We start from the raw sequence: 143,041 nt of genomic DNA, 5'->3' as shown, positions 1-143,041 counted from the left end.
TCCTCAATGATTTTTCGTAGAAGGCATACGCCATCGAACGCGACGGGCGTGACAGGAGGCTCATCAGAAGAAGGGTGAGGAGCATTGACCCCGGCATCAGGCTGGAGCTGCGCTATTTCTTCGGGAGGCTTTTGGATGCCTCCAAGAACTTTCTCTGGGTTGAAAGGCTGCAGCCCACTTTTCGACCATCCCGAAAGCTTGTTCCTACGTGTGGAAAATTCATTGCGAGCACGGCTATAAAGGTAGGTAAAGTGTTGTTTTCCGATGCTGCCAGCACATCCCCGATCCGTAAATTGTGGACTGTGTTGGAGGCTAGGCAGCTAACACATGGTAGCTTTTTTTCTGAGTCATCGCTCATATTTTATGTAATGATTTCTTGTTCGAAGTTTTGTAAGATGATGGGTACTTAAACTCACAAGAAAAGTCATGGTTTCGCCGTCTGACCTGTTCAGATTGGGTAGGGAAGGCAGATCCTCTCTCGTACACTTCCGAGCTCTCGGCAACCAAATAGGCCCATTTTCTGTTTGGGTCTGAACAATAGCATATGTCTCACGCGTAGGTGCACACAGTATGCCATATGATCAGCCACTTCTTCCCATATGATCTGCCCAGCATCAGAGCTGATTAATTTAGCTCACCTTATGCAGATTTGCAGTGGTCTGAATGGATGCTACACTAATCGATTCTCGCGACCCGCACTTTCCGCAGCCTGCTTTGACCTCAGTGCAAGTGCTACGGAGAGCTGATTCTCAAGCTTGTGACAACCTGACACTCTCAACATTGCTCTTTATCCTCTGTTCAACATGGCAATATCCCTGTAGACAAGCAGTGTGCCAGGTATAACTCACTGACACACGAGAGATCACGAGAGAAGACTCTTGGAATTATACTGAAATGTTTTCAGTGTCATCCGGGTAGACTGCACTAAAGAAACTGCTGCCGGGGAGGGGGAGATACCAAGTCACTATTCAACAAGCTCCAAAAGCTCACGCCATCCGTTCATGGCTGTCCCTCGTCGCGATCCTACAACCTTACGATAAAAGACAACCTATTAGAGACTTATTTTACTCGAATATTAAACAAAAGGTAGACCGTTTTCAGTTCAAAAGGCGCTACCATATCCATATCAGAAAGGGGGCCTAGACCCATCGGAAACCAGCCTCTTCGGGAGGCCGGCGTCGAGCAGAAAGACGCTGGCAAAGAGTAGAAAACCAGCGGTCCGCTCAAGAACTGGATCTAACCCACGCGAATAAATCTGCGCACTAGACTGTCATCTCGAGTATCATTCCTTCACTTTGACCACAGACGGAAGATGTTGAAGCTTCCCATACTTTCCACGCGTAGAATTCCTAGATATCACCGTAGGAGGGAGTCTGCGTTCACTCGGTAGTCTGACCGTATTAGAAAAGGTAGGGTATTCGTCAACCAGGAGAAGTATCACATCCATCATCTCAACCAATTAACGTCTTTGTTTCATACTTGAGCAAGACCATCTAGCCCACACACAGAAGCTGGGCACAAGAATAGAGTTAAGTTCATACAGAATATAGAACATAATATCCTCGACATCATGTGCATTTCCCGCTGACGAAAACAAGCCGAAGCTGCCAGGGCAATTTCTTCTCATGACCCACACGCTAACAAAGTCGTCCACACCTACTAGAACAACTCGGAACTCGGGATTCTACCGTAAATCCTAACTAGGGTAGCTCCGCAGCGTAACTGGCCCCCTCCAAGCCGCTTTACCTACTGTCGATGGACTGTGCTATGGCGGTGTATCTTACCATGTCAAATGAGGTGAGGTCATATCATTTATTGCCTGGGGTGGATGAGGGAGCAGCTGAGTATGGTTTGAAATTGCTTTAGAGAAATCACATTTAGGGAGGAGGGACGTACTACCTTGCCCGTTGGACGAATAATTCTGAGTATCTGCTATTCCCAATGCGAGAACTTGAAAGAAAACCAGGAATCGCTCTGGCAAGGACCTCTTCCTAGCATCTACATCCATGACATTTTACTGAGCCTGCTGTCTATATTGATACGTCTGCCTTGTATGCTTATACCCTCGTTCTTCATTGTCATTAACTACCAACGTTGCCGTCCGTCTCATGCTTATTTGATCTAATTGTAAATACATTTACAGCTCGGAGCCTCGTACTAAGATTGAACACTGTCAAGGCCAGACTTTTCGGTTTCGTTGCAAACGAACATAAGGCTCCAGCTGGGAAGGTACACATACTAATAAATAGACAGGCATGTGGCTGTAAAGCGAGCTTCCATGAACCTATTGATAGACGCATATTGTAGTGTTTCACGGGTAACTAGAAATATGTATGTTGACATAGGGATGTAGGAGCTCAAAGTTATAGAGAACCAGTCCCTAGTGTTGGTTAACAAAAGCTGTAGGGTGGAGGAAGAAGATACGGCAATGTATCGTTATTGATATAGAACTCTGTACCAAAGGCAGGTCAGATGGGGAATCATCACGCAGTCGCTAAACCTGCGTAAAAGAGAAAAAAGATTGTACGCAGCAACAAGAGAGTCTTCCCCCCGAATTCGAGCGCACACAACAAGATCGACGATCTGCCTTGCCAGAGCCGTTCTGCTTGACGCTGGCGTCACGAGGACCCTGATTTCTGATCAGACTACCAATGGCGTCATTGGCGGAAACGCCGGTCTGGTCTCAGGTGTTCTGGGGTGGTGGGAGATGTTTTCAGTGTTTTTATTGTTTTTATCGATGGCACCGGTTTTTGGGTCGGCAGCAACGTTACTGATATTGGCGGTACTGTGGGAAATGCTATACTGAGCGTTGCCCTGCCCAGCCCTTTCTAGACGGCGCGCCCTTAAGCTATAAGGGAAAGAAGGGATGAACTATTTAAGCCATGCGCATCCAAATACTGACCACATTGAAATGGTAGATAAAGTATTGGGGGCTCACATCCGTCGGGGAATTTCCGATAATGTTATCTAAAACACGCCAAACGGTGCCAGTGTTGTTGTTGCTTTAGATATAATTACTAGTAATTGGATTTGCAAATGACGATGATGGATTCCTTGGAGTGAAAGAAGGCCTTAAGGGATTGAATTCTGAATTCGTAGTTGGTTTGCTTGGATCAGTGAAGACCAAGTACCTCATTCCCCAGTTATTGATCATCCATCTAGTGTGACCTTTTCGCGAGGCTTTGAGCGTGAACGTTCACGTGGTGTCAAGCACACGCAGGGGAAGCAATCAGCATAGTCGGCTCTGAAAGACAAGGCTTATTGATTTCGGGCTGTTTTGTGGCATGTGATACTGCCGACTCACCGCAGCCATAGCCTAGATAGAATCTCTCCCCAGTAGCAATCTCACTCCTCATCCCTCTCACACATCGTGCAGCTGCCCCTACCGTAGCTGCATCCCATCACGGGCGTCAAGATCGGTTCTTGTCCGCTATCTAGCGGCGCATAGGCAACAGTGTGCTGGTTTCATGCAATGCTCTCACATCATCATGAAAGATAGAGATATGTTTATTGTACAGGCGTAATGCGCACTCCACTTGTTATGACAGTGGCAGTTCAGATTGACAACTCACCGGCGGCAGATGCCACCTTCGCTATCGCCAGCTGTCCATGTCCCGCAGAGATCAACCACTTGAAGATAACCACCTGCTTGCCCTTCGACCTCACTCAACGATCCCGGTCCAAGTGAGCTGGGCTGACTCGGTAGTCGTCGCGCCCATGCATTGATAACAGGCTCCCCTGTCTCATCCCTGGGTTGTTTCAGAAAGGGAATAAGCGCCGTTCCACCTGTGCCAAAGAGCCCTTTGCTATTTTTCGGACCCAAAGTAGCTAGATTCATTGCCGTAGGATACATATCGGGTTCTGGGGTTTGTTGATTCATACGGGACTGGACAACAATGTAGCGGGAAACGACCTGAATGTGCCGGTCGCGCATGTTTCGTAGCACTAACAGACAGGCGTCGTACGCAGATTGCAAAGCTAAATCCGTGGGCCGAGTGCGAACATATGAGCGAATGTTCGCAACCGCTTCGACATCCTGCAAGAACCGACGGTGGGACCCGGGCACATATTCGCGCATTTCATGTATAGATCCGGGGCCTAATTCTGCTGTATCTGAAATAGACCGTGATTTCTTCTGTTCGTTGCAAGTGACTCCGGTCGGACGATGTTCTACGCCCAGGACAATATCGAAGAACTGGATCAGCGAGCTCTGCGCATTGCTCCCACCACCGTACTGGCGATACTGAGGGGGTTAGTCCCGTCATCGTACAGCAGACCGCGGGGCAAGCCCGCCTCACTCATATTCTTACTGCCGGATAAGTAGGGACGAATACGGCGATAAAATCAATGAGGATCGCAATTCTCATACAAACATTGTAAGAGCAAGGTGATCTTATTGATGATCTCTGCGACTTGCTGTAAATAGCCTGTGACCTGATACGTGTCGCCGGCGCGAGCGGCCGTAATCGCCTGGAGCATTAGGGGAAGTGCTGGAGCGCCCTGTGCTTCGATTGCCACTGACACCAAATAAAACAACTGTTCGTCGAGAGAACCGGTGAATGTCTGCAGGCACGCAAGACTATTTAGGCCATTGGTAGGCTCATCGGCGCAGATTGGCTTGTAGTTCCAAAGACAGACTCCCGCGTAGGTCGCTACGGGGGGCACCTCCAGGCGCTCACAGACTTGAAACAACGGAACCGTTAGCTGTGGCGAAATCCTCTATCAAAGAGGAATCCGGTGTCAGCCAATGCCTTCTCAGTCCTTCAGTAGGAGATTCGAGCTGAAAGGCCGTATTCGCGAACCCTCATACCTCGGTTGGCTGATCCCCACCCCATATATAACTATGGAGCAAGAACACCAATATCACATATGCGCGACGCCACTCGGCAACCGCCTGCAGATGATCCGTGGAAAGACGAGGAAGACGATCAATCATTAATCGAATACGCTTGCTGAGGAGTAACGGCTGCAGATCTGCCACAATTGCTTCCCACTTCGCATAGTACATGGCGGGTAAGGTCTCGAGTGGCAGCTCTGGAGGCAGGAATCCATGCTCCGGCGAAAGATTGTAGTTTGCCAGGGCAGGCACTGGGGGTAAAATGATGGTAGGGCCGGCTTTCGGGCTCAGCAGAGGTGTTGTAGTGCTTGGGTGGTGGTTGCTGCGACTGCTTTTCTTGATATCTGTTCTTGAAAGCTCGTGCCGAGCGAAGCATAGGCACGCGATCAATCCGTAACTTACGTGTTGACCGTGGTCGCAGCCAAAGCCGCACTGTCGAAAAATGACTAAATCAAAAATCAACTTGACAATGCAGAAGTTTTGAGACGACGACGAGGTGGGTGTAGGAGGAGAATCCCTTAGCTCCTAATTTCTCTTTTATATATATTCTAGCCAAACGTCGAAGCCGTGTCCCACTTCACCTTTAGGACTCGCCTGGCGAACTAGAGTAAATAGTATAAGTCCGGCATCATCCAAATCATAATGATCAAATGAATCTCTGACGATATAGTCTATACCTCATGCATTAACCTTGCCGTTGAAAATATAGTTCTTTCTTACCCCCCAGCAGTGGACTATTCCGCTCTTGACATTAACATTGAACAGGGAAGCAATATTTAAATTAGAGAATCAGTACCGTTGGATTATAATAGATATGCGTCAAATTACTTGAGAACTATTCAGAATCTTGGGTAATAGTCATTATAATCTGGCATAACAAAATTCAAATCCTACCCAGTCCGGTCGGTCGGCCTATCTTTGGATTCATGACCTAGGGTTCAAGTTTGTAGCGTTTATCTCAATCGCATAATTCTAGTCACCTTTGAATAATGTGAAGGCTTTCCAGCTTCAATATGTGAGTATCATATATATGGAATTTCAAGCCTCCTGGATAGTCACCTCAGAGTTGTTATTTCTGCCCGCTGTACAGATTCTGGCCCAACTACACGAAGTAACTGCGAGGAGTTTGTCATTGAAGACATCACGGTACTTTAGACGGCAACCAAGCACGTACATCTATAACTGATCTTCACTCGTGAGAAAGATGCCTAGTTCATGAAACATATTGCTACGTTCGATGTGTATGTTCGTCTAATCCGCACAAATTCGATGTACCCCCCTCGGGAGTCTGGCTTACTTCCGATATACGACTGTGCGTTAGGTGACGTCAATTTGACCAAGTCTAATGATTATTGCAGCGGACGGGAAAAAGGCCGGATTTAATGACTCTCATTCAAATGATGATGGCACGGAAGATGCTGGAAACCTTCGGCACGCAACGTCTTCGACAAAATTCTATCAAAAGGAACTTTCATACTCATCAGAATTGTCGGCGCGACCGAGTTATTTCTCTTCACTCTACTACTGACTCTGCTGAGTCCCCTCGAAATAATACCAGATTTACTGGTAGCACTCGCAGCTTCTTTTATGTGTGACTGGATGTGCGACTGGAATCAATATGAGGACAGTCAAACCTCAGCAAAGTCTGGTCTTTGATCTACCGATTCTACGCAGTGAAATACTCGAGCGCTATAGGTCTCAGGCGTACGAAAAAGCGGTCGCCCGCGTGGATAAGTCTCCGAGTATCAGACAGACTGAAGCACTGAGTCGTGGTGGAAAAACCAATCGACCTTTGAACGCGTTCATACTTTTCCGCTTCGCCTATTATTGCCCGATAGTCGAATACCTCGCGAGTCGGCACGACGTCCACAACAATAGCGTGGTATCCCAAGTTGCCGGGGGATTATGGCGCATGGATCCTATAACGCAATACACCTACAAATGCCTGGCAGAGATCGAGCGCCGAAATCACTCCGAGGCCTACCCAGATTATAAGCTCCATCACAAGCCCAGTTCCAGGAACTCCTCGAAACAGGCGGTCATGACTGAATATCAAGTTAGCTTTTCAGCAAAAATCAATACGGAGATCTTGGTAGCTCCCCTCAACAGGGCTTATGAACTTGAATCACCCCTAAGCCTTTTCACGGGCATGGAGACTCCGCACTCGACTTGGAACAGCGTACATGAATCAAATGTCTCCCCATTTGACTGTATCGACAACTTCATGGAGAAAGCGGGTAGCGATCCGTCCCCTTTTCTCATAGAGGACTGGATCATCCATTCAACCGACGACATTTTCAATCAAAGTGTTGATGAGAAATCAGCGGCAATGCTGATTTATCCCAGTACCTGACTTGAGACACGCTTGCTTTTTGATCGGGGTCTTGTCTAAACGGGGCGACGTCCTCTAGTCAAGCGTTTGGCTTGATGGAGTTATGCCGTCTCGTCATTGTCTCGACCTATCATTGTGGATTTGTTTATCGAATTTCAGGGCAACGAGTTAAATCACGACCAAGCTACACTAGAATTCCAGACGTGCGACAAGAAATGCGATATAGCTATGCGACATGACCTAGTGCATTTTAATAAATGAACAACAAGAGACCTTAGAGACGACCCGCGGGTGGATTTAGAGATCTGCAATAGCCACAGAAGAGCCCTTAAAGTTCGCAGCTCAGTGAAGCCATTCATGCATAGTCGAGCAACTCAGAGTCAGACGGTGATTGGGATTGGTGATATCATATGGCCTGGATCTATAGTAGGGCGCGTATTTACGATTTTCAAGCGTTAATATATCTCGTCGTCTAGTTTCAAGCTGTTTATTTGATTCGGCCTTCTGCCGTCTCACAGCCGACCCACAAACCCACACATTAGCTAGCCTAGCCTCTCTCCCTCCTCCTACCAATCAGGTTGCGTTTCATCTTTCTGTTTTCCTGCCGTAGAGAATATCTAGGGATGCTAGCAACTAGTTTATTAGATAGAATTCTTACTGAGAAACACATAGCTGACTGATAGAGTAGCCTTTACTCAAGACACAGGATATTCGTACCATACTACGGTTACCGTGCCGTCGCGAAATCGGACTCTCAAAAATTCCAGTTTCCCAACTCCAAACCACCACCATCCAGCTGTCTTCCACAGAAGAACGCTGTCAATGAACTAGCTTATAGCAAATGGTAGGCCTGTTGATACTGTCATCGAAGCACCTGTCATGTCTTTATACCCACTGGTTCGTAATAAATTTCAGTCTCACTTGGCTGACGGTATTTATGAAACAATCCGAGTCAAATACACATGCCTGTGATAACGGCAACTCCCTCGGCCCCTTTGAAAGACGCTTTACCTTAGGACGAGTCTAGCAAGCGTGAAATGACTCGGTCTCAGTGGTCTACACAACTGGGTGTGGCGGGATTGTTTAACCGTTGAACTCGTCCAATCCGACAACTTCTGATGCGCTCCATAAGTCGGGTCGAAAAACCTCGCTGGTTTCTTTTTGTCATTCCCACTACACTATAGCAGTTTTTTTTTCATTCAAAATTGTCCTCAGGCATACGACTGGGACTTTCCCACCGCTCTTTCTAATTATATTGGACCCTGACGAGCTCTATTTAGGTTTGGGGATGGAGGAAATAGATGAAAGACGCTCTTCGAATAACTGACACTTTATCATATGTCAAAACCCCGAATCAGAATTATCGTGGACCTACCTCCAGATGGTTCAGATGAAATGGGATTTGGCATCTGCGAGGCGCGTTCATAATGGCCATAGGTCTTGTGGTTAGCTAATGGTCATGTGAACAATCAATTACATCACTCCGCCGCTAGGTGGGCGAAGAAAAAAACGGAGGTCGCTCGGACCCTGCGAATGGGGTATCAGTGTATGAAATTTAGAACTTAGCGGCAAGATGCCGGCCGTGTCAAAACTATTTCTCCGTTGACTTTGGAGCTTCAGCTAGATCGCTCTATATCGGAGAGAAAGTACAACACGCAGGCGTTTCACCCTTCCTAATTGCCGCAACTTAATCTACCCTGCATCGTCCTATCCAAAGTCGAAACAGTCGCCGGGCCCGAAATAGATCGAGTTGGAAATGAGTAAATTTGCACGTTTTCACTCTCTCTTGTGTAATGAGCCGGTCATCCCGAAATGTCTGAGGTAATATGTGAGGTACAGAGCAAGTCACTACACTGCTTCCCACTTGGATTGGCAGGGCAGAAAATTGTTTATAGCGGGAATCGAACGAAACTTGCACGCTATTCTCTCGGTCTGTAAATGAAATTCAACAATTTTCATGTGCTGTTCCAACCTTATAAATTATCACGAATGGTCCCTCGGACTCTTTGTAATATTTCATCAATCAATGTGAGCTTTGATGAACCTAAGCCTTCAGAGTATCTTCTCAAGACAGGGGGGCGACGGAGAGTAATGAAAGTTCGGCATGGCCAAGCCGAAATCAAATTATATGGCGCTAATTGTGATTCAATCTCACCTCGCGATGTCGCTCTTTTCGCGTTTTGGGCGATAAATCAATTATGCGGCGAGAAACAGAATGCAGTGTTACAGGAGAACGTGACGGTCGGTGCTCAAGGAGGGCCCTTCAATCTCGGGATGACGCCTTGGGTGGCAGCAACGCGGACCACCAACCCGCGACTGCAAACGCTTAGCTGCTACCAACCGGGTATGAAAGTGATTGAATGGAATTTCAGACAACTGCACTCGTTATTGTTGACATACTTGGTGTCATCTAGCAAGGTTCTAACGGACCCAATTAAAATCAAAAGGCGGTTTCAGCGGTGGCGAAAGCGTTCGCGATCAAGCTCGCAGGAATCTTTCTGGCTAATCGTCGTTTTTCGACTGATTTTTCTTATCGACAAGTTGATAGTAGACCGAAGATCATTCTCTGATATACCTGATTGGTTCATGAAAGATATACACTCATTGAGAGAATCATTTTCAGGTCCTCGTCATTGCGAGTACCCATCAATGACTACCAAGAGCGATATCCGTCCATGCTTTGCGTGAAACTCACACGGTTTATTCTGCTGATAGAGATCATATCGGTCAGATCGAATGACTTGACATCCTGAACACAACGTACGATATACAGATAATCGCGTCAATAGTATTACACATGACTTGTGACACATTGATAATTGCTTTGCTATTGATCGCAGGCACATTGAAGTCTATTGGAGTCTACTGATAGATAATCCTAACCTCTTGCAAATCTCACGGAATTCTTCCCTACCACCTGAAAGCTCATAATGTAATTCCCGTCAATCATTTACGAAAAGTAGAATACGCTGGGTAGACAGTCACGTCTTTCTAACTAGGCGACTGGGCCCTGCAAAGCATTGACAAGGAAGGTGTTTGAATTTGGTTAGACGGTTTTCGGGCTGTATTCACAAAATTACAACGAATCCCAAATGATGTTTCGACAGAATTAGCAAAAGTCTGGTAATGACAACGCCTTATACTTAACTTCACTCCCTAATCATGTTCGGCAGATGGCCCAGCCCGCGCATGGTCTATCAGATCTTGCTGTATTTAGCATCTTCTATGAAGCATTTGCAATAAGACAGTCTAGTCCAAGATGTAATGGGTTTCAGATGTTCGACGATCCAAGATGGGACCTGCCCGCACTCCAACTTGCCTGGAACCAAGAATAGTCTGTCATCCAGATTCATCCCACCCGAACTACCGGACTATTCCAGTGGTCATGTCTTTGACGAAACAAATACAGCCAACAGAGTTAATAAGAAAATTGGCAGACTTCCATCGGCAGAACCGATCAGCGACGTCCTGCCTTCTACCGTATATATACTGTGGCGAAATTTTTATTAGTAGAACCCCGAATTTCATTCCTTGAGGCACCTTTTTACACTCAGATTTAATCTATGATACATCTTATGTATTTAAAACTTGGCTCATGATACACTCGGAAGATTCAGGTATTCGAAGGACCTCAATAGTAGAGGGGTGCGACAATATTAAGCTTCCAGCCACATCGGCATGAAAAAACCAAATCAAGATCGATAGGAAGAAATTTCATTTGTACCCTTAAATCTGCATCCGCGAAGAGCTGACTGTCAGCGGACGAGAGACACAGTACTAGGACTTAAGTGTTTACAGAATTTTGCTGGGGTCTTTCGTCAAAATAAATCAAGATCCTCCCGAAAGGCCGTTCTTTGCTGCCATGAATATAGTCAAAGTCTAGGAGGATTAGTGGTCTAGCTAATATGAGTACTACGACCCATCACCCGCGGGGCTTTGGGGGGCGTTAGTGGCTGCGCCTTGTTCACTAGATCTTTGACCTAGTCATTGGTAGTATCAGCCATACAATCCTGCCAATGTTTCCATAAATAGCATGAACGTAGCTATCAGGTCCCGAAATGGAGAAGTATGCCATTTTTCGCCGGTTTATATTTCATCATGATCGACGTCTGTTCGCGCAGTCAAACACCTGTAATGGACCTGTTTTGAAAGTCGATATCGCCCAGTTTGAACGACAGATTATCATTCCCGATCATTGGGGTATACCGCAATCATAACATTTCAGAGATAAGCCTCAGCTTGAACAAAAGTATCTAGAAAAATCCGGCACGCCGCTTCATTTCGGTATTTTACATATGCGTTACAAACTTCCCAAACTTTGCTTAGTTCAGCTCTGCTTTTTTCCTTCTGTGAATGACATGCCCAAGTGGTAGTTCCGCCTATCGCTTCAAACCCTACACCGTCAACGACTTCACAGTTACAGACTCCCCCCCCCCCCCCCCCACTCTACCCCTAATACGCTAGCCACCATGTCAACAACGAAGAAGTCAAGTGATCAGGGAAATGTTAAAGCTTGCGGAGCCAATACTCAAGGTCTTCATATCCAGCGAACCCTCTTCACTGTCTCTAGGCCAGTGACTTCTCCTTCTAGCGCACCGCCAAGGCACAGAGTTCACCAGTTAGATGTGAATCTGCGTTTCCAAATCGTCGCGTTAAAAGTGGTAGGAAAGTGGTCCTATGGTCAAATTCATAAGAAATACCCCGATATACCACTGTCGACTATCAGGTATACCTGCCTCGAATCGCGAATTCGCAATAAAGAACAGTCTTCGAATCGAGCTAGACGCCTAAAGGTCTTGAACTATAATGCCCGCCAAAACGTGCTCCCGAAGATTTACGAAGATCCTCAAGTCTCGCACGATGATTTCCTCGCTAGCGTGAGTCAAAAGTGCAAGGCAAATTCCATCGCACGGTTACTCTCTGTTGAGGGTCTCCGAAAATAGCGTAAGGAGGATCGTCTATATCTCAAACCCGAGTCTGTCGAACAAATTTTCTGGGCTCTATGGTATCAATACTATACGGAAAATAATTTTGACCATTTTTATTGATTGGTCAGATGAGCGTACACCCGAACGAGGTCATGGGCTTCCGCCAGTGCAGAGCTCTATCCACCAACACGGCCAAGCGATCAAGGTAAAGTTTAGCTGGCGCCATATCGCAGAATCTAATTCAAATTAGGGCACTGGAGTTGAAAGAAACTCAAGGAACACATGGGGTGGAAGGGGATTCCATGATGCCCGAGCCATGGTTGACCGAGAGGCGCCAAATTTCTAACATTACATTATTTGATGTGACATCTTCTGAAAATCTCTTGTAATAACCACGGACCAAAGTTCAGAGGCAAAGCTCTCACCCAGCATGATAGGGAAACATCAATATTAGGACCATCAATATAAGGACTTGACTCAATAGCATTGATCTGAAATTATCTTCATTCTTAAAATCAGACATTCTGGACCCCTGTGGGGCTCGAGCGAGAAATTATTATAGTTCCGCAATGTCAGATTCGACTCTGTTTACTGTTTGTTCGTACGGTCGCCTCTGATCGAATTGCTGTATCACTAAGTTTGAAGTACATACGACTCAATTGGAGAGGTAGATCATTATCCATGGTCTATCAGTATAAGGAATGTTGATATTGTTACTTGCTGAATTGTCTCCCGCTGTGATAAAGGTATCTATATGAAGTTCCGGCACACCGCCTCGTTTCGGCACTTCATATATACGTTAGCCATGTAGTCAGTGAATGCTTCACTCTCTGTAATATAATTAAAGGGTTCTACATCCACGGAATGAAATCTGTCTGGTTAAAGCCCACTGCTTAGGTTCTGACCTATGACCTACGATTCATATTCAAGACTAAACGCGACCCGATATTAGCTGATATAACCTCATACTCACGAATGGTATTGGATGCTCGGATATATGAATCCTTGGTTTCCGAAGAACCGAGAATAGCAGAAACTTAGGCCATGATTAAGACTACTTCACGACCTGCGAGCCTGCAGAGCTTTCAATTGCACTCAGTGACTACGTCAGTCAGATGACGAAAGAAGGATGATTCTTGGATTCATGGACGCTTCTCGTGAAGAGTCTGTGCTATACAGAGTCACTTGTAATGTTATCCGTTCGTGTGTTCGGTGAATATCAACTCTCGGATGACAATCCTTCTTTTATGATCGCTTCCATAATGCTTTCCTAGGGTGCGAGGATCTGGCCCTGCATATGGCGCGAGGACCGGAACATCCGACTGCCCTCAAAATGAAGCGCAGGTAGGATTCCAAGCCCTGATATGATATACACCGCCCCACCGGTGAGAACTAATGTTAACGAACTGTATGTCACAATTTGTTTACAATTACGCCTAGAGACGTAAAGTGACTGGGTATTTTCTGGACTATGATCTAAACGTAGCCCTATACCAGATCAACTATCAAAAAGACCATATGAAGTATAAATACCCTAGAAAATCAGCACATGCTGTCGTATCTAGGGTGTGTATCACCTGTAGCCCGCGGCCACAAGATGCGCCACATAAGAGGTGTTTGGATCCGATTAACAGATAAGTACGTGAATTAGTTTCGAGCACTGATACCATGATGGTCCTATTCGCCGAGTCGCAGTCCAGCTTAGTTTACGATTTCGCTAGCTTGGCGAAGATGACAAAATCTGCTCAAACTATGGATGCAGAATTCTGCGACCTCGATCAAATATCGAAGCCTCCACCATATGTTGAGCAAGAATATTCCCAGTGTGATTTATATTGTGTCAATTGCAAAAAACGTCGCTCGCGGTCATATCATCTTCGACACGAGCTGAATCCTGTCCAGTATCCCCGGTACGGCATCTGCATACGGTCGCAATGTGCTTCCGTACAGCACTCCATTCGAAGTGCAGTCCCAGCTGAGCTTCCAGCAACCCCCTCCATGGCCACTAGCTAGAATATATCGTCTGATTCATACGTCACCCGCTCTTCTTCTTGGATATTCCGCGCGCAGTAATGGCTTACATATGGAAGGCCGAGCGATTAATAGCACAGCAGTGGAAGTTTGGTAGATTTTGAGGGGGCCGAGAACATGTCAAGGTTACTAGTAATGAGGGGGGTATCAGTGATTTAGGCTAACTCTTTACTCGACCGGAACATGAAAGAAAACCCATGGGCGCAAAGATCCGAGATTGCATTGCTCCAGGAAGACATGGTATTCCGTACGTACTAGTGTTGCTGGAGGGTATTTTCTCAGTGCAGACATGAGACCCACAGATTGATTTCTCGAGCACGGAGGCTGGCTGGGCTCCTTCATTCTCTTCCGCCTCCACTTTTTAGCTTACGAACAAATGCATACCTTGCCATTACCTTGATCGACTTTGTAATAGTGAAAATTCTCGCCGTGGCTACGGTATCGATAAGGAAGGTTCTCGAAAACTGTGATCAAAGATATTTAGCGCTGAACATTGCAATGAAACCTAGGGGGCTGTAGATGATTTAGGAACTGGACAAAGGTGAAGGTCAATTTCGACCCTGGCACCAACGCCAAAATCACAGCATGTCGTAGCGTAATCGTCGTTAGGTAAGATATATTCGTTTTTGCACCGGTTATCTCCGGCTAGACACACGAGCTCGTGGCAGGTCGAAACTCTGGGAGCCAGGGAGTACTCGATGCCAACGAACTGTCCATTTGGATCGTTGACTCTAGACAAATCATACCAAAGCCTGCACCTGGCACTGTTCCGAATCTCGCAACCACTGAGAGTGAACTCCGCCTGTAATTGATGAATACAACCTTGTTTTGGATCAGTACAACTCTGTAGATCAGTTTCAGTCTTGGCAATCTTGAAAGAAACACCACCCCCGTCCGTCTTGTTTTCAAAATTCACAGCCACAACTTCTTCGGGGTTCACCCAGTTCACGGGGGTATTCTCATATGCAGTCAGCACATAGTAAAATAGAAATCCACAATGGTTGTGAATGGATAATGATCCTTGCGGAGGCCGAACGGCTGGAGATCCCCGAACCGACCGTGCGAGAAGAATCAACATTACATAGAAACTGTTTGCTTTCATTCTGGAATGGTGATTTTGAACCTGGTAAATTGTGAAAGTGAAGGGTTTTTGCCTAGTGTCCTGGCAATATATCTTGATGATTGAATTTACAGAACTGACGACGCTTGCTTCAAACTTGGACGCCCTCGTTTCAAAGATTCTTCGCAGTGCCAAAAAAGCGCTGTGAATTTGCAATTTTCGTGATAGTAATAAAGCGAGACATGCAGAATAGATAGTGTACCGAGATTCTCGTCCAGCAAAACGTACGTGATTGCTTTCTTCGCCGAATTGAAACGGTGCTCTGGTTCGGAAGGCGCCACATGCGCAGTCACACCAACAGAATAGACGACTTCTTAGAAGACCTGAATATCAGAAAGATTTTCTTTGCATGCTTGAAATCGAAATTATTCACGCAAGAATGTAATCGAATAAAGACCTCGCGGAGAATTCTTTCGTATTGTCTGCTTCTACACGCTTCTACACGCGCATAGAGCCTGGAGGTCTGTTTATTCCATATCCACCGCAGTCTCATTCTACATGAGTTACGCACCATAGAAAAGCTACCATGTCATGTTCGCATACTGCCTGCAATTGTGTCTGTCGTCTGACCGGTAAGGTTACATCATGGATTATTGCTAAGCCTTTTCAAAGACGAAGGGCGGGGATTGATCAATCGCAACTACTATTGGGATTCAGTTCGACCTTGAACAGGCCAGACATCATACTTCACGAGGCAGATTTAAAGCATATGTAAGAGTTGAAACCAAACCGCCTTTCGAGGAATATTTATGATTTACGTTACGAGTCCACTATGACACACTAACTGTGTCTTATTACTTAGAACTACCCAACTGCAACGCAGTAGTTGATACATTGTGCAGTTGGTAAAATTTCTCGCCCGGGAGCCTGACTACCCCGGTGGGTAGCCTTTGCCCCTTGCGGGTCTGCTTATAGGGCAGAGGGAACGTGATACTAAGTGGCAAGTCGAAGTATTTCACCTTCGCTTGTGGGGGTCTTGGAGCGATATAGCACTGTACGTTTTGTTCGTACAATATTCGGATATCCGATTTATTCTGGCACTTTATAATCATTACAAGGCAATTCGAAAATGGAATTGAAAGCTATTGAAAGCTCTATGATAGAAAGCCAACATCGTCACACTAGCGATTACGGATTTTACTATATTCTGAGAGAACTTCAAAGATTTTATTCATGGTGTTCAAATCGAATACAGGCTTGTTAGAAATAAATGCAGTTGTCGATTCCAGCGAGCCATGACATAAAGAGACAGGGCCTTGAGACCAATAACTGGGTTCCCATCAGCTTTGGCTGCAGATCGCAAGCCTCAGATACGCCTGACCAACATCGAATGATCTCTTCGTTTCACGGAAGCAATCAGCAGTAGACTGCTGCTTGAACTAACCAATTTCGTCTCGATAACCCTTCTTTCTCCCTATCTTGTTTCGTGATATATAGATTTAGGCCATGACACCAAGTCACCAATTATAGCCTAAGCGAGCCATTTTTCAAAGCACAAATGTAGAGGTAGTGGTAATACCTTCCGTTCAGTAGAGCGAGCTAGGTACAAGAAAAGGGAGAAAAACAGCGGTAAATATGTTCAAGACCATTTGAGTTCGGTTGCTCATTTCCGTAGAAGACAACGAGCATACGAGTATACTGCCACTTCACGACGTATTAATCGGTGATTCTTGACAGGTTGCCGTTTTCGAGACAAACGTGCTAGACGAGAAGGCATACGTCATTACCCCTGGGGACTAAGCTGTAGAAAGTCTGATTGCCCTTCCAAGATGGAGGTATACTCATTTGTTGCTGGTTGGTGCAGAAAACCATAACCTTCCTCTGCCAGTCCTCTTCACGACATCAATTCCGGATATCTTCGAAATCGGTTTGACCTGAACTCGAGAGAGGTGATCCCGGAAAATCACTTCCGGAATACGCTAATGCTATTGAGGGTTACCGCTCTGTGAGCCTGGCAGAACTGGTTTCGTAAAGAAAATGTCCAGCTACGAGAACGTTTTTCAATGGTACTGTAATGATGTATCAGTTCGGGAAGTTCAACTGTACAGTAGTGCTTCCCCGCTCACCTTCTTTTCTCAAATGTCACAGTTCTCACACAATAAGCTCGTCGATTTTATAAAAGAGTGCATGCATATACTGTATAATGTGCTCCTGTCAGGGGAAATGGGAGTATAATAAATGCAGTGAATGCTACAAACCGGAAAAACACCGTAAAACTAGGCAACGTTGTAAATTGGGAGTCCCGATGGAAAGTAAATGTTACGGGGTCTGTATCGCAGGTCACATAACCTGTTGGCTAGGCAAAGAGTCCAACCAAGTCTATAGGGTCTGTCTGGTTTCCAAAGGCTGAATCTTGGAGTCTGGGTAGAGACTCCACAAGCTCCCATAGTATATGCATTAAGATCCCGCGTACCGAGTTCCCACATCTCCACATGGTGCACGCGGGGTAGATTCGACCGTGAATCGTGTCCCATCACCATGTGGCCTGCGCCGTGACAGTAGATTATTAGCGCCCGAACGGTGCCCGATCCGCTTATGCCTCATCCTTATGTCTTGGCCCAGGGACAATGGATTACAAATATACTTCATCGTCTCTCTTCAAGTATTTTCATCGATGTCTGCTGTATATTCAAAGACATTCTCTACACCACCATGAATTCGTTATCTCATATTATAGATCCAGAAGGTGAAGTCATCATAACACTGCGCAATGCGAACAGTCCCTTTGCCAAACCGACGCGAGATACATGGATCCATCAATGGCTTGAATCCTCTCAAACATCGTCTAGCAAATCCGTGAGTTCTCAGGGGTCGACTGGAATTCCAATATTCTATTACAAACCGTTAGAGCCGAGTCCCGAGGTGCAGACCAAGAATAAGCATAAGAATGAGAAGAGGAAGGCAAAAAAAACAAAAGCCTTTTGCTGAAGGTTTCGCTGCTGAAGAGCCCACCGTCGAGGCTACCGCTGCTGAAACTGAAGATCCCATTGTCGAGGCTACCACTGCTGAACCTGAAGATCCCGCTGTCGAGGCTATCGTTGCTGAAGAGCCCCACTATCGAGGCTACCGTTGCTGAAGAGTCTGTTGCCGAAGGCCATTTGGGTCAAAATTGCTCGCGTATTCAAGTCTCTGCGAAACATTTGATGTTTGCCTCTCCATTCTTCAAGAGGCTGCTTACTGGAGGCTGGAAAGAAAGCGTTGCATACTTCCAGAAGGGTTCAGTTGAGATTACCGCGGAAAGCTGGGATGTTGAAGCGCTCATGATAGTACTTCAAGCCATTCACGGTCAACACTCTCACATACCGTGAAAACTGACCCTGGAGATGCTTGCGAAGATTGCTGCTATTGCAGACTATTACGAATGCCGGGAAGCACTGGACTTTCTGGCGGAGCTGTGGATCGAGAAAATGGAAGAGGAGACTCCGTCGGTAGCTTCGAGGGATTTGATTTTATGGTTGTGGGTCTCTTGGGTTATCCAACTCCCTACCCAATTCAAGTTATCCACATCGATCGCTAGCTCGCAGAGCGATGGTTTTATTGATAATTTGGGACTGTCAATTCCGGAGGATGTCATAGGTGAGCGCATATACGTCATTCTGTTAGCTGAAAGACTAATGTTATTATAGTTTCGATCAATAGACGCAGAGAGGAGGCTATCGAGAGGTTGATAGACCTTATCGATTATACACGCAGACAGTATCTACTCGGCGCGCGCGGCTGTCGCCTCGAATGTCGCTCAATTATGTACGGTGCTTTGACCATCCAGTCAAAGGATCTACTTCTGCCGCATCGCGAGTTCCCTTTCCCGAACGTCAGTTACAGGTCTCTCGTACAGAAAATGACAAACTTCCGATCACTCGAATGGTATGATTCACCCTCAAAATGTATAAACAAACACAGCTGCCCTGGATCCTCCTTCGCATCCACATTCGGGGCCCTAGATGGTTTTCTTGAGGGGCTGGAGCTGGAGCAATTCAATGCCCTCTGACTTAGCACTGTTAAATCTCAATGCCATTCGAATAAGAATATAAGAGACACAATTCATGATCCGACTTTGGGTTAACCGTACTATCGCGCATGCATCCAATAACCGCCACAATTATCCTGAATTGACCTAAATACAATATACATAACATGGGACAAGCAATAGCTGAGTGGATTTGTGCTGGGTGTATTTATTCATTCTTTATCAAATTAGCGTTTTATACCTAGGTTTATGCGCGACGATCTATTTGTATGTTCACCAATTTCCAACGCGGTGATAGATTTCCTCTGTACCAATATCAGGGAAGAGGAAAAGCAGCATCCCAGAAGAGAGTGGAATATTAGCTAATTAGTAAGCCGCCCCTGGTAACGTAGTTCCCGGCCGACCGGAGCACCCTCTTCTAGTAGAGAATTTGAATATCGATTACCTCAACCAACGCCTATTAATTTGACTATATATAGCGATTTTTACATGAATTGATCCTATGGCCAATCTCCCTGCACCCACTACACCTACGCGGAGCCCTGGTAGCCGACTGGTCTGCCTGATTAGGCAACTCGCCCTGCGTATGCGATACCACATCACCTACTTCAACCAGCTGATTCGCCTGCTGTACTAGCTGTAGGCCCTCTTGAACGGTTAAACCTTGGTCGCAGGGTATCTGCCTAGTTGAACGTTTGCGCTTCTTGATAATCTTCTCATTCGCAGCGCGTAGATCGGCGTTTTCTTGCGCTAATAGCGCGGTGTTGTGTAGCGCTATACAGTGGCCCTTGATAATCTGATCAAGTATCGTCTTCGATGGACTCGGAGGGCTATTCGACCGCTGTTTGAGTAGATCTTTAAGCATCGATGCTTACTTTTGTAGCTGAATCACTGTCCTAGGTGTTTTTGGTGTAAATTGGCTAGAGCTGCTGCTTGGTCGGCTAGTTGGTAGTGTAGGCGTTCGTAGAGAGATATTAAGCTTCGAAAGTACTCTTTCTGCGTCGATTGGTACTAGTCCGCTAGCTGCGAAGCTATTTTGAATAGTACTTGATTGGTAGGCTTCTTGGCGTGCGCGTTGGTAGTTATGTAGGAAATCAAACTTGTCGATATGATTATAGCCCCTACACGCAAGATCACTTATAAAGCGACCGTACTGTAACGGGCCAGAGCCCGGTGGTTAACCATATACCATGGCTTTCCGGATACCGCCTTAGCAGAAGGGGGTCCGAGCGAGGTTCTAGTGGGTCCTACCCGAGGACGCTCTTAAGGACTGCGACCGACTCCTACCCCTTCTTCCTTCTTTCCTTAAGATTGTTGTAAACAGCATGTTGGCCTAGTACAATTGAATCAATTCTGCCACAGCCCTTCACACGTACGAGCGTTTCAATACTGCAAAACAGCCAACATCTAGTAGCTGTAATAGATACGATGAATGCGCTGGCATACATAGTGGTATAATATTAATTTCGGCGCAGATTCGATCGAATTGAGGCGTAAGATGGCTACCGTGGCCATCAAGGATTAGGAGTCGAAATCTTCCTCGGACGCGCGAATTTGTTGAAGGGATAAAAAGCTTTTGTAGCCAACGTAGGCCAATCTCATAAGTAGTCCAGCCATTATTTGAGACCTCAAATCGCCAATCTTGTGGTAGATTATTAAACCAACGAGCGATTGCAACCTTGCCTTTAAAAATCACACATGGCGGTAGGGAATAACCATCGGCGCATATTGCTTCGATTATAGTAACCCATTCGCGATTTCCAGGCTGTAATACTGATCGCCGACCGTAGTATTCAGCTCGCGTAACTATCTTCTGTGTTGAAATAAGACCCATTGCAAATCCTGTCTCATCAAAGTTGTAGATATCCTCTGGTTGAATACCGTTCTCATCGATCACGCGTTGTACGGACGCGAACCACGCTCGTAGCGATTTTGGGTCTTCGTTTAGTGCGCGCTGGTAGTCGTAGCGTCTCGAAAAGCGCGAGCGGAGCTCATCGCGGCGATTGACCAAGGTTGACGTCCAATTCACGCCTACAGTAGGCGGAGGCTGAGTCCCGCACGCAGCCAGTAGGATATTAGCCATTTCTCTCACAGTAGAGGGCCTAGGCGCTGCTCCGCGTGTATCCATAGAGATAATCCAATTAACAAGCGAATCCTCTTCGTATTGAGTCAATTTATGGCCGGTAGGACGCGAATCAACGCGTGAGGTTCGACCATCTCTTCGCGCATGTAGTGTGGTAATCGGTATGTTGTATAGCTTCGCAGCTGCGCGCATAGATCCAACACGACCATTTTGAATATCATCAAGGGCTAGTAAGATCTTGCCCTCTTGATCGGCAGATTTTAGCCAGGAACCAGAGCGTTTTGGTGGCATCGTAGGTGGTTGGAGTGGGTGAATAGGAAGAAAGATGCGATTTTGGAGAGGTGGTGTTCCGGACGGCCGGGAACTACGTTAACGTAATCCACAAGCGGGCTGTACACACAAGCGAGCTGTACACCCACCCCCATTACGAACTTTTGAAGCAGGATATCTCAACCAACACCTATTGATTCAGCTGAATAAGCGATTTTTACATGAATTGATCCTGTGGCCAATCTCCCTGCACCCACTACACCTAGGCGGAGCCCTCTTCACTGGTTGGTCTGCCTGAATAGGCAATTCGCCCTGCGCATGGGAATCTACCGCAGGTGCTTCTGCTGGTAAATCAAGCTGTGTAACTAGCTGTTGGCCCTCTTCGACGGTTTAAACCCTCTTCGCAGGGGATATGCTTAGTCGGTCGAGTACGCTTCTTTACTATCTTCTCATTCGCTGCGCGTAGATTCGTGACTTCTTGCGCTAGTAGCGCGGAGTTGTGTAGCGCTATACAGTGGCCCTTGATAATCTGGTTTAGCATGGTTTTTGATAGGCTCAGTGGGCTATTCGACAGCTGCTTTAGTAGGTCTTTAAGCATCGAAGCTTACTTCTGTAGCTGAATCACGGTCCTGGGTGTTTTTAGTATGAATTGGCTAGATCTGCTGGTTGGCCGGCTGCTTAGTGGTGTAGGCGTTCGTAGAGAGATACTAAGCTTCGAAAGCACTCTTTCTGCATCGACTAGCACTAGGCCGCTAGCTGTGAAGCTATTTTGAATAATAGCTAGCCGCTGGAGGGCCTCTAGCCGCGCGCGTTGGTAGTCATCCAAGAAATCGAACTTGTCGATATGGTTATATCCTCTACGCGCAAGATCGCTTATAAAGCGACCGTACGCGCGGTTAAGCACTGCAAAGCACCCAACATCAAGCGGTTGTAGTAGGTGCGATGAATGCGAAGGCATACAAAGAGGAATGATATTGTTTTCTGCGCAGATCCGGTTAAATTGGGGTCTAAGATGGCTTCCATGGCCGTCAAGAATCAATAGCTGAAACCGGCCTCGTACGCGCGAATTCGTGTGTGGGATAAAGTGCTTTTGTAGCCAGCGAAGGCTAATCTCATCGGTAGTCCAGCCGTTATTCGAGACCTCAAACCGCCAGTCTTTTGGTAGGTTATCAAACCAACCCGCAATGGCAACTTTGCCTTCGAAGATCACGCATGGCGGTAGCGAATAGCCATCTGCGCAGATTGCTTCGACAGCAGTAACCCATTCGCGATTTCCTGGCTGTAGAATAGATCGCCGACCGTAGTATTCTGCTCGCGTAACCACTTTCTGCGCTGAAATAAGGCCCATTGCAAATCCTGTCTCATCAAAGTTGTAGATATCCTCCGTTTGTATACCGTTCTCATCTATAACGCGCTATACGGTCGCAAACCACGCTCGTAGCGATTTCGGGTCTTCGATTAGGGCGCGCTGGTAGTCGTAGCGTCTCGAAAAGCGCGAGCGGAGCTCATCGCGGCGATTGACCAAGGTTGACGTCCAATTCACGCCTACAGTAGGCGGAGGCTGAGTCCCGCACGCAGCCAGTAGGATATTAGCCATTTCTCTCACAGTAGAGGGCCTAGGCGCTGCTCCACGTAGATCCATAGATAATATCCATTCAACAAGCGAATCCTCTTCAACTTCAGTCAATTTGCATCGATGGTGGCGCGTATCCACGCGCGAGGAAACGCCTTCGGCCCGGTCATGTAGCGTAGAGAGCGGTATATTGTATAACCTCGCTGCTGCGCGTAGAGATTTGATATTGCCCTGCTTAAGATCCTTAAGCGCTAGTAGGATCTTCCCCTCTTGGCTGGCCGCTTTTTGCCAAGATTCAGTGCGTTTTGGTGGCATGGTTGCTGGTAGTAGTTGGGGGTATAGAGATAGCGACGCGTTTTTGGTTGGGTGTCCGGATTAACCGTGTGTCCGGTTTAACCGTGAACTACGTTATCCTTTCAATAATTGAGGGTGGTCAGGCTACTTTATCAGGCTCTTACAGTGGCGCCGCAAAAGTCTGTGACCCCTTAGCTGACCGCTCTTATTCTGCCGATAATTCTGACGTACTAAACCTCCAAAAAATAATCAGATTAATTTAACAACTAACTAATATTTAGTATAACAGCCATCAGATGCAATAATTGCCTGTACCCTACGTGGCATACTCTCTGATAGGCTCTCTAGTACACTAAGATCAATTTGCTGCCACGCTTCCTTCGCTGTATCAATCAAAATAGCTAGGGTTGTATCGTTATTTGGCATATGTAGTAAATCAGGCCGAATCTCATAGATCTTTTGTTTAAGTAAGGTCCAGAGGTTCTCAATCGGATTAAGATCTGGTGAACAAGGCGGCCAAATCATAATCTCACGGCCTAGATCTGTGACGAATTCGCGTACAATCTGAGCCGTATGAGTTGGAGTATTATCTTGTTCAAAGATTGAAGCTGGGTCGATAAGCAAAGTAGGTAGGATTCGTTGATATAAATCAAGAATTATAAAGCGATTAACGCCTTGACGAGGAGATTCTAGGTCTCCGTATAGGGCTATTAACGCACTTCGACGAAGTGACCCAGAAAATGCAGTCCAAAACATCTGTTTAACCTGGAATCCGCGATTTGGTGTTGTCTGGACTTCGCCTTGGACTGCCTGGTCGGATGGACGAATGAAGCTATACGCTGGCCGGTGCCCGAAGCCAAGCTCAACTGTACACTCCTCAGACCAGAATAGTCGGTCAAAATCTTCCTTAGTGTAGTGTTGATACCGGATAGCCCAGGAGAGTCGGGTAGCAGCATGCTCGGGTTTTAGATATGGCCTTTTCATAACTCGCCACTTCCGAAGACCCTCGATAGAGAGTAAACGTGCGATCGAGTCTTTCTTACACTTATGACCAACCTCAGAGAGTAGATCATCGTACGACGCTCGGGGATCTTCGTGGATCTTTTGAAGGATCTTTTGACGGTCATCTTCATCTAAGATTTTTGGGCGCCCAGATCGTGGACAAGTCTCTTCCTTTTGGCGAGTTCGGGACCGTAAACAAGTCATTTTGATAGTTGGAAGCGGAAGATCTAGATATTTTGCGTGGATTTGACGATAAGACCACTTTGCGACGTCTTTTAATATAGTAATCTGAGTGCGTAGATTCATATCGAATTCGCAGTTCTTGCGCCTTGGCTGTACGCTTGTAGGCTGCGTATTTGGAGGCCTAGGGGCAGTAGGAGGAGGCCCTCTAGGCACTGGAGGGCTAGGCACTGGTAAACCTGCCCTGCGTGGTATCGTGGTGTGGTTGATGGTTAAAAATTGGATATAACGCGATGCGCGCAGCGCGAATCGCGACTACACGCGGTTTAGTGAGCTATAATAGAAAGGCGGTGCTGCTAGCGGTCAATCAGGGGGGTCACAGACTTTTGTGGTGCCACTGTACTAGACCACGTGACCGTTATTGCGTGAAAAATACACGACTCATAGTATGAGAGTTGTATTCTAGAATATAGAACCATCCACAGAAAGCGGGTCTGGGCAAGAATGCTAAGAATAACAGCTGTTTTCTCGTCTGCTTAAGGATATATTTCCCGTGGGTCAAGTCTGATGAATTTCAAGGTCAGACTGATTTCGAGAAATACTGTATGGATAAATCATGGTAAAGCCTGGTTGATGGTAGGATTCACAAATGTTAAATCAAAGACTATCATGATTCTAACAGCTGGACATCTCGGTTTTTAGAGTATAAGTATGATTAAAATTCATCCATATACCGTATTTTGAACTCTATTTGTGCAAATTGTGAGTATAGGGAGACGATGATGCTTCTGCATGCGTGGATACATGCTTGGGAGCTATATGAACTCGCGGGCGGAAGAAGCACCAAGCAGGTGGCGCGTATTGGATTGAGAGGAAGAAAATAATGGTCTATTACTAGCCTATACGGCGACAATAAAGCAGAACCACGACGTATTGATCGATTAGAAACATCCAGGAACCCTCCAGAAAGTTACTCGATACCATTGGATGTCCACTACTATGATAGACGTACCTACTGGATCTGCAATGACTTGCCATACAGTTCATCCTATGTTCAGACCATGTGGTGTTCATATATGTGGATTGTGCTCTGTTCAATACCGCGTGATGTCTATGTCTTTTAGGCGTATAACGAAAGGAGCATACTCGTTCAGGTTAGGTGCAGGTGGAGTAAGTTTGTGACAGCGGTGGGTACTCGTAACTTTTTGGTCTGCGACAAATTCGCAGACCTAAATATCTTCTAGATAAAACTGACAAGAAGGGAGTCAATCAGCCGCCGGAGGCGAAAACCCGACGGACAGAAATTCTGTGAACACGAACTAGAACTGCAACTCCTCGCACTCATGCGTATGGTACCACACTTTCAAAGGGAAAGCACATTAAAAACCCCGTGACATCTGCTCGACAGATATCGCAAGTGTTTATCATTCCATCTTTCTGTGCGCATGATTTGCAGACCAAATGACCACATTGGATCATCGCCACCCAGGAGTCCGGTTGCTTCGAGCAGACTTTGCACTCAAAAGAACGGCCTGTCTGTTGATTATAGCGCTTTCTCCTTTCTTGCCAAAGGTCTTTTCGAAGGTCCTTAATCTCCTCGTGTAAATCGCAGACTAGCTGCTGGAGATTCTCGATAAGAAGATTCTAATCCGTTATTAGATGCAAAGCCAGGGGAGACGTGCGAGACCAACTAATCTAAACAGGTGATGCCCTTGATCTTCTATAACTTCGAGGGACATCTTTTCCGTTGCTATGGTCGCCCCAGAGATGTTTATCATCTCATCTATCATAGTCACTGTTGGTTCCTTGGGTCAAGGAGAGCTAAGTATACTTTGTCCAGTCAACCCAGGGTGAAGAAAGATGAGTGTCGGAAAACACCACCTGGGAAGGTGGTGTGTTGGTTATGTACTGAATTATATAAGCTCTTTAGAGTGCAGCACTATCAAGGTTCATGGAAATGGCAAAAGCTGGCCCCATTCAAAGCGCATATCGCTCCCAAAAAATATAATCCTCCTTTGAGACAATGGAAATCCCAGCTTTTAAGTGCAATTTTTATTTTGTAAATCACGGACGTAATTTTAGGGCACAGAACCAGGAGAATCTGCGAGTACTGGTATATCTACGGAAAAATGGTCCACGAAAGCTATTCTTAGTCATAGACAGTGGCGGTTTGACATTGTATTCGCCCATGGAAAGATTCACTACGTCAAAGTGTGACTTCCATTTGACAAAGATTATACTGTCTCGTCCAACCCCCTACGTAGAGAGCAAAAAAACAAGCAAGGTCAAGTTGGTGAGCTGCGGGGAAAGTAAGGCGCAGAAAAACCCCTAAGCAGAAACCCACTAGACCTTTGCATATGACAAGTAGCGAGCTGACATGAAGACATACCTTTGTCACGTATCATCTAGCATTGAAGAATCTCGTCAAATCCAAATTGGGAATCTAGTCATGCTGTTAGTCATGTGAACTTATATGATCAACCTCAATCTCGGATCCAGGTGTTGGACTACCTCTATTTAAGAAATGTTCTCACTTACATGTCTAATCTAGAGAATCAACTACTGCACCTGCTACTGTGGACGTACCGGTGAAGGGATTGTGCGAAGCTTAAGTAGAGATGGCACGACAAACTGAAATAGTCTCTTCTCAGGAAGGCCGCTCAGGTTTCGATAAGTCTAGGGACATGTTGTCAAAGGCTATTGGTAACTACAGCATGGCATAATCTCGGGTGTTTGATGATATTTCAGAGATGATTTATAATATGAGAGACATTCAAAATGATCTCGTGGTCGGCCTAAAGTCCTGGTTGACTTCTACCGAAAAGATTGTCGAGCAAGGCCGCTGCCACGCAGTTAATACTCGGGATGAAATTGAACGAATTCGGCGCTCCGAGGCAAGCAGAAAACTCGGATCGTCGGTGCTACACAAGCAAGGCTTGAACAGGGAAAAATTACGTCAAGCTACCCGAAGAGGTTTTAGACCAAGGTATCTGTCTACTCCACGTGTGTGGCTGGCACTTGTATTGAGTTTCATACTTCTTTTGTGGCTTCCTATGTCTAATGTAGTCAAGGGGGACAACTACGAATGGATGATAAAAGACGATCCCCTGTTCTGAGTCTTCAGGGGTATCTTCTTCCACTATTGCGCCACAACAACCAATGGCCCGAAGCAAAGCAAGCGGTAATGAACTTGAGACATTTGGATGTAATCTATTTGTTACGGATGGATAAAAAGGATTTTCGCTCCTTTCCTAAGGATAAGCATGGTTTTGACGCAGTAGTGGTTTTCGTGGACCGCCTCACTAAGCGACCAATTTCAATTCCATGTCACAAAAATATCGATGCAAAACAAACCGCCCGTATCTTCGTCAATCATGTGTACCGGTGGACAGGATTACCTGACTCAATCGTCTCCGACCGAGGTGGTCAATTGGACAGAATTTTGCAGAATTCTGGGAGTTAAGAGGAAACTTTCAACTGCATATCATCCGCAGACAGATGGTCAAAGTGAAATTGCGAATCAGAACATGGCACAGAGATTAAGACCCTTTGTCAGTTATCATCAGGACGACTGGTCAGAATTCCTTGCAATGGTGAATTTTGCAGCCGCGGCTAACCACCGGGATACGATTGGTATGACACCCTTTTTCGCCGAAAGAGGCTACGAACCAAAAGAGTCCTTCGATTGAAAGATTCCGGAAAACCTTGACTGGCATAACCATGTGCGACCGAGACCTAAAGAACCAGAAGATGCAGATGCAGAAGCTTCTAAGTTCACCAGTAATCTGCAAGAAATTTAGGAATCAGTACAGCGGCATGTAACTAAAGTCCAAGGACGCCAAAAACTGCAAGCTAACAAGCATCGCCGACCGGAAGATTTTGAAGAAGGAGATATGGTCTACATCACGTCAAAAAATTGGAAAACAGACCAACCAGGACGTAAGCTGGCTCATCAAGCCTACGGACCATTCAAAATCCTAGATAAAGTCAGACATGCATACAAAATCGACTTACCGGCGTCAATGAAAGTGCACCCAATCTTCTCACCCGACAAATTACGCAGAGCATCCTAATCCGAACCCTTGAAGGGTCAACTACCGGATCCCCAGCCACCAATTGAAGTAAATGAAGAACCAGAATGGGAAGTCGAAAAAATCATCGCGGTTCGATTGAGACATCGAAAATTACAGTATAAGGTTAAGTGGAAAGGATGTCAACATTATTACACATGGTATCTTGCAAGAAATTTCAAAAACTCACCACAACGCCTACTGGAATTCCATCGGGAACATCCAGATCAACCAGGACCGCCCGAAAGATTGCAAATCTGGACCGAATCAGCACTAAACGATGAATTCGAGGTGAATTCGAGGATGACCACCCAGATGACCACCCAGATGATGACAACCAGTTGACTAACCTGGTGGACCAGGTCCTTTTAGAGAGGAGGGTAATGTTACGAGTTAGCGGGAGTTAGCGGACTTGGGTTGCGGACTTGGATTTCTTCTGCAGAAGAAATCAGTAGCGGAAGGAGGATACCGAAGGGAGATCTCGTAACGAAGGCTTGTTCCGGTGATCTCATCATCTTAATACCTTCTGCAGATTAGATCTCTCTTTCCTTTTCTCCCTCAGGCTTTTCGACCTTCGTTGAATACACAAGTTGATTTCGAACTTATTGGCACGTAACAAAGATCGGATACCGGGCGAGTAAATGTGATACCGATTGGATCACGAAGGCATGAGTACTCCTGAATATAGACAGCACGTATACGGGGAGAAAGACGATGTATATGGTGGTTGAAATGCCGCTTGTTCCTCAACAGAACTTGAAGTCAGATAACTGATCAATTACGGAGGTCAAAAATCCGTAGGATATTGGTGATAGTAGCGGGTGCCGCTTTGTACGCTCTCTGGTGGTGCTATCCTGGCTTATCCGAGGGGTGTCCTATCCGCTGTTGAAAGTAGTAATGTTCACATGAGACAGATCGATAATGATATATGATATTCGTAATAATACGAGGATCTCTGCTGCTAAGCCTCCCCTCGAGTAACGACTATATAATATTGATCATGTAATCTATCTAGCCCTTTAGTATCCGGTTCTTCATTATCTATATCGGTAATCGGCCGGCACTCGAGGTGGTATTCTCTATTCTATTATTATTTCGTAATCTTTCTGTATTTTCTTTCCGATAGCCAACCTTCGTCACTCGATTGGATCTTATTTGTACTCTTTTATTTTTCTAGTCGGCGATTATTCTAATTCGCTCGGTAAGACTACGTATAGCGTGAGCGTGAGAGATGCTATATCATAGGGGAAGCCCCTCTTCCTATTTTTGAAAAGCCATTATTCCGTTACCGTATGATGAGAAAAAATGACGTTATATTTGAAAGTCGATTTGTGCGTTGGTCTATTAAATACCGACTATTATCTGGACCCCGAAAGTAACTGAATAACTATACTGTGTATGATAAGGAAATAACTTGTTCTCTTGATTGACTGTATTTACTTTGCTTAGTAAAGAATAGGCAACGATGATATCAAGGTTAGATCTGACTGTACTTGTTCTCCTTATCTTCCAAGTTTCCCGTCATAAAATATCTTGCTCTAAATTGTTACTATAAATCGGCTTAATTCCTATACCTAAATAGCGGAGGTCACGACGCTTACTCTTTGAATAAATAATCTATTATAAATCACCTTTTGAGATGGTAAACTTACAGTCTGGCAGTAACGTGCGCAATTATAAGTAAGGCAGATGTGAGGTGAACATACTCGAGGCTAGAGGACTAGCAAAAAAAGTAGTGGTCTTAATTGGCGCTATACTGAGTTTCTCGGTAATGTGAGTAAACCTGAATCAAGCGGTACAATCCACGTTGCTAAGAATTAACCTAGTACTCTCGCCACCTCAATTTATATCGCTAGTATACCGGAGATCATGGTCGAGTTTCGCGTTCGAGAAACCTTGGCTATTCTACCAGTCACGTTGTACGGCTTAGGATTCGTGTTCGGGCTAATATGCACTTCTGCCTTATCAGAGCAATTTGGCAGACAATATATCTACATGGTCTCGCTTTTCTTACTTACTATTTTCAGTATCATGGGATGTTTTGCAAAGAACTACTGCACAATTGCAGTGTCCCCTGCGCTCGCTGGCGTCACCGGTTCGCCGTCTGTCAGCGTATTCGCTAGCGTTTTGAATGATATGTGGAACATCCCTAGTAATCGGCTAGGTGTCTTCGCCTCTGTTATGTACGGGCTAGGAGGCGTAATCGTACTATCTCTCGGCCCTATTGTTAGCGAGTCTGTTGTGGCAACCTACGGTTAGCGATCGTCGTTCTGGTTCATATCTGTGCTGGCCGGGTCATGCTTTCTTGGCATGGTGTTCACGCCAGAGACATTTCAGAACGAGATAGTGCGACAGAAGCAAAATGCGCCACGATGAGGACTAGTGAAAGCACTCGTGCCTGCGATTAGGCGCCCCTCGGAGGTGCTCTGGTTCGAGCCCGTTATCTGGCCGACTGCGCTTATTGTGAGAATAAGCCAGATCGTACTCTTTATTCTTTATGTCAGCCTACTAGTGATCTTGGTACAGAACTATCAGTTCTCCCCCTATCATGTCGGACTAGCATTTTTACCGTTTATGGTAGGTACCCTGCTCGCAGTACCTGCGCTGGCTATACAAGATCGATGGAATCGGTCTCTACCTTAACTAGCCCCCGAGGATAGTCTTCTTGGAGTTAAAGTCGTAGGGATCTTACTTCCTATAAGCCTAATCTGGTGTGTGGTCTTATTAGCAATTACCCTCTTATAGCTTGAAATAAAACTAATTGGTGGCTAGGCTTAGCTGGACTATGCGACTAACGGTCTACTGGATCTGGCCTCTTCTTTCACTTATAGTGAATGGATAGTCATTGTTGTACGCCAGATAGGAAAAGCTTTAGAAGGACTCGTAAACTTTTATTTAAACTGTCTGCGTGGTTTCAAGGATCTCAAGAGCTGAAGAAAAGAGAAAGAAGAAGAAGCTACAGTGACATCCCAAGTTTTGAGGTGGTGTGCGTGGTGTGCGTGGCACACGTGGTGGGCGTGTCTCTGTCCTCCGATACTGATTTCTTCTGCAGAAGAAATCCAAGTCCGCGCTCGGCTATGATTTGGGAGGTTGTGAAAAAAAGCCATCCACGAGTTATATTAACTTTACGCAGAGTCTTGTCCGTCGATGGCGTTCCCGAAATATCTAAGTGCTGCTAGCGTTACTGTCACCATCATAGCGACTGGTGTCCCCTAGGGTAATGCTTGCACGATTTTTAGCGGCAACCAAACAGTCTTACTAAAGCATGAACGTATCCTATATAGGGTCTTATACTGCTTATAACGTGGATTTCGAATTGGGCTTTATGGGGGTTTTCGCGCCGACTGAATGGAAAGTATTTAGCTAAATCTAACCACCGGCGAAACTCAGACTTTTCTGCCTTGGGATTTTCCTAGATGTCACACGGGCTTGTAGTATGGTCGTTTAGGTTATGGGGTCGCTGGAGGTCAATGATTACCTGCAAGAAATAACTCACAGCTTCTTAAATATGACAGTTTGAGGCGAGATTAATCTGGAAGTGGGCGATGCTATTAATAATATCGGAGTCGTTTAAAAAAAAACATAGTAGTAGGCCGCCTGAGCGGGCTCTGATGGACAACGTTCAATTTGATACCTAGCCATGGCTATAAAATATTTGAAACATACTATTTATGTCACGGCGCGAGTCACATATGGTGACTCGAGACGATTCACGATCGAATCGACCCCGCGCCGCCTTAGGGTAACAACCCTCAAGACATCATGTGGGGTTGTGGGGACTCGGTACACAGGGACCCCATGTATATATTGTGGAAACTAGGGGAGAGTCTACCCGGACTCCAAGATTCAGTCTTTGAAATCAGACCCTATAGACTTGGACTCTCTGCCTAACCAACAGGTTCTCTGTCCTGCGATACAGACCTTCTAACAATTTAAGTATCTTTTCTATTTCCGCTAAAGTTTAAGAGCCTCGAATCATATAAATAACTACTGCTAGATTAGTTTTTCACCCTAGATAATGATACCATAAACCGCCCTTCGCTGGTAACGCCGTCTCCCTTGAAGTACACGAGGCTAAATATTGCCTGTATTACACGAAAACGCCGACGCATTCCTCGCTAATTACCATACTACGAGTTTAAATATGTGTATCTAAATAACACGTTGTCTACGAGTGGTGTCTCTGCAAAGAGGAAGCGGGTTATCGGTCTTGCTTGCGTCATCGCTACAAAGACTGTCCTCGAATCAAGGTGGAAGTTGGTCATGCATACTGCTTTTGTAGTCGCCACGCTACGCATAGCTACCAGACCGAGAGACAATTCCGAAAAGCAATGAAGAAGTCCCGGAAGTTTCTAGCAGAAGAACGTCCTAAATATAGAAAATGGTATCGATTTTTATAGCGAAGGGCTGTACAGATACAGAGAATTATATTCGAAGATTGCGCACAATATCTCTATTTTGTGCTGGGTGTATGATCTCTACCACCGGTTAACTACTGATTTAAAAAAGCCCTTGTAAGCCACGTACTACTATGAATCAATAGGAGCGGATAAATCCACGTTGAAGACGTCTTCCGGCCTCTGGATGTGAACAATTGTCGGCTGACATTTTGACCGAAGCTATGACGTGGTGAGACATTATCATTAGTTTCTCTTTGGCCAGTGGAAGCCTTTATTGCCAATACGAGAGACTGATGGTGGGAACTGACTTGAAATTACATTCTGTGCTTGAGTATCTGTGGCCTACGTATTCTTAGTACTTCGACCGCCAACTTCACCAAAATCTGCATGACTTTGGTAACTTCACTATCATCAACGCCATGTCCTATTTGATATAATAATTATATACAGACTTGACTTGACTACCAATCTAGCCTAGACGCCTTCGAAATTTAAGCCCCCTGCGCGTTATCTAGGTCTTCAAAAAGCTTGCTGGCTATGTGGGGTGTCTTGGATGGTGTTGAATCAGGCTCTAGAGGCTGTATCGATTTTAGCACTTTTTACAGCCTTTTTCGCCTATATGAGTCCTCTGGCTCTCTTATAGCCTGAATACTATACGTTATATCGCATAGAGATGTACCGTTATCATGGTTGATCATATTCATAGAGCTGATGTGGCCGATTTAGCTCTATAGAGTTTATGCAGCCGATGCAGCTCTATAGAGTTGATGCGGTTGATATAGCTCTATAGAAATAATGCGGTTGATGCAGCTACATAGAGTTGATACGGTCGATATAATTAATTCGATTCCAATCACCGGCCCAAAGACAGTATACGTTATTATAACGCACAAAGTGCTGCTTACAGGATAGGAAGGGCTTCCTGTCCAGTGGCTGGCAAAGGTGCGTTATATATATTAGGAAACCAATACCTTAGATCTTATACTCCTCCAAGGCTCTAAATTAATGTCTACTGGATTCAGCGTATCATGGCCTCTTCCAGATAAGGTAGTAGAACTCTAGTAGTAGATTTTCGACTACTTTGAGGATCTATACTAAGAATGATATGATCACGTAGGGTAGTACGCGGTATAATATATCACCGCCCAATTACGCTGATGTTTAGCTTTTCAGCTTGATGGTAGGCTTGAATAGCTTCAGGAAGACGCCGCTCACTAATTTTCTTCGATTTAAGCATGGTGGTTGGTGTAACGGGGTAGTAGGTCTTAGAGATGGTGAAGTTGGCGGTTGAGGTGAGGATGGCGGTTGAGGTGAGGCCGCCGCCTACCCACAACCGAAGGTAGTGGGTGGGTCGAAGTACTAAGATTACGAAGGCCACAGATATGTGTTTCAGGCGTGTGTAGTGCTTTCTTACTGGTCAACATTCCTGCATCTTCCGGTTCTTATTGTGTCTCTGACGAGATTAATGGACCCAAATCAAAACCAAAAAAAAAATTAAGTCAACAATTGGCAAATTCAAGACGTTTTTGATTGATCAAGACCAAATTTTTGATTGTGGATACTTGAGCTGGCAGAGTCCTTCAAAAGTGGTACGAGTGATTTTCCAAACAGTACGCATCACAGTGGAAAACCACCATTTGACGTTTCTCCTTTTCGATTTGCACCCACTCTTCCCAGTAAATATTCTTTCTGAGAATGTCTATGCTAGGGTCAGCAATTTGAGACATTGTTGCTTAGATAGTGATAGAATACAGAAGAGAAAGCGGGATGTGAACTTATACTGCCTAGGCCGGGCCGGCGCTACGGTGTGATCCCATAGAGGTACGGGATCAACTGACTATATATACCGTTGCACGGCAAACCATGCCATCGAATGATTTGGCATAGACATTTTGGTCTAATAGTAATACCATGTGAGCAACGGCACGGGTGATTCCAACTGCACGTGACAAGTATAGACAAGTATAGTATAATCTTAGTTGAAATTTTTTACAATAGAAAGATTTTTGAAACTATATAAATCATTTTAATATTTACTAATGATAACTGGGAAAATACCCATCATATATAATTATTAGAATGATGTCTAATAAGTATATAGTAAAGAGGGGAATGCTCAAGGCAGTCTGATCTCACCAGACAGGTCGAGTCAGAGAGGAACCAAACCAAAACCACAAGCAAGCAAGTCTCAGAATCCTTCAAGGTAATCGTGTAGTCCGATATCAGGAACAATGGGCAGGAATCAAAAAGAGTGAGACATTGCAAGTGTAAGGAATTTGACTGTAAAGACCGTCCTCATACTCCAGACCAAAACTGTTGATCAGACCGAGAGGTGGTTGATGATCTTCCTAATCCTCAAGGACTAAATAACATCCCCTGGCTGTAAGACCATCAGGCACCCGTACCTGTAAAACTACTTTAAGTACATGCAACCGAATACCCCACTACAATATATGTTCAATTATATTTCAAGATATTTTATAGAATATTCAAGAATCTACTATAATTCTATATTATTCTGATGATTTTGAATAGAAAATTAGAATAACCTAGAAACTTTAAATAGTTTTTCATTAAATTTAATAGAATGTACTTTTTACTTAATTAACTTGAGTTTAAAAATGTGAATGGCTGTAGCAGAATTGATTCAATTGTACTAGGCCAACATGCTGTTTACAACAATCTTAAGGAGGGAAAGAAGAAAGGATAGGAGTCGGTCGCGGTCCTCAACAGCGTCGATCCTATCTCGGGTAGGACCCCGCTCAGACCCCTTCTACCGAGGCGGTATCCGGAAGGCCATAGCATATGGTCAACCACCGGGCTCTGGCCCGTCACAAAAAATTACTATTCCTTTAGTATATACTCTAATAGACTGACGTATTTTAAGATAAACTAATTATTACTATTAAAATTAATGATATATCTCTTAGAACCTAATACTATCTAATACAGGTTCGGTTTTAGCTTGCTGTTTTAGCTTGCTGTTTTAGCTCGCTGTTTAGAAATTATAGGAAAAACTAGTATATCTGGTAGGTACGGGATATTTTCAAATCGAACTTTGCAGATCCATCAAGCGACCGCTATTTCCGTTCAGCCGCTACCCTTTTTTCTTCGGGATACTTCAGTGATTACCGGTATATCCTTAAAATTTCCGTTCAGCGACCTCTGCGCAGCGACCCCGCGACCCATGCGCCCCTGGTTGGCTACAGGAGCCTTGTTTGCAACAGAATGTTTGTGTGCGACGAAACATGTCAACGGTTAAACGCCATTCTAGGTGAAGTTGAACAAGTTAAACAGTCTAAGATGTAAATGTATTTATTCTTGAAACACGCTTGATCAATAATTATTGTATTTGCCACTGATTCGTGGAATCTGCTGGCAGTATCCTCCACAAACTATCTCAATGTCGAGCGCGTGAGAGAACGACAGGGTTGCGGCAGGATGATGGACGTCAATATGGCGGCCTTCGTATTCAACAACCTAAACACCCTATTTCGTGTAGTATAGAAAAGTGCTCCATTGAATCAATATCTAGGCCTTTTCGGATTTTCTGGGGAGTCTCCGATTGTATATCGAGCGCCGTCTCGTTGTTCAAGGGGTGTTATAGCTCATGGTGTTGTGAATGCAATGTATTTTTTAGGAGCGCCCGGAGATTCTCGGTTAGATTGACATCACGCGAATTAGGAAGCCGTTCCAAGGTATCATATCCAAGCTTGTTATATGTTCCCGGCATAGATACATGAATGGAGGAGTATATTTTTTGGAAATATCTGTGAAGGGCTGTAGCGGAATTGATTCAATTGCACTAGGCCAACATGCTGTTTACAACAATCTTGAAGAGGGAAGAGTCCACATGGTGTTCTTCTGCCGAAGAACACCGGGTTCTTTCTGCCGAAGGCGGTGTCTATCCTCCGTTCGCCCACACAATCCCTTAAGGCCATGGCACATGGTTTATGGCCGGGCTCTGGCCCGTTACAATATCATCATGACCAACATTATTCAAATGTGTTTGCAGGACTCGTCGACAGTAAATAGAAAGATTACTTGCAATGTGCGAGATTTTTAAAAGCAAGGAGCCTGCTTAGCTAGTAGCTCATTCTAGGGAGCAGTGAAGCGTAAACTCTAGCTCTGGAAAAGCAAGTCGGGCCTTAGGCCTCAGAAAACCCAGGGCCAAACACAAGCGATGATAAATTGAATAGCAATAATCATAAGAAAATTCATTAAACATCCGCCGAGCTGGTCTTTGCTGATTACAAAGCTAGGGCGGGTACTCCAACAGTCACCTCGGCTCTGTTCACGATGATCGACGATTTTCCCGATATCGAGCCACAGTGAGCTAAACCAGCTGAAATTGTCAGCAGCGTCCAAATGGTCTTTTTTCACTGATTCCACATCAAATAGTAGCGATTTTTGGACAGCTGTGAGAGCGGAGTCAGACAAAAGACCCATAAAATCTTTGCATATTCTGTAAATAAAGTAATACCGCTCAAGCCTGATTCCATAATCGATGATTTTGTCTCCATTCTGGCGAATCTCACTTTCCAACCCATATACAACCTGATGTCTTAGAGTCAATTCCAAAATACCTCTCTGCCAGGCTTCCTGGTCCGCGCCACCCTCGGTCATCACTTCTGACTCGAGCAAGGTCTGAAGAATACCGCTTCGACAAATGGCCGGAATCTTTGCGTCTAGCAGCACCTCAGTAAGCTCTTTATTGCTGTGTTTTAGAGCTATATTGAGAGGCCCTACTTTCATAGAACATCCAGAGTCTGGGCCTTGTAAGTTTACGCTTCGTAAACCCGATATGACGTCTTGATCCTCCAGCATTATCTGGACTGCAGATGTAGCATTCGCATTCGAGGTAGCACACGTAACACAAAAGGCGGCGTATAGGGATTCCGCTGTGGGTTTCTTCTTTAGGCGGTCTATGATATGATTCAACGCTGTGTCGCTGAGATCAGACTCATCTGACACCAATAGGTCAGGATTCCATATAGCCCCGTTATCGAGCAAAAAGTCCATCATCGCAAGTTGCTCATTCATCATGGCATATGACAAAGGAGTTTCCGTTGGATCACAGTCTGGATTAATACAAGCACCGTTCTGAAGAAGAAGCTCGGCAACGTCCTTGTGGCCATGTCGAGAAGCAGCACAAAGAGCGGGACCCGATGGATTAGTATAAGGTGTTACAAAGATTTTCCAGTGTCGCTTCTGTTCTTTCCCCGCGAGCAAAATTTTCAGTATCTCGTGATGACCTCGTGTTGCAGCCGCATAGACAGGCGTCATGTCCATGCTGTAATAGGTGATTTGCTTTTCTTCCTCTTCTTGCTGTAGAAGCACTTTTACGACTTCAATATTTCCTAGCCAGGCCGCGATTACTAAGGGATTGCTTCTAGTTTCCTTGGAATCTTCTTGCTCTCGCTCCAAGGCAGCCTTTTGAAGTTCTTTCGTGTATTCCACATCACCCACAAAGGCGGCAATGTCGATAGCTGTCGTGTTTTCGCTCATATAGGGAACTTTTCCTTGCTGTCTGTCATATTTTTCATAGAGAGTGTAACAGTCTTTCTTATTCCTTTCATAAATTTTCTTTCTTTTATTAGTTGAGCTGCTCCCATCGTTAGAGTTGTGTTCATCATCAGAGTCACTTTCATCGGCGGGCCCTTTGTCCCAGTGATGGGTCTCTTCGTAATCTTCAGAGTTGGGACGAAAATATCTCCAGGTAGCTCGTTTGAACTTAATGACATCGCAAAAGGAATGCCCTGGGTTCGCGCCGAGTTTGATCAGATACTTGATTGTACCAAGCTCATTGGGAAACTTCAGCACGGCGTACTGCAAAGCTTGATTGAGCGTATCCTGAAATTGAGTTGCATCTGACGAGGACTTGAGCCTGTCTAGCACTTTTCCAATAGACGTTGTACTGCGGAGGCGATCACCGTTCTGAAGTATATCTTTCAGTGATTGAGCAACTTTACAATACTCAAGGTCTTCGGATAGAAGTTCGCGAGGAGAAGTCATGGTGCTGCTATCCTGTTGCAATTTCGCATGGAATGGATCCATTCTCTGGTCAAAGGAGGCCTTTAAATACACTAATATTAATCGTGAAATCGATACTACGGATTTACTGAGTATAGATGGCTTAATAGACTGAGGAGTCTATTACTGGCGTCTAGCGTCTAGCATTGGCGATTACGTTTACAGATTTTCAGTTTTGAATTTGCCATAGAAATTGGGAGTTCAAATTGGCAATTGCAAACGGTCGTTGAGTCCCGATTCGGGTCTGAAAAGAGAACCTTCTATTGAAATTATGCGATTGAATTTCCTCATGATGATGTTGTGAGCTACGATCTTTATTCCAGTGGCACATATTTTCTTCCAGCCTCACTCATGATACGCTGCTCCCTAAGTCGAGAGCCGAATATTGTTACATTTTCATTAGTGCTTTGAAAGCCGTCATTGCATCTCCTAGTCAATAAGTCCAAGATCACAACCATTGCCCACTTTTTCATTCCAGAACTAGCCAAAGAAAGGGTCATCAATACTGCGAGCTTCTGGGTATTGGCACCTTTCAGTTTTTGAATTTTAAGAGACATGACATTGCCTATAGAGCCTTTTTCATGCGGGCGGAATTGCGACCAGCGATTCAATGTGATCTGAATTTCGATTTTCTTTGGCGCAATTGAAATGGAAGCTTGGCGGCCAGTCAAATTCTCTTTTTTCCCTTTTGCCAGGCTTCTTTTGTTTAATAAAACTAAGATTTCTGCTTAGCCGACACCTAAACTCACGATAGCTAGTAGAGATTCTCGTAGTAGAGTAGACGTCTATGGATCTTACATCAAGTGACTTCCATTCCTTAAAGTGTAACTCTTGGTAAGATAAAACTGCTAGTAAAGGATCCGGCGGTGATCGCCAAGAATAACTTCACGAGGAAGCTTTTTATGAGAATTCACAACGTAAAAACAACAATCATTCTCCCGCATAGGTTAATCTAATTTGAGCCTTCATTGTTGGTGTCAGGGCTAATTCTGAAATATCTTATCTACGTGACGTAAGTTATATCTGTCCTGAATCATCTAGTCCTGGTTTAGGACGTCTTTGCGATTATTTGTTAATCGAAAAGTACCGACATTCTTTATTAATGTCTTCTGCACGAGCCTTGTGTCAACATAACGTATCAGTACACAAAGAAAACACAGATCTTTGAGAGCTTTGTAATTACTCTGTTCTTTTATATCGATTTTCCGTTAAGCACACAGTTCGGTAGGTGAGTAATTTAGAACTAACCGTGTTACGTATATCCTTTTTGTAGAGACACCGTTTTCCTATCACGTCACATCTCAAGGGCAAAATGATTCTATTTTCACGGACCTTCCATAAACTATTGATAAGGATCCCGCAATAACCCCTATTGATGGAAGGCAGCTACGCTAGGCGCAGCTGCACCATATAGGAGAGGGATGAGGTGTGAGATTGCTGCGGGGGAGAGATTCTACCTAGCTGTAGATTATGGTGAGCGGCAGAATCAAATGCCATACGAAACACCCATCAGTCGGGAAGGCTCTCCCGGCTGGATAACGACTTAAAAACAAACATGCCCGCAGATATAGTTCCATCGCGGCACAATCCTTCATCTGTGTTCCATCATCGCCATGTCAATTTTAATTTATGGAGTTCTGCCGATAAGCGATGGTTTTAGAGACGAGCTATCCTATAGTCGTCCTGCAATGACACAGCCCGACTTCATGGTACATTGCTCTGTGGATTCTTCCTCAGATCGGAATATTCGGTACCTGCTCTTTAATTGCAAGTCTAAAGACTCGGAGAATATTGCGCTCGGGGTATGCTCCTGGCTCTCTTTCCGCTCCTCTCCCCGCGTGTTCAAGTTCAGAATTCAATGCTGCGATCCAACGGAGGTGACGAAGAATGCCGCAGCGAGCTTCGTGCAAGGACTGACGGGAAGAATCTCGCCGCAATCCACCGTTGTTTTCGAACAGAAAGAGCATCATAGCTCTTACCACATGCCAGCTCACACACTTCTCATGCAACTACCCTCGGAACTCCGAGCCATTGGGGACACATACGTCAACACGGACCCAACCAAAGCCCTAGGCTACTATGATTCTGCCTCATCAGTCATGATACATTGGACACAACACCGCAACAAAAAGGCAACCGTCGACTGGATGAGTCTAATGTTTGACCTCGTCAGCAGTCGACTTGATATCTATATAAGACAGGATCGTATGATGGAAATCAAAGAGACTCTGGGGGATGCCTACAAAAGATCACTTAATCTAGCCCGTGATTGGTGTTCTTCAGATCTACTTGCGAAAGAGAAAAGGGTCATTTTTCTGTCTCGCTATGCGACAGCCCAAGAGATTTGGGGTAGCCCGGAAATTTCATGTATTTCCATCTCGGTTGCGCTCAAGCTTGATCCCGAAAATAAGGAACTCCGTCAAAGGTTGCACCAACTTCGAAGGTCGTTGTCCACGGAAGTTCACAGCTTTTTACGAGAATTTGGCGATATTTTTGCTGATCCAACGCCAAGCTTTGGTGCAGTTCACGAAGAAGATCTGTCCTTGCTCACGAAGAGAAGTTGCTCCATCTGTCTGGATCGGATCTCTGTTCATAGGAGTAAGGCCGTGGAAATTTCGTGTTGCAAACATATGTTCTATGAGGATTGTATTTTCAACTGGCTGAAGAAAAGTTCTGGCACTTGTCCAATTTGCAGGAAGGATCTCTAGTGGCTAGAACTTGTATGCAGGGTGAATGGACAGTTTCACTTCTGCTACATCCCAGGCTGGTTCGAATCACATACATACCTAAGCCAGAATACAGAATACGTATCACCATATCTCAGCGGGCTACGCTCTGTAAATCAAACTTGCTGGGCGAAATGCCTAGATAGATATATAAGCATGATAATCATCACTATGACTTCACGAGAGCTGGCGCAGCAGTTTATGATCACCGTAGCTGCCTTACGTCCAAGTGAGGCCCCGCATGGGAAAGGCGATTGATCAGAGGGGAGGGAGGCGTTTGGTATCAAACTTTCTGAGTTGTATTTGGAGATACTTTTTGGCTCTGATTGCATTCCATTACAACGATGTTTTCATAAACTAATTTTCCATGCTATTTACTGGGTATATTCCCCAGGAATCTTTATATTCCTACCCAGTGGATCGGATAAAGCCCATTCGGAAACAATTTCCAAGGTTCGATGATTGAAATACCTGTGAATAATGAGGATGGGTCGGGTGCCGTGTTAGCAGAGCACGGTAAAAGGCAATCAGCTACTTCCAAGTCATAGTATGCTCGGCGTCTTCGTGACCAGCTGGGCCAGAATGAATTGGTCCGCACCGAATGTGTTTCTGTAGCCTGCCAACGGTCGTTTGTATGGATCCACTCTCAGCCCGCCTCCGTGTTGCTTGCCTGAAGTAGACCATTTAAGATCCTCGAATGCCTATCGGACTGCAAAGGCTCAGTGACCAATTGGCAGATTTTGATAATATCTATGATCAGTATGTTCAAAAAGCTGTTCATATAACTAGAGATTTTTCAAATGACAATCGCCAACACCGCAAATTCAACAAATAAAAACTTTCAAAAATATCCTTTTCACTTATTCTTGAACAAGGAAGTCCATGCAACTGAAATGGGTGCGGTCCATCCAGCAGGGTCGAGTTTAGACTTTCGTCTGTGCTAGACAATGGATGCATCAGTGTCGTAGGAATGGGTACATCGTATAACTTCGGCTTTCTGGCGGCTTTCTTAAGGAGGGAGAAACTGACTAGTATCCTAATACTAGCGTTGGACGCGGACAGGTTTGATATTGTTCTTTCGAGCTCAGAAGAAAAGCTTGCAACATGGTGGCCGACTTTATCCGTTCAGAACAGATAATCTAATTCGGGAATCCAGCACGATATGGTAGCATTACTGTGGCGCGGACGTACTTGTTTTGAATCGTGCGATACAAATTAATTCATGTTGACAGCAAACCCGTGTCTCTCTGTAGCTATAATTTAACACGAGACATCCTTGTTCGGCTGTGATCCAGATACTATGTGGTTCTCGTTTCGTTATCACGAATGAAATACCCTACATGGAAAAACGCTGAAGGTGATCTACGTAGAATACACAAAAGGCAAACTAATTCTATAAAATGTCAGTCCATCGTGTACCACTTAGATTTCAAATCACTTTCTTCTTGGATGTGTCTCACGCTCCCGAGGTAGAATTTTCACAGACACACGGCTGCTTTGTGGAAGCAGTTGAAATGCATCTTTAAAATATACCCCATTAACGGGAAAGGGCCTTCTTATCTCCGCCAAAATATTTACCGAGATTTACTCAGAATAGAGCCATGGTCTTCTGTCAAGTGAAAACTCGTCACCTCATTCACAGCAGATAGAGATTCCGTCAAAAGGCCAATGTTGTCGTAGATGATACGCTAACGTGAATTCCTTGTTACTGGTAGCCATTCTAGGGCAGGTCCAGCCGGATGCTCCAATTCTTTGACAGTTATTGCGCCTTCATCTGCCGTATGTGTTCGACTAGGCTGCCTGTGAGCTTAAAGCCTGTAATGACCCGCTTCATTTCTAGTCACTAAGCAAGAAGATCGCGGTGTAGTCATCCCTATGGTCTTCGGCAAATAGAGCCGCTAGTTGTGTCTTTCTTATCCCTGACAGCCTGTGGGCAATCGCATTCTTTCGTAACCCAGACACCTAAAGCTTTAAATATTGTGACAATTTGTCTAGCTCGTCTTGCCGTCCAACGGAATTTTCGTAGACTGGCATGCTTTGTAGTTTGGAAGGAACCTGGAAACGACGAGCTACATATCTTGCAGGTAGTCAAAGGTAGCAACTAGTTAAGTCTTGTTGGCTAGGCATCCTGAGTAAGATATGTTACCTAAATTTGTTCAGAATTCTTGGACAGTAGGAGCATCTTTAACAGGGCGCGCGCTGCAACCTCGGTAGGAAGTTCTTTTGCATAGGCTGCAGCCGTGGTGGCCGCATTTCCCTGTCATTTCTTGTTCTCCCGCGAGTCCGCGTAGTCAAATGTCCCAGAAATGACCGGGACGAATGGTTCTCAGGAAGTCCCGCCACCTCCATTTCCACACATAACATCCGCCTCTCGGGCAAGTTGATCCCGATACCTACCATCTCTTTTCACTCGATCTATAGATTCAATAAGCCCGCGATAGATGGCTGATGCTTGGTGCTCTCCAGAAGGTGGCGAGTGGCTTGGGACTCAGTAGACTAGGCCCACGTGCAGAATGCGCACAGGCCAAATACTGTGTGATTACAATCCACTTGAACAAAATGGTCGGTCTCATGAACCTAGCGTCTTGCACCTTGTTGACCAATCCATCGATTTAGCGGCCTTGTATGAGATAATGCAATTGAAGAGACGGAAAAAAACTCAACAGAACAGTGGGAGGGCGAGTCGTAACTCCGGTGAACTTGAAATAGCTAGAGTCAACGCTCTCAGTTCTACCACTATATTCGCTAGTGTTAGGCGCTCCACCGCTAAGTAACCTATATAAATCAACTTGGACCACACCGCCAGTGGGTTCGCTCGGCTAGCCATTGTAACGTCTCCTAGTCGATTATTAGCCTGAGTGCTCATACCCGGTCACCGATACCAACCACAAGACAAAAGCGCATGGAGGGAAAGCTAGACAACAATTGGTTCACATAGGTCGCGGCTGATGTCGCGCCGTACGCTAGGGGCCGCAAAACAAGAATGAAATATGATCTCTGATTTTTCCATAAGTATATTGATTTCGAGCAGTCGGCAGGGCGGGCAAAGGCGAGTGTATGTCATCCAGCATTAGTCTCGTAGCCGCGGCTTCCACCAGGAAGGCACAGATCAAGCCGGTACGTATTCGTTATGAGAAGAGTTGGAATATTGCAGGTGGTTCCCTCTCTCGCGACTGAAAGGCCCCTGACTTCCTGATTCCGAGTAGGAAAATATCATCTTCGGCTGCGAGGCCATCACATGGTCTCGGGACTTCCTGGAAACTGAAATCGCTGTCTGGGATTGAGAAAGCGTCCTGTCATCGCCAACAAGATCTGGATCAAACCTCAGGATTTCATCACCTCGAAGAACCTCCGTACTGACATCAGCCACGGAGTCAAAGTCGGATAATATGCCGATATCCATGCCTTTCGAGGCACTAGCCCCGTCGTCGGTATCCACCAAATCACTCTTAGCATCGTCGTCCAAAACCGCGTCGTCAGTCTGCAACGCTGCGAAGCGTAGAGTCAAGAGCATCAGCCCTTGTAAATGTGCCGCAATGTGCCGGGCTAGAGCCCTCGCGTGGACTTGAGTTTGAGGTCTGTGACTTGGAGGGTTGGCATCGTCTGAATCCGAAGAGGTGTCGGAAAAGTTGGCTTGGGGGCTCGGGCGAACAGCGGTAATTGTCTCGTGAGTCTTCCTAGCATTTTTTGCAGTTTGCTGCTTCGACGATCCTTTTCTTCGCTTGGGAAACACCACCCCACCATGGTCTTGGGGTGTCTCCTCCACAAGGCAACAACACAGAAGACACTCGTTCCGAGCCCTTGGCTGCGCTATCCTGCTCTGTCGTGAGAAGGCTTGAAGTTGTTTACTTGTAAATTCATCAGCATGTGATTGTTTTAGATGTACGTGGAGGGCCTCGGAATTCCTGTAGATGTTCGACTTGAAGTCGCAGATAGTGCAGATCCAAGCTGTTAATAAGTAATTCTGTCGCTGCCATCGGTGGCCGTGTAATTCCATGTGCCTGAACCACTCATCCGAGGTCGAAAAGGTCGGGTGCCCTTCTGTGCAAGTCTCCGAGAGGCAGACGTAGGGCTTGAGGTCTCGATCTATGTGGCGGCTTGAATTAGTTAGCTGGGTTCATCTCCAATTCCATGGGATATGTGAGAATCTCCAAAAAGGTTCACATATACGGCCAATTGTGTTAGGTCCAAGACACAACAGAAAGGTCTGTGATCGTTTCAAAGACTCGTATGGCCCATAGTGTAGAAATCACCTACCGCTATTTGCTTGCCGAAAGTGTCTTCTTGCTGAATTGTTCAGAGCACCATTTGCAAGCGAAGACATCGCTACCTCCACTTGCAATGGGCGGTTTCGGGTAGTGAGCCCGATTCATGTGAATCGATAATGTCTGCGAAGGTGTAGGCGACGCTTCATAGGCCCGGATCTGATGGGGGTGAACACCGGATACGTCGGACTGAGAGGATGCAGCAAATACTCCCAAACGATCAGCTACTACAGGAATTGCTTCAGCTGGTTTGTTCACAGAATCTTCAGTATACGGCTCGTGACCAGGCGGTTCCATGATCATCATCCGTCCGGAATTCGGTTCGCCGTGGGTCCCTCGCTTTTCGCGGCGAGAGTCGAGGAGTCGCATTTTTGCGTATCTCTCTACCATTGACTTGCTTAAATAATCTTTCAGCGACCGATCGGCATCAGGATATAAGGCATGTAGTGCCTTCAAACATAAATCGGCAAATGAGTCGAGACCGAGATTTGCGGCAAAACCCCTGGCTCTCCATCCGTCGAGATCCGATCGGCGAATTGTGGTACCTAAGCGGTTGAGTCGAGAAAGTGTGTTTTCAATTGATTCCAGAGCCCTTTCTTCAGTGTGGCCGTGAGACCCGGCAAGACCTATCGCCGTTTGGTCTAATTCAACTTCTGTTTGGTCTTCGTTCATACAACGCTTCAGACCCCCGAGAAGGAGATCTAATAACCGAGCAACAAGGTCTTGAAGGTCTGGAAACTTTCGGAGTCTCGTGTCTAAGCCTTGGTTCTTTCTTGCAAATACACCTAAATGTGCCCTCCATATGTGAAATCGCTGTTGACATTCGGTAAGGCTTTTAATGGTCGTCTCAGACTCCGGCCTTGCTTTTACTAGGATTTCCTGAAGACCGTTAGACAGGACCACGTATTCACAAGCTAGCGTGTAGAGAACATCTTGACTATCAATACTCAACGCCATACTGGGAGGTGTTTGGCATTCCGCTTTGCTCTTATGGAGAGGCAAAGCACGTTACAGGCTTTTAAAGGGGTCCGACTATTGTGCTGACCGCCAAGCTAACGGGAGGGTAGTAGTGCGACAGGTACCTACCAAAGTACGCTTCCCCCGCTCCTAGCTTTCCACGTGATTTCCTAGTTCTAACAGAAGGCACTAAATATCACTTGCAAAATTCCCTTATGGGAAAGTCTCATTTGAACAATGACTCTCGTACATCATCCCTTTCAGCTTCTGTCCGTCGCATTTGTGGCGTGCGTAGCATTAAGCTAAACATATTATATACGGAAGTCTATGTATGATTCTTGGACCTTTCAGACAAATATATGTATAGTTTGCCATGAGATAAAGCGTAAGTTTCACCTTTCAGATGTAAATGTATTCATATCTGTAACTACTTAGAGTGATTATGCTACACTACACCCGCAGTCTAGAATTACTGTTTAGATCATATGCACTTAATAACTTATCCTATATAGATATGGTTGTTGAGACATGAGATTGTGATTTATTGCATTTAGTATGGTGCTTTGGGGTGGCCGGGATGATGTTACGTACCCTGCGACATGAATTTAATTCTTGTATTTTCAGTCGAATGGCATTGAGACTTCATAGTTCTTCGTCAGAGGGTATTGCATTTTTTCTTCAGCTCCAGCCCCTCAAAAAAACCATCTACGGCTGAATGTGGATGCGAAGGAGGATCCAGGGCAGCTGTGTTTGTTTATATGTCTTGAGGGTGAATCATACCATTCGGGTGATCGGAAGTTCGTCATTCTCTGTACGAGAGACCTGTAACTGACGTTTGGAAAAGGGAACTTGCGATGCGGCAGAAGTAGATCCTTTGATTGGACGGTCAAAGCACCGCACATAATTGAGCGACGTTCGAAGCGGCAGCCGCGCGCGCCGAGTAGATACAGTCTGCGTGTATCACCGATCAGGTCTATCAACTTCTTGATAGGCTCTCTGCGTCTATTGATCGAAACTATAGTAACATTAGTCTTTAAGCTAACAGAATGATGTATATGCGCTCACCTATGACATCTTTTGGAATTGGCAGTCCCAAATTATCAATAAAACCATCGCTCTGCGCGATAGCGATTGATGTGGGTAAGCTGAATTAGGTAAGGAGTTGGAAAACCCAAGAGACCCACAACCATAAAATCGAATCCCTCGAAGCTATCGACGGAGTCTCCTCTTCCATTCTTTCGATCCACGGCCCGCCAGCAAGTCCAGGGCTTCGCGTCATTCGTAATAGTCTGCAATAGCAGCAATCTTCGCAAGCATCTCCAGGGTCAGTTTTCACGGTATGTGAGAGTGTTGACCGTGAATGGCTTGAAGTACTTTCATGAGCGCTTCAACATCCCAGCCTTCCGCGGTAACCTCAACTGAACCCTTCTGGAAGTATGCAACGCTTTCTTTCCAGCCTCCAGTAAGTAGCCTCTTAAAAAATGGATAGGCAAACATCAAATGTTTTGCAGAGACTTGAATACGCGAGCAATTTTGACCCAAATGGCCTTCGACAACAGACTTTTCAGCAGCGGTAGCCTCGACGGTGGTCTCTTTAGCAGCGAAACCTTCAGCAAAAGGCTTCTGTTTTTTTTGCCTTCCTCTTCTCATCCTTATACTTGTTCTTGGTCTGCACCCCGAGATTCGGCTCTAACAGTTTGTAATGGAATATTTGAATTCCAACCGACACCTGAGGACTCTCGGGATTGCTAAATGATGTTTGAGAGGAGTCAAGCCATTGATGGGTACATGTATCTCGCGTGGGTGGGGCAAAGGGACTGTTCGCATTGCGCAGTATTATAATTACTTCACCTTCTGGATCTATTCTATGAGATAACGGACTCATGGTGGTGTAGAGAATTTCGTGAATACACAGCAGGCCTCGATGAAGATACTTGAAGAGAGACGATGAAGTATATTTGGAATGCGTGGTTCCTGTGTCAAGACATAAGGAAAATGCATAAGCTGATCGGGCACCGTTCGGGCACTAATAATTTACTGTCACGGCGCAGGCCACATGGTGATGGAATACGATTCACGGTCGAATCTACCCCGCGTGCAGCATGTGGAGATGTGGGTACTCGCCACGTGGGATCTTAATGTATATACTATGGGAGCTTGTGGAGTCTCTACCCAGACTCCAAGATTCAGCCTTTGAATACCAGACCTTATAGACTTGGTTGGCCCCTTTGCCTAGCAAAGGGGTGATCTGACCTGCGATATCGCCCCGTAACATTTACTTTCAATCCGGACTCGGTACAGTTGAACTTCACGAACTGATACATCATTGCAGTACCATTGAAATACGTTCTCGTAGCTGGACATCTTCTTTACGAACTCAGTTCTTCCAGGCATCACCTCTCTTGAGTTCAGGTCAACCTGGTTTCGAAGATATACAGAACTGATTTCGTGAAGAGGACTGGCAGAGGAAGGTTATGGTTTTCTGCACCAACCAGCAACAAAATGAGTATACCTAATACAGTAGTAGGTGGATTCCACGCTTGGATCACATCGATCTTTGAAGGGTCCACCCGCAAACCTCGAGTACCAACGATAAAGCCGAGGAACTTAGTTTCTTGAGTGTGAAACTCGCACTTATGAAGTGCCACTTGTAATCCTGCTTTTCTCAATCGTTACAGTACGGATTTCACATGTTGCTGATGCTGCTTCAGATCACCATCTGTGTAGATTTGGATGTCATCCACAAATGCAGTGCAAAAGTCGTCAAGATAATCTCCTAGTGCATAATTGATATACCGTTGGAAAGTGGCCGGACCGTTCATTAGTCCAAAAGGCAAGACCTTATACTTGTATGATCCATACCTGGATCTGAAAGTTGTAAGGTCCTCTGAGCTCGGGTGCATGCGAATTCGATGAAATCCTTGTTGGATGTCCAACTTAGTAAACCACTCAGCTTTGCTAATTCTTTGAAGCAATTCATCAATAAGAGGTAGTGGGTATCGATCCTTCTTAGTTAAGGCCTTTAATTTCCGGTAATCAACGCAGAATCTGAGGCCACCACTTGGTTTTTCAGCCATTAGGATTGGTGACGCGTGAAGTGCGGAGGATGGAACAATGAATCCTTTCTCGAGATTCTGCAGAATGTACTGTTTTGCAAATCTTAACTCCTCCTCGGTCATCTTGTAAAGTGGACAGTTTACTTGACGGAGGGAGTCATTCTTGAGAATACTTTGATGAATTCGTGATATTCCCGGGGAAAGATTTTCTTGATTTCGCACATCTCATGAAGCTTCAACGTATCCTGTGATTGCGATTTCTCTTCGATAATCTTGTCGATTTGAGCCAGTGAGGTCACGAATGAGGTGGTACCCTCTCTTTGCATATGACAGTGGAAACCCACACCACCGATCGCCGCGATATCGAATGCTGGTTCCTGAGCTGTATTCTTCTGAAGAAGAATTTGATCTTGACCATAAGACTTTTTGTTCTTGATCCCAACTTCAAAGAGTTGATTTCATCTTTCCATATTCTTTTGATGATCATGCGTGTCAACCGGAGATGGTCTTCCGAGTATTACGCGTGGAATTGCCTTGTTGATCGCTTGCTGTACTTCCTCGTTCAGTGTTGTGGCACTTGGCCATATCAACCTCTGATTTTTGCAATATGGCAGGACTTTATGTTCGGCAAACCAAGCGCGCCCCAGAATTATGTCACGTTTACCTAGTTCAGTAGTCAACATAGGCTGTCGTAGCTACATATGACCATCCATTACCAGGGTCAAATTGGTAGCATGCGTAACAGGTTTTCGCAAAATACCATCGAATCCAGTGATTGGGCATGGGGTGGAAAGTTTTCGCGTCCTGACTCCTAATGGTACAAGTAGTTCAATCATGTTGGTGTGAACATACAAATATCCATCTGCTCCTGTGTCGGCGAGGCAATTTACTTGAACTGTTCTTCCATTGATGGCTATTTGAGCACCAATAACCATACTCCTTGTAGGTGATAACATTTTTTGTAAAATCAACTTAGACACACTCCCTAGGATGGAGACTTTGCCCAGGGTTAGACTTTTTCCGATTCCGAGTCAGATTCGGATTCCTCCAGATTCGTGAGGTTCACTTTGTCCTCAGTAGTTTTGGATCCAGTTGCTGCGATACTGGTCTTTTTCTTTGTTGGGCAGTCACGAGAGAGATGACCTTTTTCCTCGCAGATGAAGCATTTTCCTTCCTTCATGAGCTGTGCTTTCTTGGTTGAATCCTTAAGGAAGGTTGAAGAATTCGCGGTAATATCCGAATTCGAGGTGTTTTTTCGAGTCGTAACATTGCCTTGAGTAGTAACGTTATTTTGAGTACGACCACTCCGTGCGACTGCCCTTTGGCGTGTACTGTGAGTAGCGATCTGCTGCGAAATTGCGCGTGAAGCAGTCTGGCATTGTTGGATGAATCTTTCTAAAGTGACAGAGCTATCACCGGCGGAGATCATGACCTGATTTTGCATAAGTATGGGAAGCATGCGGTATATATCTCTCTTTCTTAATTCCATAGGCTGCTCTGACTCCTCCGCGAGTGTGGTGAATTCGGCCAAGAAATCAATGAAAACTTGCTTTGGGTCTATCTTTAAGTCCAAAAATTCGTCACGAGCTGCCTGCTTATGGTTTGGATCATGGAAAACAGTTTGCAAATAATTGAAGATCTCCTCAGTAGTCTGATATGGGGTCGTAGAATCTTCTTCCAAACGAGGGCTGATGTGACTTAATGCCTTGCCTTCGCAGCGGCTCACAATGTAGGCAAACTGGTGGGATGTAGTCGGGTAGTGGTCCGGGTTCAATAAAAGCTTTCTTTTCATGAGACCTTTCCAATGCTTGAACTTCACATCTTTACCGTCATTAAGCATAGGGGGATTTGGCATTTTGGTAGACTTGCGAGGGAGTTCCTCCGCATCCGGGGTGGTACGAGTTGAACCAAGTCCACCATCACTAATATGGTTACCACGGCCAATCTGCATAAATCGCATCGCGGTAGCGAGTCCGTCACGCTCTTTGATAGTATTTTCTAATTTCTTTTCCACAGAGGTAAGATCGGCACGGAGACTAGCGTAAGCCTCTTCCATGTGCTGGGCTTTGACAGTAGGGGTTTGTTCCATCAACTGGGTGATTCTTTCCTTCATCAACGTATTCTCTTCAAGAAGTCGTTGGTTCATTTCAGCCTCCTGGTTCAGCGCTTGGAAAGCTACCCGGCTATTATGGGAGATCCACTCAAGTAGCTGTTCAGGAGTTTCAAGTTCGTATTGAGCATTTTCATAGCTAAAGTTCAGTGAAGTTCGGCGAGGGGTTCGTTCCGCTGAGGAGGGTCGCTCGCGTGATCGTGCCATTGTGGCTTCGGTACAAGTCGGTTCAGTTCGGTGGTTGTGATGATGGTGAAACTTCTAAGGCTGGCTTTGAGTTTGTAAATTATCTCGATGCCCGTCTTAGACTTTGAAGTGTAAGGTTTGAATGAGGTTTTTCGACTATGTTATGTGCCAATAAGTTCGAAATCAACTTGTGCATTCAACGAAGGTCGAAAAGCCTGATGGAGAAAAGGAAAGAGAAATCTAATTTGCAGAAGGTATTAAGATGATGAGATCACCGGAACATGCCTTCGTGACGGGATCTCCCTTCGGTATCCTCCTTCCGCTACTGATTTCTTCTGCAGAAGAAATCCAAGTCCGCAATCCAAGTCCGCTAACTCTCGCTAACTCGTAACAATCTTGACAGTCTATACAACACAAATAGTGACAATCATCAGCTACGCACCAACGGTAATAGATTGTCCTGCTAAGAGGACATCGAGCTTTCCCTCAATAACATCGAGGGTAATTACACTAGATATAAGCCCTATCGCCATTGTCTCAATGATTCGACCGGAGCCTTAAGTCTCTACATCAACGACGCAGAGCCATCTTTTTCAAACAACCGCCACCGTAACTCTAAATAAGAGTACCCTCTCTCGTGTGGCTACACACTCAATTAGCTCTGCGGCTTTGATAAGTTATACAGCCGGTGCACTTAACTATTCCTCTATGACGGGACGTCTCCTCACGTCTATACAATCTGTACAAAAGTCTAAGACCGTAATCAGCAGCAATTACCGCCTGACCTCGATTTCGCCTTCAGTATCTTTACAGAGCTCCAGCACCCTCGCTCCGATTACCGTATCAATAGACCTCACCTTACAGTCCTCGCTAGGTTAGTATTGTTCTACCGCTTTAGTCAGCTGCTACGCAGTATCCGAGACGTAGTCAAGCTTTATTCTTTCAAGTACCACAACCTCTTCTGCAATAAAAACCAGCGATAGCCAAGACTCTTTCACTATTAGCTATCTTTTAACTGAGTCTGTTTCAACGAGCCTAGTCGGCACGAGGCTTTCCTGTGAATATCTATGCGACTTCAGTTCAAGTAAGCTCGGATTCGATAACACATGGGGTGGCGACCACAAGCTCTGTATCCCATATTAAACCCACTGTCACTCTCGTGTCGTACAGTACAACTGCCATCTGTACAAGATATATCACCGTGGACGCTTGGCTGAACTCAGCTGTTCTCCCATACCACTGATCCCCGCGTCTGCGTAGCGGGAATGCTATGAACGAATCGAGCTTTATTGTTGAACCTGTGCTTGTTGTGCTTGATACCGACATATCGCATTCAGCAGGGATTACAAGATAAATTGCTAATAAGATGTTCATTTATTACAAAAAGTTTGCGCTGAGTAGCTGATGAGATACGGCTACGGTAGGGGCAGCGGTATCGATGTGTGAGAGGGGTGATGAGTAGCAGAATCACCTGCCATGCAAACAGTAGCGCAATTGTGCCATGGTGGTCCGTGTCAATCGGCTGTCGCTCTGTGCCATTTATCTCTTTGAGCAAGGTCAAAGCAACATTGATGAGTTAATACGAAGCTACTTTCCCTGAAGGAAAGCCTTCACTCTCTTTCTATTCTATTCAGCTCGAGGCACGAATAGACGGCTTGATAGTCGAGCTCCACGTGGGTTCCGGGATAATGATCGTGTGGACGTGTCCCGATTCATAAGCTCCAATCGCGAGTAATGAAGTAGCATCACCGACACTGTTGGTGAGTTCTTTGGCAGGCATTCAAATCACAATATATATCGAATTTGAGGTCTGAGTTGGAATTGTGTTAGCCACTATAGCCGAGATAGGTGATTTAACGAAGGTAGTCGTTGGATACTCGAATGGTCTCCAAGTCGGGCTGGTTGATCTAGAAGTTTGGATAGTCGGTCTGAGCAAGGTCCTTATCACGTGACTTGTTGTGACGGGGAAGCTATGAGAAATGGTCATGATCATGGTTGTAGGTTCGATATCAGGCGCACTCTTCGTGCGCAGCGAGACACCAGTGGTGAAACTGAATATCAAGGATTCGCTGACGCTTCCCCATAGCGCAGATATCGAGCTTATGGCACTCGAGTCTTTCGTTTCGACAACGGACATGCTTACGCCAGCAGGAACCGACGTCACACTGCTGGTAGCTACGACGTGGGAGCTGCTGCCCGGTGAATAAAGCGGAATCGTGGTTTTTGGGTCAGAGGAACTTCTCGACACGGAAAGCCTGCCCGTGGTCGTTACCAAGACGTTTCCACTTGTAGAATCAATAGAATCAACTGAAGTTGATTGTTCTGTGACATATGGAATTGTATCCGATACGATGGTGTTCATACTCAAGAAGCTGGGGACCGATGGGGGTGAACTTGTGCCAACGGTGCTAACAACACTGCCAGTCCTGCTGATAGTTTTTGAAGTGTGATATGTCTCCAAGGAGATAGATCCCCCAACCACTATCAATAGGACCTGAAGTGCGCGACCGCGCGACGGAATTTCCAGTCATTGTGTTTAACTCCGGAGCGTTGGTACTGGTAACGGATTGGCCAGCTAATTCACTGAGCGACGTTTTGTCTGCTATAACAGAAGGAGTCTGGTCGATCGCTGTCCACTTTTCAGCTGTCGATTCTCCGGCCTTGGACCCAACCTCCTGGCCCTTTGGGTTTCTAGTTGCATCGACACTGCCGCTAATCTGGGTGATCGAAGTAGCTGCGGAGACCTCGGTAGTTACTGCGACTGTTGAGGTAATCTTGTAGACGGACTGTGGGGTAGCTACTGTGGCGATGTAGGGAATAAATTTGGTTGACCTTGGAATCATGCCTGTTGTGGACAAACTGCTGAAGCCCTGGCCATATGCCTTCGATTCCAGCGCGGATGTACTTCTACCAATCTTCTCAGTAGTGGTAACATCTTTTTTACCTGGCAGAAGGAGATAGATTGAGGCATCAGTGCTGATGGTCAATGAAAGCGTATTTCTGGACACCAAAGAAGACGTTTTCGATGTCATGACCTCACCAATGAAGGCCGGGCTGCTCGTGGTTCTTACTGTTTCAGAGTGCTGAGAAAGATTTGACTCCGATAGAGACGGTAACGCTATCGACGTGATCAACAATGCACGTGTTGCAGTGCTGCTGTCAATCCAGGGAATGTTTGTATCGGTGTTGGTACCGATGAGCGGCGGTACAACGAGGGTAAAGTGCTCGCTAGGCTTCTGTGAAACTATAGTCACTGAGTTGCCGGCAGCGTTAGACTGAATAGTGAAATCGTGCTGACTCCTGATCCAATAGGAACTCAAGAAGGCTTCTGCGCCCTCGCTCTGCACATTATAGCCTTCTGCAACAGTTCCGATGTCGCGAGTCCTGTGGTACAGTGTCTGGGTCGCGTCTGTACTTAATCTGGCTCCTTCTATCATGACCACCGCGAGCATAGAGATGCTGACGCGCATATTAATACTCAGAAGGCCCCATTCAAGGCGGGGCGCCAGCAAATGTCTGATTCACATAGAAATTAGTGATCTACTTCGAGGGTGAATCCAAATCAGTTGCGCAGGACATGGGGCGTGAGAGTTCAATGCATGCGGGCTACTAATGCTGACTGCTATAAATAAAGAACTCGGGTTCAGTGCATAGGTAGGAACACATCGCTCTTCTTTGATGGTCTCGGTTTTTCTCGGATGGATTATCTAAGCTTTCCCACATTTTGCCATTCTACTCCTATGGCTAATTATTACGTCTGAGTATCTCTTAGAGTATCGAGTATTTACGCAATTTTTGGGTCTCCTTCATTCAATTGCTGCTACCATAAGAGTGCTGCCTGATGGTCCTCTCTCGGTGGCTTCATAAAGTGGGTTGATCTCTCCGTGGGGGGTTTGTGACCATGCGACAAATAATGACTATCAAACACTGGCGTTAGGGCCTGTCAACTTTGACTAAGCTTGTTGTTAATCGTTGTTGATAGGAATTGGAGAATCGAAGGTCATGGTGCTTCGACGGCATTCTTGTCAAATGCGGGGAAGCTTCAACGGCTTCGTCGTGCTTTCCACTAACCTGTGAGGTCTAAATCATCTCAGCCTGTATGGTGTTTGTGGTGAGGCCTGCCATACTGCCTGGCACACACATGGGCTACACCCTCTCACCACCTAGGACCACCAACCTCAGTAGTCTAGCTTAGCTTCCTTCTTCCTTCTCTCTTCAACGTCGAGTGTTTTCACCTTCAAGGGTTTTCCTTCGTATGATCCTCAGTCAAATATATGGTAAGTGGTAACTCCTTATATTCGGATTCTTGCAAGCATATGTGAGCCTACCGAGATCTAAACTTGCCCCATAGTTCTTTCGACTTACGAATCCGACACGAAATCTCAGCTACTCAGCTCTTCGATGTACCTGCCCAATAAATCCCGGTTACTAAATCTTCCTATGGAGATACGATTACAGATCTACGACTTCGTTTTTGACCTTCATGACGTATACTGGAAAAGGCCTCTTATAACCATTCGAGATCGTGGAAAGGTGTTTACAACGCGTGAAAAATATCGCATTCTTTCGATTTGTCCTAGCTGGGCCATCCAAGATGTTTCTTCACTTCAGCTGTTACTTGTGAATCACCAAATTCACATGGAGACCGAGGCTTACATCTTTTCCCGGAGCACTCTGTTTTTCCAACACTCGTTTGATCCCTGCCGGCTAGGAACCTTCTTGGATACGTTGAGTGTGGTGTCACGGCACTCTATTCAAAGTGTCGGATTCGAGATTCGATTGTTTGTTCATATTGAAGAAGGAATCCCGAAATATCCCTTGATGAGTTATCACCGAGCTCATGAATTGCTTGCCGCAAAACTCCCGAATCTAAAGGAAATCCTGTTCTATTTGAATCCCGATTTCTGCAATTTTTATTGTGAAACCGCCGACATTCTCGCTGCTGCAAATCGCCTAGCCAGCATATCCCAATCATCTCCGGTACAGGTACAATTTTTTGTTGCTCATGGGGAGCTGACTTGATGTGTGATAAAGACAAGAATGAAAGGCTCTATATCAGCTTGCGAGTACCCAAAGATTCGGTTACTATTTGACTGTAGGATCCTACGAAGGAAAACCTGAAAGGTGAAAACACTCGACGTTGCCTAGAAGAAGAGAGGAGGAAGAAGGAAGCTAAGCTAGACTACTGAGGTGGGTGGTCCCAGGTGGTGAGGGCGTAGCCCATGTGTGTGCCAAGCAGTATAGCAGGCCTCACCAACGAGCAGTTACCTCTCCTCTTCTACATCTTTACTATGGAGAGGTACCGGTAAGACTTTACGGAGAATCATTTCTCCTTCCTCCTTAGCCCTGCATCCTGTATATCGAGATTCGCACCGCCACTATATAACCAGGTAAGCATCCGTACAGTCAGCTCTCAGGTATGAGTACGTTTGGCTGCGCTAAAGAAATTTTAAAAGGTCGATGAATGAATGCTACATGTTGTTCTACGATGTTAAAGGCCCTAGCAGCGGAACAGACTTGACGATTCCCTTTTTTAATGTGGCACGTGATCATACCACTGACATAGTCCGTAGCTCAGGTAGAATCTATCCCTCGCAGCGATTTCACATATCATGCCTCTCATATTGAGAAGGCTGCACCAACTGTAGCTCACTCCGTTCCTTTGTAGTGTTTGGAAAGCCCGGGCTGCCTCAAACTGTACTTCACACGGAATACATAAGAGAGAGAATGACAAGACAAGATCTGGATTAGGGGGAGGGGACAACCAAGCTCAAAGGTCGCATATAATTACATGTGTACTGTTTGAAAATAAGCCGTAATAATTGAAAAGCTCCACTCCATAAGGAAGCTGTCTTGATTTGGTTTCGATTTTGACTAATCGCATGGTACCAAATGAAGATCGCAGGCGCATTTGGGAAACCTCCTACAAGGGTAGCGACTCTCCTGGCGAGTATCCCCTCCCATTGCGGCTGACCTCTTTTGGACTACATGAGCAATTATTACGCGTCGCGAATAGTGTCGTACTGGATATAGAGATGCCAGCAATCAGGTTCTTAAGCTAATAGAGCCGGGTCCATTCCTTGCCTATAATGATTCTCGGCGATGCCTTGGAAGCTTACATTGGAAGTTTTCTCGGTTTTTACTCTCTTGTGGCTCTACTTCTGAAAGCTTCCTTCGCAAGCTTCATGTATAGCGCCCAAATAATCACCCTCTAATGTTAAGTCAATATTCTTGCTTCTCCATCTCTCTGTTCCAAGCTTGCAAAAACCTTCCTTACTGATCTCGAATTTCTTGTATTCTTTCTTGGAGCTGTGTGAAAAGAGTCCTTGCGAACCTTGTTTAATGGTTTTGAGTTCGTTGAGACCAGCTTTCGCAGCCAACTATTTCAACAGACCACAGATCATTTTGATGTCATTCCAGGATTATCAATGCGAGGTATTGGCCATGTACGTGCAGAATGTAGCCTGAGGTTGTTCACGATCAAAAGATTCGTACAAGCGATATTGCTGTGTAATCGAGCAAGCCATAGGTACAAGTCTCAAGGTCTTTGTGAAACAAGGTCAGTTGTCACGTGAGACTGATTGAAACCGGCGGTCAACCTAGGCTCGCTCCCGGCCTTTATGCCCATGCCGGAAATGGCGGGGTCCAGGCCGAGTAAATGGTGTTGCGTCTTTGCGAGAGACTGACTCGCCGATAGCGCGATGAACAGAGCTATATCCGGGAGGGGCAGAGGGGGAGCCAAGTGGTGGGCGTGCGTTATCTTGATAACTTTTCAAAGAATTTACTCTCCAAAATACCTCTCTGAAGGCAGCGGGGTTATTCTGAACAAATAGATTGCAAGTTGGAGCTTGGGAGGCGCAAGAACCGGAGGACCAGACGTTGCCGGCCCAGTCACCACAAAAGGTGATATCGAAGACCTAGATCCAGAGGAACTCACGGGTAAGATGTCAAAGGTTTATGTATCCCAGAGTATCAAAGGTTACGTTGAACGTACAATTCGCAGATCTTTGAAATGGTTATCAATATCGCAGTATCCAGAAAACGCAGCCGAAGGCGTACCCCATGTTGCCGGATCTGGCTGACCAATGATGATATTCCATGGAATGCCATAGCGAGGAAAATGCCAGACCTTGATTCCGGCGGATTTCCACTCTGTAGCATATATACCGCCACCAGCATTGTTGAAACCGTCGCCATAGGATTGGGGACTACCACTCAGGATAGCGCAACCGGAGTTAAGCGGTTGTCCCGGGGCCCCGACGTAGCAGCTGGAATATTCGAGAGAGCCAGTGAAGCCTGAATTTTGAATTGAGCATCCATCTTTCGTGTGAAGAGTCATTTGATTGACCGACTGGCTATTCACGCCTTCGATGATATCAATTTCGCCGTCATTAGGCCAATCTGCTCCAAGCATCCAAGTATTCGCATAGTTATATATGTACTCGAGTCGAGTGACTTTGACAGGTTCATCAGGGGAGTTGCACTTACAAGGCAGGCCATGTCCCGCAAACGCTAGCCGGCATGTGTGCCAGATCAAGAATGAATAAGCCGTGCCCGTAGGACCTGGTACTTGTTAGCCGCACACTTTGCCGACCGGAGCCAGAGGCCTGGTGCTCTGCGTCGACGCCGATGTATACGGAGACCGAGGTCAGGTCCCTGTTCCCGTGGAGCTGACGATAGGGTGAGACGGGAGTGTTTCGATTAGGGTTCGTAGTCTCTCGTCCGCGGAAAGAGGGTCGGTGTTTCTTGGTGTTCTCCCATCGTCCGTTTTGGTCCTGGTCTTCCCTTTGTCGCTTCTTCGGGTTTGCCCTAGGTGGAGGAGGATTCCGACGTCCCATGCCTCGGCTGTCCCATGTGCGAATCGCGGCCGAAACCATATCGGTACGATTCTCTGGGAGGTCGTTTTGGTATAGTGCTTTGAGTTCATTTTTAAGGACTGGACGTAACTTTGCGTAGTAGCCAAAAGCACGCTCCTTTTCCTGAATATTCATATTATTTTCGATAGATTGGAGGTAGTTGTGAAACGCGCGCGGATCTTGGTCTTCGAGTTGGTGAGCGCCGTGGTATTTTTCCGCAATATCAGCCTCAGTAAATCGACCACCCCGAATAAACTCTAGCGTCCAGTTGACAAAGTCGTCCTAGGTAGGCCGTTGGGCTGTAAACTCGGTCTTTTTGTAATTCGTCCACTGAGCTCGTTGGGTCGGTTCCAATGCAAAGAACCCGACAGGAATCTTATGTGAATCACTTGCGTATCGGTCGGGACTCGCATCGAAGATGTACTCTAATTCATCGAGCCACTGGACACGTTGCTCTAGGGTTGATATAGAGCTCAAGCGGTGCGAGATGTTATCAATTTTGATTTCAACACCTCGGGGTCGATAGGGAAGAGGAGGCGCCGGTTGGGGTTCGGGGGTGTCTCGTCGCCGAATCGTAGCTTCATGTTCGAGTTGTTGGATCCGCGCCAAAAGGCGATCGAGAGTGTTTTGATCATTAGGTTCGGTCTGTTCGGGAGACCGTACCTCGTAGCTAGACCTGTCTTCCAGGTCCCGAGGGGTTGGGCTGAGCCCACTAGAGGGTTGTCTGAGTCCCTCGCTGGCTCGTCGAGATCGTTCCGCTGCCGTAAGACGGGCGGATCGTTGACGGGTCGTCGGTATAGACATTTCTTCCCTGGGTAGCCAAATAGGAAGATTCAGTAATTGTTAGGGGGTCTGTTTCGCAGGACAGAGAACCTGTTGGCTAGGCAGAGAGTCCAAGTCTATAGGGTCTGATTTCAAAGACTGAATCTTAGAGTCCGGGTATACTCCACCAGTTTCCACAATATATATATGGGGTCCCCGTGTACCGAGTCCCCACAACCCCACATGATGTCCTAAGGGTTGTTACTCTAAGGCGGCGCGGGGTCGACTCGATCGTGAATCGTTTCGAGTCACCATATGTGACTCGCGCCGTGACATGACTATAGTTTGACTTGTTTACAGGTAAATTATTCTAGATCACGACGATCACGAAGTATCCATACGGTGCACTACAATGCCTATATATATTTGAAGCGTTTGAATACGCTTATTCAGATGTCGAGCGGGTCTGTAACTTCGGTCGTTTACTCTCCTAGCCTTTCAAAGACTAAATCCTGGGAGCTTCCGTGAGGCCGATGCTTAGCCGACATTAATTCGCCGTTTGTATGTTATATATCGCCACTGTTGTACGCCAGTTCAGAAAAGCTTTTAGAAGGACTCATAAACTATTCATTTAAACTTGACTGCGTGGTTTCAAGAATCTCAAGGGCTGGAGGGGAAAAAGAGAAAGAAGCAGAAGCTACAGTACATCCCAAGTTTTGAGGTGGTGCGCGTGGGGTCGCGTGGTTAACGGTATCTCCCTTCCGATACCGATTTCTTCTGCAGAAGAGATCAAAGTTCGCTAACTCGTAACAGTACGTTTAATATGTAGTTAGTAATAAGCCAGTAGGCTAGAGGTGATAGGGCAGATATATAGGGTTATAACAGTGCACTACAAAAGAATCGAGTTTTTCCAAATTTTATCGAGTTTAATCGAGTCCGCGGGGCCGCGAGCTCAGGGCAAATTTAGGAATAAAGACAAATCGGTGCTAATCCGGTTTATCCGGGTTGTGGCCGTCCCATCACGTCTGGCCCGCGGGCCCGCGACCTCTGCGCCCATGCTGGACAACTGTTCAATCCCCTTAACCCACCTTCTTCCGTGTTCGCTCTTGCGAACCAATCAAGCTCAAAGTCGAAGCCACTCCGCGAATTCGGCGTGGGCTTCTGGCCGGCATAATTCTACAGTGGAGCAGGGGGTTAGGAAACTTTTGGAATGTTACTGTAGTTACCTATGACCTGAAATTACTAAGCAAGCTCTACAATGCCGGCTTCGCAATCAGTACTAACGATTTTGGCCTCGCTAAATATTTGATCATCAAATAACCGATTATTGCTTCGATAAGTCCAATTTGAGAACCGTTGTGAACCAGCTTTTTCATGTAACTTTCTTTGTTTCGGTCATCTACATAATCGAGATAGAAGTGGCGCTGTTATTTATTACGGTACGGTGTAACGCGAGACCACGCTTGAAACTGCCCCACCTTGCTGATCACAGCCGGGGTTTTGTGGAAATCAAATGTGAAAGTAACAGTAGTATGACCATATTCGCGATGGTGCCATGTAGCTACCGAGATTTTACCGCTCTCCCATACAGTAGGCATCGGAAAATCAACCTTCGAGGGAGGCTTCGCCCTATGCTGAGAGCCTGAGGCGTAGCGCTTTCTCGTTCAAAGCGAGGTACCGGACCTCTTATGTTTTCTCTGTTATGCGTACGCTGCTGCGGCGTAGTTGCTCGGCAGTAGACTGCTTATGCACGTACTTCAAAATGTACGATCATGCATGTGGCCTTATTTCAACCTTATATTCCACTCCCATCGTAAATTGTCAATTATAATACTATACACCAATTCTCTCGGTGCATCGATCGACTGGGAATACCAAACACCTGAGTTCCAGGGAGGTCTGATGGGCAGGATGATCAATGACCATGCCTCATTTAAAACTCTGAGTGTTGGTCGGCCGATCACTAAGCTAGTGTTCATGATTCTGGATAATGAGTGTCTGCCTTGGTCTTAAACTGACATGGGGCATCAACCGCTGTGGAGCAAGCAAAGAAAGGAATACCAGGTCGACGTATCAGACGGACGCTGTTCGAAAAGAGGGAGGTCCGAGCACTCACGCTCGGCCCCTTCCTAGCCCACGATGGAGTACAGATCTTAAACTGACCAATAGTCGCACGCCGACCCCGAGCACAGGCTTACTATGACAGCCGTCCTTATATTGAGTATACTACCTCGTTGCGGCCAGCGGCCAACGTCCAACCAACCATTCTTTGCTGGGTTACGGGCAATTCCTTCCCGGATGAGCCAAACTACCAGTCCGTGGGAACATGATTTGCATGAACCTTCGGTGGGCCAATTGAAGTACATACTTACCAGACAACCTAAACGCGTTGATTTTCCCTGCTCGTATGCCGCTATACGTATTATAGCTTGCTGTTTTCTGGATTTTCAAGTACGACTTATTGGTGACCTTTTTTTTTCTACGAAGTGTGCCAGTTGCAAGGTCATACTCGTGCCCTGCATTCAAGCAGGAGTAAGGAATAATCTGTCAACAACAGTCGTGGGATTTTAAGCCAAACGTCAAGTAACAAGTCAGAGCTCGAGGGGATGTTCCTCTATAACACCATTGATATAAGAATGTTGGCAGCTGCCGTCGACCGTTCCACGCGGGGTTGGTATGTGTGCTAATTTTATGAATGCTCGACTCCTGCATCATGGCAGCTATTGTGAACACTGAATCGTCGGTCAGAGAGCAATCGTGGTATCTGACCCCCTATCATCTTCCACACCTCTGCTGCGCCGGTTCTTTTGGTAGAACATCCCTGCCCAAACTAATGCGCGATATGCCCCTCTCTCCAACTCGGGGCCAACACCGGCACGTTCAGCAGTACTAGTCAAGCAGGCCTCGAGCCATTGATATAAAGAGTGATCGTGACCATATCTCTGCGAACCAAAAGATCCTCCTGTCATTCTCACCCGATTGACTGTATCACATGGCTGAAGAGACGATATCAGGAGACAACTGCTTTCCGGCGCGCAACACCCAACAGCCGTATTGCGAAAACGCTGATGAGCAGGACATCTCCGGTTCAGCACCAGTCACCCAGGGCCTTTCACCCCCCTCATCATGCCAAGTGCCCCAATACAATCAACATGGCGTAACGCCGAACGGGGAATACAACTTCCTCGACCCAACATTTCTGAACTTGCCCCCGGCTCCTTCATACCAAACATCCACGACCCAACCTGCTTCAAGCCTTCCACATCCAAGCCAAGTCAATATCAAGGTCATAGAGCAGAGCATCATTCGAGGTGCTGCAGAGGAGATCTACGTATGTGCCGCTCTCCTATTGACCATGTTAGAACCTAGCTGATAGGCCATGCCGTCCCAGGCACAAATCAGGGACCAGCTATTATCTAATCGGGGGGTTTCCCAAGTTCTCTCCCAGGTACTTGCATTTTACATGGCCGACATCAGTGGTCAATTCGGGGTAGGAGACCAGGGCGATGTCTGAGGGAATAGAAAGACGAAAAGCAATTGATTTTGTCTCGATACTTTCTGTAATCTGGTTCAGGAGGCGACTCCTGGATAACGCTATCATTTGTTATCAATATGTGCTAAAACACGGCTCTCGAAAAAAGCGAGGGGAAGGCAGAAATAAAGATGGCGATCTTATGTGCTAACTGTTCAACGGCCTCGAAAGTCTGTGGCGCTCAGCAGCCATGTATCCAGGCCGCTGCCGTATACATGATCTATTCGGTAAAGCTGTGCATTGTGATGTGATGTATCGAATCTCTACGTTGCACGTAATAATCACGACAAGAGTACCGAGACCTATCATGAGTACCCAGTATGTCCAAAGGAGCCTTATTGTAAGCATTGAAGATGTCTGGAGGTACATCTATCGACGCCGACCTTGAAATGGCTACGTCAGTGCCTCTTGCCTCTATAACGAGGGACGTACCCACTTTTCCCCTCTTCCATATCCGCGTGGCGCGATTTATAAACGACTCCCGCACCATGTTACTTGATTACCACTATCCCCCGACTTACGTCCCGAACTCCTAATAGCAACCACCGATAATGAGTGACATCTACTCCGCGAAACGATAAGACAGGGAGACGGGCGTTGACTGCCAGATACCGACCCACGGTGCCCCGAGAACCAGAATATGTCTAGGAGCTAGTAACTAGGTGTCGTAACTTCTTCCTCGGGTTGCGTATCTGCGCGTGTCGGAATGCGTGCTCGTGACTTACGACGTAACGACAGTCAGAAGTGACGGAGACGGTAAAATCAGATGGCGTAATACTGCCCTTATCCTATTCACCAATGATCTCTTTCTTAGCGCCAAGGTGGAAATCGAGGGCACGTTGGGGGGAGGCAGAACGGAAGACCTGACCGGGGTAAAATCGGTGATTTCTCCAGCCCCCCAACCCTGTGTGGGCGGGCAAACTCTGAAGGGAGGTAGGTAGGCGCTCCATCGTCTCACCCGGGATCTCGACTGGTTTTTCTGTCCTGATTGCAGTGACATTCCTCGACCATCTAATCAAGAAATTAATGTCCCACAAGTCCTACGCGAACCGTGATATTACCTCATGCTGCTAAGTAATTGTCGCCACGGATTGACCATCGATCCTATGCTTGACTCAAAATCAGACAATGTGCTGGCATCAGACGCGCTGCTAGATAATGGGTCTTGCTTGGGGTGGGGCCGTGGGCTCTTGTTTCTCGCGGGAAGCTTCGGCGAAAGGCTCAAAAGACTATACACTATACGCTAAGGTTGAACACGGAACTACCTTCTAGACCTCTATCGAGTCATCAAGGCACGAGATGATTGGGGAGGGAGACGGAGGGGAGGGGGAGTTCGTAGGGTCCTTGATATATGAGGACTAAGTCGGGTTTGTCGTGGGGACTCCACTCTCGCCCCCGCGGCCCCTTTCCTCTCCCCCCACTCCGTGAGTCCCGTGAGTCCCGTGAGTCCCACTTGTGGCCAACGGGTCAGAAATTGCTGATCGGTAAATAAACGAAGACAGAAAAGAATCCAGGGGTAAGGTGACACTGTCGGTCATTGGTGTATCTATTCCGAGCGTAACTTCGCTTGTACCAATCCTTCCAACAATGCTGTACATGGACAAGGACAGCGTGAAGCCCAGCGAACTCGGGATGAAGGCAAAGTACGGCTCAGTAATCGGGGTTTGGCCGGACGCACGATGCCCGGTAATTGATCTTCCTACGAATCTACACTTCCAAAGCATTCATTGGTGGCAATAAGCGTAAACGCGTCAAACAAGTGGAAGGAATAATTTAGGACGATTTAAGTTGACATACCTACAGAGTTACATACAACCTTCCTACTAGGTAAGAGATATACACCAGCAGACAGTAAGAGGGAAGGAAGGAAATCCTACCGACGCCCCATGCAGGGAAAACCACCCTAGGCCTACGTTGGTCGTACGTCACAGGGATATATCGGGATGTATTGCTGTAATGTAAGTAAGTATTGATTTATTATGAAACCCAGAACTCCATTGGTATGCCCGTGATATTCAGTAACTCAGAAACAGGAGAAGGGGTTGACAACTACGCGAGCCCCACCAAGAAAACGCGGTTTAGATCCTTGGATCTAGGGAAAAAGCGATCGCCCTTGCATTACCGCCGCAGGCATATACACCCTCCGGATCAGGATGTATTACAGTAGTAACATGCTATATGTGTACCATGACTGGTTCATTCCAGCTCATACCAAGTGACTCGGCCAAGTAAGAAAAAGCGACTATATGAGAGTCGGCCAATTTCGTACTATTATCTTCAAAAGTCTTTTGTCATTCAACAGTGGGGTGACTGGGGGTCTTATCGCATCAATGACCGAGGAATCAGGAATCCGAGCAAAAGTCTCGACCGACCGATAGATCGACGCCCTAGGCCGAAAGGCGAAGAAAAGCGAATGATGAATTAATAGGGCCGGGCGCTAAAGCGCTTCTGGCGTAATAGAAATAGGAAGCTGGACCGTGAGAGACTAAACTCAATACGAGATCATTGTAGCACGGATATGTCGGAATAATTCCGTAGCAGACAAGGGGACAAGGCTCAAAGAACTTCGATTCCGATAGAACAACATCACCAGTCTCAACTAGCGTCCGGTTCATTAGACGGTTTATGAGCGTATTGTGATGACCGACCACCCTTATTCGATCATATACCGTAATTTGTTGTTGATAATGTGGAAATTGTGTTATGAGTAGGATCGTGTTGAAGCTCTACTCTACGTATATTGTGTGTCGGTATGACTACGGACACACGAGCTTTATTGTTACACTCCGACCTCCACCTATCTAGCCCCTGGTACACGCCCCAACGTTGCCATCTTGGATAGTCACACCCGAACCAGAAATGATCCCAGTCACCTCTGCCCGTCGTCGGTTTTTCGGTCGTTCCCGCCGCCCGAGTCATTCGGTCGATAGTCCGTGTGAGTTTTAAGGCTAGCGCCTAAAGATCTCAGGAGGAAATGTGTCGATCCGACAGCGGGTTTAGGTCACTAAAATCTCGCGAATACTCTCTTGCATCTAGATACTGGTTCAAGTGACATCAAACGCCCGGAGCCGATAACGCGGATTTATTTGCTAGCGTAATGACCTGGCTATGTTGAGACAACTGCTAGCTGCTTGATGTCTAGTACCCTGTCAATTGAGAGGGGAGCAGGTTTCGTGGTTACCGATAATGTGAAAGGTCGCCAAGGCATTGAACAAAGCTTCTCGATTCCAACGCCATGAATATCATATTCACTACTAGTTAGTTGTATCCTGGCGTGAGTGGTTAATTGACATTCCCACTTATGGCGTTACGTTTCCATTCAATAGTCTGCGGTAATTCTGAGCACCTTTTGAGAGATGACCAGGTCTTAGATACTGCTTGAAACAATTGAAATTCCTTATCGTAATGAGTAATGCCAAGATCAACCATCAATTACACCATACTTTGGGGTCCGTACATAAATCTAGAGATATTTTCTCAATAGTATCACCCAATATTCAGACCACAGATTTCAACATACAGAGATTTTGAAGAGCTTATGATGGTTTTTCTTGCTTTCGTTCGCCGCTGAAGGAAAGTAGGTACTGTCGATCACCATCATCTTGTCAATGACCACTGCTCCGAGTCGATGTGGCATAATAGTATCCTCATTGATGGTAAGAAGTGCCACAGCTTATTGTGCCGCGATGAAGATCTGAGCAATTTTGACGTGATGGCTTACAGTGGTCAACTTGTGCGCGCGTAGATATTTCAGACGGTGGCACTCGCTTGTTGTTGTTTCCAACCTTCCCAACCTTTCCATCGCCTAGGTCTGCTTGAATTCTACGAAATAATCATGACCTCACTGTTACGTGTGACCGGCGTCTTATCCTACTCTCGTCTGATACGAACAAGTGATAAAGGGATAAGCTTGGCGCGCAGGTCAGCAGGCCTGATCGTTTACCCAGTCGCCCGGTGGTGTGCCCGCTCGAGCGTTCTAATTCATAAGCTGTTTCGGAATATGTGTTCATCATCAACCACCCCGTCCTCCCAAAGAGAGCCGTTGGACTCAGGCCATCTCTACGGAGAGCTTCTTGCGGGATATCGACCATACTTTAGCGATGTTGATGGAAGTCGACACGCAACAGTACGTCTTGATCTGAATTCAAAGCAGAGGATCTGTTATTATCCGCGCAAAGTACATGGTGGATACCAGGCATTCCTTCTAGACCAGCTTTTCGCAGACTGCTGTAAGCCCGCAGTTACGGCGAGCTTGACAGTTGACTACAAGAAATCTATTCACCCAGACGCGAGACTGATTTTGCGTGCATGGCCGGTGAAAGCCGAGGGCCGGAAGATTTACATGGAAGGCACCATTAGGATGGCAGATCCTGTTTCCGGTGAGATGGTGGTAGCAGCTCGCGCAACTGCGATCTTTGTTTTTAGAAAAAACAAGCATCGAGTTCACTAAGCGATCCAATGAGGTTATGTAAATACTTTTAATGGATGCGTCATGTTGGCAGCCTCGACGTCTCGGTATTAGAGATTGTTATCCCCTAGGCCCTGGTTTTCGGTTGACCGTTGGCATTTACAGTAAGTTATAAGAGTCGTGAATGTGATTTCAATTTTCATAGCTTAAAAAGCCTAGCGAATATACGGATGATATTACTACAGTACTTAGCAGCTGGTAATTCTCCCTGGGGGTCTTGTATGTATATAGTGCGACGGAGGGGAATTGATAATTATAGGCATGACCGTATCACGTGTGAGTATCGATCTATGATCGTAAATAGAGAGAAGAGCAAGTTATACCTCTAGCAGCTAGCTATAGTTGATCTTCGAGGATAAGATTTTCCACAAATTTCAGGTCACGAGTAGAATATGACTGAACTGTGTTATTTCATAAAGCAAAGATCATATATGAAGGGCTTGAGTAAGGGAATTCAAGAGAAATATAAGGATCACACGCAGCCTTTAGCGGGGCTCCTATTCTACCGAACAGTTGCCGAAAGCGCGCGGGTAGGTTCGGAGAAACAATCTTCCGTCAATTCCCCCCATCTCTAGGGAGAGTACACCACTGCACACAGCGAGAGAGTTGGGTTATCATGCCGTGATATCACCTTGACATGTCATGGCCCAGACTCAAGAGCGCGATATACCACAAGAAGTATGGCTCGGTATCGACATTGGAACAACAACCACGAAAGTTGGTATTTCGGTGATCCACCATTCGCCCAAGAAACACACCGACTACACCCTGCAATTTCCGCTGAGCGGCGCTTACAGCAATGCGAAAATGACGGACGAGCTCGACTCCGCGATGATATTCAATACGGAGACAAGGGCATGGTCATTTGGGTCAGCTGGGCTGACAGTCCATAATGCACACGTCTTCAGGTGTATCAAGCTCGGAGTGATGGGTTTGGATCCATATGCCGGACGTCTAGCTGCTTCATGTGCAAGGCTAGTTGGTACCGAGGGGTGCCCCGAAGAGTTCACGGTCGCCTCCCTTTTCCGCACGCTTTTTGAGTATGTGCGTGAGGTAGTCAAAAACCATCTCGTTCATAAATACGGCGGCTCTTGTGACAGGATCGATGCCTGGCTTACCTACCCAGTCAACTACAATGAACCCTTACGCGTGCTTCTTCTCCAAGAAGCTATGGCAGCTGGATTGTATGTGAGGGGAGCTCTTTCGGAACCAGTCTCAGCCGCCTATCTTTCTGAATTCAAAATCCCTGAAATTGATGACACAAGGATGATACTCGATATCGGTGGGGTAACGATGGTAGGTGGAGGTTGCTGATTATTGTTTCTGTGGCCGTAACTAAGAAGTCTAGGATGCCACCGTCGTTCATAAGAATGCAGATGGGTGCTTGATCCAAGCTTGTCCCTCAGACGGTACTCAACATTGCTGTGGTCGACGCACGTTACGGCTATATACTAATACCGGATACGCAGGAGTCATCTGTGGAGGTCAGAGCGTGAATGATCGAATTCGTGATTGGCTCAGAATGAACAAGCCAGACTGGGCCGATGCCTTGAATGAAGAGAGCCGTTGGGACATTGTATTTGCACCTATTGTCAATCTGATCAAAGAGGGATTTAACGGAATATCTGGTCATGATATCCACTTCGGATTGGAAAGTGTTACGGTCCCTCCGTGAGTACCTCGTTATCGTGTCATTCTCTTCCGTCAAAATTACCTAAGATGTCTCATCGTGACTTTTAGCGATTGTATCAAAGCTTCCTTCGAACCTTTGCTAGTGAACGCGGTTGAGCTATGTGTCCGACTTCATGATGCGACGCCGAAGAATTACGATATCTCTGTTATAATCGTCTGTGGAGGTACCACGAGGAACGACTGGTTCACGAAAGAACTCTTCGCTCGACTTCAACAACGGTTGACCGAACTTCGACGATATGAGATCATGGCAGAGTATGTGCTAACCAACTTCACTGTCGCGCTGCGTTAACTGACATATCTAGTCCCGGAGTGGTTGCTTTGGGGGCATTATTCTACGCTCGCTCCCCAACCGTCGAGGAATCCTTAATCACCAGGGACCTGGGAGTAACGTACCTTGGTGACTATGATTCGAGAGGCAATTCTTTAGACCCGCACTCCATGAATACCGGTATCGGATGGATTCTAAGAAAGGTGAGATGATGTTGAGTGACTCAAATTGACCCAAGACTAGGGGTGAGCTTATTGACCATAATCGTCTGTAGGGCCAAGACCCGGAGAAGGTACCGGGTATCTTGACGTTCACGAAGATGATTCAGCCGTTCTCTAGCGAGCCCGGTGACACCTTGATCGAATCACACCTGCTCGCAACGCCTGCACACTCCACGTCTTTCGCTGATGCGCATATTCGCAAGAACACCCAAATTGTCTGGCCATGCGATATAACATACCCAGCAAAGGATAAAGATCTCAGGTCTCTTTCTCATCTCGGGACGTTTTCCGGAAGCATACAGCATGAGATTCTTTTCCCCCCGGGGAGCGATGTCGAGGAACAGGTCAAGTTCCAGTTATGTCTCATCAACGACCGGCAACTTCTACGAGGTGACTTCAGCGTGATTCTTCCGACCGGCTCACATCCTTTGCGCGACGTGCGTTATATACCTCTTCCTCTGGCACCACGTTCTGAATATCTCAATGAAGACACGCATCAAGCATTCCTCCATGGAAAACAATTGAGATCGAAACAAAAGTGGATACGTCGATCAACGGGGGCACGTGTTTCCGAAGCCGCTCCTTTTTCACTACTACCTCCTTCAAGGGAATCTTCAACCACGACACCATCTTTCTCCTCTAGAACTAGGCCCCGTGAAAGCTCCGACTGTCCTATGGATATGAGGTCTTCGCAACATCCTGTTCATGCATTTCCCCTTGTCCGAGTTCCCCATACAGCGGCCATGCCTTCACGACGTCCCAGCCAGCTCCTCAGACCGTCTTTAAACTCTGTGCCGTATGATTCGAATCCTTTCTTCGAACGCGAGCTTGCCCGAATGAGGAAAACACGTGTTCCTGGACAAGCGTTGACGTGAGGCTTCCTTCATCAAGACAAGCTCCTGAAATCAAGGCATTCCCGCCAAAGTCGAACGATATATGTCCGCCGGATGGGATTATCCTTTCCATTGCTCCCTGATTTCGTCGTACAGATCATATAAACACTGTGGGTCAAGGTACCCAAAATTTTTCTTCATAACAGTGAGTTGTTAGTACATTAAGCAGTATCCCCTATTCTACACGTTATTCCTATGGACTGGGATCGAGTTCCTCAGGTTCGTATTCTAAACTCGGAGGAAAGCTGCAGGTGGTTGATCATCTATACCGAAGGGCAGAAGCAATCGCCATCTATCCGCAAGATAGACCTAAATGTGTAGGGCTTAAATGACTGGACAAGCCGGCCTCTGATCTGAGCGCCGATAGAGTTCTTCTTGGCCGTATGTTATATGACACCTGCTCGTTAGGGACGTAGAGAGACAAAAGTTGGGGTATCTTCCAGTCATCGCTCGGCGTATAGGTCCGTGTGCGGGATCGTAGTTGTGTGTGCCATCCGATCAATATGAGTCAGGGGACTGTCCGCTCAAAAGGTACCTCCCGATCTTACTACTACCTTGCCACTGTCAGAGAAATTTACTTCTTGAATGATGATGGGGCCAGAGATAGATGGTTTATTGTCGGAGACGGAGACTGTCTGGACCCTCCAATGGTTATCGAAGGGGCCGTGCCGTGTCCTTTCCTCAGCAGGCTCAGCTCACTAGCCAGTCATTTGCCCTCGACCCATTGATGATGCAAGCCACGTTACTCAAAATTTCGGACTTTTGACCGAGCGCGTTAATCAAGGTTGGTCAACCTCTATTTAATCAGGGATTCAATGATGCCTAACGGAACTAGCCTATTTAAATTTGAACATATCTACTATATCCAGTTTAACAACGACCTCAGCCTGAGAACATCCGTACTTACTTGCCCTGGAAGCCGCTCGAATTTTACTGGACGCTTTCTTTCACTATCTGGGTTTGCGCAAGAGATCCCTGGGATATTAAAAAAAAACTTTGAGAGTTTTGAGAGAGGGGAGAGGGGAAGTAGACATATCGAGGGTCCCCTAGCGGCCGAAGGCCTCCTTAATAAAGCTACATTTCAACATCGACAGGCAGTAAGTCTCGTTTATATGCTATTCAAGGCCCATTGCTGTAACTTTATACCACGGCTATGCCCTTCTCATTACGTTTTATTGTCTTGCTGTTTATATTCCCGTCGAACCTAGGCGTACGGGTTCTGTGCAAGTCACTCGAACAAGGCTTGCACCTTTGCGCGGTGTTCGGGAAAAGTAGCCTCTATGGCGAAACTAAGCAAGTCTCTCTAATATCATAGTACCGTTATCTTTGCTAATCTCATTGGTAAAGCCTTTCAACATCTCTGGTCGCGCACGTTATCCAGCTTGAAACCCTTAGCTCCTCCCTATGATATGGATCTTTCTCTTCTGATCGAGCATCACTAGGTAGGGACGAATTTCCCAGTCACACTTCTAGATTATGTGCGACGATTAGTCTGTCAATAAAGTTTGACTTACTGAGCAGGTTCAGATCTATGGCAGGGTCAGGGAACTTCACCCTCCCGCGTAGTCACAACAAAACTAATTAGCACCTGATCTCGACCGATTCGGTGGCTGGGCCTCAAAATTGCCCCGTAGCCTTTGATAGTATACGGCAATTGCAACAAATATCCAACTTAACAGGATCATCCTATCCACAAGTTCGTCAATTTCTCAACTTGGCGACTGATTAGCCAAGGCTTGTAGATGATTTCCGTGTCTCTGAGGCTCTAAGTTAAAGACCCTCATGCTGAACGATAAACGCCGAGAAGTCCCCCAGTAGAAAGATCCTAGGCGACCAAACTGTGAATCAGAGACGGCTTGATATCTATTCTCGGGGTACCATCAAGGTCATTTGTTACAGATTTTGTTGCGAGCAATTTGGCCGTGCAAAGTATTTTCCACGGACCATTGCGAATTATCTTAGAAGTGTCAGATGCAGGCGCGGCATGTTGAGACATTGCTACGCTCTATGCGAATAGCACAGAATTGGGAAATTTATAGACGAATCCAGTTCTAAGTTTCTAGCGTATTATCTCGGAGAGTCTTAGAAAGCCCGGGCCAAAGACAATCAGTCTATGTGTCAATTGCATGATCACCGGTTACCAAGAGAACAACATATTTGCGAGAAATTTGTCATTGAAGACATCACGATACTTTAGACGGCGACCAAGCACGTATATTTATAACTGATCGTCATGAGTGAGAAAGGTGACTAATCCATGAAATATACCTATGGCCACGTTCGATGTATATCTTCGTCTAATCAGCACAAATTTGACATACGCCCCTCGGTAGTCTGACTTACTTAGGATATACAACTGTTCGTTGGGTGACGTCAATTTGACCGAGTCTAATGATTGTTGAAGCGGACGGGAAACGTGTCGACCCTAATTGCTCTCATTCAAATATTTATAGCTCGGAAGATGCTGGAAACCCGTGGGCACACACCGTCTTCTTCAAAAATTCTCAAAAATTTCTCAAAAGGAGAACTATCATATTCTTCAAAACTGTCGTCGCAATCGAGTTACTTCTCTTCACTCCACTGCCGACTCTGCTGAGTCCCTCCAGAGAATACCGGATAGACTGGTCTCGCAGCTTGTCTTATGTGTGACTGGATGTATGACTGGAATCAATATGAGGGCAGTCAAACCTCAGCAAAGTCTGATCTTTGATCTACCGACCCTTCGCAGTCAGATACTCGAGCGCTATAGGTCTCAGGCGTACGAAAAAGCGGCCGCCCGCGTGGATAAGCCTCCGAGTATCAGACAGACTGAAGCACTGAATCGTGGTGGAAAAATCAATCGACCTTTGAACGCGTTCATACTTTTCCGCTTCGCCTATTATTGCTCGATAGTCGAATACCTCGCGAGCCGGTACGACGTCTACAACAATACCGTGGTATCCCAGGTTGCCGGGGGGTTATGGCGCATGGATCCTATAACGCAATACACCTACAAATCACTGGCAGAGATCGAGCGCCGAAATCACTCCGAGGCCTATCCAGATTATAAGCTCCATCACAAGCCCAATTCCAGCAAGTCCTCGGAACAGGCGGTTGTGGCTAAATACCAAGTCAGCTTTTCAGGAAACATTAACACGGAGATCTTGGAACCTTCCCTGAACGAGGCTTATGAATTTGACTCACCCCCAAGCCCTTCTACGGGCACGGAGACTTCGTGCTCGTTTTGGACCAACGTACATGACTCCACATTTGACTTAGACTATATCAGCAACTTCATGGAGATAGCGGGTAGTTATCCGTCCCCTTATTTCATCGAGAACTGAGTCATCCATTCAACCGACGACATTTTCAATCAAATTATTGATGAGAGTTGAGCTACAATGCTGATTGATTCCAGTGCCTGAATTGAGGTACTCTTACATTTGGGCCTGGGCCTTGCCTAAACAGGGCAAGCTCCTCTAAACAAGCATTAGGTCTTGTAGATTAATGCCGTCTCGTCATTATCTCCAGCCATTCTATCAGAATGTGAAGATGCAGTGAGTCTGGGGATTAAAATATTAAGTTCTATTTTCTTCGCCTGCAGAGTCACGAACAATCAAACTGAATGATCCGCTATGTACTTGGTAAGCATGCTCAACGGTAGGTACCATACCCGAGTTTTCCATGGTAGCAATACGTGAGGTGACCGAAGGTCGATTGAGCGTATTGTTGCCCTATAGCGGCGGTTGAAAGCAATCAGAATTCTGAACATCATGGCCTTGTGGATATCGTGTTGCTCTTGGTACTTGAGTTATTCTGTATCTGACTTTCGATACCAGTAATCCATAGCTTTCTCCTCAGCGAAGAAATGAGAATGTCTCTTAACATGAAACATAAATAAAATAAGATCATTAAAATCATATACGCCGGCGTTTGCATGTTTCGGTTGTTGGATCAGACTTTTCGGATTTCCTGCGCTTTAGCATTTGACAAGTCGATTGCGAGTCACCTCCGTCTGCGAAAGAAGAACGCGGAGGGGAGGGAATCTGAAGATATAATATCTGCGCGAGAGTCAAAGGGAACCCACTGATAGGATGAGTACCTTTCTCGGGTTCGAAGAGGCTGATGTGGATGGGTGTATCTAGACTGGATATAATAACGGAGCAGCGAGTGAATCCCGTTTTAGGGAATTCTCTGTATATTTTATTTTTTTTCCCTACCACAAAATACGCGCCCTGTAAATACCTACAAAGCGCTCTTGAGATTGCATCGTCCTCAGGCCATCGGGATTGAATTGTCATTTTGGCATGGAACTGGCCATCCCGAGGATCATAAGCTGGTATTTGAGAAAGTGTGCAAAAGAAGCACGAGGCTACCATGGCCATTGCAAGTCGTCGTGAATCTGCTCTCACTTCCGATGTTTTCATATGATTAATTGTCTGCTCCTCGATTGCCTCAAGTATGCACGCGTCGTCCCAGGAAAATGATGGTCTTGAGAGATATGGGTCTATTCGATAGTGTTTCAGATCCCTTTCTGTCTTGTCGACGGTATTTAAAAATTTCTCATACATATGACTGGCGTCAATTGCACATCTTATACATACTATGAGCCGTTGGATCCATCGAGGAGTGAATATTTTGGCTATTTTGCTTCTGACAGAGAGATCCGATGTTCGAAACCGACCGGTACCGAAGCTGGCGCAAAGATCTAGCATTCGGGTATCTAGTAGTGAAAGGGCATTTACTTCCATCATACCTACCCATGCTGGGCAATTAGCTACAAATACTCCATCCAAGCTCTCTCTGTGCGGATGGTCCTTATCGGGTTCTGTTTTCTGTTGCTTGTAAGGTAGTGGTTCGAAAAGGAAAGGGGCAGTGCAGCTTGTTGTGACTCTAAATTTTTTTAGCGCAATTTTTCGTGAAAGAGACGACATCGACAGCATTGAATTGAATGCTGGCAGGATTATACGTACGCTTGCCATAAGGTTTGCTCAGGCTCGGCTAGTAGCGGACCTTTATTTTGCTTCTCAATGCAATGAACATCCGCATATGAACGGTATAAGCATAGATGACCTTCGAACGTTGTGGATGTGATGCCGATATGCGTCGATCCATAACGGTCATCAAGCATTGCATTTCGCGACACTCCAGCGCTGAATTGGGACTGTAGAGTGTCAGCCAGAACATTGACATCGTAAAAAGCACCTGTTTTAAGAAATTTGGCCAAAGAAAGTATTCTCTTCCAAAGACAACGATTTCTTTTGAACACCTTGGCGGTAGTTGCCCGAAACGAGTCGATGCATTGTGCTATAGGCCATTGCATTGCACCTAAAGCCGCACTATTTATAGATCCTAAACAAACATATCAGTATCCACTCTCTTATTTATCAATATCTAGGTAGCAACATCGTAAACATACCGCCACTCGTACCAATAATGATATCATAGTAATGATGCGGTAACAGTTCACCAGGCAGCAGATTCTCAAGCTCACGGATGGCGACCAGCGACGTAAATGCATATACTCCACCGCCGTCGAAAGTCGCTACACGATATCCAGATTGCTGTGGTCGTAAGCGCTTTCGAAGATCAGCGCTTTTCCCACAGGCAGGACATTTCCGAAAGCGAGCCAGGGTGGGACAGTAGTGCCGTGGTCTGTTTGCGATACCGGAGTATCGCCACGCACATCGCTCACATATTCCGTGACCACAGGGAAAACGGATTGAGCATGGCGTGTCCCAAGGACAAAGGCAGCACAATGATTCGACACCTATTTGGTTTAGAGCTTGCAGCCAACAAACTTGGTCGATGTCACCCATCATTTTTTTGATGGCCGGGAAGAACTCTGGCGATGGCTGGTGGGGCTTCCGGCTACGGCGTTCCGCGACAGTACGCCAAGCGTCTCTGCACATCGGCTCATAGATGGCGGAAAAACTATCGTCATGTAGGATGCCTGTACACAACATCTTAGTAGGAGGCATTACCCAAATGGATAATTATATGATCTGTATACCTCGAGGGAGTATGGACATATCACTTAAAAACATCTTCGCAAAGATTGGCGCGAGCAACGCTTCGCACTCTAAATCAGGCGGGACAGCACATAGCCACTTCCCAAGCCCATTATATTGCAGTGGCTCTTTACCTGGCCAGAAACACCTCCTGAATACCTTTGGATACCAGGATCCGCAATTCAAAAGTTTCGAAGCTGCTTCTGATGAAACCGGCGGGCTACATGACGCGACTGACTCGTCAATTAGATATTCTTCGCAAAGAAACACTGTCTCTTCTAGGGTCCATAGATGGCCTCTTTTCTCTCGTCGTTCGATGCCTTCGAGGACAAAGGCTTTGATACCGCACAGGAGGGGAGCAATTTGAAACTTGCCATCGTAATTCAGGTTGTTCACAATCACCGGTTCAAATAGATCTCTCGCACCTGGCCTCTCATATGCTGCTCGGTTGTTCTTTTGCCCGATGGGGCTTATTTCAGGTTTTCCATCTGCCGAAGAATTTATATCAAGAAAGAAGACAAGCCGAGCATGCGGTACTACTCCGTCAAGAAGTCTCACATTGCGAAATTCTTCCAGCCAGCGTTCAGCGTCTGCGGCTTGCGTCACTCGAATACACACCACGTCACTAAATGCGAGGCTCAACCTGTGAAATATCTGGGTGGCATCACGTTGAAGAAAGTCTAGATTTCGTTTTGCACATGCATATGGAGGCGGAGCCTGTATATCATGTGTCAAGTGAACCGAATTACAGATAATTGGTCTTGTGCATAAAGCGCGATCATCCGAATAGAGCGTAGTGTAGAGCCCTGGGCCACGCAAATCCAGATCCTCCCAATTCATAAAGGTAACTACGGCGGGCGGTAGTGTAGACGTTGCCGACGTTTGAACATTCAAAGAAGATTGAAAGAGCTCTAACCGTGCAGTAGAATCAATTTCCATTTCGTGCGGTAGACGAACCACCCATGGCTCCATGGCCAGAAAAATGCAATACTATTGCTGATCGTTACCTCCCGACCTTGCCCTCGCCGAAAGGCGCCTCTTTCTTAGATGTAGTGTCGCCGCGTATCAGAAACTGATCAAGATCTTTCCCGAATCTGTCATTGTGGTCGCTTGCTAAATTCGAGTGCAAAGGACTGACAGTCCAAAGATGGAAAAGGTCATCTAAACTCATTATTAGATGAGACCAATCTTATCATAAGGATTGACTCTGCTTCCACTATTGTATTATGAGCCTAGTACTCGAAAGCTTTGGGACTGGACGAGTTAAAGGTTGCAACTCGCCCATCGTTACACCATTCAATCGCGTCTACATTCCAAATATCAGTGCTCTGGGAATGTCTTAGCGGAAAAGAATCGTAACTTTCAGTAAATACTACTCGTATTACCGGTATTGTAGGTCTTACGATCAAGGTTAGATGATTGCAATTGTTATCTTATGGGTTCCATGACTTCATCACACAAAGACACGGTACGTAGCCCAGCTCAGTTAAATACGTCACAATTGTCCACGCTAGTAATGGTTTCAAGTAGGTCAAGCAGTCCACTGCGATAGGCGAAAAGATACCAAATCCAGACCCACCAATAATGCTGTGAGATGCCAGATATGGACCACCGTAAGACCGAGAGCGTTACAGTAGCTTGCGAACTTCACGTTTCCTTAGACTTAGAGCCCGGAAGGCTTGTCCTCGAGTTGGGATTCCGGACTGAATGTTACTGCGGCTTTTTTCCGTTGACCGCCAACCAACGCGGAGCAACATTCTGTAAAAATGGGGCAGCTTCTTATGTATTCAGCCCGGTAAAAGTCGTGTGTCTCTATCGAGCAGTGCTATATAATGATTATGGAAATATTGTCTAATGGGGTATCCGTGATCTCTCATCTGGCTGAAAGCTCAGAATGTCCTTCGAAAGCATAGATATTTTCGATATTTCCCCTAAGATCACTCCAGACGAATGTTATGTAAGATGTAATTTGTATGATCAAGCATTCTAGTTGCCTGTAGTATGGAATACGTGCTAAAGGTCGAAAACGCAATTTGTGTGTTGACAAGTATAGCAAAGCTAAGGGATGGACAAGAAAAGCAAGAAGAAGCTGGAGAGAGACGGTAAAAATTTCAACATCGCTCGGACATCGCTCGGACGCGTTGTCGTCTTCGTACGTATTCTATAGCAAACAGTGTGACTCTTCCCATCTTGTCCCATTCTTGGGCACGGTATATTCGTAGCATTCGTGAATGTATCTTCGCGAGATAAAACTTGAGTGCAGTTATCTTCTTTGACTTTCTCTGGCAGTTGACGCAATCTGCCTGGTCACGTCTAGGGTGGTTCCATGACTGGAACATATCATACTAGAAAAACAGGGGTTAGTAACGAAGAGTACCGTCATTTCTGGGGACTCATTTGAGTATGCGGACTTCCAAAAAGACGTCCGAGCCTTACTTTGAAATGCTATGAAGGATACATCCAAATTGCCTGCGGATACAGTGTTAAAACAAACTCAAAAGATCCTCCACCAGAATACGCATGAGGAGATGTTTAGACTTTGAAAACAGATGGCCGACTTAATTCAAAAGAATCCACTACCAATCATCATAGTCACAGGGCCTTCCCCCAGACTGTCAGTTGCAGCTGTTTACTGGCCGACGGAATCGTCCTCACACGCTGAATACACTTCAACTAGTAATACATTCGAGAAAAATCCTGTGGTGCCTGACCGCCAGGAACCGACCTCAAATGTGGAAAGCCAGAATCATCGAGTCAGGCACTTGTTCGGCATAAGAAAATCAAAGAAGATGTGATGTCCTACTCGGCTTTCGACTTGCCCTTTTTAATAACTCGGTGACATTTTAATGGACCGGACGTGGATATTTATTTTTAATACACTCTGGCTATTCTCTTGCTAGTTTAGAAATCCATGAGCCGTTATGAGCGATTTTCGTTCGAAATTTCGGGCTACCTTTAGATTTATCTTCGTAATAGACTCAAGTACACCCTTGAGGACCATAATCTTCGAAATCCACTTGACACGATCTCCTCGTAGAAACTGGGACCTGAAACAACATCTGTCTTGTCTGATGGTAGCTTACCAGCATTTTCCAGCAGGCGAGGCTGACAGACTCTGGGCTTCTTATGTGAGTGAAAGATAGAGATGAGATGTTGAGTGACGAACAAACAGCAGAAGAGGGCATCATTGCAGAAGATTCACGGAGAGAATTCTTTTTGTCGTATCGCCTCGTCAAGCTGACACCGGAAACATATAGAACACTAATATCCAAGTTTGCATGTACCTACGTCCCTACGGGCCTTTTCGTGTGAACTTCCATGGCGGCATCAGAGATCCTATAACAAAATCTACGGCGGGCCGGAGCGAGAGTCCCGTCTCATGCACCTAAGTGATAGGCTATCTCAGGCAGGTACACCAGAATGTAGTATTACGCAATGGAATACGCTAATTGATCGATACAACGCCGAAAGGAAGATGAGCAATACACAGATCAAGAAGACATGATTCCTGATTATCAATTTGATTTAACCTTACCAGACATAACGGAAAGGTCCTATGGGATTTTGCTTGTCTCCGAGATCAAAACTGTGAAGTCAGTTCAAATGCTTCGTGGTATATGTGCGAGAGGGCAGAGGAATGAGAATTGAAGAAAATGATCAGCGAGCAGAAGATCTCCGTGGGGTGTAGGTGGATATACTCTGAGATTGATGGTAAACCCAGCGTAGTGTTTATTGGCCTGTCTGACTGAAACGCAAGGATATCTTCCGGTGGCTCCATATTTAGCAAATCTGTCAACGTTTCAAATGACGAATACACAAAAAAGAGACCACTATCTGAATACCGCTGTCAGATACAGCATGGTACTTCGCCGAGAAAAAGCACGCTCCAACAGGGATCCGAAAATCATCTGCGGCAGCAATAAAAGCTGGAATATAGTTTTGGACAAGAACGGAGTCGAGGCCTAGATTAAGATCTATTTGTGCCAACAACTCAACGTAGGTTGCGCTAAGTTTGGGTTGATAAATGGTCGCGCCCAAATCGCGACACAGCCACGGGCCGCGTTGTACTATAATAACATGCTGATGACCTTGAAAGAAGCTATTGAATATTTGGGTTTAACCTTCCCTCATGTATCTTGATTACCTCCTGCTAATCAGCCTATTAGCGAACTGGGTCTGTGCCGAACCATACGTTGGGAACATCACGCTCACTTTGAATCAGCCAGATGACTCCAGCGACGCAGGTTGTTTTGCGTTTCTTGATCTTGACGAATGCCAATCTTGGACCCAGAAATTTGCAAAATTGAAGGAAGATATGTGCTTTCGTAAGTCTTTGCAAACCCAATCTAGACATACGGTCGGTCATTTGACTGAGCATAATGCAAACTAATTAGCGTTTGAGGCTCATTCCTGGAGCGTTTGTGATACGGGTCGGGTTTCATTTGACGTTTCTGGTCAGGTTTTGGTCGAGGACCCCCGTAGGGAATATCAAGCTTCGTGCTTGATGGAAGGCGGTCTCGCACTTGGTAACCAGTGCCAATTGACCAGGGTAACCTCGAAAGTTTCTTCAACCCGGGCAAAAACCTCTAGCGCCACCTTGAGCACCATGCTTCTGACTTCAATACCAGCGCTGCCTACGGATCAGGCACTACCCAACACGGTTATCAGCACTGGAAGTCAAACTCTCACAGTACCGAGTTCGGCTTGTAAATGCTGCTAACTAGGCTCCGTTGAATTTTGGTAATCCGATCACTTCTTTCGCAAGCTATGCCCCGCTTATATGCCAGATGTAACAAGTTAGTAGCCTACAGAGAAGGACTGTGTGGAATATCTCGGTATGCCTTTGTACTTGAACAATTTGATTGATTAACACTGTTCATGGTGCACGGTGTTTGAGCCGTACGTGCTCATCCGTCGCCTCTGTATTTTGCTGTATACATGCATAAGGCCTTGCTGTGTATGAGGGTATGGGGGAAAAAGTGTAAAGCGCCTTTGAGTCGATATTGGATTATTGTCGTGGTGTTCAGTCAATGGTATCTCCATCAAGACAAGGCCACTTATCGACAGCGGTGCGGACTTGCTAATTCTTATACTTGAGTTCGTCTCACTCTGCCGTTCGGTTTAGCATGGGAGACACCTACCTGCTAACCTGCAGTAAAGGTTCAGGAAGTATCTGATCAGAAGGACGTCCAGCCAGCCCCGTCAACCATCTATAGATTTTCCAGTCAGTGTACAGGCACTGTGTAGCATCAGAGTTGAGTATGGTCAAACCATACTCATACCATTTACGTTCATCATATCTCTCTCCATGCGTAGTTCTCTTACCGCTCGTCGTGACTTTCACAATTGGGTGTGTTACTTGGACGAGATTGACTTTATCTGTCCTAGGTGGCACACATCCTGCCAACAATACCTGTATTTTTGTGCAGTATTGACCAGAAACTGGGAGCCAGGATGAAATTCAAACTCATGAAAGATAATGCTCTTTAAAGGCTGAGTACCTCTTGGAAATGGGACATTCCATGGTACAACGTTGGGACAGAGGGCTCAGCATTGGTTGGGGTAAAATACCCGGCTTGGACTAGTAACAGGAACGTCTCGAGCAATATTTGTTTAGATGATTCTGCCGACTCACCACCGAGGGACCCACAAACCCACACATTAGATAGCCTCACTTCCTTCCTCTTCCTTTTACACTAATCAAGTTTCATTTCATCTTCCTCTTTTCCTTCCAGTATATCAACACCTACAAATACCACTGGTGATCAATAGTATGTAAGGAAGGCAAGTGCAACGAACGTACAGAACGACGGGTCCATGAGGTGCGGCAAATGCCGAAATAAGGCGGTATGCCGAAACTTTGGAGAGATACTTTTCTCACAGATTCAGAGGTGTGTCCTTACTGTAGTGAGCCCAAATTAAGACCAAACAAAATCAAAAACAACAATTTTCAAATTAAAATCGTCTTAATTAATTAGAACCAGATTTGTAACTGTGGATACCTGCGCATTATAGACGTGGTAGTATTATCATACATTGTGTCCGTATTAGATATGCACAGGACTATCTACTTTGCAAAAGCAAAGATACCACGGTCTGGACTTCGAACCCGCGCCCTTTAATGTCTCACTAATTCACTATTACTAGTACGAGGTAGACTATAGGAGCTACTTAGAGCTATGGCCAGCCGCCAGCCCTGGAGGTTTCTGATCATATAGAGTCTCTGAATCAATTCCCTGAGGAAGATCTATCAATCTTTTAATAATATTAATAATATTGATGATATTAGTAATATTGATGATATTAGTAATATTGATGATATTAGTAATATTGATGATATTAGTAATCATATTAATCATATTAATTGTGAAGGGCTCAGACCGAACTTGATTCAATTGGGTGTGACCGACAATCTGTCTATCGAAAGCTTGAGGAAAGGTAAAAACACATAGGGCCTCCTGAGAGCCCAAGTATAGAGGCCTTCACGTGACACACGTGATCAACATCGGGCTCTGGCCCGTTACATTAATCATACTAATCATATTAATCATATTAATCATATTATTCATATTATTCATATTATTCATATTATTCATATTATTCATATTATTCATATTATTCATATTATTCATATTATTCATATTATTCATATTATTCATATTATTCATATTATTCATATTATTCATATTGATGTTATTAATAATGAAATCCGTAGACTGCGGATACTAGAGTAATGTATGTATCAGATATATATTTTTGATATTGATATGCGAATACTATAAAGTATGGGTATGTAAGCTGACAAGGTAGGTGGTAAAGCCTTTGTAACGGCTGGAATACCTAGGTAAAGAAGTAGTAGGCCCGCTCCTGAGTGGCTTTATCAGAACGTACGGCTTCTGATTGGTTGGTGTGCTGATGCCTGAGGTTTTAATTTAATTCGCCGAAAAATCAGAAACAACGGATTAATTAGCCTAGTGTAAGTATCGCACTCACTTTTACCGATTATAAAACGGTTGCATTAATTTTATGCCAAAAAGGCGTTATTGAATGATATGAAAAAATAACTAGTATATTGAAATAAGTAGTACTTTATATCGAAAAATGTTTTCATTCACAACTAAAGCCTATAATTTGTTAGAAACAATTAATCTCGTAGTGTTCTACCACGTATATAAGTGTCATAAAGTTTGCTTCGCGTTTAGATGCTTTCAACACTTATCTTAAATTGATATATCTTTCCTGCCATGCCTATGAGATCAAATACTTAAGTATGAGCATTCAGTTAAATTCATTTATTACATAAATGTAATATAAATCATAAACAACAGGTAAACCAGAGATCAATCTACCCAACACCATTCGTACGAAGGGGCTCTCTTCAATCTACTTTAAGTCCCTCTAGAAGATAGAAACCATACTGTCTCACGAAGTATCAAACTCAGCTCATGTAGCTCTTTCATCGACGAACAGTCGAACCTTTCATGATTTCTGCATGCATGAGGATGAGCTAAGCCGACATCGAGGTGCCAAACCGCGCACTCAATTTGTACTCTCTTGCGCAAATTAGCCTCTTCAATTTGTGTTATCATAAAAAATTATTCTTTTATTTCCATTTTTCTCAAGATGGTTCAAACTATTTCATCATCTTTATTAACTTAATCTTGGGATGGATATTTGATATAGAAATATTTTTATTATTAAGTACCACTTACTCAACCTTTTACTCCAAAAGCTCCAACACGTGAAGAAAAGTTTATTACGATACGTTACAAATTAGCTTTTAAATTAACTATAAAAACTGATGTTGGATATTCTTTAATAGAAGAATAAGCATTTTCTAGAGTGTATGTGGCATAGTATATCCTAGTTCGATTCTAGGTATCCTAGCAACAATGGAAAATGGAGCAGGGACAGGATGAACATTATATCCACCATTATTAGGTATACAGTCTCACAGTGGACCAAGTGTTGATTTAGCTATTTTTGGTTTACACTTAAGTGGTATAAGTAGTATGTTAGGTGCTATGAATTTTATAACAACAGTATTGAACATGAGAAGTCCAGGTATACGTTTATACAAGTTAGCCTTATTTGGATGAACTATAATCATTATAGCTGTATTAGCAGGTGGTATTACTATGATATCAACTGATAGAAACTATATGACACCATTCTTTGAAGTAGCAGGTGGAGGTGATTCTATATTATACTAACACTTATTCTGATTCTTCGGACACCCTGAAGTTTTTAATTTAATTATACCAGGATTCGGTATAATTAGTACAGTCATAGCAGCAGGATCTGGAAAAAGTTTATTTGGTTACTTAGGTATGGTTTATGCTATGCTATCTATTAGCGTATTAGGTTTCATAGTTTGAAGTCACCACATGTATACAGTTGGTTTAGATGTTGATACTAGAGCTTAATTTACAGCAGCTACTTTAATCATAGCAGTACCTACAGATATTGAAATATTCAGTTGTACCAAAAATTAAAGCCATTGTATTTATGATCCCTACTGGGCAGATAGTCTGTATGTCTGTGACAACGAATTGCAGTACGACATTTATCGTCAAACTCCTGACAACAGGTCGCAACTTCGCCAATAACGGATGTACTAGTGCGGTCGCATAAAGCACCCAAGTCAAACCTCAAAGACACAATTCGCACAGTATAGCTGGGAATTATTATCACTAGTGCTCAATCTATAATATAGATCCAAAATGGTATATAATATCAAACTTTCATATTCCGGACCCCTGTAGCGCTCAAGCGGGAAATTGATCTCTTCTGCAAAGTTGTGTGCTACTCTGATTAACGTTTGTTCATACGGTCACCTCTAATCAGTGATGATCGCGCTGTACTATTAACTTCCAATTGTATATGTATGCAACTGGAAGGACGGAGAATGATCTACGATCTATTTTTGGGCGACAAAGGATCATTTGATTATTAAACCGTTATTCAGGACAGGTGGAAGCTATCTATGTGAAGCTTCGGCACACCGCCTTATCTTTTTCCTCATACTATATATATACGTTAAACTCGTGGCCCGCTCGATCCAAACACAGCTCGCCTCTTGAGGATTTAGAAGATCCGGTCTCGTGAAGCCTCAGTCGTCGATTCACGTTTACTCAGACGGGGTTCCCACAACATCATGTATTATCCACCAGGGCTGGCAGAGATATGGCTAGACATCTCACAATACTTAGACCCCTTGACCATATTTAAATTGAGTGCTGTGTGCAGATACTTCCACACGCTTTTCGCACTTACACGGCTGGGGTATGAATTGATTCATTTTCTGAAACAGGATGAAGAGCATGATGCTCTGGTTTTCATAGAAAATCATCCCCAGGTCGATCTCGACGTTTACGATAGGGCAGGGAATACCATATTCAGCATAATCGCGGAAAAGGGGCATATAGCTACCTTGAGTCTCTTGCTCGCTCGACCATATAGTAAAGAGACTATCCGTTCAAAAGGAGCTTTAGGGAACACGCCATCAATCTTGGCCGCTCAGAATAATCACTTCGCGGTGGTTGTTGCATTTCTTCACGCTGGAGTTGACGTAAATGACCAGAATGCCGCAGGACAGACAGTTCTGTACTGGGCAGTCCTGCATGGCAATTATTCTCTAATAAAACATTTACTCGATGCCAATGCAGAGTGCAAGGATATTTTCGGTGCAGATCTAGAATCGCTGTGGTCACAAGCAAAGAGGCATAGTCCAGGAATTTCGGACCTGCTCACACGTAAGTCCCAGAATGAGAAGTTTGAGGAGGCTTTCAGTGAGCCCCTGTTATGTTGGGCCACCAAGCGCAGAAAGGAGAGATACGTCAGCATGTTGCTTCGTCGAGGAGCCAATCCACGCCAAGCTGACCGGCAGCAGCGGCGGCCGCTGATATGGGCAGCGCTCACGGAGTGCATTCCCATCGCGCAAATGCTCATTTCCTGGGGTGCGAGCCCAGATGCTGTTGATTGATCGAACCGGACCCCCTTGATGTGGGCTGTGATGATGGGACATCTTGAGATGACAGAGATGTTGTTGTGTCACGGTGCCGATCCGAATGTGACGGATCGCCTAGGCTGAACACCTATTGCCCGGGCGGTCGCTCATGAACATGAGCGTATAGCCTTCCTCTTGATACAGAAAGGGGCAGCCGTTGAACGCAGGGGCGTTAAGGACCGATCTGCCCTCATATGGGCAATCAGAAGAACGAATAGAGATCTGACTTGGTTACTTCTGGAGAAAGGGGCTGATCCTACGCGCGTCGACCGTTATGGTTGGTCACCACTGATGGAGGCTATTCAGGCCCAAGACGAGAGCATGGTTCAATTACTTAGCAGTTACACAAGGCCCCAATATGAAGATGTCGTCCCCAGACGAGGTAGGACCCAGCCTTATTACAGGCTCACGCTTGAAGCCATATCGTATAAACAACACGCTACATAATTCCAGGAACTTGACTTGATAAATAACCCGACTACAAAACCAGAGCGGCTATGTTAAGCGCCCGAGTGCCGAAGGCTTTGATCTCAGACAAGCAGCGATGGGAGCCCTCGAAACTGAGATTTTCTCATCTTGTGAAAGGGCAAACCCACCACGCATCTTCCACACATCACGTAATAGATCAATCATCGATACAAATTTCATGAAACACAAGATAGTCCTCCACAATTTAGATGGGAGATCATTTTGCGACTCCGTCCCTAGCGCATCGGCCGAGCTCACTGAGAGTAGTGCCTGTGGGTCCCGAATGACAAAAGGCACGGCCTGACTTTGCATCGAGACACTCCAAATTCACGGCGTTGTTCGTTGTGGATTTTTATTTCTCGGGGCATAGTTATGCTTGAAATACATGGTAATTTTGAGATAAGGTCATCTGTTTTTGAGAGGGCGGTTTTAAAAGCCCTCAGTTTCCTCTAGAGATAAGCACTTCGTCGTGAGAGCTTAAAAGCGCGTAACTAGTTAGGAAGAAAGGAACCGATGAGATAGCTTTTGTCCGAGAGTTGAAGTGGCCAGACTTGGATCTGATAGTACGTCATAGATATGTTTAATAGCGGCACAGCAGATGGATAGATTAATACCGAGAGGCCGCGTTGAGGAATCGCACTCTTGACATTGAGAAATTGTCTCAGAGTATCTCAAACAACTGCCTCCAGATACCGCGAAACAATCATTGCTCTCGAGATGGTACTTCTACCTATCTCTTCCGGAGAGAGAGAAGATATAACCTCCGTCTCGGGGCTCTCTATTAACTATTCATTAGACACAAACAGAGACTAAAAGCTCTTTAATCAATTGAGCGAACAGCTTCGGTCATTCCGTGCTTCAGCGCCCTGTCCCCTGAAATGAACATAAAGGATTGTTCTCGAACCACGGTAAGTCAACCTAGCCGTTGACCCTTGTTTCTCGATTAGCTGGCCGACGCCCGAACTCATTACGACTAAATTACACATGAGCAAAGTCATCATAGCGCAACAATTCGCGATCAAATTCCGAGCCGTAGGTATTTAGCATCGTATCTCTGCTCTCGCGACTCCTTGCGCTGACGTTTATCTCGCATGAACTAGTCTTTCACACAATGCCTACACTTTACGAACAATGTGGAGACACCGCACTTGCTTTTATTGGATCCTTCCAGGGATCGGTACCGGAGGCTATCATAGCCCATCGAGCAAAGAATTGTCTGCATCGGATCAGGTCCGGCTCATTGAGCTCAGGCCCCATGACCAATGCTGAGTACTGCGCCTGGGTGAAAAGTCTGATGCCTGTCATGCGGAACTTTCAGCTTCACCTTCAGGAAGGTCACCTACCGATCATTGATGCCACACAGCGAAAGGTTACATTATACTTACGATCCACAAGTGACACGGACTTTGGCAACTACTCGAACGAATACATCTGGATTCTCAGCCTCGACGATACCGGTCGCAAGGTCAACGACATAATGGAATTCACTGACAGTGAATACACCTCAAATTGGATTCCTAAATTGATGAAAGCGGCGGTCCTGAAAGGCACGAACATGGTTAGCCTGGGGAATTATTCAAGAGGCTAACCACCTTGATTTTATTTCATGTACCTAGCCACCGACACCTCAATTCAAGCCCGTGTGTTACCGTGCCCTAGTCTGTTTCATAAGTTACGACCCTACTTATTGGTCCCCGGAGAAAATGAAAGCCTCTGCACACTTGACATCCCGCCTGGACACTGCGACAATGATCGGGCTTTCATGCGTCCTGGAACTAGAATCACGCTCGTGATACCTTCTCAATGTACCAATCTCGAGATGTTGACGCGACGTATATTCGTTTGTGAAGAGCCCCCATCAAACATGCCACTTCTCGGACTAAAGGAAAGTCCGTATAGCACTGGCAACTTGCTTGACGGATATACTAGAAGAGTAAATTCAATCTTTCGGATCATTACCGTTCGCAAAGTCTCGTCCATACAGCTAGGTTGCCTGTGGCAGATCGCATCATATCAAGCGGTAACTTGTGCCCATATCATAGTTCTTTACGTGTCTGACTGTAAGCATCAACTATTACCTATGTGGCCCCCTATGGATACTTGACCAAAGCGCTGAATTACATGAATGGCTATCTCAGCCACCTACAGATGTCCTCAGGAATGAACCTAAAGCCATACAGATGATTACTACGGTTCAACACGTTATGATACAAGACACGAATCTGACGTGAAAGCGCATGCTGATTATGCTAAGCTCGTGGCGGAGAGCCAGAACATAGCGATGAACGAAAGCCAATTTTAACTTGGTCTAATCAATATACAGGAAGTACTGCTAGGCTAAATAGTGATCTGATGATTCAGATCCCTACATGTCGATCAAAAAACAATGTCAAGATCGAAAGCCTTCGAATCACACTATCGGTAATATTCCGCCTTTCAACGTAAGATATTGGGCCCATACACTCTATAGGTCTTACTCGATCATTCAATCAAATGGCGCTAGAAAACATAGGGGTTTGGCAATGGGGGGTTGGGGTATATATTAAAAATCATTGATCGACCCACAGTATCCGTGTCTTATAATGTACTAGGGAGCAGAGGTCGCGGCCTCGCTGCGAGGACCTCGATAACTTCATATTGATTTGAGGGTCGGTCTGGACAGTAGGTTCCAGTTCACTTGGACCGGAATGCCTGGGCAAATCTCCGCCGAGCTCAATTGTGGAAAGCTCGTCCACTTTTTCATCATCGATAGCGTTGTGTTGGCCGACTTTGAAACCCTCATGATGCCATTGTGGCTCGTGTCCATCCACGCTTTCTCTGGAAACCTGTGCAGTATCGCGCCCTCGAAAGCGCGGCATATCACTGCCAGGAGCAATTTTAGGATGTATCAGACTTGATGAATGGCAAACATCCAGGGACAATTGACCTACTTTGCATCGCTTTCATTTTCTTTTTCCATATAGGGTGATTTCCAGTTACTCGCTTGGTTTCGGGGCTGACGACTGTTGTTATGCGTCTTCGTGGAGGCTAACGGTTCTGGCGCGGATCTTGGGTCTAGTACAAACAAATCAGTAGTCGCATCAAAATGCGAAGTCTCGTTGTACAAAAGTGCTGTACTATCCTGCATAAGAGGACCTAATTCGAACAAGGGGTTACCGGATCTGGAATTATATCATAAGTTCTTGTCCTGAGGATGAATCCTGGACCATTTCATAAACAGGGACTTCGTCTGGATACGAAGGGTCATACCGCCCTATTATGATCTCTGGCTACACGTAATTGCTAGGTATGTCTGTCGAAGATCTCGGAATCTGTAGAGTCTCGGTTTCAGGAATCTCATCCGCGGAGTATTCTATTATAGACATCCATCTGGTTGTCACCCTGACTATTACCGCAATGGGGGACCAAATTTCCACCGCTTCTCTCTCGCGAGTGGGATTAGTTTGCGTATTGAGCGAGCTGTTAAGTTGAGGTGACTTGTTTTGATGATGAGATTCTAATTTTCATAGTGCGATGTCGAGCTCACTTGCGGAGGTATGCGTCAGTCGACTCCCTGCGGCTTCTCCGCGCGGGACTTTAGCGTACTGTAAAGCGCAGAAGGGATCGCCGAAGAAAGCTCGATACATACACGCAAGCTCTACAAGCCTATTGCAACTACCGAACTGATCAAACCTTTGACTCAAGTCCGTGCCAATGGTCTCGGCAATGTCGGAAAAAAGGTGCTGCCGCTCGGTCTCCGTTTTCTCCAACCAGCCACTGCCTATCTGACCTAAACAGTCATCCCGTGTAATATTGTTGTGAAACTTCCAGCCAGTGCACAGATCTCTTGGGAAAGCTTGACGGTCGCGGGGAAGAAGGTCGATTTCTTCGCGACCACGCTTGGCTATCCAATCTGAACGAAAACCGAGGCGCTTTGCCATGCTGGCCAGGTGGTTTGGCAATGATGGCAGGTTTGCGTTGTTGAGTTGATTCATCATAAACAACCACCATTCTCGACAGCTGAGATCTTGGCGTAGCTGGAACTGAGCGGTTATTGTTCTCCAGCCTTCTGTTTTCTGTATCGCGTAGGTATCCATGCTGTTGCTCGGCTATGTATTTAATTTCCTCAGGGTCCAGTCTGCTTAGCCGGTGTTCCGTATCCTTGTCTGTCTGTGCCCATAGACTCCCTCGTTGAGCCCCAGTATATCTTTCAGTGTTATCAAGACTTTGGATAGAATTCTGGCATACACTGTAAATATTTGGCTGCAGGATCCTACAAGGAAAGACTTGAAAGGTGAAAACACTCGACGTTTACTAGAAGAAGAGGAAAGGAGGAAGAAGGAAGTTAAGCCAGACTACTGAGGTTGGTGGTCCCGGGTGGTGAGGGCGTAGCCCAGGCAGTATAGCAGGCCTAACCATCAAACCGTAAATAGTTGCATTGATGGGATCATGCATTTGGATTCCAAAATCGCAGCCTCGAGTTCCTCTTGACAACCTTCCCGTAGTCCTTCAAACGTATACTGGGAAGAAAAGAGCGCCTTGATTTCATCTGCATGGCGTTGTGAAACCGAGGACATACAGGTCTGAACTCTATCTATCATCTCGGAGGAACATCATCTAGCAGGAAAGACCTATCTCCCAGAATTTGATGAATTCGCTCCCTCCCCAGAAGTTAAGAATGTAAACACCCCAGTATCTTTTGATTGACTAGGATATTTCAACCCAACCGATTCGTGCAGTCAGGGTGATGGACAATGTTAAAAGCTTGAGGGTACTCACCAGCTCGCATTTTGTCGCATAGGTTTTTTTGCTTGGCTTTCCAATGTTCCACACAGATTTTTAGGGAGTTCCTGTTGAAATCTTTCGTATATAGGGCCAATTCTGTCACAATTTCTCAAGACCGTCTGACCTTTTGATTCACTGATGCGGATCAAACATTTTGGCTTTTTCGTCTTGCCTCTTGTGGTAAGGTCACCCCTATGTTGAAGATAAAAGCGTAGTTGAGACACTTTTGGAGGCTTATAGTGAGAAACCCCCCAAGTAAGATAATCTTTTTCGTCTACTCATATTTTTTCATCTCAGATAGCTTAGCTGCTGAAAAGAATCTACACGGCGCAGGACTCACTATCAAGAAAAAGATGCGCATATTTAAACCCACAGAATTTACTCAAGACATTACAGTTGAGGATCGCCTATATACGTCGTAATCCGTCCAAACAGGTCATTCGAACCCTGGAAATTCAAGCCGTTGTGGTTCTGAATTTCTGTGGAGTTGTCGGTTGCAACATTGCGTTTTTTCGTAGTCCCTTTGAGATACCATTATCATCAGAGCATTCTCAATGAATTCTGAGTTATCAAAAGATTTCATGATCCGTTTCCTCCACCTCTTCTCATTTTTGGAAAGGGCTATTGTGACTTTTTCGGAGTCTGGCTGTATATCATTACATTTCACAAAGTGTAAGCCTAGATATTCCTTCCACTCGGCGACATATATCAGGGCCATAGTGTAAGGCTAGCGTGTACTGAGTACGTGGACGTTTAGGTCGCTGTCAATGAAGCAGAAAATTCATCTTCTCTTGTCTTGAATCACATCCTTCAAAAAAGTATTGCCGCCGAAAGAGGGTTCTATTCATAGTCCTCTTTCTCGATTGACATACCCCGGCCTAGACAAAGTCAAGAGCTGGAGGTATTCAGAATGATCATTCTAATTTTTATCGAAATCAAGGCAATCCTCCGGGTCGGCTACTTGAGCAATTTGTTGGCAGAAATTGCTACTTTTCACTCAGGGGTAGTAGTTAAGTGAAAGACGAAAGGTTTTGCACCGGTCACCTTCTAGTGATTTTTCTTCTTTTCATCTCCTTTTACTCCTACGTATCATTTCCCTTTTCACCTACTTTAATACTGGTTTTACGGGTTCTTCCTCCCTCTAAGCTTTACACGAAGGTCTAGGTCGCTAGCGTGACTCCTCTTTCCAGACGTTTTTCTGTGAAGCGGGTACCATACTAATGTACAAGGTTGTAGCTGAAGAGACCCGCTTCTATGTAGGCAAAATTGATAAGCCCGTTTTCTTCTCAATATAAACGTCGTGTCATTTGGTTGTACCGTAGTATAGGGCGAGTTTTCTTCGCACGACCTTTCTTTTCCATGTAGATGCCGGTGATGTACAAAACAACTAGAGCGGGAGTCACATGAGGCCGATCTTCATCATGACCCTCGCACACCCCATTCTCTAGGTTCTGACGTTGGTCTAGAGATCTCTGAGCAAGAGCTCGGAACTTTGGGAGGCTGTCTCGAGGTGGTACATTCTTTCAGGATTTTAGCATCGTCGACGTTTGAATCCGAGAAGAGATACAAGGGTCGTTTCAAGGTATTTTGTCAAGAAAGCGGGATCACAGGACTAGCCTTGCAATGTTGACTGCCATATAACAATTACAGCAATGAGAATTGTTTGCATGGCATGTGATTCTGCCGCTCAACACAGTCCATAGATTAGGTAGAATCTCTTCCCCCTCAATAATCTCACTCCTCATCCCTCTCACACATCGATACTGCTGCCCCTACCGTAGCCGTATCTCATCAAGAATGGATATTCACCGCCACTTTCAGGCCCAGACTACATTCTGTAGCGGATCCGTATTCCTGGGCACCGAACCGTGATCCGGCGACATGTCCTGAACCCTCAAGTGTTGAAGTTGCTTCGTCACGGTATTCGAACGCTGGAGTAGGGTGAACATTGTCTTGTTCGAGCCAGCCGATCGCGAAAGAAGAAAGTCTGCTAGGAGAAAACAGAAGGCCTGCCATCCTGCAATCACAAGTGCTGCCGTGATGAACATGCTTCTCTGCATCCCGTATACCAGGTGCAGTCCAATATTCAAGATTCCGAGGATGTCTGCACCTAAACAAATTCTATCGAACAACGTTAATCACGGCCAGAACCGAGTGTATCAGTGTCAATAATACCTATTGCAGACTACTGAGATATGCTTGCTTGTTTCGGCAAATGGCACAAATATTATTGGCAGAAATCCAACAGCAGTCAGTGTAAAGGCGATCACAAGTGCGATAATATTTTCTCGTGAAGGGCCTGCGATTGATAGGCGATCTAGGGCCGGTGGGAAAAGTAGGAAGCTTTCCTTACATTAGTTTTGTCCAATCGAGGGTAGGAGGTACCGCAGAGTTTGAAAACCTTATACTAATCCCGGTTGGAGGAAGGTAATTCACAATATGCCATTTCCACTTAAGACGCTCTGGTCGGGTGCTTTCTTCCTGTTTGGTATACCTGACCCGTTTCTCGCAGTGTTCGCATATCCGCATAGGCTCCATGATCGCATCAGGGACCAGGTATTTTTTTGTCAGCGGAACACTAATGTGTAGAGTGAGAAATGGCATTCTTATACTTTGCTTCGTGCCTAACTTCTTTCTAGTAATATTATGTTTCCACCGGAAAGTAGTTGGAAGAATACTATTTTAGTGTGTGTTAGGATGCGCATGACCCGGGGCGCTCACTAGCCGCGTCGAGGAAATCATCCATGTACAAATATGAGAATTAAGTAAAATAATTAGATAAAATGTGATTTTTCGCGCCCTTGAACGACGACCCCGGATACCTCATCGGATCCGCCCGCTAAAACCTAATGATAGACCTGTACTAGTCACAAATATATTTCGTGACTTGAAAAGACGGTCATCGCGCCCAGAAAACCCCCGAACTGGTCAAATTTTCGAATTAGTCCACAACATTTACGATTCAGAGCCTGAAAGCAATTTCGAATCATGATGGTAGCCAGCCATGATACCAACAACGAAGCGCGCGATAACATTAAACATATGAAGGTAAATGAGGGAATGACAAGAGTCCAGTGATCATATGTGCTAATCGTCGTTTGTTGATCGCAGAAATTATCATCACAGAGAGAGGCGCAGAGAAAACACCGCAAAACGCAGAAGGAAAGGAGACAATATGACATGAAAAAAGTCGAAGAATTGGAGCGGCGACTCCAAGAATCCGATCAGAAAATCCAGGAATTAAATATTCAGCTTGTGCAGTCCCGGGCCGAGCATTCCCAGTGTGCGCCGCGGGCAGATCAAGCACAAGAGGCATTGAGAGAGAACCAGCGCATCCTGAAACTGATGATGACTAAGTTGTCACCTTCGAGTTCTCACCCGGCCAACAACATTGATACCAAATTTGGGGGTTCGGGCAGCTGGTTGACCTTTACGCCTCGCTTGAATGGCCACAGCCAGTCTTGGCCTTGCTTATCACCAGTATCGCCAATGCCAGGGAACGAGTCGTCGGGGATTTCCCCAGGCGCCATTGAGTTGACGGGAAAGAGAAATTAGCACAGGTAGACCGTAACTCCCAAGGACCCTTTGTCCGAGCTTACTGAGCCATTGGAAACTGTTCGTCTGCACCTCGAGGCGTGAACTAGATGTGTTTGACTACCCCCGCCTCTGTTTGGAGAACACCCTGTGGTAAAGATACGAATGGCGCTACTAGTGGTGCTGTACATCATTAGTTGGAGTATTCTATTCCAGTGTACGCGACTCGCGAGATACATTTCGATTGAAGCATACATACTAAGCCTCCCTTTACAATAGTTCTTTAAAATCTGGTATTCACCAAGGATCCTATGATATCAATAATTAAGTCAAGCTCGCCTATGACTACGAGACTACGAATCCAATCTAGCCCAACCTTACCCACTTCAACAATTTGAAGACATTCAACTTGAATGCGCCCTCATCATTACGAACGAACACTTCTTTCTATCATTCTATGTATATCAGCATTTTTCGACCCCGACATGATGCATCCTTATGCCTGCACTCCCTTGATGATGGGCCCTTAGCTAAGCGTTTTCATCAGGGTCTCAGGCTCTCAGCTTTACCGGCCTGGGCGTAATCGAACCAGACGTATTTCATAAGTAGCCACTTTGTGCGCTCAAGTAGGCAGAGCACGCTATTAGTTAATGAGGCTGGGATCGTTTGCAAAGTGGCCATCACAAGTAATTGGAGCTTCATACGGCTCCAGATACTTTGAATTACAAAACTGATCGAATGACTCTTATCCTGCAAGACATCACAAGAATTCTAAGACATGGCTAGGGTCTAGAGGCGTAATCCTTACACTTCTTAAGGCTGTTTTAACCATATCTGACATATACATATGGTATCTTTGGCTAGCGCCTTAAGGGTAGACCGGCCACGCGCCGTAAGCAGTAGGTTCGCTATATCGCGCAACTGATCAAGATTCAAGCCTAGGGGCAGTACGACGAGAGTCAAGACTCAAGAGGAAGAGCCTATTCTAGAAGCGCACTCTCCTGGATCCTTATTTTCAGTCATTTAAACGAATCTAGGCGTAAATCAACGAGCGCAGGCGGCTGGCCTACCCTTACAGCGCTTGCCTAAGACGGCATGCCGCTTGCGATGAAGCGAGACTTGATAGCACCTTGCAGCTGCGCGAATTTATGAGATCTGGCCCTCTTGCTAGGCTCTAGCTGAGAGAAGAAGCCTATCATCTTGCTCCACCAAATTTGAGCAATTTACCTGTCGATTTGGAGGCATGGTGGCATTGGTGGGTGGTTGAAGTTGGAAGGTTGAATGCTTTGAGCCTCTCGGCGCGTTTTGACACGACTGTATCGCTCACTCAGTCAATGACAATGCGTTATAGACCTGGAAACATCTATTCAAAGAAAACAGACATAATGGGAAATAATAATAAGAATACTAAAAATCATAATAATAATCATAATCATCATAATAATAATAATAATAATAATCATAATAATAATAATAACAGTTTGTGCCTTTTGTTACGGTGCGGCTGAGCTCGGTGCGGCGGAACAAAGTACCAAGTTGCGCTAATATACTACATATACCAGACTCTGCGCAATATCCGCAACCGCGGATATTAGTGATGTCCTATAGTCTTGTTGGTTAGTGTCCGCCCAGAACGCTTTCCGTAACACCTTTACATAGTCAGGAATCAGAATTAGATACGCCATTACATACATTATATGTTATTTCACCAATCATAAGCCACATTGTAAGGGGACTCCCTTTGTTGAAGTACCCTCTCAGGTGATTCCACGTGATAACCTGGCTTGAGGCGTTAGGGGTCCCCCGCTCCAGCTGACCGGTCGATCGAACGATCGCCGGTGAGGGAGCCAGAACTTCAGAATGGATCCCTCTGTGGTATGAGGAGCGAGGACTATAAGATAGCCATCCGTTAGAGGACCGATATGGTTCCCTAAGAATTAGTGTCTGTACCAATCAGACAGTTGAGAACCATCTCTTCCATGAGTCCTGACGACCAAGTCCGACTACCTTGCCAAAGTAGTTGCCTTAACACAGATATTAAATCTTGGGTTATTCGAGTGACTCAAATAGCTCGTAAATCGATTTATGACAATTACGATAGATTAGCAAGAGTGTTACGGAAAGCGTCTCTGGGCGGAACACCAACCAATAAGAACTAAAAGATCACTAATATACGCGGTTGCGGTCTGCCGCGGATATTGCCCAGTGTCCGGTTGATCCGGTATACATAGTAGAGTAGCGCAATTATGTATATCGTTGCAACTTGCAAGTAGACCTTGCCAACGAGCCGAGCGGATCAGACTTTTAGGCTCGTGCCCGCGAGCCTTAAAGCCGCGAGCTTAGAGGTTTAGAGCTCGCGAGCTCTGAGCCGAAAATCAGAGATTCAAGCTCATATTCGCGAGTCTTGATATATAGAATACCAATACTGTAGCGGGCCAGAGCCCGGTGGTTAACCATATGCTATGGCTTTCCGGATACCGCCTCAGCAGAAGGGGGTCCGAGCGAGGTTCTAGTGGGTCCTACCCGAGGACGCTCTTAAGGACTGCGACCGACTCCTACCCCTTCTTCCTTCTTTCCTTAAGATTGTTGCAAACAGCATGTTGGCCTAGTACAATTGAATCAATTCTGCTACAGCCCTTCACAAATACCTTCTGTATCGGATCGGTAATAGAAAATCATAATTTAATTTAAAGCTTAGTAATTCTACATTGAGTATAGGTTTTTTAAAAGAAATATTCGCGAATTTAGGTCACATGGTATTCGTATTACCTATCGTAAAGCTCGCGGATACGCGTAGCGCGCGAGTTACTAAGCTCGTACCCGCGAGCCCCAAGACCGCGAGCTTAGAGCCCGCGGGCTCCGAGCTAACATTTAGAGATTTAAGCCCGTGCTCGCGAGCTTTGGCAAGGTCCAAGTGTGAAGGGCTGTAGCAGAATTGATTCAATTGTACTAGGCCAACATGCTGTTTGCAACAATCTTAAGGAAAGAAGGAAGAAGGGGTAGGAGTCGGTCGCAGTCCTTAAGAGCGTCCTCGGGTAGGACCCACTAGAACCTCGCTCGGACCCCCTTCTGCTAAGGCGGTATCCGGAAAGCCATGGCATATGGTTAACCACCGGGCTCTGGCCCGTTACACTAAGTCCATGAGACTATAATTTATTAGTTAGTATAGTCTTATAGCGAAATTATATATAGACCGATTATAAATACGAACTCCCATACACCTTCAACGACCTGATAACACCTGCTACAAGATCTTTATTAGATCGCTGTTTTAGATCGCTATTTCGAAATCATAGCTAAAAACGATAAATTTAGTATATATCGAGATGTTTCCAAATCGAACTTTGCAGATCCATTCAACGAGAAATAACAGCGACTCCGGCCTCTTTTGCTTTTGGGATATTTGAGTAATTACTGGTAAGTTCTTGAAATTTCCGTTCAGCGACCTCCATGCAGCGACCCTGCGGTCCCTGCGACCTCTTGGCTCTGTGATAGAGCCAGTCTACTATTAGTACCACATAACAGTCTGGAATTCTTTACGCAATTAGTATTAAATATAGTTCGCTAAGTACGGTGAGTAGTAACACCTTGGTATCAACGGGAGGAAAAAAGGCACTATGAGCAGAGAGCCGTTCCCCCTACCACCTACAAGTGGTTACTAACTGTGATTTCGCAAAATGTACCGTCTACAGCTCCCTTTGACCGAGGACGTGACACAGGCGAAAATGAACATGACCGTTGTAGGTTCATGGTCTTGTTTATTTTGTTCACGTTGACATTGCTGTAATACGACCGAGCTTGGCTTTTACACCTTTTGATTAACCTCTCAACTCTTCAGCAAGAATCAAGGTGAAACCTCTCTTGGCGGTCCGAAATCCTTTCGCACAGATATTGCTCTAAGCTGGCCACATTGCGAGCATTACATTTGAATGCCGCATCTCCCAAATCGCCGATCAACGGTATCAAGCCAACGGTGAAATCGAAAATCACATTCATCACCATCTTCATACGTCGTGCGCGTGGGAGTCCCTCGTCGATATCCCCGCACTTCCAAACAAGCAGTAACGCGAGTATGGCGTCCGCAGTATCACCAATTCTGAAAATTTCAATGAGTATTAGATCCGGGCGTTAGACTAATCTCTTTCTCTTTAACACATTTTGAAAGAGGTAAATAATCAACCTACATTGGTATGATACCAATAACACTGCCCCAGCCAAAGTGAATACCGCAGACGTTGAACAGGGCGAAATCAAGTTGGTAGGCTCGACGCTGCACGTACTGAAGAGTTTCTGTATCTCTTTTAGTCAGGCAGTCCAGATTCATATGAGTGGTTCCCGTGCGTTTCGTCATTCCGAAGTTTTTGGAGAAGTCAACTTGCGAATGGTCCTGTCCATGAGCATTGTTCCATTTAATACTCAACAATGCACTAGCGGTATAACCCAGCAAGTTCAGGGACTCACCCCGCGGCCATTGTCACTCGGACCGAGATGTAGTTTCACCATTGCAAACGAAGATTTCCGGAGTTCTATCGCTGACCTGGCCTGGACACTGGAACAAAAATAAGACTGGGACAGAATTGATAGTCTATATATACACGTGACTACTGGAAAAGGACTTCACTCTTTGTCTATTATTTCTGATATGAGCGTAAATCTCGGATGCGCCGTGTCTCGCTCACAAAATCGAATAGGTATTTGCTGAAATCATATTACCCAAATTTACGGCCACTTTGGCCCCCAAATGAAACAGGTCTGATGGCATATCTAGGCGATGGTGGTGAATTATGGTCATGTCGTTGAGGAATTGATGAGATACGGCTACGGTAGGGGCAGCAGTATCGATGTGTGAGAGGGATAAGGAGTGAGATTGCTGAGGAGGAGAGATTCTACCTAAGCTATGGACTGTGGTGAGTGGCAGAATCACATGCCATGCAAACAGGAATCAATCGTATCGTGCGATGCGAAGATTTCATTACAGCTCAGTCTCCATTTTTCCTGCCTGTGTAAATCCGAATCTACTCACGCGGAGGACCAAGAATAAATATAGATTACGTAGGGACGGTAAATGATGTCAGTCTCTTACGATACAATATCATAGGAAAGCGGCCCCGATCGCCTTTTCGATGTGTACATGCCCTGAGAATGGGCTCCCGGTATTGAGGCACCACGATTTGAGCAAAGAGAATAGCTATAGCGTTCGAGGCAGCAGAGTACATCCCAAGCCATACTCACCTAATATGCAAGCATTCCCGTAGCGATCTTTCAGCCACTAGCCCCGCGTGTGAGGAGCCAGTAGTTCTGCCTATTATAACGGCCGCCACTTGTGAGGCGGAAGCGCTTCACACGCCAATCTGGCCTGAGGGAGGAAGACTTTCTACAGCGCACTCTGCAAATTGTTTGGGTTGCAGATGGCTCAACTGGTATATTGAAAGTACTAGAGCTGGCACCAGCTTCGAGTAAAGATGATGGAAAACCGGCTCCTTGAGAGACCCCATTATGTATGGTTTTGATGACAGGCTCAACTGCCGCGCCTAGAGCCGGCTCAGACGCCTGGCGCACGAGGTCGTCCTGTATTTGTGTGATTAGTCAAAGAAGAACAGGAGGCGAACTGATTGCATACATACTTGTTCGATTGCGTCAATGATGCTCAATGAATCTACGGACTCTATTAGTTTCCCACGCAGTCTTTCCCCTATGACCTCGCATCCTTTCTTTATTGCCTGCATTTCAAGCTTCATGTCTCGGCTCAAGTTTTTTGCAGACAATGTGACAAGCACGAAATCTTTGAGCAATTGACAGAGACTTTCGATCATCTCACGCCCTTTATCTTTGTTGCGAGTGATATGTTGTATGCCCCCTGGTCAGTAAATCAGCCGTTATCTACAATAGATAAGGAATGCGTGGAAAGGAATACCAAGGACCACCCTGCCGGCCCACCCTATCAGAACGTTGCTAGTATTGATTTGATCATGATGGTACCCACGTTTCATTAACTCGCGGACTCCGCGAAGCACCTGGAGAGAATTAGGTTAGTAATCTCCTCAATAAACTGAAATATTTGGTACCACGAACCTGTTGAAACACTGACCATACTAACCCGACCTTGTATAAAGACGGATGATTCTTGACACCAAGTAAAATTTTCCCTAAGGTTGTACACATGTGTTCAGATATAGTAACTAGATGCTTATCCTCCCAGTAACTTTCCCTAGGAGCAAGAATGTGATCCATGTTTTCAAGCCCTGACTGCAAAAGTTCTCCTTGTTCCTCGGGTATGTCGTATACTCGAAAGTCAAAGAGATTATTGCTTAACCCGGTCGCAATACTTTCCGAGCATCGGTCTTGTCTCTGCTGGACCAAGACTTTGACATCCAGAGGCTCGATCCAGAGCTCGTGGTATCTTCCTTCGCCATAGGGAATACCCGAGCCGAAATTACGTTGCCAAGCTTCGGCTGCCACAGCCTTTGGGAGGATTAACTCCCTGCACCCTGGGCTTGGAAGGTGCATCATCCTGGTGAATTATGAAAAACCGAAACAATGGTCATTGAAAAGAGCAAGTGCGCACTATTTCAAGTAAAATTACCCTGGTGCATCCAATTTGTTACTAATAATAAACTATCTACTTTACTCAAGGCTATCAGAGCTAAGAATAATGTCTACGCCGGTTTGTACACATATGAAACTGCACGTGGAATGAAGTCATAGACGCCCTCAGGACTGTGCCGACTTCCGCGGAAAAGTCAATGTTCTACGTCAAGCTCTATCAAAGAAAGCAGCTCACATCTCAGCATGGCTGACAAATGGTTCCATAGGCCTGTACATAGTCGACAGTCGAGACGCCTCGGCAAGTTACGGGCTTCGCGATTTCCAACAGGGAAGTTTGCGGTATCGGATATATTATCTGGTGATTGCTGAATTAGTCATTATACTGCCATTTGCGCGCCCCTATAAGGCGTCACACATCTGATATTCAAATCCCGTAACAGTGCTCTCCAGGTAGACTGGCAGGGCCGTCCTGGTCTTGGAATGGTGGGACGCGTCCTTGGTGCTTGGTTTAGGCTGGTCTACAAGAAGATGGTCGTAGAACCGGACACATGCCAGGCCATATTCGTTACACATGGTTGTAGCTAAATATAGTTGACTCAAGTCCTTGACCTTCGGTATATATAACGGACGAGACTCAAGAGCGGAGGCACTAGCTGTACTCCGGAGAAAAACATTACATGATGGAAGCTATAGTGCTACAAGTGCTAGCGAGTTTTAATAGGCTGACCAGTCATGAGCTGGCAAGCAACTACCCCCAAAACTTAGGCGAGACATTTTGCCTTAAGAACTCCCAGAAGGCATGCGAAAGACTGTATGATTATATGAGAGAATCTTCGGATGCATTTCCTCCCAACACTGTGATGCAGCAAACCTTTGATGATCTGCTATGGCTACAGTATGCCGCATTGGGCCAACAAATCTGGGCGAAAGCGATGTACTATAGTCGAACTGATATGCGACGCTCACCGACTATGTCAACTGACAGTCTTCTTACCGAGGTTGCAGAATGTGCCGACTTTCTTTTGGGACAGCTAACAGACTCATGAAAAACAAAATTGGCTGAGAAGCACCCATTATGGAGTCAGAAGAACCGCGCGAGCTTACAAGACAGTAGGCCGAGCAGAAGGCTAGGACAAGAATCTATCAGATTTCGGACAATGAGGATGAAAAAGTCTGCGTCTCGATATTAAGCCAGCTTAAATCATAAATTATTTGATTCAAGCCGTACGGTGGCGAATCGGCTATACACGGCTTGGGTGTTAGATTACTGGGAGCCGATGAAAAATATCATTGTCGATCATTTCTAACGAGCTGTACATGATACGTTTGATACTCTATTTATAGTCATGACATTCTTATTCCAGAGGTGGCAGGAAAACCCATTTCACGTAATTTGTAATAATATCACCGGACCTGGCAGTGAACTTTCAATTGAATTTGAAAATTTATCACTTTCTCTTGAAATCACTTCAATGTGCGACTCCGAGCCCTCTGTATCTATTTTATACGGTACGGTAATTCTAAACAGACTACTGGGGCATTCACAATTAGATTCCAGAACACAATAGATCATTTTCAAAAAGAACTCAAGGTGACTTTGAGAAGATGTTTGCAGATTTTTTTTTCCTGGTCCAATTAACCTGATTCACTGGTCACCCTTCCGGTTCGGGACTTCTACTTGGATGATAACGAGTTTGTAGATATAAAACTCAAAATCTGGAAGCTTCCGAGTGAGTTGTGACATCGATGCTAAATGGTAGATATATCTATATACGGTACTTGCGATGGATACTAGTTCTGTTGGTGCCGCTGTGTTTTGACCGCAACTTTGATTGATCCCGTCGGTCCATCTCAACACGCGGATTGGAACAGTATGCTCTCTAGTTTGATAGCCCTTACACAAAGCAGGGACGGATATGGCTCTTGGTCATGAATACTGGTTCCTGGTCCAATACTGGTACTCCTGGAGATGCCGCCAATATGGGAATGAGTTCCGTTTGAGCGAATCTATCTCTTTTCCAAACCAATCAGGTATATCACAGAAATCGGCAAGCTCGACTTCGAGTTTACCAATGAGAGAGCACAGTCGTAGAATAAGAAATAGCCAGCGGAGGTCTCTCGTAGTTGACCGCGATAGCTGACACCACAGCCGAGACCAAATGTTCATCCGCATTAGGTCCATATAAATCTTACTAGATGACTCTAGGTACTGCGATAGTAATGAGTGAAGCACTTTGAAGTTCCATTGGGGAATCGTAACATCCCGTGCTGGACTATACAACTCCGAGCTAAATGACTGGAGTCGTGCGTTGGTGATCTGCTTTATTACCCGAAAAGGCCCCAGGCCAAGGTTGCAGACCGCCCCGCGGGTACCGACCGTCACTTTCTTCTCATCGATTATATTTCGTTTCTCTTCACATAAGTTCAAGATTGCCCAGAACGCGAAAGAGGCCACATCCCGAGGTGAAACTGAGTCACAATTGGCGCCATATAGCCGAATTTCCGCTGAGTCAGTTCGGGCTTTGATTAACCTACGTCCCGTCCGAGTTTCAACGAAAATTTTGCGGAGAAAACTCTGGTGGATGCAGATGTATTTACGCAGTGACATTAAAATATGCAGGGGTGAAGCGGCATAGCTGCCTGAACCCTAAGCAAAGGACGAGTTCAACTTATATTACTGGGATCAAAAGTAGATTTGACTGGTTTGAAATCCATTTACAGGTCAAGAAACTGCGCGCAAGGTTCATCATGTCTCCATTCTGAGATCCTCCTCCATTATTCGCCATGTACTCGGGAACGCTTCAGATTTCGCCGAAAAATCTTCTGTCGCTTCTGAGCGAGAGTATTAGTCAACCATGAGCTTGTACGTCGTAGTTACCCAATTGTCAGAGGGCGCAAAAGGTCTTACATAAGTCGAAATTCTTTCCTATTGTCTGGGAGCTTTTCCAAAAAGGAAAAAAAAAAACAAAAAAAAGTAAATCGCAGGCTCGTGACACAGAGCAGGTGAAAATAGACAAGGGCACCCTTAGTGTTTCTGCGTTGGACCTATAGCTATTTCAGGTTTGGATTTCCCCGTAGGTAAAGTTTCCCTGTCCCCAAATTTAGGAGAGGAAAGAGTGGGACGCCAGTTCGCCCAGTTCTTCCTAGCATATATGGATTGCCCTTGCTCAGCCACCCAAAAGAGAGTTCTTAGCTATCGCGAATCAGTGTTACCACACAAGAGACAGTCACTGCATTCACCACCAGTATGATATTGAACCTAGAACATCGAGCCAGTATTTACAGTCCGAGAACATTAGTTATCATACGATTTACAGCGGGGCTCGAAATTCCGCCGGCAATTAGCCTTTGTTAAAAGATCCACGCATCATCGATACATGTTGATAGAATGCAGCTACAGTGGGTGCAGCCCTACGAAATGCGAGAGGGATGAAGTATCAGATTGCTACGGGGAGAGATTCTATCAAGGCTAAGGACTGCGGTGTGCGGCAGTATCACACACATGCCACACAAACCTGAATCATAACTCTGTCCGCAATCTCACTGCAAAACTGGACTGAAACCATTGTACAGTGAACGAATTTGCATGCGCCCCTGGCCACCTGGTCGCGAATATGATGATATTTGACATCAACATGTTTAGTGCGCTGATGTATATCGTGGCTCTCTGTAAGGAAGATGGTGCCTCGATTATCTCCATATATGAAGGTAGGCAGATTCAACAGGTTTTCGAAACTAGGACCAAGTTCGTTCACAAAGAGTTGCAACCACACCACTTCTTGTACAGCTAAGGGGCTGCAATGTACTCGTTTTCGGTAGACGAGAGAGCCACGCAGGTCTGCTTCTTAGAACCCCAAGTGATAGGGCCGTTCGTAAGCTTGAACACGAAGCCAGATGTAGACATGCAAGAGTCAGCATGCTTACCAGCCCAATCAGCGTCAACGAAGCCGAATAGGCTACTGGGCGAGTATGAGTATGTGACACATAGACTTTCAGACCCGTTGAAATATGGACTGATGTGTTTTAACGCAGACATATGCTTGGGTGGAAGGTTGTGTGCGTAACCGGCCGGCCTAGTGACTGGAAATGAGATCTCCTGTCTCGTGTTGACCATGAGCGATATCGATGAGCCTATCATATCTCAGAAAAGCTCGATTTCATCAGGCGATGCAGTGTCCTCACGCGGTCGTAAGACTTCCTTCTCATACAAGGGCGTAGGCACTGTATACGCATCTTGAAGTCCCGAATCTATTCGATACCCTGCGCGCATATGCCGTCTGCGAAAAAAAGAATCGGCTGTCCATTTGAATGATATCAATTCCAAGGAATCTGCTGACTTGACCGTTATCGGTGATGTGGAATGTCTTTTTCATTTGGTCCTTCAGCCAGTCTCGCGCATCGTCAGAAGGTGGAACTAATCATAAAAATATCATCAACATGTAGAAGGCCGTAGAGCTTGCGTTTCGTGTTGAGAAGACGAAGTGATCGGCTTATAGGCATTTGAATCCAATAGCCAATAGAGCCCCATGATCGGTGTTATACCATATTCGATTCGCGGAGACTCTGTTTCAGCCCGTACAAAATCTCCAAAGGAGGCCGTATTTGCCAGATTCTTTGAAACCTCCAAGAAGATTTATTTGAACTTCTTCTATCAATTCGGCGTTCAAGAACGCAGCAATGTAGTCGATATGTTGCATATCTCGAACGTGTTGGGCTGCGATTGCGCAAAATATCATGAAGCTTTAGCCGTACTGGTATAAACATCAAGATAATCGATTCCTTTGCGCTGTTTGAAGCCTTTTGCACCAGACGGGCTTTGTAAGTGCCGTTATACCTGACGCGGAGGATCCATCGAAGTAGTAATACAATCTTCTGATTCCTTTTCGAAGGACGATCAACCACACACCAAGTGCTAACTTTCAGCTGCTTTTGCATCTTCTTGTGCGCTGGTTCAACCCCCTTAACATGCTCCTTTTTAGTGCATTTTTCCTTCATGTCCTGTCAGCCGTCTAGCTCATGTGACGTTTGAGCAGGCTTTTGCAGCAGAAGATGCGAAAGCGGTTTCTAATGCACCGAATCAAATATATTGCGTACTCAATGTCGTTAACCTATGCAGCAAATTAACGCTTTCTGAACGCGAGATACTGCTTGAATTCAATGGCCGCGCGTTATTTGGTGAGCATGCGTGTTGAACGTCGAAGAGGTGGATGATTTTCAGCTTCAATTTGATCAATTTCTGGTCGAGTTTGGACGATTTCGTCACGCACTTTCTGACTCTGAAACTTCACTTCAAATGAAGTCTCTGGAGGTGATAGTCTTTCCAAAATTGGCAGCTCGTTCGTTGTACTAACAGGGCTTAAAGTCACCGACCGTGGCGTTTCTTCGGTAACCAGGTATATCTGGTGGTCTTCAACAAGTTGATCTTCAAGGAACTCGACAGGCGTGTGTCTGCGTTGATCGACAGTAGGGTCCAGCTACCCCAGAGGCTGCCGGTCTACATTAAGATCATAGTCCGGCTTTGGTAGATCCTTCAGAACGTTCTCGTTGAAAATGACGTTCCTCGATGGGACAACGCGTTTGGAATGCACATCGTAAAGCTTATAGCCATCGGTGCAGTATTCGATCAATCTAGACTCGGCCATGTGCGGACAAAGCTTATCAACGCGCTGTTCCTGCGGAGTCAAATACTATGCTTGGCAGCCAAGGACGCGGAGATTCAAACTATCTGGCTTTTTGCCATAGAAACATAAGGCGTCATATCAATGGTCGGATGCCACAGACGGTTCATGGTCTAATGAATCTCTAAAAGCAGCTCACTCCAAAGGTGCTTGAAAGCTGATACTTTGTAAGAATGACCACAAGTGGTTGATTGAGGTAACGATTTTTGATTTCCGCAACACCATTCAGTTGCGGAGTGTATGGCGGGACGAGGTTCAATACAATGCTCGATTCTTCGCAGAAAGCTTGAATATCAAGGTGTTCTTTCGCATTAACGTCGAGAATCATTTGACAGTGTAGTTGAATTGGGTGGACAGATAATTCATCGCAAGGCGTATTTTATCAGAGACCTCACTCTTAGCCTTCAACGGAAAGGCCTAACAAAAGCGAGACACACCATCAGTAATCGTAGAGAGAAGTCTGTGGCCCCCAACGCCTTGAATTGATGATAAACCCCAAATATCAGTGTGCAGCTTCTGATCAGCCGTGGTCTTGATACGCTTACCCTAGCCTTCCTTTAATTCAGGGAGGACTGAGTGTAATAGTGCCAGTGTTCTTTGGAATCAAAATGCCAGCGGCATATTCAGGCATGCGCTTCATTTTCTGCTCGCCTACGTGACAGGCTCTTTTGTGAGCCAGATACATTGAATTCGGCTTGATTTTTGTTGTTTTGGAAGCTGCAGAGTTAAGTTGATACTTGGATTCTTTAATGAAGGCCAGAACAACTGCTTATGCGCAGAAGTATATCAACCTGGCTGTCTCCGGCGCATGTGTTGACCCAACATCGGGCGTTGATTTGACGCGCCGTAACGATTAATTGACCCCCTTGATGAGTGAGCCATGGTCCTTCCCAAATCCAGTCTAGATGTTTGGGTCGTCGGTCAGTTGCCATGATGAGATGAGGTTCACATGGAATACATCAAGGCTTGGGCAATGTGAGCTCCGTAAGACTCTCGTTATTGGGAAGATTGAGCACAACATCACCGTATCTTTCGATGTGAACATGGTGACCATCAGGCAGGTTGACCTGGGTGACGAAAGGCGTAGAACGAATGAAACTCGCGCGGTATGGCGTGATACGGTCCTTTGCGCCAGAATCAACCAGCCGCGCATGTCGACCATTTTCAGCTAGCGCAGCCGCAACATGGACTGAAAATGCAAATCCAATACTGGCGGCAGATGCACCAAGTTCTGTAAATTTTGAAGACGCCTTCCTGGTCGATTACTCCCCATCTTTCGAGTCAGATTTTGAACCATCCGCGGTGGTATCCGTAGCAGCCGCGTCAGGCCCACCCTGCGACTCGCCTTTTCCTTTGTTTCTGGGGTTGTCCCAGCACTCATCACTGGTGTGACCAGCCGGACGATTATAGAAGGAACAAAAACGAGGGGCACCTCGTCCTCGGCCTCTTCCGCGACCGCATCCTCGACAGCGACTAGACTCATATTGATTATTTTGGTCGTCAGAATCATTTCCTCTGCCTCTACCTCTGCCTCTGCCTCTTCCGGCATCGTGAATTGTAGAAGTTGCAGCTAAAGCCTACCTATCCGGTTCAATCGAGTAAGGACCATTCAGCGAACTCCAAGCGGCGAGTCCACGAGCCCTGGACTCCCCTGGAGACTCGGTACGCGGGATCTTCATGTACAGTGACGTTCCGAAAATTTTCAACACCGTGCCCTGTTTTCGATCTCCGCCGTCCGGAAACCCACGTTCAATTCGCGGAGTGCCTTCAGCTCTTGAGCTTGATTAGCTCGTAAGGGCGGTTGGAAGGGCGGTTGGAAGGGCGGTGGGACAAGGGGGATAAAGACTTATAGAACGTCACTATCTCTGTTGTGGAAACTAATTAGTGGAGTCACTACTAGACTCCAAGATTCAGTTGCTGGAAATCAGACCCTCATAGACTCGGAATTTCTGTCTAGCCAACAGGTAATCTGACCTACGGCCTGCCTGCGATACAGATGTCATAGGTAACACATCATGTCTCAGGTTGAGTGCCTTGCGTGACTCATCAATTGGTCAAATTCTACAATTTGATACGCTTGTTACAGTACGTCGCCATCACGTTCAGCGTGTAACGTAATATTGACTTATGGGTTCGAATTAATCCACGAAGAAAGTACCCAGAGAAAAAACTATGAACGAGGATACAGCAATCCCTGCTGGTAATAGAGAGGGAAAATCGTGCACCTTTTGACGCAAATTGTGTGCAGAGATAAAAATTTGACAGGATTCTGATGTCTTCATTTCGAATACCTGGTTCGCTATGGGCCACGGTTGGATGACAGAACTACCACTGTCACGGAAGCGTTCTGGGTGGACACTAACCAACAAGACCATAAAAGATCACTAATATCCGCCGTTGCGGATACTGCCCAGAGTCCGGTATATATAGTATGGTATCGCAACTTGTTCGGCCACGCCGTAGCAGCCACGTAGACCTTGATTCCGATGGACAAGGTTCTTACGATAAAGTATACCCAAAGCTGAAGGTGATTGCTGTTCAAATGGGAATTACTAGCCATCCGAGGACCAACGTGGTCTTAGGACTGAAAAAGTGTCTCGTCAGAGGCCACAACAACATTGTAAATCCGATTCCTAACTTACCTATAATTACACCGAGCCAGCATTATAGCCAGATTTGCGCCAGGTTTATACCAGATCCGCAGCCAGTATCGCAGCCAAATCCGCAGCCCGGAACGCAGCCAGATCCGCTGTCAGTATCGCAGCCAGTAACGCAGCCAGTAATGTAGCCAGTAACGTAACCAATGACGTAGCCAGTATCGTAGCCAGTATCGTAGCCAGTATCGTAGCCAGTAACGTAGCCAGTCACGTAGCCGTCGTACCCAGGAACGCAGCCAGCGTCGCAGCTAATAAAGCAGTCAGATCCGCAGCCAGTATCGTGCTAGATCCGTCGAGTCTAGCTAATTACAGGCTAGCGTCGCTGCCACAGAACCAAGATTCGGTCTGTGGGTCACATGATTTGTACTTCGCAGACCGCTTTGGCAGAACCCCTTCCCCTAGGGAAAAAAAATACTATCTGATGCCCCCCCTCCCGTAAGCGTATATCCTAGAAGTAAAGAAGTTAGCCTAGAATATTGTTGTTGTGTCTCTGAAGAGACACAATTATATAAAACCTTAGTTTGAGCATTTTTGAGGAGCTTTTTGACGCATGATCTTGAATTTTCTCCCCCGTGTTTTCCAAAGTATGCTAAATACAAGCAGTGAGGGGCCTGAGGGCGGCAAGCTGTTGTGGACGGATGCACGTTAGGTCATCTTCGTGATTTGATTGCAAATTGGAGTGGAACGAGAAATTGCTTTCCATGTAAGTGCCTGGAATTTTATTCCTGCGCTCTGATTAGCTGGCTGTGGCAGAATTGACCGCCCCTAGAGTTATATCACGTGATGTCTTCCAGATGTTTGCTTTGTGATTCTGTGATCAGTCTTAATCTCCTCTCGCATCACGTGGTCCTTATGTCTCGACTCTCGGGTGACTTATCACGTGACTCTTGTCTAATAATATCAACAGTTGATATCATATGTAGAGGTGGGAATACGGGCCCCCATCGGCAAAGACGCAAAACGACCCTTCCCATGGATACCCATTTGCAGATTATCAGACCCATGGGAATTCCCCATACCCAAGTAGGTGGGAATACCCATACCCACAGGAATAACCGTAGGCGGTAGGCCCCATAGTCAAAACCTAAATTCTGACCCAAACCCAAGTACCTATATGGGCCCCATGGGTATTCCCGCAAGTTGATAATCAACTTTACTTGCGTTATGGTCTTATAGATTTATGATTTAATTTGCGTTAGCCGTTGGCCCGTTGATGGGGGTCTACGGGGGTCTCCCCCGTATATAGAGTTGAGAATATTGATATAATCGGTGGATATCAGAGTACCCTACTACAATTTCTACTTCTTGCTCCACGCATTAGAAGGGAGGGGCGGTACACTTGTAATCTTATATTCTTTCGGCGACTCTGCCGCTCACGATAAGCTTATCACGGGGACGAGATGTATCTCAAAGATCTCACTACCAGCCGCGCTGTTACACGGAGTAGCCGATACCTACTGCACGACTCCGCCATACATTCCGTGCCTTCGACAAGGAATGTCTGGTCATACATCCCGGACTGGGTCCACGAGAGTTGGCAACCTCCTCTTGTTTCTGGTGTAAGAAACCTGCCCAGTGCGTCCGACTCGGTGACGACTAAAATTTTGATCAAGCATTTTCTCGAGGTGAACGACGTCTATACATCTTATTTCGGAGCTTGGCGAGGCCCTGATTTGATGCACGATTCGACTGATCTTTCGCAGATCATGAGATATATCGGACGGCGGTTGAATGTGATATGCAGGACACAACTGGAGATCAAGGTCACTGCTTTCAACTCAGACCTCTCTCCAACCTGGGTACATTCCGAACGGATTCAGGGCTCAGCATACCCCGTTGCAGTCTGCCATGAGCCTGTTCGGTTCTTGCGCGAGCAAGTTATTGAGCAATGTCGTGGAGACGGTTTACCGTTCATTCAGGTTGTTTTTTGTTTGCATGGCATGTGATTCTGCCACTCACAACAGTCCATAGCTTAGGTAGAATCTCTCCCCCATAGCAATCTCACTCCTCATCCCTCTCACACATCGATACTGCTGCCCCCACCGTAGCCGTATCTCATCACTTTTGATATGCAGTAGACTTATATATCTGACTCGATAAGCCGTAACTCAGATTCGATTATCCGTCTCAGTAAGTCAGACTCCTGTCATTTTAGGAGTCTCTCATGAAGGAAACCACACTTCCTGTATTCTTGGCTATTCAAGTATTCAACTGACGTCCTGAATCTTCGTCATTCGACATACGAGTCGCTTGAGTCAATCGACCTATTATATGTTTCTAATACGAGAAGATTCAATCATGATACGGTAACTGTGAAGGGAATTGCTGGGCTCCTCATTTTTCAAAGCATGGCGTGAAGCCGAGAAGACTGCTGCGGGGGCTAAGCATTCCTAACGGTCAGACCACGCACGGCGTTAAGCGGAAAGCTACCATCAAAGCTCCTGTCTAAGACGCTGACGAAAGTAACCTGCTCGTTCATCACAGCTCCTTCAATATCTGGCCAGGCCAAGAGCACCGCGCGTAATAATCGAAAGCAAATGTCGCCTAAACTCTCTGCGATTGGGTACAGACTCATAGTGCTTTAACCTAGTCAAGCAGGCTTTTGGCATCTCCGGAGAAAGAAATTGTTATTAATTGAGGCGGGGTTGGTATAAGGTCATGATCACACTAAAAGACATTATTTCGCGATCGTCAATGATCAACCTTCCGTATTCCAGCATCAGTCTCCACCATATCACTTTAAGGTCTTCATTGCGCAGCACGCGACGAGACCACTCATAACTGTCCTGAGCGAAGCATTTCCCTAAATCTGGACCTTCCCGCTCTTGCGTCAGGTACCGTACAATCTCAGAAAAATCACGTGCATCAATGCTGATTGGTATGTAATGAGTCTAAGGGGTTAGCCAGTCGTCATACGACTCCTAGTATAGCGTCGGCTTAAGAACGGCCGATTTTGATATCAAGAGACGGTAAGAGCGACCACTTAAGACAGTCACCGTCCGGATCGCCCATAGCAAAATTTGTATTCCTTAGTGATATATCGTCTGTTTGACCCTCTTTAATCTGAAATCAATTTACTTATTCTTCACATGCGGGATCGTCTTATTGGACGGCTGCTGTCATTCGTACACGGGTAAAATTGGACAGAGTCGCTATGGTTGACTTTATCTAGGCGCAGTCGAAGTCGTGTAGGGCCATTCGCTCATGTCGACTCAGTAGTTTGACTGATAATCTTTCATCCCAAGTTATAAAAATCAGATGTTGGCGCTCAAATTCTCGCCGGTTATCGGAGTTAGATTTATCTCCTTTGTTGCATTCAGCCAAATAGACGACACTCTGTTTCTGTACCTAATCACCGTCCACTTCTCCTTTGTAATTTCCCATTCGTATTCTCTCGGCATAAAAGAACTAGGGTAATGGAGGTCATTGAAACAACATGGTTTGGATTGCGAGAACACCGGAACTGGGGAATGTGCGATAGTTATCGATGCAGGATGGCTTAGCCCGGCATGATGGTTGTAGAGTTCGGAAAATTGACAGACATCCTTGCTGAGTGAGAGATTTTCAAGGAAGTTCATGTCTGTGAGAAACGGAGAACCTACAGCGAGTGCAGAAAGATTTCGTGCTGGTGTATCAGGGGGCAAGACACAGCAAGTATATCCTAGGTGTTTTGTTTGCTAATATCCAACTGATCGATATGTTGAGCGAGACTGGCTCGGCTAGACGGTGGCAGAGGAGAAGAATGTGGAGCCCAAGCCACGCGCAAGACACGCGACAGCATATCATGGGGGGCGACGATCTTCGCTTTATCCATGGTACTTATCGCTAGTGTCATATTCGGTAGCGTTTGCGAAATCTCGGCATCGAGCCAGGAAGGGAAATTGAAAGTCATCCTATGGTCAGGGTTGACCAGTGAAGCCTGATCGCTATGAGATATAGTCAAAGTAAACAGTTCATTTCGCGGATAAGCAGCAGCAAAATTCTCGATGCGCGCTCTAATATCAGAGGGAGTCACACCCCATAGTGGCTGCATGTGTAGCTGTAATCCTGGTATCAAACTCATCAATTAACAGGAAGTCTTGTTTCTTTGCCGCATAGAATTATTTGTCAAAATGTGCGGGTGGTTTTCCTCCGCGATTTCTCTCATAATTCTTGCAGCCGGCTTTAAAGGTCGAAGAATGGCTTTCGATCAACGAATCAAAAGTATTCTCTGCTTCTGGTAAGATAATAACTTGGATAAGTGGAAGGCTCCAACTTTACTTACCGGCTCGACTGCAGTGACTTGCCCCGCCATGAGTCTATGGTGGACGGACGATGAGGGAATAGTATTGCTAAATGTTGAAACTTGGTACAAGAAAGCGAAAGAGGGCAGTTGGAGAAGACCTATTAGTTCTCGACGTGCCGCGGACAAGGTTGAACCGTCGACTCCAATCTTCAATGACAAGGCTGAGACTAGCAGTGCGATCAGTTTCTCATACGATTTTCTTCTTTTAACAGTTATTTTTTCAACAGCCCATACAGGCGGTCACTGAGGAAGATTCCATGGTCAAGGCGGGTAGGGTGTAGCAGTCATGAACTGTGGGGAAAGACTGTCAGCCGACCAACTCAGAGGATTTGAACTGGAAGCGCATTGTCATCGTACACACCAGATAGATAGTACAGGCAGGGTTTCCGGTTCTAACAAAAGCCATAAAGACTACCTGCCACGGTATTACTGTCGAGGGAGGCGATATGTAAATTACGATCGTGAGGGTAAGCAGTACCCGGAGAACAAGAGTCTCTGCTACCTTGACATGCGATAGCCGTTCGACCTGTTCACGGCATGTCTGTTCTCGATATAGAATTTCGAAGGTGCCAGATACAAAGGCCTAGGGCTGTGAGCGTTCCGAGTTTCATTGGCTCCCTGGGCAGACGCATCAAGGCTCGATAGCTTACCGTGGCTACAGTACTGGTGTGAATTACGTTGATAACCTAGCCGGCTGAATGTTACCGAAGGCGAAGCTCTTCACAGATCTATATTGAGCTCATAAGGAATTTTCGTTGCCGGGAACCCCTCTCTGATAACGCTGACTGGGCTTTTTAGCAGCGTCTTGCACCTCAGAGCGAAAAGTAAGCCCGTCCAAGAAATACATTCGACGCAGATATCGTGATTCGTGGACCAAAACCCGTTCGCATATTCGTGACAAGCCGCGCTTACGGCAGACACGAGGTATGCGGTACTTCTACCTATGCTGAGTATGTATTAGAATTGCGAAGACAAAGAGCCAGCAGAAAGAGACTACTTTATTCTGAGGGAAGGGGTCCACGATAGAAGACAATCACTTCGTTAACGATCTCGATCCTCCCCTGAACCACTTGAGCGGCTCGAATATTCTCCAGAGGAGTCAATACACGCTATTTAGAATAGATAGCTACGATTAATCTGTCTTGGAGCGGGAGAGGTGTCCCGACAAAATTTATTACAGGCCTGAGCGCAAGTCACTCAAGAGGTACAGATTTTGTTATCTCTGCTCCTTCTGATCTATACAGTCCAACAGACTCCGGTATTTTGGTTAACATCTTCCGGTCGCTGGCCAGCTACACCATCCCCGGACCTACTCCGTTCACGGGTGCCGTCTCTATTGATCAAGCTATCTCAGTCATCGCGGGATTCAGTGATGCCTCCACCACAACCACCGCTGCAGGTAGGGCCGGACCATCGACTAAGCAGATATCAACAAACTACGCCGGTCACCGAGTCAACCACAATACTCGGTCACCTCTACTCATTGATCTGACTATCCCTTGACTCGTAAAATAATTTGAACAGAGCGAACGTGAAAGTGAAATTGAATGAAATTTACCCACTAGATCCTCAGATAAAACGCGCCAGAACAAGCACACCTGCTGTATAGGACTAGCTTTATAGACCTAAAATTCGCGATGGAGGGAACGTGGATGGAGTTTCAAAGAGACAATCAGGGCCCACAATATCTTGAAACCCATCCAGACCGAGCAACAGCCCTATCCTCTGGTGTTCGATGGTCAAAGTTCTCTCCATCAAGTAGACAGCTCCAGGATGTCAGGGTATTTGTAGGACAATTTAGAATTCACAAATAGACCATTTTCAAGCCATCAGTGCCGGAGAATTTGAATTCCATGTTTTCACCCGTCGAAGCCAAGATCGACCGCTAGCCGCACGGGGCCAGGGGTTAAGGCTCCTCCAATCCCGTCTATGTCTGCAACTGAGCTGGTATAGGCATTATCTATGATCTTAGCATCCCAGGTCGTGGAAGAGCACATTGTCTCCCTGACAACCGAGCAAATCTTCATTCCCTGTATCTGGAGCTGTGCCCTTTGTGCTTGTATTACTGAGACATCGAAACCCGACCAGCCTCGATTTGTGGACGATCCAAAATCAAATTCACCCCAAGTAGAAGCGTAACCGCCGTACTGATCTTTTGGAATAGTGTTCGTGTCAGAAGCGGCCCAGCCACCTTGAGAGTCTGCCGCGAATGCTATGTACTGGATTGCTCCCGGCGCCAGAGTGAAAGAATGACAAGCATTTCCATACCATCCAGTCAACTGTCCGTCCGGACCAATTTTGTTCCAAATTGCGACATACCAGGTCTCTGCAGAAGCTTGGCTGAATCTAACGACGTACTGGTACTTGGAAACCTCTGCAGGGGAGATGGAAATGATGTTACTTCCGTATGGGCGACCGACGTTACCTATGTAAGAAACACCAGAGCCACTTGACTGTGTTGGACTACCAAATCCTTCGTTAGAAAATATTGCATCCGCCGGGTAAGCAGACCATGGTTGCGGATTCTGGGAAGTTAAAGAGATATCTCGAGGTTTGCTTATCGCAGATCCATATCCCCTAGCCCGAACGTTTGTGAAGTGAAGCAGACAACAGATCAGGTTTCGTAAGTCTATCATAATGAGGACCGTTCGACGGGTGAAATTTATAACTGAGTCCAGATAGCGTCTTTCATCCAAAAAACCCAGGATTTCAACGCATCATTCCACTCGCATAAGTACTGGATGGGATGCTCTCGCGTTTTAGGAATTCAGTAGTAGGTCCAGTAATTGGATTGGCAGGTTTGAATGTGCTGCGAAAATAATTTTCATCTTCAGAGTGAATTTCAATATAATCTGATTAATGCAATATTAAGACCAGCAACACCTGGGCAGGGAATTAGGTCGTCGCGGCCAGCAGAAGAGGAGATGTCCGGAATCTTTCACTGTAATTGGATTGTTTCCGCATTAGTTGGGCCATTCGAGCGCTGACCAAACCTATTCCCTTATTCAACTCGAGATCTAGTCATACTATACTATCCAGATTACTGCCGTGATTTTGGAAAATCCTCGAAGCTGTGGGAGGGTCTAGGATTGGCTTGAGAAGAAAGAAATAGTAGTGCGAGAATGGACCAAAAATTATTATCCTCAATAACCATCGAAGAGAGAAACACTCGAACTAGCTTTATCTTGGTTTGTGTCTCAAACAGGGTCTACCCTAGCTCCTCACAATTGGAGTGGCCTCTATGTTCTCATTCTATGTGTGAGAAACCCTGACTCCATCGCGCTATCAATCCAGTCGGCTAGGCCTATGACTGTCACCACCGAATATCTCCTAGATTAGAGAAATCACTCAAAAGAGTTGTGCTTTGGCCATCGGAGTGGCTGCTAAGACGTCTCGGCGTTAGTTCGTTCAAGTTTCTTTGGGTGTAGCGAGGTTCTTACAAATTGGACTCAATTATTTCAAGCATACGCTTCATGTTTCCTCCGACTTTGAGGACCATGTCCTGTATCTGCTCCGTCTCACCTTGCAAGGTTTTTATGGCCTCCTGCGTCTCTTCAAGACAAGATGATAGTCTCTGTATCTCCTCCTCCGCCTTTGTAGGGTCGCTCTTCTTTGCCTTTGTGAGGTCGCTGACTGGTAACGCGGCCGTATCGGTCTCAATTTTCAAATTTGCAGAACCCAAACCGAAAATTGAGTTCCTAGGATCCGTCCTAGGTATCTGTATCCGGGGTTTCCACGATTGGTGTAGAGAGTATATAGAGGAACTCATTTCAGGCATTGCTGGATATCGACTTTGAGTAGATTCTTCTTCTGGGCTATTTAAGAGGGCCGTCGGCTCAATACTTGAGCTAAAAATAGGCTTGAAATTTTTGGTTGAGTTGATTCTGGAAGTGTCGGCAACTCCTATTTATGATAGTTCAACAGATTTACAAAACATGAATGTCCGGCGATCATATTAGATGGATCATTGGTGGTGTACCTTTCACCATTTTCTGTCATAGCCTACCGCTGCGGCGATTACCCTCCTACTGCGACGCTGTTGAAAAGTATTATGTTCCTATTTCCCCTATTCTGATTATTCTGATTATTCTGATTATTCTGATTATTCTGATTATCCTGATTCTTCTGATTCTTCTGATTCTTCTGATTCTTCTGATTCTTCTGATTCTTCTGATTCTTCTGATTCTTCTGATTCTTCTGATTCTTCTGATTCTTCTGATTCTTCTGATTATTCTGATTCTTCTGATTCTTCTGATTATTCTGATCATTATCATATATCACACTCGGATCTGTCAGGTCTTGGATCCAATGTACCGGAGGCTCGCTACCTGGGGCCGAGGCTCGCTTTCCTTCAGATTCCTGCTGTCATGGAGGGACCTCCCCGCGCTTATCTCATTTAGGTCTGCCAGAGTTTGGATCTTTACACTATCATCTCATCTTTGAGGTTCCGAGGACGCTGTCTGTTTGCATGGCATGTGATTCTGCCACTCACCACAGTCCATAGGTTAGGTAGAATATTTCCCCTTCAGCGATCTCACTCCTCATCCCTCTCACACATCGATACTGCTACCCCTACCGTAGCCGTATCTCATTACTGTCAAGCAGTGGCGGGAGGGAGCTGCCGCGTAGTTCTCCGTGTGCCCCGAAAATGGCCAAGGAGCTTCGTTAACTTTATAAATTCAACCGCCTTTACTGCATCGACTGCGTCCCAGGTAATGAACAATGTAGCGAATGTAAATGTACCATAGAAATGCTTGATTCCGGTCAGCGAAAAGAAAGAATTTCACGCACACGCGGCTCAATTCGATGATGGTCGTATTCGCGCATAAATAGCATTCCGTTTCAAACAGGAACACATAGCTTCTACTGGCAGGAATGGAGATCTGAAAACCTTCGAATTCTGAGCGAGGCGTGTCAAGACAAATTGAGTTTCTGTCGCGGACTGATGAAATTCCGATAGCTATTACTATTAAGGTTGCGGCTAGTAGTCGATTTCCGTCACCACCGTTTTGGGACCAACACGGCAAGCTACAACAGCGTGAATACTGGCCTACCATCAATTCTCTTCGTCGAAAATTCCCAACGCAAGTATTACTGATTGGACTGCTCTCGTCATCGCGCCTCTTTTCAGCTCTCAGAGCACCCTCTATATAATGTACATCATTGGCATTACTGGAAGTGACTGGTGAGCCTGAAGTGACTGGTGAGCCTCGGACATTTATCATAGCTGATATGACAAGAACGGTAAGAACAGTGCACCGTATAAGTTTGATCAAGAGACGGGGCAGTGTGTCCAGAGTAGAAGCTAGAATACATCGAACCGTACGTTATCATATTATTACACATGACCTCAGCAATCGTCCGCGGATTAAAAAGCAAATTTCTCGAACTCGGTATCGACGATGTTCGCGGCGGCAATCTGAGTACACACTTATACCGCCAAATAGTCACGCACATTCATCGCCACAAACGCCGTCCATTCGATCCCTCGTGGCCACCACCGTACGGCAGGCTGCTTTCATTGGACTTGGCCAGTTGCAGGAGATCATACGACGAGAGTTGCAAAATACTCTTAAAATTAGATCAATGAAAGGTATCGGAACGTCTTTGGCACAGAGAGACTAGAAGATTACATTACTAAGCATTCATCGAAGATTTACCCTTTATCGGGGTTATTGATAGAATATTTTTCAGTGAAATGCCCCTGAGGAATGTCTTGCACCGGCGACTACCCTCTGTGCTTAATCGCTAGAAAAAATTAGGTATGCTTTCGGGTGCCCGTCTAGTTACACATTCTAAACCACCAGAGGCAGAGTCAAGAATGATTTGCGCTAATACATGGTCATTCAGCGGACTCCATATGCCTGAAGAATTAAGTGCTACTTTCAATGCCGGTATCTCTAATTTTCAGGAAGCTCTTATAATATATACCCGCTTTGAATATTTGCTTTCTAATACTATTAGCCAAACGCTACCGATAAGACCTAATCCGCCCTCTTTGTCGCCCGGTCATTTGAGCTTTAATAAAGCGTGGCATCCTTGTAAGTCATACCGACTTCGGGTACTTCCAAAGTCTCTGCAGTTGGATAGAACTGCTCTTCAAAGTTAGCGAGCAGAAAGTAGGCGTGAAATTTGTATTTCATTGTGAATAGTCAGTTACGGGCAAGCTGAACCGTGCCTACTGATACCTCAATCAAATTAGCCTAGAGGAGAATCATCGAGACTGATATAGAATACTGTCGTGTGTATAAGGTGCCGGAACGTATGTGTCACAAAGCCCGATTCGCCACACAAAGCCTCTTCTATAGAAGACTATATCGTGGACGATCACTTGAATGGTATCCACATCTCACTCTTTCGTTAATAAGACATATAACTGATCAGCAGTAATTGCGCCGACCGCCGTCGACCCGACTGCGGGAATGAAGTCATTTCTCGCCCCGGCGTCGCAGAGGTTCAGAATGTTTGATTTCAACTTTTCAAGTAGATGAGCTTTTCAAGTCTTACAGCAAATACTGATATGTCCCCACTGATTTCGGTGAAAATTCTGTCTCTAAAATTTGGTCTCGGATACTTCATACGACCGCGCCAGTGACAGGTAGTACGATAGCGGACAGATGCCATTGACTAATCGTTACGTTAGATATCACAATGATTGCCGGGTGGTAACGCTGTGTCACGGACATACACTGCCTGCTTGGGATCAGATCTTAAATACAGTGGTCTCAATTTTCGAGTCGTTTTGATGAATTGGTTTAAATCATGTCGCAAATTACAAACAAATCGGGATCATAAATATAATAGCTTTATCTTTTGGGTGGTTTTGATCCGTTGTTTTTGATCTTTCGGCGAATTACATTTGATGGCTGTGGCCCATAGCCAACAGACGAGGAGTGATTTTGGAACTCCTATGATGATACAAATAACAATTACAAGGCCAGCGTTAGGCTCAGCCTAGGTCTGGACCAGAGTGAGGATTCCAAGATGGCTCCTTGTATTGACAGAGACTAATCGCTAAAAAGTTCTAAGGGATGTCACGTTCTAACTTCTGTGGTAGCCCTGATCCAGAGTATCAAGGCTTCCTCTTGGTAGTCCTTTAGGGCTTTATGAGTAGGCTTTCTACTAGATAGAGCCCCTCTACCGCATCAAATGCGTTGGTTAAGGACACTAGGCAAGACATCATGATTCCGCGCGATTTCTGCAAGATTTGGGTTTTCACCTTGGTGGTAGACTTCAACAGCCTCCGTTAGCTTCTGGTCTCTGGTTCTCATGGTCTTAGGCATATTGATTGATATTTGAAGGTGGTAGATTCGTTGATGATGCGAATTTTGGAAGCTTGAGAAAAGTGGGTGAAAAAGAGAGAATGGGCGTAGCCCACCTACACTGAAAGGTGTAGGTGGGTCGAAGTACTAAGATTACGTAGGCCACAGATACAGGCGGCCGTAAGTGGTATGCATTACGAAGTGGCTATGTTTCTTCGGGAGGGTGGAATGCGGAAAGGTCCGCGCATTACTTCTTTCCATAGCTGCTACTTACGGTCAGGAGGACCTTATGCAAAGACTCCGGATGATTGAATGCGCAGTGGATGTGATCGCGAAAGATGAAGCTATATTATGGCCATCGAAACGAGTGGCTTCTTTATACAGAGTAGCCGTAAACGGTTACAATCGAGTTATACAATTCCTTCTAAAGTTGAGATACAAGTCCGAATCCCCCGCCCGGGCGCAGAGCGAAGATACGGCCCTTATTTTAGGCAAACCAGGGTGGACACACTAGGATTGTTAAGCTCCTCTTAGGCTACAGAGCGAATCCAAATACAACCGACTCACACGGGGGGTCAATGCTTGTATTTTCCTCACCATACCCTGCGATATTTCGACTGCTAGTATGACGAGGCGCTCATGTTATTGATAAAAGAATAGTCATTTGTATGAGGATCTAAGTGCTTTCTAATTTTTCTCTTTTTACCTATTATGTGTTCATGGTTTAGAGGTTGTGGACTGGGCGACGGCGGTACTTGCTTTGTGTGACGCGTGAGGAGGGAATCTAAACTCAGGTAATAAATGACTGAAGAACAGGGCGAGCCCAGTGGGAGCATCCATAGATCGACCCGAGCAACCTTAGGGGCGGCGTTGGAACGTCTCTGACAATCTTACCTTCCGTAACCTCCCTACTCAGCGTCTAATAGCATTCACGTGCATAAATTTCAATACTACGTCAGGTTTTCCGATTCTGTTTGTCTTTTTTGACCCCTTTCCTTATTTACGAAAGAGGATTCCGAGGCTCGGTCATATTTGCATCGTTTCAATTAATCAAAGGGATAGTCTATAGAAGAGTACAAAGACGGACAGTTAGAATACCTAAAATGGCTGGATTCAATCACGCACGCGGCACGAGTAATACCACGTTTCTGTCATTCTGGGTAAATTTGATACCGAACAGGAATATTGAGGAAGGGCGCTGCTTCGTAAAATCCGGGGCCCTGGGTGACGGGGTGACGGGATGGTCCTAACCCGGATGAACTGGATTAGTACCAGTTAAACCCAGTTATATCGGAGGTGGTGGACTCACGGGGTGGAGGTCATGGGGCGGCCGACTCGCGCCGACTCGCGCCGACTCGATACGACTGGATACGTCTTGATTTAAGCTATATGAAATTTTCACCCCATGACCTTCACCCCATGACCTTCCCCCTATCACCTTCCCGGGGATCTGTAAGAGCCTAAATCAGCTTGAAATAATAAAATGATTAAATTCAAAGTAACATGGTTACTAAAATAAACTAAAGCCTTTCTTCTAGAGAATTTGAAATTTGATCTTGACGGATATAGCTTATTTAAAATTAATTACTACTGGTTCTCAGGGTACAGCTTTTAATATATAATCATAGCCTATGTAAATTTAGGTAATATCGTACTCAAGACTATTCTAGAAAGAAGTATGGGCTATAGATATATCATATATATAACACAATCGTGTCCATGTTTTTTCGGTAAATATTACTTTTGTCTGGTAAATACCGTAAATTCGAGATTATTTAATATAGTACTATACTCTATGGGCTCTAACGGCTTATAGTATATTAGTCAATAGTTAGTAGGATAAATAGAAACCGTCACTGTTCCCTACGGGCCTACTTCTTCGGAAACATGACAAGTGTCTAGGATTCCATACCGGCTGATGTAGTAAAAAGGAAGAGGAACAAGTAAATAAAAGCCTAAGTAAGTCTGCTATCATCTTTACCTATCTACTTTCCCCGTAATACCTGAATATCTACATCTAGGTGATTCTGCATGAGCAGTGGTACTTAATAGGGCACCCTTTCGACTGAAATATTGTACTAGTACGTTTATCTATCTTGGGAGACAAATAAATGGCGGCAGCGCCCATAGACTCGATTCCAAGCTAAAAGAAAGATCCGAAGGAGACGCCGAGTAGAGAGCTCTGGCTGGAGAGCCTTAGTGGTAAGAGTGGGTCAATGGCGGAATAGGTCAGACCCCGAATATTATCCAAATAAATGGGTATCCCCCACTATTATGTATGTACTTTAGAGTACTAGATGGCGGGCTTAGTTGTCTGGAAAGCAGAATTGGCCCTCGAAGTTACAGTAGATTTACCTATTTTTGGTGTCTAGTATTTAGCATCGCTAATTATATCACTACTATCATTTTTTACATATACTTCAGCAATCCTAAAAGCAGTTATACCAACAACGGTGAAAAAAGAATATGATTTATAATTCAATATTAATAAGATATACAGGGGATTTAGAGAACCATATATATATGGTAAGGACGACTAATGTAATTTTCTGATTAAGGGACAATCGAAAATGAGCGGAAGTACGGGTCCTAAACCTTCACGGGTTCGAAAGCCGCCTCAGGGGTCAAGGAAGCCACCATTGCCACCAAAATTGTCACAGGGAATCTCGAAGAGAAACGATTGTACGTTGCGAAGACTTTCTTATAGAGAGTTCAAGTTACTAGAAGAGTCTCATTTAGCCTCAAAGCGAAGCAGATCGCCCATCGCCATCGACACGAATGAATCTAAAGAGCGACAACTGTTCTATGCGTTTTTTGGCTTCAATCACGGGGAGGCCCTGACTGATGGAGCGGTAGCCCGTGCAAAAACTCTTCTCGAACGGGATGTGATCGTCTTTCATAGTTCCATCCGAATATCCTGCTGCATGTGGTTAAGGAACTATATCATTGACAGACTCAAGAAGGTTGAGATTGACGGAGATCGATCTCGAGGAATATTACTGCAAACCATGCGAGATTTTCCCTACGGGTGTGCTAATCGAGGCTTCGGCCTCTTATGGGATTTTTTGGACCAACTCAGAATTACTGAACATCCCGATGACCAATTCTGTTGGTTTGAGGTATGCGGCCCATAAAGCGCTTGCTGTGTCTTGTTGTCTTACCATGTATAATAGAAACGCGACCTGTCATCTGACGACGCCGGGCATATGCTTCATATTTGGAGAGCTCTACAAACTCTACTTGTCCATCATCTGGCCGTGCAGTTGATGAAGTCTCACGAGTATGATGTCAAAATTGGCGCAATTCGTCAAATGGTTAATCAAGTCATGAAATGTGGGATGAGAGAGATACAGTCATGTTTAGCCTGTGAGAATTCCCGACATAACTACCGTTTTCAAGACAGAAAATATGCAGAAGAGGATGAGATCTTTGAGAGGGCATGTTTAGAGTGGTGGGAAAAAAAGTGGAGATTGAATTAGAGACTGAACTCCAATTCCGGCATGAGATACAAAGAGAAAGGGTAGGGAAAAGAGGTGCTAAGAGGTGCTAATGTAGCATATCAAAGAGATTGGGCGCTAAGTATATATGCCTTCAGATTGTAGATCCAGTGTGGCTCTGCGCAATCGTTATACATTATACATGATAATAATCCTGTAGGACAATTCGTCCTCTTCGTCCCTTCTTACTCTAGTTACACGACGAAAAGAAAAGAACACCTTCGAATCTTATCATATAGGGGTCATCCACGGTCGGAAGAGCCACTTAAGATCTTAATAAGATAGAATATTGGCGTCTCGCTCACCTGCCTTAGGTGCGCCCCAGTCCCTCAGGATTGTCGGTGGTTTTCCTGGACTGTTTGATTTTCCATCAATGTGAACAAAGTACTCTGTTATATACGTCCCTACACTGCTTCAAAGACAATTGTACACTGGAGCACAAAATCGTGATTTATTCTCATATGGTGCGCGGATATCTTCCGTTCTTACTGGCTCACAGGCACGGAAGGCAAGAGTTGGGTTGGGATGGTGAGGCCTTATTTGCCTCGCACGGATGTGAGATTTCGTGGAGCGTAGTAAAAGCCATCTAACTGCACTCGAGTCGCCACTTCACACAGGATTCTGTTTCACCTTTTGTAATACATGCCCAAACCGAAGAGCTGAAAGGGAGGGTAAAATAATATGGTTTCTCATATTCAGAACAAGCTTGCTTGAAATTTGAGTCCGCTAGGGCAGGAAGCGGAATCATTTACTTCTTGCACAAGCCTCAGTGCCGCTTCCTGGTGCAGATAGCTGGGGTATAACGAGAACTGTGTCTGTCAAAATCCGGACAAGAAAGTCTGAACCAGACAACAGGAGATCTGGGTTCATTGGACCACGTGTTTGATCGATTCTTATCGCTGCACAAGTCTCACGCTTCCTCTTTCGACGATGACTCCGACTCCGTCAACGAACTTGACTGAGAAGCGAAACTCGGCATCACGACTCTTTGGATAACCAAAACCGTCAAGACCGAATATGCAGAAATCATCCTCTTCATAGTGGTGGAGGTTTTGTGTTTTTTCTACTTCCTCCTGATGACTCGGATCTTCGCGGAGTGAACGACCGAGTGAGTGTAACGGCGGAAGCAACGTTCGATGAGCCCCTCGGATTTTCTGATTATCACTTTCAGTGGAAACCATTGTTCAATCATTAGTTCACATGGCCAGAGAAACCTATCCGATAGAACTTACTTAATCCTTATACCACGGTATTTACGGCAGTCTGGCATTCTCATCGTAGGACAATTTACCGCTCTTTCAAGCTGGGTTGTTCCTGCTACACAGGCGAAGATGCAGCTATTAGGTGAGCGCACACCATTTATACCGGACAATGATCGTGTTATAAGCGTGACTTGATCCGTATGGTACTGTGCACGGTGATGACAAAATGGCAGTACTTGCGAACCGAGCTTATAAGTACTGGAATAGATACTAATCAGTTTTAAGACATAAGCGGTCTCTGCCACTGACTTTTCTCCCGTCACCCATATGATTATATAATTCCAGATATGTGAGTAATTTATCAAATTGTGTGAGTGTAGGTTCTCTTTCGAAAATATAGTAGAGTTTTTTGGTTCGACTAGCAAATTCTTAGATTCAACCTCGGAAGGGGTGGCTACCACGAGGGTTATTTTAACGTCCGCGGACTGAGGTAGCGTCGGCTAAGCGAGAACCCCTCTCCTGTGAGACAAAGGATTTGAAAATAGGAGGATATCTGAATGAGGCGCTGAGCTCTTGCTATGCCGTCGGGAAAAACCAAAAGTGTATTTTTAAACCTATATCGCGGCGCGCGCGATAGTGCCGGCATGAAGGTCCATTAACCCCTGAAAGTAAGAAATTTGCGATAGATTTGAACCTCGCGTCAAGCATCCCTCTAATCACGAGAAAAGAGAATAGATTTTTGTTCTACTCAACATCGTTCACGGATTACCTTACTCGTCCATTTGACTCGAGGGTACAATGAAAGCCTTTAAGAAGTGATGGTGGTACTATACCATACCTGGCGCTCGACATACATATAGCCAGTGTATCATGATCGCGACCTGACATTCTACAATGATTGACTCAGACTTAAAGGTAAAAGGTTTGGCCTGCGTTAGCACCCTCTCAGTTAAATGCGAGTGTTATTTTTAACTGGGTATTTAGTTTAAATTCACAGGAAAGATTTGGAGATAATGTAATGATAGGGGAGACTTGACAATGCCTGACGGTGAGCGTTTCAGTGTATTACTTAAACCGAGAGGAGTCCGGTGGATCTTTCCACATACTAGGTATCAGGCTCCTTATGTTACGTAGGACTAGGATCTGGACCAACTACTGTATTGACGGGTGTTCAATACCGGTCAGGTTAGTCGAGAGTCTGAGGAGCCCAGACTTGACTACGAAAGTCCGCAGATAGTATTAGCCCTCTGGATGCTAGTCTTTTATTTATGCCGTCGTCTCTTCGCGATACTACTACTGTAAGCGTATTTTCAAAGATATTTATCACCAGGAACCGTTCATACCAATGTATCGAGGAGGGCGGTTGTCGTTCAGTTTCCCCCTGTGGTCGTTGCGTTGGTCTTCACAAGACTCTTTCCCGATCCGACGTGGATCCGAAGAATAAGTGTATGCGTTCCGATATTCTATTACACCTAATGGATACATTGGATAGTCTAGTAACTCGGTATTTGTGAATTGGTAGAGACTTAATCGGTATCCCTCTTAGTCTACTAATGCTATTCAAGTAATTGCAAATTCGAGTGGAACGAGAAGTTGCTTCTCATATAAGTGCTTGGAATTTTATTCCTGTGCTCTAATTAGCCGGCTGTGGCAGAATGGGAAGCGTTGATGTATGTAGAAGGAGAGATATTTCAACAGTAGAAGGAATGTCCGTCATGTCATGTTCCTGGCGGAAGGTAGTAGGTGTTACTCCGCGAGTCGAAGTGGGCTTAGCACTATACCCCCGCGAACCGCGGTACCAGATCTTCAGTACAAGGTAGGTAGCCTAAATGGATGTCAACTGTCAAGTTATAGGGTCGCTGTCAAGTTGTTTGCCCCCATTCAGAACTAATTAAAATTTTTTACTGACTAATTGACTCAAGTTGACGTATTGACGTGTCGACTCTGACTCGCGCCTCCACTAAACGGAGCAAGCGACCGGAGGTGTCCGGCCCCATGCCCTATCGCAAGGAAGGGTATATACGGTTCAACTCCGGCTCTATTAAGCGCAGCAATATCTCAGGCCCCGTGCAGCTGATCTCCACGACCGATATGTTAGCATACGATACGCCCGATATCCTACCCTATACCTCTTCCTCATCTTCCTCGCTGCGATCGGGAGACGATTTCGACACGGGATCCCCTCAGAGCTACTCCTCGATCACCACTCCTGATGAGTCGCCAGGTGACCCTTTCCCCGTGAATAACAATGCTGGATCCTATTTCCCCAAGCGCTCCGCGACCGTGACCAGCCAGTCTCGTTCGTCCAACGACGCCCCTTTGATTCCTCAGCAGGCCTTATCTCACACGAAGCGGTCGCACCAAGAGTTAGCGCGCCAGCGCTCGCAGCACGGGATATCGCCCCCGCCATTAGTAGCCCCGCGCAGTAACCCGACCATCCGTGCCTCACAGGATGTCCCTTTTACGGACAACCATCCATTCAGTAAAGAGCTAGCGCAAATAGACAAGGTGGCCGAAGAATTTAGCGCTACTCATGTCACGGATGAGGAAGAGATTCTCCTACAGCGTAAGGGGCTGAAGAAGTTTAGCGTGGAGGACTACCTCAGTGAGATCGAAAGTGTCTATCGGAGCGTGTTCGATGATCCCGTGCGGCCGGTCAGCGTGAGTGCGTGGCTGTGAGGGGGTGGACCTCCCTCCCAATTCTCGCACCTCATGTTACGACTTATCGCGAAGCTGGGCCCGCCTTCACTCCGGTTGATCCCTGGGCCATCTGCAGCTCGATGACCAAACTATAATGCGGAACATGATGACTGACTGGGGTTGATGAAGTATCACGGCGTTCGGGCTTCCAACATCGATTATTACACAGAATAGCTCCAGATTGTCAGGCTGGTTGTAGAGCAGAAATTACAGTATATCAGTGTTCATATTCATGTACTCGACGTGGTGCTGAATCTTCCCAAACGCCTGCCTCTCCGTGCATGCCCGCAGTTCCTGGACAACATATGCTAGAGGTGCCATATGCTGACAACAAGTTGAGACATTTGCAGCAAAATCATTACCAAGCAAAGTCTTGCCGAGCTTAATCATTCACACCAACGAGATATTGGATATGGAGGTACAGTAACTCACTCACTTGGTGACAATCAGTACAATTCTCAGCTAAAGTAGATTTACACACTCGCAATTTGGCTTTGATTATACGTTGCATGGATAATGATGGGATACGGCTACTGTAGGGGCAGTAGTACCGCTGTGTGAGAGGGATAAGGAGTGAGATTGCTGTGGGGGAGAGATTCTACCTAAGCTATGGACTGTGGTGACTGGCAAAATCACATGCCATGCAAACACGGGTAGAGGGTAAACAGTGCGGAGTCAGAGATTGATTAATTTTAATTCTTACTGAAATTAAAAGACTGAGAGCTACTGGTCGACTATGCTGGCGTCGTCTTCCAAAGTACCTCAATTTTGGGCGGGTTCGAAGGGACATACATGGTTGCGGCGGCACGTATGTTATGGTCAGAACGAGACTGTAAAATTTACCTGAAGTACTGCCAAATATCACGCGAACACAGGCGATCGAGTACTGCTGCTCTGTCCGAAGGCCAGAGAATCTCAAAACATGCATCGTAGCGAGGGTATTGCAATTTATCAGTCATCTGTAGAAGACGTCCTTGGTTAAACTCTTCCTGTGTTTGAAACTATTGAGTCTTAGATGATCGTATTCTCCTGACTTGATAGGTATTTTTTGACATAAGTGGGTAGGAGGCCAAAAGCCGTCAGATAAAGGCTGTTTCACGATCTAGAACGTGCTGATTATGGTTCTTACACGAAGTGCTAATTGAGTAGTTTGCCCGTTTTGGATGGACTCCCACCTAACAGACATAGAGTCGGGGCAGATTTCCTATTTTTGAAAAAAATTTCTTTCTTCTTGGTAGACTGGTACTTATTTTACAGTTTGCCTTTTCCGATAACAGAACGTGCCTGCGGGTTGTTCGAATGGCCAGAAAACCTATGTATCTGAACGCAATCTCTGACAATATCCCGATGTTGACAAGTCGCGAGGAAACAACGATAGCTAGTGGCGGAGGCGTGATGGATAAGCTCGTGTTCTGTCATTTCATGGTGAGTTGGAGTGATTAGACGATAGGATGATGCTGACATAAACATACGAGACCGGGATCACGAGCAATCGCCAAGGCGTTAGTGACTACGACGGCGATATGAGACGAGCAAGAGAGGCAGGTATAGATGCATTCGCTATGAACATTGGCACAGATTCTTTTACTGATACGCAACTTGGATTTGCGTATGAATCCGCTGCTAATAATGAGATGAAATTATTCTTATCGTTCGATTTCAATCACTGGGGGATAGGACAGGGAAATGAAATAGGTGCCAAGGTAAGACAGTACGCTAATCAACCTGCACAGCTCCGACTTGATGGGAAGGTCTTCGTGTCTTCCTTTGCAGGTGATGGCGTCAATGTTGAGTCCATTCGAACAGCCGCAGGTCTGGACATATTTTTCGCCCCAAACTTCCACACTGGTGTCGGAGATTTCAACACAATAGACGGTGCATTCAATTGGATGGCCTGGCCCAGCAATGGTGACAACCAAGCCCCAACCCCCACTCATAATATCACCGTTCGCGAAGGAGACACAATGTACAATCAAGAGTTGAACGGGAAGCCATATATCGCACGTAAGCTAATTCAAGAGAGCTTTGTAGTGCGACTGCTAATGATTTGACGCAGCGGCTTCACCTTGGTTTTCCACTCAGTTTTCAGATCGTCCCCTAAACAAGAACTGGGTTTTTCCGTCCGATCTCTTGTGGTATGATCGCTGGGTCGAGATTTTGCACCTGCGGCCCCAGTTTGTCGAGATAATCAGCTGGAATGACTATGGTGAATCGCATTACATTGGACCTCTTTCATCGCTTCATACAGACGACGGTTCTTCGCGATGGACTGCAGGCATGTAAGGTTCCGCCGCTCTGATATAATCCTGGTTTCCCGAACTGACACAAGATAGGCCGCACGACGGGTGGCTGAATATGTTAAAGCCATTTATTAGCGCGTATAAAGCTGGATCCTCAGAAATTCCTTATAACTCAGTTGAAAAGGATGGCATCGTTTACTGGTATCGAACTACAAAGAAAAGCGCAGAATGTGCCATGACCAGCGCATCCACTGGACTGAGCATCAATGTACCAGCCGGTTACGAGACTTTGAAAGACGAGGTCTTTATTGTCGCTTTCCTTCAGTCACCCGCACAAATTATCGTTCAATCAGGGGAGCGATCAATCACGCTTAGCGCACCATCAGGAATTAGTGCCCACAGATGCCCGATGGGCGTAGGTCGTCAGCGTTTTACTGTTTCACGTGACGGAGGGGTCATCTTGTCCGGTACAGCCTCGCGAGACATTTCAGATGTGTGCCTAGATGGAATCTACAACTCGAACGCGTACGTAGGAACACTGTAGACGTTAATTTAACACCCTCTATTGTTTCAATAAGAGGATTCTTGAAGACTAGCCTGGGCTATACAGAAACAAGGCTATAAGGTATCACTCCATATACTTGCACTATTCATAGCTCTCTGAGCTTTTGTAAATATAGCAAGATCATAGAATTTAAACATACAAGATCCTGAGATCTGTCGTGCTTAATATTTTCAGTATCGCTCTTGGAACATTCTGGACGTTGGTAGAAATGCGTCTCTTCCTCTATCTTATCGTGAGCTGTTTCGTCACCGTTCATAGCAGTGCTCTTTCGCAGTCCTGCAAGACATATCGGTCGGTGGTGTACTACACGAGTCGGATTGGTCTTTCATTTCAGTTGTTGAGTGGTGATTTAGGAGCGTTCTCGCTAATGTCTTTATTCAGAAAATTTAACGCCTTAGAGCTCCAGACCCACCAGTTTACTTGATACATTGATTTTGTTGATTCTTCACACAGAACGCCATTCAGTTAACAACAATCTTTGCCTCACTGAAAGTCAAAAACATAGCCTTTTTGATGGAGTTCTATAAAACGAAAAGCCACTGCCCCGATTACCTCTAAAAATCAAAAAAACTAATCAATTCTTACAGTCAAATATGCGCGAGGGCGGCGAGGCCGAGCTGAATCAACAGCCATCTTGCCCGTTCATAGATAACGAAAGAAAGAATAGGCCATTACGTTTGGAGCTCAGCCTCAACAAGCACGCCGTTGACACTTTCCCTTTGTCATCTCCCAGTTTTGGCTTAAGTAGCATGCAGCTATCCGCGCCGTGCTGGCGACCAGTCGCTGTTCAAAGTAATAATAAATGTGACGACAGCATAGGCCTCACAGAAACGAGACCGTCCAGTACAATAGTGAGGACAAGAGTGTTATTGAAAAGCAGATTGCTGTTAACATTTTTCGGGTTTGACTGCGAGCAAAGACTTGACGCCCTTCGAGGTCCGTCATTCTTCCAGCGACTAAAACATCTTATCACCGAAGATCTCGCTTAGCGCGGTGAATTTGACCGTTCTCTCAATTGCCGTCTCTTGCTGACGAATCCTGTTGTTAGCTATATTAAAGAACTAGATTTCGACAAATTCAGGCTGGAGGTACTCGTCTTTCGACATGATAAATATCTCGACCTTTGCGGAGTGAATCGAGAGTTCGGGCTTTTGTGAGACTTTCTACCTACCTATGATAGCTTCACATCCCTATCACTTCAGCTTCAGTGGTTCCAGGCATGTTTGAAATCATTCGCAAGGTAATACACGGGGTGGTACATGACGACTTAGACAGAATCGGCGTCTCTCCGCTGTTGACGCAGAGCATATGCTTCAAACATGGACAGCATTGAAAAGGTTGAGGGATGACTTCGAAGCCGAGGTGAGTACGCCAGAATTTCAACTGTAATCAAAGAGGACTTATCGCATCGTATATTCTTAGGTATTTAAACATGGATATGTCTCTAAAGAAACGCACAACTGATCAACGAGGGAATTCCTTGATGGTCATCAGAAAATTGTGCCTCGAGTGGGAGGATTCAAGAACAGAAGAATGAAAGGACCGCTCTTCCAGAGTCTGGGGATCCTCGTCCGCATGAAAAGATTGAAGAAATATGTAAGAGGTAACTCGAACCGTATTTTTTTTACACTCCTAGCTTCACTCTGACATCTGATCCACCTACCATAAGCGAGAGTAAAGTATATCCCCCGCCGTCGCAACCGCTTCACGTCGCTATCGCTCGTGTTGTACGCCAGTTTAAGAAAAGCTTCAGAAGGACTCATAAACTTTCATTCGAACTGTCTGCGTGATAGTCAAGAATCTCAAGAGCTAGAGGGGAAAAAGAGAAAGAAGAAGAAGAAGCTACAGTACATCCCAGGTTTTTGAGGTGGTGCGCGTGGGTAACGGTATCTCCCCTCCGATACTGATTTCTTCTGCAGAAGAAATCCAAGTTCCCAGTCCAAGTCCGCTAACTCCCGTCAACTCGTAACAGTACGCGTGGCACACGTGGTGGGTGTGTCCCTGCCCTCCGAGACTGATTTCTTCTGCAGAAGAAATCCAAGTCTGCAGAAGAAATCCAAGTCCGCAACCCAAGTCCTCCTGTTATGTTCAACACCCCACAGACTGTCTTCCTCTGATATTGGATCCTTGGGGAATCTGCGAGTCCTTCGCTCAGTCGTGACGTCCTTGATTTGCGGCCGGCTGCGGCTACCGCGGAACACGTGACCCATCCTAGGTATCCTTAGGTCCCGTTTTCACTTACTACTAAATTTAAGTAATACGACAACTTAGAATCATATAACCTATTATAGCCTGATATACCTTGATACCACCTTTACCACCTTATACAATCTCTATATTGATTTTATAGGGTTACGGATCATAGGGTGAAAGTACCGAACTAAACTGTTATAGTAAAGTTAGCCAAGTATTTTTCAATCGTAAACAAGTCTAATCGATCTCGCCACCGCATTACCTCCACCCTATGAGGTTTGAGGTCTTTTAAAATCAAGAGAAACTGGTGAATTCCAGTTTATCCGGTTCATGACCACCCCATCCCGTCCATCCCACCACCCCACGAGCTAGGCCCCCGTGAGGAATTTCTAGAGTAGAATCTTATATTACGTCCTTGATACGCTTAGTATACAATAGGCGGTACGAGAAAATCTTTGATTAGCATACAGAATACCATCAGAGCTTTCCGCAAGAACAGGAATAAGACATCATTTCTAGTTTGAATGGTGTATAGAGTACATGAATTCTAGGTATGTAGACCAGAGGGATATGTCTACTAAATTCTGGAGTTGATTTACGTAAATAGCGGTTGGTTGGGGACCATGGGAGCTTAGCACAATTTGCGTGAGCAGGTTCGAAGGGACATGGTTGCAGTGAAACGCACACTATCCACTTGTTGGTTTCTGTGATCAAAATCGACTCAGCTCTAGGTCGAATGGATTCACGGTCGCTTCTGTGAAACTGGGAGGTTTGGTACGAGATTTTAATGTATCTATTAGCGTAATAGAATCGCGAAGAAGCTTGAAGAAGACCGCGCTAGGCCGATAGGGCAGGTTAGACAAGGAGTTATCGTGAGGAATCGATTTCGAAGTGATTTCCCTTCTACATGTCTGTGGTTGCGTTGCCGCTGGATTTTTGGATTTCCCATCCAGGTTGATCGGATTTGAATCACCATAGTGACGTTTAACATCTCGGTAACTCTTCCGATCTTCTGGTCTGATCTTTGCCCAATCTGGCTGAAAACTCTCATTGCCTGAAGACGAGAATGACCGCAGTCTTCCGGTTGCTCTGTCTCGCAGAAAGAGATGTACCTCTTGGCCGCAGAGAACGCCTAATTCCGAGCATTTTTTATAAAGACCCAGCGCTCTTTTTTCTAACGTGATTTTTTTTTTGCGAGGGTCTTCAATCTTAGCAATGATGCGTTTCCCTTTGTTCATGATCAATGTTGGCCCCTGTCAAGTCGAGCATTACGGACTATTAATACCTGAATTTGGATGAGGATTCTGCTAAATTTAGACTTGGACCAAATTTGCAAGAGACAAACACGTGAAGGCTGGTCCCTCGTTCTAGCTTGATTTGTCCATGAAGGTCGCGCAATACAGCAGAGAAGGTGAAATGTCCAGTATTCACTCTCGTGCCAAAGTATGCGAGTACAATTGTTCAAGAGGTATGGATTAGGCGTAAGATCAGTCTATCGACTTGTACGTCTCAACAGGCTGTATTATGGTAGAGAATGTGAGTGAGTGAGGGACAGAGAAAAAGACCAGAGGAGTTTACAAATACCATATCTGGCTGTATAAACTACATAGCCTTAATCGAATAGCCGTCAGGCGAGCGCCAAATAAAAGTCATGCGTATCTAAATACGTAAAGCCACTCTATCTAGTTATAAGTGGAATACGCTCCCTGTTCTGGAATTAACACGACCGATCGAACGGAACGAAAATCAGTATTCTAGCCAAGCTTGTGGTAATATATTAACTTCATGCCTTTAGCCTTCGAGGGTAAAATAGCATCTCGTATAGGTCTTGCTATGCAACAACGTAGAGTTAGTCAAGGCCCTGAGCAGATAAGGGGGACCTTAGCAGAGGGTTCAATCCGTCTGAGTCTTTCACCAGCTTCAAATCATCTGGAAGCTCATGATGAATTTGTTCACCTATTACACTTTCTTCGATCGCCGCTATATCCGTTAGTATCTTGCGACACGGGCAAGTATCATGATGACTTCCCTACGAATATCCTCGGCTACTGTCTTCTCACTTCCGACCAACTGAATAGTCTTGCATACCATTTCCATCAAGTTTGTCCACCTACTATCGAGACATTTTCCTACATGGTTTATGCACCGACATGGCTCGACCATAGTGACAGTGCATCTCAGAACATGAAGTCCAGAAGATCTCACTTCGGCCGGTTTATTGGGCTACGACAGGACTGGTACTTCGACGGTGATGTTCCGCTTGATCCCAGGGTCCTAGACCTCCTGCAAAGAATTGAGGATGACTTCGTGAATCTTCAGCTAATTGCCTATGAGTCAAACCTCCGCTTGCTCTCAAGTTCTTAGTACCACCAATCGCCAGAAGCTAACTCCTCCCCGCCATCATGACTATCGTCCGCGGCCATTGCGGGCGCTGGAAAGCATATCCATGCAGTGGTCACCCGGGAAAAGGATGAGTACACTAATATTGTGCGTATCGACACTGAAGCAAGTGACAACCGCATGTAGCTCGGTAAAATCATTCAATATAATATATAATAAATAATATACCCCGTCCTCACTTGAGGGAGCGTCTGGAAAGGAGGAAAAAACGAACGTTTCATAATTTTCAGACTATGTAAGCGATTCATAACCGTAATGACCGATAATATTCCTTTTAGTTTCCCATATCCATCTACTCCCTAAGTTACTGTACCTATTCTTTGCTGCAGTTGATATTATATCATAACACATGTAATCGTAATTTCGTTTTATCTATCATCGCTATAAATCACGACCAAAATGCTATACAAGAGTGAATCTGATTTTGCCTTTCTGGAGTCACTCTAGCTATCTTGTTTTTCTCAACCGTTCAATCAGCAGTGACAGGCCGAGTTCGAAGTATATTACGTTACTCGACGACTGGCGATGTATATCCTGGCTCTCCCTCTAGAGTTGGTCGAACATATTTGTCACAGTGTATGCGAGCCGAAAGTACGATCATGTGAAGATTTCCACTGATGGATTTCTAGTTACCCCCATGGGATCACATCAGACTTTTGGGATCCTGCAGGCAATTACGCTATATGGGGTTTCCAAGTCTTTTTGACAGTATTGTAGCGGACATCAGCAAAGATTATACTGCTATTCTTCGAATACTTTGGAGCCGTCCACACCTCGTACAACACCTTCGGCGACTCAGACATCTAGAGGTCGTGGCTTCGTCTAGTGTTTTGGACAAAGACCATGTCGAAGTTCTCGTAGAAATTCTTCTGAGACTCAAACACACGAGAATCCGATCAATCAGGTATGCTATTACAATGCGGTTGAACTTTGTAGTTGTGGGTCATTGGCTAATAGACCCGTAGCTGGAGGGTGAATTGCGAGATTCCTCAGCTAATTCACGATAAGATCTTGACCATCACAGAGCATTGTCGGATGTCTGCCAATGCGAACAGCTTTGATCCTCTCAATACAATTCCCATGGATGAAAATATCTGCGGACTATACCTTGCCGACCCGACTGATTGTCGTATTTTAATGGTTCAATCCCTTCGTTATCTGTCTCTGGGATGCTGCTCGACCGAGTTGACGTTACTGGAGTCTTTGACCAAGCAAAAGCATCAATGGAGACTTAGTGGATTTGAACTATATCGTTCACGCTCAAAATCTCGTCAAGACTCAAGGCAGCAAGCAGACTTACTAAAGCGATTTTTGGTGTCTTTTCAAGGACTACGACACCTAGAGATTCAGCTAGCGAGCTTTACCGGGGAGATTTTTGAAGACCTATCTAAGGGCATCCACCAACATGCGCAGACTCTGACGTTCCTCGCCTACATTGATTGCTCATATTCTACGGTTGATGGTTTTCTGTATCCCATAGGCTACACAAGCGAAGATATACTCCACGCTATACCGTGTAAGTTACAAGAACTCTGGACGTACGGGTTAATGGAAGCATTAGCCCTAGATGTGTCAACTTTTGTTCTAGTAAGTAATCTGTATATTCAAAGCACGCATCTCTCTCTAACACAGTACAGAATTCCCAGTACATGGAATTACTGGCTCAATCCCCGCTCCGTGTACTGGACCTCCGCCTGCCGCGTGAGGCTACCCATGCAGACATACTGGATTTCCATCTTCTAGCAAGCCGTATATTCGGCGTGACAAGGCCTTCGTCACTGAGTTACCTTGTCCTAACGGAGTCATGTAGACCGCAATGTGGGTCTCAAAGCCAAGTACTATTATGTCGTCGACGACGTGACGGCACTCAACCCAAGCTCGCGTCACTCCGTGCGGACATAACCGTAGGTTGCCGCGCTGACGACCCTGTATCCTCTCAAGTTGGCCGAGAAGAGGATCATGAAAAGAACTCTTCACTTTTCCCGGAGTATGAGGTATTGTCATCAGATTTTAGGATACACATGCCTCTCACGTGGCGGACTGCAAAAGGCTGGGTGTAGAACTTTCCCTTTCTATGTGTCTATTCAGTATGCTTAGTTTGTTTTTCTGTGGTACATCAGTCTCTATACATTCAAAGTATGGAATAGTTACTAATTGACCTTAGTCCTAAAGCAGCGGTCCCGGCCTTATGATGTATATTGATAAGCTAGATACACGTATAGAAATCAAAGAGAGTGGGGAAGCTTAAATTGGTGTTCTGCGAGTAGACAAGACAGACACTTTCCACGCACAGAGAAAAAGAGAAAGTGGATAACCTGCAAAAGACGGTAAGAAGAAAAACCTATACTATATCACATCACTGTAAGGCTCACAAAGAGGAGTAATCTCCGTTGACAGATATAATTACCATATTCAATCATCATCGGATCTTGCTGGTTCAATTCAAAAATTACAGTTAAATGGTATTTTTGAAGACACCGAAGGTCCCACTCGACCACCCGTTAGAACCAGCAACGACGGCCGAGGCAGTCCAGTAACTGTTTAAAACCACTGGGCGCCTGATCCATTGATTCATTCACGGTCATGTATGTTTACACAACTCCTATCTGCCGGCCTGCTCAGGGTCCGAATGTCCTATATAGATGAACTCTGTCACGGGCCAGTGCCCGATATAGGTCACGTGTATCACGAGACCTTGGTATGCTGACGTGGAGAACGCGCGGGATAAACTTTCCTTCCTTAAGCTTTTTGTAAACAGTATGTTGGCCTAGTTAGATTGAATCAAGTCTTGCTACAGCCCTTCACAGACTCGCACTCTTTCATCGCTGGGGTCCCAGGGATAAATACCTCAGCGAGGTGCAAGTCTTCTAGGCTGCCTGGTAGTAAGGAGTCAAGACCTCTCAGAGTAGTATGTTAATTTGTTTTTAAGTCCCTCGAGGTAGAAGGAAGGGGCAGGAAAAAGTTACTATAGCGCTACTTGGAAGCCTATCTAATTATTGCTTTCTTTGCTTGATGAGTCGAGTACTAACTCTCTCTATGCATCATGCATCATGTACGTGAACAATCCAAATTATTTTAGATCTATAATATTGAAATCATTCAATATTCACGATATTAATAATCATTGAAGAGAGCATTCACGGTAATCTGATATCAATTAACATATCGAGACGTGTGGGTACAGAACCCATATAAGGGCCCCTCCCGGGTACAGAGAGTATTCAATAGATTATTATTATTATTATTATTATTATTATTATTATTATTATTATCATTATTATTATTATCATTATCATTAATCATACACGGATCTGTCAGGCCTAGGGCGCAATTTACCGGGAGAGCACTATCTGGAGCCGGGGCTCGCCCTCCTTCCTGTCCGTGGCCAACGGCTTCAGACTCCCCTATGTCTAACAATTTTAGTCTCCCATCATGATGGTAGTCGCGTTTTCAAATTAGAAGCCTTTAGGGCACTGTCAAATATCCGCAGGGGCGGGGCCCTGCGTTGTTGTTCGTACGCTCCGGAATTGGCCCAGGAGCCCCGTTCGCCTCATGAATTCCACTGCCTTCACAGAATGAACCGCGTCCCGTAGGACAAGTATGGGAGCCGAGCCCAGAACCTCCCTTCGGAGTGCTCCCCACTTCGAGCAGTAGTGGCACAGCACGTGGGCTACGCTGAGGGTGTTCCTCCCGCAGCCGTATTGCGCTGGGTCCTGGGATGGGTGAGAGAGCAGTTACTCGTCGCGAGAGTGTTGAAATGATACCGGCTATTCTGCCGCCTCCCTCACCACTACTGGAATCCACAAACCCACATTCTAGCTAGATTCTCTTCTCTTCCTCCCTCAGCCAAACAAGTTGCGTTTAATCTTTTTCTTTTTCTTTCGCACGTATATTCACGAGTAGATAAAAGCTGGGATATTTAGTCCCTCTAAATAGGTAAACATATAAGAAGTAAGGCTACAAGGCCCCCTACGGTAGCCCTCTAAACCAGACATCTTGTAACTTAACGTCACACTACCCTCTAAATATCGGCAACCGAGAATATAAAGTCATTTCGTTTTTCTTCATAAATAGTAAATGGAATCCGCCCGGGTGAAATGTTTCCCTGATAACGGCATACGGTTATACTGCCATTCATCAAGTCCGTCCGTGAACAAGGGCGTCAGAATTCAGAAGTGCAAAGGGTAGTAGAAAATATCTTTCAAATTAGGCGCGTAAGGAGCTTGTGAATTTACATCCCCTACGACAGCTCGCAAATCTAATACACGAGATCAAGTATGCAATTTGACGTGAGGATTGAGACTTTTCACGCAGCCCTGTGATCCCGAAAGCAATATTTGCGATCGTGGCGATCGTGAAAGAATGTTACGCACGCACCGTAAGTTTTGGGGCGGTCAAGAAGTATTATGCAATAGGGTGACCAGAGCAGCGGAGTGTTGAATCGAACTTCGAGAAATCCTATGAGGAAATACTATTCTAATGAGATTGAGGTTATAGGCTGAATATAACGCTATACGCTATATTGAGTATGGAAAGCGAGTAAGAAGCTATATATATATTCTGATAAGATACGGCTACGGTAGAGGTAGCAGTATCGATGTGTGAGAGGAATGAATAGTGAGATTAGTGTGGGGGGAGATTCTACCTAAGCTATGGACTGTGGGGAGTGGCAGAATCACACGCCATGCAAATATATTCGATCTGAAACTTTCAGCATCCTTATGTAGAAATATCTAAGATGTCAAAATTTCTTACATTCGGAGCTCTCGATATCGTAAATCATGAGGCTCGCTATAGGGACAGGGTATTGGGAGAACGATGAAGATTAAAAAGCGACTCAATTCATAACTACCCTGTCAAGCTCTGTGGGGTTAAGCATCCCGCGGTCGTACTTCGTTATGTGGGCTATGATATATCTCTTCCAAAGCTGTATATG

General features: G+C 45.6%; 22 protein-coding genes across 22 annotated transcripts in view; 10 read left to right on the top strand and 12 right to left on the bottom strand.

Annotated features, from left to right (window-relative positions):
* Nucleotides 1–428, bottom strand: part of N7539_008626 (uncharacterized protein) — a gene marked incomplete at both ends in the record, with an annotated part of 774 nt that extends 346 nt beyond the window's left edge. Inside the window, 2 exons of the mRNA XM_056938221.1 lie at nt 1–320; nt 417–428. The exon at nt 1–320 is cut by the window's left edge and continues 346 nt beyond it. Of these exons, the coding sequence (XP_056786603.1) occupies nt 1–320; nt 417–428 (332 nt within the window). The remainder of the gene's footprint in view (nt 321–416) is intronic.
* Nucleotides 429–3,568: 3,140 nt separating this feature from the next.
* Nucleotides 3,569–5,008, bottom strand: N7539_008625 (indoleamine 2,3-dioxygenase; the record flags this gene model as incomplete). The annotated part of the gene is made up of 3 exons (XM_056938220.1): nt 3,569–4,243; nt 4,435–4,719; nt 4,811–5,008. The coding sequence occupies 3 exons, from the start codon at nt 5,006–5,008 to the stop codon at nt 3,569–3,571; spliced, it is 1,158 nt and encodes a 385-aa protein (XP_056786602.1).
* A 6,630-nt stretch (nt 5,009–11,638) lies between these two features.
* Nucleotides 11,639–12,112, top strand: N7539_008624 (uncharacterized protein; the record flags this gene model as incomplete). The annotated part of the gene is made up of 1 exon (XM_056938219.1): nt 11,639–12,112. The coding sequence occupies one exon, from the start codon at nt 11,639–11,641 to the stop codon at nt 12,110–12,112; it is 474 nt and encodes a 157-aa protein (XP_056786601.1).
* A 5,788-nt stretch (nt 12,113–17,900) lies between these two features.
* N7539_008623 (uncharacterized protein) lies at nt 17,901–19,236 on the top strand (the record flags this gene model as incomplete). The annotated part of the gene is made up of 4 exons (XM_056938218.1): nt 17,901–18,044; nt 18,266–18,514; nt 18,572–18,824; nt 18,875–19,236. The coding sequence occupies 4 exons, from the start codon at nt 17,901–17,903 to the stop codon at nt 19,234–19,236; spliced, it is 1,008 nt and encodes a 335-aa protein (XP_056786600.1).
* An 18,101-nt stretch (nt 19,237–37,337) lies between these two features.
* N7539_008622 (ankyrin repeat domain-containing protein) lies at nt 37,338–39,144 on the bottom strand (the record flags this gene model as incomplete). The annotated part of the gene is made up of 2 exons (XM_056938217.1): nt 37,338–37,432; nt 37,674–39,144. The coding sequence occupies 2 exons, from the start codon at nt 39,142–39,144 to the stop codon at nt 37,338–37,340; spliced, it is 1,566 nt and encodes a 521-aa protein (XP_056786599.1).
* Nucleotides 39,145–44,955: 5,811 nt separating this feature from the next.
* N7539_008621 (uncharacterized protein) lies at nt 44,956–46,480 on the bottom strand (the record flags this gene model as incomplete). The annotated part of the gene is made up of 2 exons (XM_056938216.1): nt 44,956–45,943; nt 46,152–46,480. The coding sequence occupies 2 exons, from the start codon at nt 46,478–46,480 to the stop codon at nt 44,956–44,958; spliced, it is 1,317 nt and encodes a 438-aa protein (XP_056786598.1).
* A 7,931-nt stretch (nt 46,481–54,411) lies between these two features.
* Nucleotides 54,412–54,627, top strand: N7539_008620 (uncharacterized protein; the record flags this gene model as incomplete). The annotated part of the gene is made up of 1 exon (XM_056938215.1): nt 54,412–54,627. One exon carries the CDS (start codon nt 54,412–54,414, stop codon nt 54,625–54,627), a length of 216 nt encoding a protein of 71 aa, XP_056786597.1.
* A 201-nt stretch (nt 54,628–54,828) lies between these two features.
* Nucleotides 54,829–55,890, bottom strand: N7539_008619 (uncharacterized protein; the record flags this gene model as incomplete). The annotated part of the gene is made up of 1 exon (XM_056938214.1): nt 54,829–55,890. One exon carries the CDS (start codon nt 55,888–55,890, stop codon nt 54,829–54,831), a length of 1,062 nt encoding a protein of 353 aa, XP_056786596.1.
* Nucleotides 55,891–59,019: 3,129 nt separating this feature from the next.
* On the bottom strand, nt 59,020–59,943 carry N7539_008618 (Endo-1-3(4)-beta-glucanase; the record flags this gene model as incomplete). The annotated part of the gene is made up of 3 exons (XM_056938213.1): nt 59,020–59,337; nt 59,415–59,775; nt 59,909–59,943. The coding sequence occupies 3 exons, from the start codon at nt 59,941–59,943 to the stop codon at nt 59,020–59,022; spliced, it is 714 nt and encodes a 237-aa protein (XP_056786595.1).
* A 4,087-nt stretch (nt 59,944–64,030) lies between these two features.
* On the top strand, nt 64,031–64,552 carry N7539_008617 (uncharacterized protein; the record flags this gene model as incomplete). The annotated part of the gene is made up of 2 exons (XM_056938212.1): nt 64,031–64,369; nt 64,415–64,552. 2 exons carry the CDS (start codon nt 64,031–64,033, stop codon nt 64,550–64,552), a joined length of 477 nt encoding a protein of 158 aa, XP_056786594.1.
* Nucleotides 64,553–69,680: 5,128 nt separating this feature from the next.
* N7539_008616 (Hsp70 family protein) lies at nt 69,681–71,865 on the top strand (the record flags this gene model as incomplete). The annotated part of the gene is made up of 8 exons (XM_056938211.1): nt 69,681–70,078; nt 70,139–70,334; nt 70,387–70,447; nt 70,508–70,709; nt 70,779–70,985; nt 71,036–71,204; nt 71,276–71,659; nt 71,830–71,865. The coding sequence occupies 8 exons, from the start codon at nt 69,681–69,683 to the stop codon at nt 71,863–71,865; spliced, it is 1,653 nt and encodes a 550-aa protein (XP_056786593.1).
* Nucleotides 71,866–74,787: 2,922 nt separating this feature from the next.
* On the top strand, nt 74,788–75,438 carry N7539_008615 (uncharacterized protein; the record flags this gene model as incomplete). Its single annotated transcript, XM_056938210.1, has 1 exon — nt 74,788–75,438. The coding sequence occupies one exon, from the start codon at nt 74,788–74,790 to the stop codon at nt 75,436–75,438; it is 651 nt and encodes a 216-aa protein (XP_056786592.1).
* A 14,255-nt stretch (nt 75,439–89,693) lies between these two features.
* On the top strand, nt 89,694–90,170 carry N7539_008614 (uncharacterized protein; the record flags this gene model as incomplete). Its single annotated transcript, XM_056938209.1, has 1 exon — nt 89,694–90,170. One exon carries the CDS (start codon nt 89,694–89,696, stop codon nt 90,168–90,170), a length of 477 nt encoding a protein of 158 aa, XP_056786591.1.
* A 1,953-nt stretch (nt 90,171–92,123) lies between these two features.
* Nucleotides 92,124–92,502, bottom strand: N7539_008613 (uncharacterized protein; the record flags this gene model as incomplete). The annotated part of the gene is made up of 2 exons (XM_056938208.1): nt 92,124–92,166; nt 92,255–92,502. The coding sequence occupies 2 exons, from the start codon at nt 92,500–92,502 to the stop codon at nt 92,124–92,126; spliced, it is 291 nt and encodes a 96-aa protein (XP_056786590.1).
* Nucleotides 92,503–96,334: 3,832 nt separating this feature from the next.
* On the top strand, nt 96,335–96,901 carry N7539_008612 (uncharacterized protein; the record flags this gene model as incomplete). Its single annotated transcript, XM_056938207.1, has 2 exons — nt 96,335–96,394; nt 96,473–96,901. 2 exons carry the CDS (start codon nt 96,335–96,337, stop codon nt 96,899–96,901), a joined length of 489 nt encoding a protein of 162 aa, XP_056786589.1.
* Nucleotides 96,902–100,714: 3,813 nt separating this feature from the next.
* N7539_008611 (DUF4112 domain-containing protein) lies at nt 100,715–101,231 on the bottom strand (the record flags this gene model as incomplete). Its single annotated transcript, XM_056938206.1, has 2 exons — nt 100,715–100,976; nt 101,065–101,231. 2 exons carry the CDS (start codon nt 101,229–101,231, stop codon nt 100,715–100,717), a joined length of 429 nt encoding a protein of 142 aa, XP_056786588.1.
* A 9,135-nt stretch (nt 101,232–110,366) lies between these two features.
* On the bottom strand, nt 110,367–110,653 carry N7539_008610 (uncharacterized protein; the record flags this gene model as incomplete). The annotated part of the gene is made up of 2 exons (XM_056938205.1): nt 110,367–110,480; nt 110,528–110,653. 2 exons carry the CDS (start codon nt 110,651–110,653, stop codon nt 110,367–110,369), a joined length of 240 nt encoding a protein of 79 aa, XP_056786587.1.
* Nucleotides 110,654–114,391: 3,738 nt separating this feature from the next.
* N7539_008609 (uncharacterized protein) lies at nt 114,392–114,773 on the bottom strand (the record flags this gene model as incomplete). The annotated part of the gene is made up of 2 exons (XM_056938204.1): nt 114,392–114,632; nt 114,730–114,773. 2 exons carry the CDS (start codon nt 114,771–114,773, stop codon nt 114,392–114,394), a joined length of 285 nt encoding a protein of 94 aa, XP_056786586.1.
* A 156-nt stretch (nt 114,774–114,929) lies between these two features.
* N7539_008608 (uncharacterized protein) lies at nt 114,930–115,339 on the bottom strand (the record flags this gene model as incomplete). The annotated part of the gene is given in 2 exon segments (XM_056938203.1): nt 114,930–115,103; nt 115,118–115,339. The coding sequence occupies 2 exon segments, from the start codon at nt 115,337–115,339 to the stop codon at nt 114,930–114,932; spliced, it is 396 nt and encodes a 131-aa protein (XP_056786585.1).
* Nucleotides 115,340–115,861: 522 nt separating this feature from the next.
* N7539_008607 (uncharacterized protein) lies at nt 115,862–116,629 on the bottom strand (the record flags this gene model as incomplete). The annotated part of the gene is made up of 3 exons (XM_056938202.1): nt 115,862–115,969; nt 116,026–116,232; nt 116,408–116,629. Coding segments are annotated over 3 exons (537 nt in total), but the record flags the coding sequence as incomplete, so codon positions are not given.
* A 13,373-nt stretch (nt 116,630–130,002) lies between these two features.
* On the top strand, nt 130,003–130,686 carry N7539_008606 (uncharacterized protein; the record flags this gene model as incomplete). Its single annotated transcript, XM_056938201.1, has 1 exon — nt 130,003–130,686. One exon carries the CDS (start codon nt 130,003–130,005, stop codon nt 130,684–130,686), a length of 684 nt encoding a protein of 227 aa, XP_056786583.1.
* Nucleotides 130,687–132,054: 1,368 nt separating this feature from the next.
* Nucleotides 132,055–133,491, top strand: N7539_008605 (glycoside hydrolase family 71 protein; the record flags this gene model as incomplete). The annotated part of the gene is made up of 4 exons (XM_056938200.1): nt 132,055–132,132; nt 132,183–132,711; nt 132,764–132,986; nt 133,041–133,491. 4 exons carry the CDS (start codon nt 132,055–132,057, stop codon nt 133,489–133,491), a joined length of 1,281 nt encoding a protein of 426 aa, XP_056786582.1.
* Nucleotides 133,492–143,041: the final 9,550 nt, after the last annotated feature.

Source organism: Penicillium diatomitis, assembly GCF_028827545.1.
Source record: "Penicillium diatomitis strain IBT 30728 chromosome Unknown utg000013l_segment0_segment0, whole genome shotgun sequence".
NCBI classification, from domain to species: domain Eukaryota; kingdom Fungi; phylum Ascomycota; class Eurotiomycetes; order Eurotiales; family Aspergillaceae; genus Penicillium; species Penicillium diatomitis.
Note: the sequence above shows the minus strand (reverse complement) of the source record. Positions and strands in the feature narration are given on the sequence as shown.